Below are 129,846 nucleotides of genomic sequence, written 5' to 3'. Positions count from 1 at the left end.
AGACAATACTGACTTTGATGGACCAAGGGTCTGATTCAGTGTAAGGCAGCTTCATGTGTTCATGGTATGAAGAGAAGTCCGAGGATCTTCTCACGCAATGATCCCCAAAGTGCTTTCCATGGGCAGCATGGCATCTGCCAGTGTGTTTCCTGACACCTGCTTCCTACTCAGGCCTTGGAAATAAAATCCAAAGGGTCTTGAGTGGGATGTGAGAGGGAAAGGGTCTCTCCCTACCAGCTGATTGAAAAGCAGATCACTGAGGTCCTCCTGGGCAGATGACATCATAGCCACATGCTTCCAGATTGACCACATAGACTCAGGCTTTCTTATGAATCTGGGCACGGCTGCCTCTCCCTGACCCTGTGCCTGCGCAGGGAACAAATCTTCCTCTTTCTGTGGAAATTGAAACCAACAGTATCTCTTCCCCCAAAAGGCAGAAATCCCCTTGGAACAGGAGAATTCTGTCAGAAGAGCTTCTGCTTCTGCAGGGAATGCCCATTTGGAAACGGTTGCCTCCATCGTAGGAGGATTCTTGGCTTTTAGAACATCTCAGCGTTTTGTGGAATTTCCCATTTCGTCCTTACCTGAAAGGAAGATGAATCCACACAGCCTGCCAATGCCAAACAAGCTTATGCCAAAAAGTCCTTTATTATTGCAGACAAGTGCAACTTGAATTTTACTTTATTTTTTCATTTACTGTATTTATAACCTGCCTTTCTCACTGAGACTCACGGTGGATTACATGCAAAGAAATGCAATCAAATAGCATGAGACATATAATAAGCAATGTGATGAGAATTTAAGATGACCTTGTCTTGACTTAAAAAGAAAAAAATGGTTTTCTTTTTCAGGTAAATAGGATAATTGTCCCTACCCCCATGACAGACATTTTGTATTGGCACCGACTACCCTTTCTCAAAGTTTCCAGAGGACCTACGGGCTCAACAAGGTTGGTGAGCCTTGTGCAGGCTTGCCAACCTCCAGGTGAGGCCTGGCGATCTCCTAGAATTACAAGTAATGTCCAGATGACAAAGATCAGTACCTCTGGACCAAATGGCTGCTTTGGAGGGTAGACTGTATAGCATTATACTGTGCTGAGGTCTCTCCGTTCCCCAACCCCCACTCTCCCCAGGATCTACTCCCAAATTTCCAAAAATTTCACAACCTGGAGCTTGCAACCCCTAGCATTGTGCTATTGTCTATTAAACCTGCAATTAAAGGCACAGGGACAAGGTATGGTAAAGTAGTTGGCAACCCAAGCCACTTATGGTTGGGTCAGAATATTGGTTGGGTCAGAATATTGGGCGGGGGAGGTTTTGGCTTTCCCGTATGATTTCTCTCTATATAGAGGGGGGAAGAGAGGGAGAGATATATATAGGTTTTGGCTTTCCCATATGATTTTTAATGCAGTCATCAGTGGATTTTCGACCAATGCAGTTTCCAAGACTGTCTTTGCTGGGTTTATCAATAATCACTGTGACTGCACTGGATGCATAAGGTTCAGAGATGCTTTGTTGATCATCTCCAAGGCCAAAGTTCATGGAGAGGAACCTGATATGGTCTCGGCAGAAAGACTTTTAGCAATTTGCATTTCAGAGTACAGATTGTGACACTGGAGCTGGGAAGAGCCTGGAAGCTAAAAGGATTCCAGAGGGGAAAGCAGGTGTTAGGTAGATAGTGATGCCAGCCTCCAGGTGGGACCTAGGGATCCCCTGGAATTACAGCTCATCTCCAGACTACAGAGATCAGTTCCCCTGGAGAAAACGGATGCTTTCGAGGGTGGACTCTATGACATTGTATCCCATTGAGGTCCCTGTCTTCCCCAAGCTCCATCCCCAAATCTCCAGGAGTTTCCCAACCTTGATATGGCACTCCTAACCCCCCCTAACCCCCCCTTGCCTTGTTGGTGGTCAGGGGGGACCTGGCAACCCTATAGGTGGAGGTATGGCACGGGGCTCCTAGTTGAAGAGCAGTTTCACCCATTCAGGATTTGCTGCTGAGTAGACCAATACTATGGAGCTGCAACCAAACCAAGTTAACAACAACATTAAAACAATAAAACAAAAGTTTTTAGTGCACTCCTAAATATATATATTAGAATGGATAGCCACGATTGTCTGTTGCATGGACTATGGTTTGCCATGAAAGTGGAACTGATTAATTTCCAAATTGCTTGCGAAAGGACGAATGCACACATGAAGCTGCTTTATACTGAATCAGACCATTGGTCCATCAAGAGCAATATTGTCTACCCAGACTGGCAGCAGCTCTCTAAGGTCAGGGGTAGAGACCTTTCAGATCATGTATTCTGATTCAAGTCCAGAAGCACCTTAGAGACCAACAAGATTCTTCTTCTTCTTATCTCACAATATATCCAATGAAGGGAGCTTATACCCCAAAAATCTTGTTGGTCTTTAAGGTGTTTCTGGATCTGAACTCGAATCTAGCTCTTCTACTGATTCTTTAAAAAAAAAAAAAAAAGCTGGAGATGACCTTGCAGAACAGATGCTCTGCTACGGAGCCATGGAGGAAATACGAAAGGTCACAGAGTTCCGTGTCTTGTTCCCAAACAACAAACCCTAGTTTGACATTTCATGTGAATCATGCCCATGGATGTAACTGTAGAGAGAACTGAATGGCTCCTGAGAATGTAGAACCAAACCAGCCTTGTTCTAAACGGATATCTTCTACAAGACTACTCAGCTGCTTGAGATATCAAAGCTACTTGGAGCAGGGAAGATGTTCCCTCTAGGCATACTAACGATAAAGTAAGTCATAAAGAAGGGGAGCAGACAAGCAGATTGTGGTTCATTCCTGCAAAGTCACCGGGGCCAAGAAGCTGAGCATGGGTCGCTTGTCATTCAAGACTATGTACACGGGAGTGACTGTGGTTGGTCTCTGTTCTCTTTTAAGAACTCCAGTTTGAAGGGATGCAATCAATCAAGCATTTGCACCGTAATTTTAGATGAGCACTTTAATTAGACTCCTGATTGAATATAGAAAGGGTAGATGATATCATCTGTAATAACTGAGCATGCTAGACAGTTTATAGAGGGAGCCAAATTCAGAATCGGAGTATGTTTGTTTAGCCATAGGCTATGCAAAACTGCTAACAATGCAGATATATCCAAATAAAGAAGAGCTGATCAACAGACCACGAATCAAGTCACCATCATACAGATGGAAACAAAAGTAAGTCATACAAAAGGTTTCTGTCCAGATTCCAATCCTGGACATTCTCATAAATGATATTTATGAGAATTTCCCCCAATATTCATAACCACTGGTCTATATATAGTTACAATATGAGTAGCAACAATGGATTAGATCTGTCCTGCTAGCAGAAACCCCAGCAGAAGGAAGGCTCGTTCTCAGGGTTGCCATCTCTGGGTTGGGAAATACCTCGAGATTTGGGGAGGGCACTTGGGGAGGGCGGAGTTTGGGGAGGGGAGGGACCTCAGCAGGGTGTAAATGCCATAGAGTCCACCCTCCAAAGCAGCCATTTTCTCCAGGGAAACTGATCTTGGTCACCTGGAGATCAACTGTAATACCAGGAGCTCTCCAGGCCCCACCTGGAGTTTGGCAACCCTCCTCATTCTGCCTGAGGCAAGCACCTCTACTAGCAGAACAGATTATCCATGGGATCCAGCCCAGTTATTTGCCCTCCCTCCCCCCATCCAACTTCTGCTGGTTTGCCCATTTTGTGTGATTTTCAGAAAAGGACCAAGAAATCGAAACCTTTACTTTTTGATACGTGTGGAATTCCCATTAAAAAAGGATTGCATCTTCTGTGTTGCTTTCTTTTAGTCGCTAGGCCAAAACCTTTCTGTTCACCCAGGCTTTTAATTAAGGGGATGATTTTTAAAAACATTATTTTAGCCTTGAAATCTTAATTTTAAGCTGCCTATGGTCTATCTTTATGCTAGGCTGGGGTCCCCCCCCAGCTGGATTTTAATTAATATATTTTAATGTTCTGTTTTTATTGTTTTTATTCTGTAAGCCCGGCAAGTTTCTGGAGTAGGGTTGCCAGGTACCCCAGGGCCACCAGCATGGGGTGCGGGAGAGGCAGCACATTTTTTTCTCTAAATTAATGAATGAATAAATAAATAAATCTTATGTTCCCACAAATAACACCCATTCTACACAGGCCAAGGAAGCTGCTGAAATCTTAATGAAGTGAACACTCTTCTTAAGAGTTTAGGAAGATCTATCAAGTAATTCTCCAGTCCTCTCTTGGACTTAAGCATCCCATTCCAAGGAACTATTTTTATTTTTTGCTGAATGAGATAGAGCCTGCTAGATACACATATCTCTTGGTCTCCTTTTAAACATGGTTTTGCTGCCAATCTTCTGGGGGAAATCATGCATATGAGTCATCTGTGTGAGTTTCTGAATCCAGGAAGAACACGTTAAATCACAACTTGAGGGCAGACTGAGAGGAGGCTTTTAGCTGTCCTATTCACGATCTTAACCTAACATCTACCTTCATATTCATAGGTAACATTCCTCTTTCAATGAATAAAATTTGAGTTCAGGACTCAGAAAGCCACTTGGAAAAAAACTGACGAAAACAAAATCACTCTGCACTTCGCTCTGGACAAAGTTCAGTTTGCGAACAATGGAAGGATATGATCTAACTAGAGGAACTGTTGCTGAGTCTTCCCTTAGGAAACAGAAATCCCAGGATTTCAGCAGTGAGGCACCAGACTGGATTTTGATGGAACGTTGCAAGCAAGAGAGAAGTTTCTTGTTTTCATAACCAGTTGCTGAGAGTCTTGTTGGGGTATGAGAATAAATGTAGGTGCGTTTAGCCAAATGGGGCCCAGATTTGGATCGGGGTAGGACAATGAGAGACAGTAGTCCTGCATGGTTTTTACCAGTTTTTTTTTTAAAGAAGCACCATTCCCCAACTGTTGTTATTAGTTTTGGAAAGGGCAAATGGCATTAAGGTAATTAACTAACTGGGGAAACCCATATGTTCCCTGAGATATAGGGGTTTTCCCAACAAGCCTATTAGCTCCATAGGGGGTGGGGTAGGGTTGCCAGGTCCCTCTTCGACACCGGTGGGAGGTTTTTGGGGCGAAGCCTGAGGGGAGTGGGGTTTGGGGAGGGGAGGGACTTCAATGCCATTGAGTCCAATGGCCAAAGCGGCCATTTTCTCCAGAAGAACTGATGTCTATCGGCTGGAGATCAGTTGTAATAGCAGGAGATCTGCAGCTTGTAACTAAAGGTTGGCAACCCTAGTGGGGGGGGGGAGATTTCAAATCAGGAAATGATGCAGGAGGTAGGCTGAAGACTCTTCTCCATACATACCATGGTCCCAAATGGAATCAGATAGTGTGTGTGCAGGAAGTGAGGACAATTTGCAACTAGGGTGGCGGCTGGAGATCTCCCATTATTGCAACTGATCTCCAGGCGATAAAGATCAGTTCACCTGGAGAAAATCGCTGCTTTGGAAAGTGGACTTTATGGCATTATACTCCAATGAAGCCCTCCCTTCCCCAAACTCCATCTTCCTCAGGATCCACCCCCAAATCTCCAGGTATTTTCCAACCTGGAGCTGGCAACCCTATATGCAATTGATGCCTGACCATTACACAGAGTGTAACAGACCCAGCCTGTATACTCTTTAATGGGCTAAAATCGGGGGGGGGGGGCGGTTCAAATGCCCACTCTGCCATTAATAGGGTTGCCAGGTCCCTCTTCACCACCAGCAGGAGGTTTTGAGGGTGGATCCCTGAGGAGGGCAGGGTTTTGGGAGGGGAGGGACTTCAATGCCATAGAGTCCAATTGCCAAAGTGGCCATTTTCTCCAGGTGATCAGTTGTAATAGCAGGAGATCTCCAGCTAGTATCTGGAGGTTGGCAACCCTATCCATGAAGCGTGGGAGACCTTAGGCCGCTCACTTTGTCTCAGCCTGGCCTACCTCACAGGATTGTTGAGGAGGACAGGGAGAGAAAATGGAAGAATGTACAATGCCCTGGGCTGCCTGGAGGAACGGCAGGGTAAAAACGTGCTAAATAAATAAATAAGCAGGCAAGCTCCGGGGATATCCATTCACATTACATCTCCGCCGGCGTTGTGTTTGGTTTGCCTGCAAATGAGCTTGTTTGCCTATTGGGCCACCTGTACATCCTTGGAAAACCCGAACAGCAACGGAGAGAGCAGAACAGAAGAGCTCTGGAGAGAAGCCAAGAGGTCCTGATGTATTTTCTGCTGAACGGCAGTGTGGTATCAAATGACCCAAAGACATAAACTGCATCTGGAATGTTAATGAGGATGCAGTCTAAAAATGGAAGGAATCCTGCTTCCCAGGCTGCTGTGACGGAGAAAGTAACTGGTAGAGCCTGTGGGGAGAACTTTGTGCATGTCAGGAATCGAGGCCACAGCAGTTCCAGTGGGCGACCTGCGGCGAGGGATTCGCTTTGTGTGCCGCCACCCAGCTTCTGCCCGAGAAGGTGGGGTGACCGGCTGCGGAGTGATACACCACCCAGAAAAGCATCTGTACACAAAAAGGCCAGCAAGAAAAAGACTAGAGTCACTTAGAGTCTGGGGAACACAGAAATGGAGATGGGCGAGGGCAGGGACATGAAAATATGTGGGGTTCCCGATGTCACTTCAGGCACAACGAGGGTTGCCAGCTCCAGGTTGGGAAATACCTGGAGATTTTGGGGGTGGAGCCTGAGGGGGGCGGGGTTTGGGGAGGGGAGGGACTCCTGTGGCCAAAGTGGCCATTTCGTCCAGGTGAACTGATCTCTATCGACTGGAGATCAGTTGTAGTAGCAGGAGATCTCCAGCTAGAACCTGGAGGTTGGCAACCCTAACCTCCACTGCCTGCCACCATTCCCTCAGCCAGCAAGAGAAAAATAATTTTTAAAAATTGCCGTAGCAGTGACAGCATCCTTCACTTAAAGGATTATGAAGATTTACAGCATCTGATGAGTTATTACTGCGGGGGATGACTTTTTGATTCTGGTGCACTAGTGATAATATGTACATCTCTGATTGTTTACCATCTTGCAGATTGGTGCTAATATGTCTCAATAAATTGCTGGGTACCCAAAGGTTGGGTGGAAAAGAACTCAGTTATTAGAGTTGCCAACCTCCAGGTAGCATCTGGAGATCTCCTGCTATTACAACTGATCTCCAGCCGACAGAGATCAAGTCCCCTGGAGAAAATGGCTGCTTTGGCAATTGAACCTTATGGCATTGAAGTCCCTCCCCTCCCCAAACCCCGCCCTCCTCAGGCTCCGCCTCAAAGACCTCCCGCAGGTGGCGAAGAGGGACCTGGCAACCCTATGAATTATATATAGAAATGTATTTATTTGTGGTTTCAGTCTGCCAACCTGGATTCGTTACCATTTGTGCTTTCTTTTAATGTAATTTTTATTGTTTTTAATAGTGACATTAGCGCCTTAAAATAAATACATTTCTCTATATAATTGAGGTCTTTTCCACCCAACCTTTGGGTGCCCAGCTTTGTTTATAGGTTGGGTTTTCTCCCCCCCCCCTCCTTTTTGTTTCTGTCAATAAATTGCTTTGCAGCGCCGCATTAGGATTTCCATTCCAACATATGTTGCCCTTCCCTGGGCCATTTTCGCCTGTAAGTGCCTTCCTCGAGGGCTCTCAATCAGAGAAGAGGTTTGGGCAGGCCACCTGAATTACTGAAATTTGCCGCAAGATTCACTTCACTTCAGCTACAGTTCTGGCTTATAATTTGTAGGTAAGGATACTTAGTTCCCAGGAGATGGGTCATTGACTGTGAGGACAGACGGATATTATAAACGGTCGTGTAATGACAATCCCAGGTAATAAAAGGAACTCTGGAATGCGTCAGTGTGGGGGAAGGAAGAGGACGGAGTGATAATAACATTTTTAAAATGCATTGGAAGTGATGAGCTGAGTTGCACCCTGAAGGCACCAACAAAACTGATGAAACTGATGAAAAAGGGAGCTGGTTGTAGCTGTCAGACATTAGGGTTGCCAACCTCCAGGTGGCACCTGGAGATCTTCCGCTATTATAATTGATCTCCAGACAACCAAGGGCACTTACCCTGGACAAAATAGCTGCTTTGGAGGGTGGACTCTATGGCATTATACCCTGCTGTGGTCCTTCCCCTCCCCAAACCCTGCCCTCCCCAGGCTCCACCCCCAAAATCTCCAGGTATTTCCCAACCCAGAGCTGGCGAGCATATTGACCGGGGTTTTCTGTGTACACATTTACATTGTGTCACGTTTAAGCATGCTTACTCAAAAGTAAGTGCCATGGAGTACTTTGGGATTTACTCCCAAGTAAATAAACATTATAGGATTACAGCCTTATTTTGTAAGCCATTAAACTCACTGGAACATTTCTTGGGAGGATTTCTTCAGGTTGAATCTTGGCAATCACAAATTCCCGAATCCATTTTGGCAGGGCTGGAGGGGGGACTTGGGCTGCAGTAGCAAGCATGCTGGATCAAGACTCAAGAGATGTGGGCTCAAATCCCCACCCAGCAAGGCCACCAATGGGCAGGGGAAATGATACAACACCCTGGTGAGGCGGACCACCCCAGACCCCAGATAGGATTGTCATCCCCAAGTGAGGCCTGGAGATCTCCCAGAAATACAACCTATCTCCAGACTTCAGAGATCATTTCCCCTAGAGAAAATGGTTGCTTTGGAGGGCAGACTCTATGGAATTATACCCTGTGGATAGGGTTGCCAACCTCCAGGTACTTTAGTAGAAAGGTATACAGGCATTAATCTCATGCCAATAAAAATTATACAATAATACAATTACAGACCAATATATAGTCACAAGTATCAATCACTATAACAAACCAAAACACCCATAATGGTAACTCCCGCCCGGGAGAAAACTATAGTCCAAAGTAAAACCACCGAGGTGGGAACCTCCAGACGAGGAGTCGTGGTTCATAAACTGAGGAAACCTCCCGTGCAAGGGAGTGCAGTCCAACTGTGACCAAAATAAGAAGCTCCTGTCCAGGCACTATAAATGTAAAGCAGGGTCAAAAAACGGAAAGAAAATGGAGGACGCGTGGCTAGTCATAAATGCACGTTTCAAAAGGCTTTCTTCAGCTCCAAAGGAAACTTGTTGGCAACAAAAAATGCTTTAAAGTCCAGTTGAAGGTAAGCACGTTGTCCAGTGACCGTCAGCTAAATAACTGCGTCTATGTGGAATTCAATTGCGCAGGGAATTTCATGAAGACCGCCTTCATGAAATTCCCTGCGCAATTGAATTCCACATAGACGCAGTTATTTAGCTGACGGTCACTGGACAACGTGCTTACCTTCAATTGGACTTTTGATACTTGTGACTATACATTGGTCTGTAATTGTATTATTGTATAATTTTTATTGGCATGAGATTAATGCCTGTATACCTTTCTACTAAATTGCTTTATTCAACATAGTTGTTTTCTTTGAGCCCTCGTGCTGCCATTTTCTTCAATTTATATTAATTGTGGCACAGGTGTTTCCATTTATAGAACCTCCAGGTACTAGCTGGAGATCTCCTGCTATTACAATGGATCTCCAGCTGATAGAGACAGTTCACCTGGAGAAAATGGCCGCATTGGTAACTGGACTCTGCGGCATTGACGTCCCTCCCCTCCCCAAACCCCTCCCTCCTCAGGCTCTGCCTGGTATTTCCCAACCTGGAGCTGGCAACCCTACTCAGAACTCTCTGAGCCCAGGCAGAGGCAGGCAACGGCAAACCACCTTTCAACATCTCTTGCCTTGAAAACCCTACAGGGTTGCCACAAGCCAGCTGTGACTTTACAGCGCGCACACACACACCTCTGCCACAATAGATTGGGGGGAAGGGGGAGAAGGAGAGACTCTCTTGATCCCCCTGACATTTCCAGACCACTTTTCTTCCATTTTGTATTCCCTCTCTAAAGCGTATCATTAATCTGGCTTTTGAGCTGATGATATCGGGCAGGTATTTTCAATTAAAATATTCTTAAAGGCTAATAGCGGTTTACGCTATCTATTACTCTGATGGATTGTGATGGCCCGGGCTCAGCATGAGCTCCTGAAAACCTGGGGCTGCTTCCTTATTCTTATGTATGACGTGACCAGTGGAACTTGTGATACTTTTGAAAAATTACACAAAGAGCTAAAGGGGGTGTGTGTGAGTGGGGGCGGGGGCACAGCTCTGCCAGAAGAAGCCACACAGTCCTGCCTTCCAGTGAGCCATAATGTATGCTATGTGAAAATACCACTTAGCTAGCAAAATCATGACTGGCTTGCTAATGAGATGGAAAAGGCTTGCATTGCTCCATGTGAATTTCTTCAGGCAGTCGCTCAATGGTCCCCAGGCTTGAGGGCTGCCAACCTCAGGTGGGACTTGGAGATCTCCCGGAATTACAATTGCTCTCCAGACCACTGTGATCAGCCCTTGGAGAAAATGGCTGCTTTGGAGGTTGGACTCTATAGCATTAAACCCCTGAGGTCCCCATCCTCCTTTCCTAGGGTTGCCAACCTCCAGGAACTAGCTGAAGATCTCCTGCTATTACAAGTGATCTCCAGCCGACACTCAGTCCTTTCAGTCCTACAGAGACCTCTCCTTCTTTATCTTGCTTTTTTATCTCACTCTTCCTCCAAAGAATTTGGGGCTGAATTTGTGAGGGCAAGAACTTGGTTTGTGGTCAGGCCCAGATGCTCCCTTCCCTCCCACCCTGGTATGCAGAACTGCAGTCACAGACTTCTGGATTTAGCAAGTCTTCGGTCTCATTCCTTGTGAGGTTTAGAACTGGGTGAGAAACAAGGTAAACCGCTGAATTTCAAGACAAGACGTGAACAAGAGTGAGGAGTCAATGCCCGGGTGTTGTCATGGGCTTTGGGAACCTCGATGACTGACTCATCTTCTGAGGAACTTCAGAAGTGCATCTTTCTCTGAGGAAAATCCCAGTCTGTAGGTACTTCCTTCCTTCCTCCACTAGCTACTTTATCTCTCCCTCTCGTTCCATTTTTTCAACTCGGAATAACAAAGGGTGAGACAAGAGAGGCACAACTCTAGCCATGTATTATTGGCCTCTGCCTCTCTAGAGGCAGGCGCCAATAATACATGGCTAGAGTTGTGCCTCTCTTGTCTCACCCTTTGTTATTCCGAGTTGAAAAAGAACGAGAGCGAGATGAAGTAGCCAGTGGAGGAAGGAAGTACTTACAGACCAGGATTTTCCTCAAAGATGCACTTCTGAAGTTCCTCAGAAGATGAGTCAGTCATCGAGGTTCCCAAAGCGCATGACACCCTCACTCTTGACTCCTCACTCTTGTTCACATCTTGTCTTGAAATTCCGCCAATGACAAATGTAGCCCATTTTTGGTGTGCCGTTCTCCGTAGCAACACCGGCCGACAAGTTCGTACAGCATTCCTAACATGCAGTTCTTATGCACTTCTGCCTGCGGGGTCTTTGGTAACAAGTCACTAGCGATTTGGCTTCCAAGGACACCCGCCAGAGTCACACAGAAAAGTCTGCTTTAGAAGCAGACTGGAAAAGGAGCTGAAATTTGAGATTCAAGCACAGAATTATTCAGGAGGGTACTTTTATAAAGGGAGTGAGGGTGTAGTATAATGAAATGGAAGGCACTTTTAGTAAGCGAGTGCAATGGTAGACTAGTCCACTGTTTATGGTATGTATTATCTTACTCTCACTGCCTGGTTTCCACTTTTGTAATTCACACACACACACAAACAAACCCCCTTTCCCTTGTTAGATTCTTTATGTGGAGATGCAATGGCTCACTGTTGAGACCATCTGTTTTGCATGCAGAAGGTCCCAGATTCCATCCCCAGTATTGAATAGGTGATGTGAAGGATTGCTGCCTGAGACCCTGGAGATCCACTGCGTTTTCAGAGACCTGCTTTATCTCAAATTTGAAAACGCGGGCAAAATGCGAGGAAACTCAGGGGAAGAGCGAGGCGACCTCCGATGGTCGGAAACGGCATGCATAATGCAAAAAGTCCCGAAGTCATCGGAGGGGTGACGGCGAGTGAAACAGCCATGCATAAATAGGGTTGCCAGGTCGCTCTTCGCCAGCAGGAGGTTTTTGGGGTGGAGTCTGAGGAGGGGAGGGTTTGGGGAGGGGAGGGACTTCAATGCCATAGAGTCCAATGGCCATAGCGGCCATTTTCTCCAGGTGAACTGATCTGTATCGGCTGGAGATCACGTGTAATAGCAGGAGATCTCCAGCTAGTACCTGGAGGTTGGCAACCCTATGCACAAAAGACCAATCTTGCTTAAAAGCATATCCTAAAATCTCCTTGAAAGGCGAAGTAGGGAAACTGACAATGAAAAAGGGATGATGGAGATTAATAGGATCCGGGTCATGCCTACCAAAGGTGATAGTCTACAAAGTAAATCAAGAGCCATTTGCCAGCTTTGGAGGGAATTATAGCAAGGAGGGGAGAATGAGGAAAGTGCTCCTGAGATTAATTCCTTGTAATCATGACAATCTTAGTGGTCGCTTGCAAACAAGGGATGTCTGAAAATGATTAGTGTTTTTAAAACGTTCCTGTGTGTCACCCATTATCAATTTTCACACCCTGCTGCTCATGAAATGAGTAACCCCACAAACAAATAATGAGGAACAATAAAAAGGTGACTTCAGCCAGCCTCAATAAAGAAGGGCTTGTCGGCACAGGTTAGCTCTGTCATGTCTGAATGAACAGCCGCTGAATCAGAGCTGAAGGGTTTATATTTCCCCAAAGAGGATGGAAGGAAAATCAACAGTGACCCCTCCCCACCTCACCCCTTTTTGCAGAAAATGGAACAAAATATCAGCCAACATAAATCTTTTAGGGTTTTCTTGGTTCATTTATCATGTGTATATCCTCCCTCCCTCCAAGAAACCAGGGTTTATCCTTTTTTATTCTGACAATGACCCTGTGAGGTAGGTTAGGCTTTGTGGAAATAAGCTGGTTCAAACCCGATCCTTCAACTGTGGCCAAAGGCAAAGGAAGAGGCAGCAGGATCCCTTCCTGTCTGCAGTGCAAATCCCCCCTTACTCTGACTTAACCATGGTTAAGGTTTCATTAGCATCAACCTGCGGCCAAAGGTTGATTTTTAACCAGCTTCTAACCATGCTTAAAACCAAACCTAGGTAAAGGATCGGGAGCATTATTTATTTTATTTGCTTCATTTCTACACTGCCTTTCTCCTCATTGGGGACCTAAAGTAGCTTGTATCTTTCTTTTCTCCTCCATTTTATCCTCACAACGACCCTGTGAGGTAGGTTAGGCTGAGAGCATGTGACTGCCTCAAGTGTATACAGAGACCCTGTGATTTGCCAAGGTAATGGCTTTCTAAAGATTTTAGCTACACACACACAGATGACTTCCTTTGGTGTTATCAGAATGAATTGTGCCCTTGGCTGGGGACAGGGTTGCCAAGTCCGGGCTGGGAAATTCCTGGAGATTTGGGGTGGGTGGAGCCTGACGAGTACAGTGTTTGGGGAGAGGGGGGACTCTGGTGGGAACTGATCAGGGGAACTGATCTCTGTCATTTGCTCAGTTTTAATTCTGGGAGATCTCCAGGCCTCACCTGGAGGTTGGCAAACCTTGTGGGATGTAGTGGTTAAAGGGTTGGGTTAGGATCGGTAATACCCAGGTTTGAATCCCCACTCTGCTATGGAATGATTCTGAAAATCTTTGAGATTAGACTCCTTACTCCTTGATGGTGTGGCCTGTCATTCATATGATACAGCTGAATGTATCTATTGAAGTCTTTGGCACCGTATTTCCATCTTGACAATCCTTGAGTTTATACTCCTTACTCTTTGAAGATGTGGAAATATGCCACGAATACCTGTTAACACCTGAAAGCAATTCGCAAGGGGCGGTTTCCACAACCGCCATCTGGTTGGCAAGCTGAAGAAGGTTTTTTCCTAAACGCGTTCTTGCCACCTACCTGCTATTATTATACTAGCCAATTTGTCTCTTTCATCCTGGTTTTCAGTGATTATACTGTGACTGCTGTCACAATTGATAAATAGTAGCCCTGAGTGGCTTATTGACAGATTGTAGCCTTGTGAGGACTTTTGTAAACGTTTTTGTGTGTGTGTGTAATTATGTGTGCTGTAACACATTACTTGAGTTACTTACTTTCTGTTTTGTTGGTGAGAATTAAGCCCTGCGTGGCATTTTTTTGTATGTTGTATCATATTACTCCTGAGTAAATTTTCTTTCTACTCTTTAGTAAATTTACGCCCTGTGGGGCAACTTTTTGTATGCTGCAATATATTACTCTTGAGTAAATTTCCTTTCTACTCCTGAGTAAATTTACTTTCTGCTTTGTTGATGATTGAAGTATACAATTTTGTTCTTATAACAATTGCTATATATACATATATATATATAAAAACCTTTTCTTTGTAATTGAGCCTTGTGCTGCCTTTTCTTTCAGTCTATACTATTTCAGCACAGGTTACCTATTTTCCTGAGAACCTGCAGGTACTAGCAGGAGATCTCCTGCTATTACAGCGGATCTCCAGCCGATAGAGATCAACTCGCCTAGAGAAACTGGCCACTTGGGCAATTGGACTCTATAGCTTTGAAGTCCCTCCCCCCCCCTTCCTCAGGCTCTGCCCCAAAACCTCCCGCTGGAGGCAAAGAGGGACCTGGCAACGCTATTTGTGGTTGAGCAGGAACTTGAACACAGATCTCCATGTGTTCCCTATACCAGACTGGCTCTCGTTACAATCTCTATTTCTATCACACGCAAACCTGAGATTCAAACAGGGCAAGAGAGGTACTGAATGGCATTGATTAGCCAAAGGTGTTAACTCCCCCTCCCCATTAGTATGATGGGTGAAAAATCCATATCATTCCCACCTGCAAAGCCTGGCGGAAAAAAATAGCAAAATTGCCAGTGGTGCGGAGGAGAGAAAATTGTTTTGTCTGCTTGCATGACCGTGCAGAAACATCTCCTCCGAACACAGCAAGCTCCTTCCCAAGAGAGGAGGTCCCTGGAGGCAAAGAGGCACAGACCATTTCCTCTGTGTGGTCCAGTGAGAGATCGAGTAAGGGTGGGCAGGGACTGTTATTGCTCTCTCTTGTTCTCTCTTTCTCTCTGCAGCTTCACTTAGTAAAAAAAACCCTGCCAGGTCAAGTCATTTCATCTTAGTGAGAAAAAGAACAAAAGAGACTTCCACTCACCAAGGGCCAAATGGGACGCTGGAGCAGTGGCGTTTGGGATATGTCATTGGCCCATTATAAAAAGCAGCCACGGTGAGGCAGGGAAGGCTCACGGCACCGGGGATAAAGAATATTTACTCTTCCCCACCCTGACCTGCGTCCCAGATCAGAAATCCCTTCTCCGCTCTCCTTGCGTTGCTTTGAGCCCTCCTTTCTTTGTCCTTTGGAAGCTCCACAGGTAGCCACAGGGGTATTTTTGATTGGGGAAACAGCACAGTGGGAAGATTTGGGTTCCCACTGGAGAGGAAGGCAGGGTATAAATGAAGCAAATACTTAAATAAGAAACTTCTTTATTATGTACCGAAACAGTCGTGTAGTTTCATGCTTCAGAAAAAGAAATTAATTGAATGTATTTCCACCCCGTGTTCTTGTGTGTGTGTAAAGTGCTGTCAAGTTGCAGCTGACTTCTGGTGACCCTGTAGGGTTTTCCAGGCAAGAGGTGAACAGTGGTGGTTTGCCATTGCCTGCCTCTGCATAGCAACCCTAGTATTTCTTGGTGGTCTCCTATTGAAGACTCTGATCTGGAGAACCGGGTTTGATTCCCCACTCCTCCACATGAGCAGCGGAGGCTAATCTGGTGAACTGGATCTGTTTCCTCGCTCCTACACATGAAGCCAGCTGGGTGACCTTGGGCTAGTCACACTCTTTCAGCCCCACCTACCTCGCAGGGTGTTTGTTGTGGGGAAGGGAAGGAGATTGTAAGCTAGTTTGATTCTTCCTTAAGTGGTAGAAAAAGTTGGCATACAAAAACTCTTCTTCTTCTTTCTTCTTCTTCTTCTTCTCAGGGCTGTAATGGTTTGTTCTGACTTGGAAGAGAAGGCAGTGGGAGGCCCTGAACTCCAGTGTCCTGCTGCTACCTGACAAGTTCTTGCCAGAAGGTGAGGGTTTTTTGGGGGGAGGGAGGGGCGCTGTATTGTGGCCTTTGTATTACAGCTCTGTTTATCCCCATTGTATCTACATGAATGGGCTAGGCAAGGTCATTGGGAAATTTGGGATGACTCCATTCTGCTAATTCTAGTCTGATTTTCCTCTGGATTTAGGTGAGGCAGGTATGTTCTTATGATGGAAAGCTGGACCCAGATAAGGCAGATGGGGTGTAGGTGGGTGGCTCAGCCAATCATGGAGGTGACACCCATCCTCTCCTGGGTAGTGTTGCATTCTGCCCCCCTCCCAAAAAGATCTTGCTTTTCAGCTAAAGCCAGCATTGATTTGGGATGCACAAGCAGTGTCTGTATCATTGAACACTTTCCCCTGGCTTTGGTTGATACTCCAGCCGCATCCTTTCTTGAGAAGTAATGATCTTGACACAGTTGTCCGTGCTGTAGTAGCTATTACTTTATTACTGCAACACACTGAATGTGACTTTGAAAACACCTGGAAAGGTCAACTGGTTCAGAATCCAGGCACTAGCTTATTAATCAAGATCTGAGCACATTACACCGATACTTCAAGAACTTCTTCACTGATGCCAGGTGTGTTCCCGGGCACAATTCAAAGCCCCGGTCATGATCTTCAAAGCCCCAGATGGGACCTGAAAGACCATTGCCTTCTCCTGCCTGGCAGCTGAGATCATCTAACCACCCTTCTTCCATGTACTCACAACCTGCTGAAGTTACGGGAGTTGAGGGCTTTCTTAACACAGACTACAGCAGGAGTCCCCAGTAGGGTTGCCAGGTCCAGGTTGGGAAATACCTGGAGATTTTGGGGGTGGAGCCTGAGGAGGGTAGGCTTTGGAGAGGGGAGGGACCTCAATGCCATAGAGTCCAATTGACAAAGTGTCCATTTTCTCCAGGGGGGCTGATCTCTGTTGCCTGGAAATCAGTTGTAATAACGGGAGATATCCAGCTGCCACCAGGAGGTTGGCAACCCTAGTCCCCAGTGTGGTGTCTGTGGGTGCCATGGTGCCTGCAGACAACTTTCCTTGTGCCCACCAAGTATTTTTAGAAAGTGGGTGGGACCAGGTCAGGCATTCTGGATGTTTGTTCTTTTTGTAAGAAACTTGATATGAGGAATTTCTATTGTTTGTATCTGCTGCTTTATTCCCCCCCCACCCCGCCTGCTGTTGTTTTAGATTTTAGATCCGTGTAGATGCTGTGCTGCTGTTATTGTAAACAGCCTCAAATATGTTTGCAGAGAGGCATAGAAACATTTTAAAGCAGAGCTCCCCAACCTTGTTGAGCCTGCGAGCACCTTGGGAATTCTGACACAGTGTGGTGGGTGCAGCCATAAAATGGCTGCCGAAGGAGACAGAGAAAGCCACAAGATGGCCACCACGGCTTACCTTCAGCCCCACAGGGAAGATCCTTGTGCTGTAATAGCAGCTGCTGCCAAGGCAAAAAATTTTAAAAATCCGCACAGCCTATCAAATCTCCAGTGGTCATTCAGAAGCCTGGCTGGGCAAAAGCCCCACCTGGCCCCACTCACTTTCTAAAAACACTTGGAGGGTGCCATGGTGCCAGTAGGCACCACGCTGGGGAGCCCTGTTTTTAAATAAACTATGTGCACATGTGACGAGCAAGGATGTTTTTTGAGATGTTGCTTTCCCCCTCTCTCACACATGGGAAGGGGGGCCTTCCCAAATGCCCCGTACCCCGTGATAAGAGCATCTTTGTCCTCCTTCTCCTCTCATTGTGTTCCCAAGATGTTACAGCCTCCTCTAAGCTGCCATATCTAGTCTTGAGTTTCATAACAATCTATTTAAAAAGCATTTTTGAAGCAACGGATTCCACACCTGCTGTGCAAGGGAATGATTCACCATGGACCTTTTTAGCTGGTGGGGATCAAAATACTGTATGACTATTTACAGAGTGTTATGCTGGGTTTTATTTATGAAACGTTTATTTCTATCTGACAAATGATACAAGGAACTCAAACCAGAGTGCTGGCGTCCCAGCCCTAGATGAACCCAACATGGGTCTTGTTTGTGTGGATCTAGAAAGATGAGTTCCTCCTTCATCTCCTTTCCAGAGAATGGAAAACAGACAGGAACATAAGAGCTGTCTTGTCAATGTATGATTTATCTTTAAAACATTCTTCTGTGCACTGTAGAATTGGGATGGTAGTAGAAGAACATTTTTAAATGTTTCCCCAAGATGCTAATTTTCTGCCCCTAAGCATTTCTCCCTTGCTCTAATCAAGCTGATTACAGTTTGCATTGTACCTCTGCATCATGGCTCCTTTCTCTGCAACACCCCTCCCACCTTCAGACATAATGAGTCTTTATGTCCCCATTCCTACTTGTATCTGACAAAGGGAGCTTTGACTCTCAAAAGCACATCCCCCAAAAATCTTGTTCGTTTCTAAGGTACTAAAGGTAAAGGTTCCCTATGCAAGCACCGGGTCATTCATGACCCATGGGGTGACGTCACATCCCAATGTTTTCTAGGCAGACTATCTTTACGGGGTGGTTTGCCAGTGCCTTCCCCAGTCGTTTACACTTTACCCCCAGCAAGCTGGGTACTCGTTTTACCGACCTCGGAAGGATGGAAGGCTGAATCAACCTTGAGCCGGCTACCTGAAACCGACTTCTGTCAGGATTGAACTCAGGTCGTGAGCAGAGTTTTTTGACTAAGGTACTACTGGACTGAAATCTAGCTCCACAAAATCTCAGGCTGGGTTACAGCATAGACGCAATGTCTTCAAACAAAATCAAAATATGAGCCACAGAAAACAATGGTCTGCATACCCCCCTTTGCACTTCAAATCACCCCCAGCAAGCTGGGTACTCGTTTTACCGACCTCGGAAGGATGGAAGGCTGAATCAACCTTGAGCCGGCTACCTGAAACCGACTTCTGTCAGGATTGAACTCAGGTCGTGAGCAGAGTTTTTTGACTAAGGTACTACTGGACTGAAATCTAGCTCCACAAAATCTCAGGCTGGGTTACAGCATAGACGCAATGTCTTCAAACAAAATCAAAATATGAGCCACAGAAAACAATGGTCTGCATACCCCCCTTTGCACTTCAAATCACGCCCATCCCCTGGTTTATATGTAATTCAAGGCACAGGGTGAACCGAGACAGCCAGACGCCCCTCCATTGTGCCTGGATCAAGCTCTCATGAAAGCCCCTGATGAAACCATAAGAGGGAGAGCACGAAACAGGTCGGGACCCCGTTATGGTGCTTGGATCCAGGTTAGCTGAGAATCACCTCTCCAAGAAAAATGTTTAATTAATTTAAATTAACATTTGTATGGCCCTTTGATTCCTGTTAACTGCTTTGGGAGCTCGGACACACATTTATTTTTACATTTTATTTATTTGCATTACCGTATTTATAGTCTACCTTTCTCACCGGGACTCAAGGCAAATACAGCCAACAGGATGGGACTTTCAGGAATAAACAGTACAATAAGATTTGGATTGTAGAAATCAGGAACCAACCAGAAATCTAAAACAGAACAGAAATAATGCATGAGTATTAACATGATACGTTAACAGGGTTGCCAACCTCCAGGTAAAGGCCGGAGATCTCCCGCTATTACAATTAATCTCCAGGCGACAAAGATCAGTTCCTCTGGAGAAAATGGCCGCTTTGGAAGGTGGACTCTATGGCATTATACCCCAGTGAAGTCCCTCCCCTCTCCAAACCCTGCTCTCCTCAGGCTACACCCCCAAAATCTCCAGTTATTTCCCAACCTGGAGCTGGCAACCCTATACGTTAACCGACACAATGATTAGATAGTAGGGTCCTATTTATAGCAACACACAGTACAAACTATACACAACAGTATAGACCACAGTCCCTAGCCCTGCACCCAAGTATCTCTCTGAGCCATACGTTCACTGAGCTGTGATGTTCACCAGGTCGTTCATGGTCTCTCAGCTTACCTACCTCACCAGGTTGCTGTGAGAATAAAATGGAGCAGGGAAGATTTATGCATGCTGGCCTGAGCTCCTTGGGGGATGGGTGAAATTTTTAGAAAATGTGATCAAAGTAGATAGGATTTGGCACCCAATTTTGGCTGAAAAGCAGAGTACAAATAGAATAAGGAATAATTAGGGCAGCCCCACATTGAAGGCGTCTATCATAAAGAGCACAATAAAGGTTTTTCAGACCTGCTTGTTCTATACCACATCAAACACAAACGTGAGCATTCGTGCAGTACGATCCTATGCTTTTTCCTGCCCAAAGCAAGTCCCATTGAAACCAGTGGACCTACTCCCTAGTAAATGAGTTCAGGGATAATAGCCTCAGTGGGAGTGAGCAGTTGATTCAAAGCATGAATATAAATGAACAGGGTAGCCTCAGGAGCATGTCAGCAAATTCTGAATTTCTCTGCTGCTGGCAGGCTGAGGTTACGGAGGTTCAGTGCAACCATTTAACAGTTCCTTAATTACCCAGAAGCGCTGGTTGGATCATCAGGATGGTAGAGACAGGGTGACCCCAGAGGCACGGCCATGCATTCTGAAAATCAGAATTACTGAAAAAACTAACCCCTGAAAAAGAGAGGGAAGGAGAGAGCAAGGGAAATAAATAATGAGGTGAAGGTGAAAGGATGTCTGTGTTACCTGAAGAAGAAGAGTTGGTTTTTATATGCCAACTTTCTCTACCACTTAAGGAACAATCAAACTGGCTTACAATCACCTTCCCTTCCCCTCCCCACAACAGACACCTGTGAGGTAGGTGGGGTGGAGAGAGTGTGACTTGCCCAAGGTCACCTAGCTGGCTTCATGTTTAGGAGTGGGGAAATAAATCCAGTTCATCAGATTAGCCTCTGCCGCTCATGCGGAGGAGTGAAGAATCAAACCCAGTTCTCCAGTTCAGAGTCCACCGCTCCAAACCATCACTCTTAACCACACTTTGGGAAAACAGGACAGTTGATGAATTTATGCTAAACTTTTGCACAGAGGTACACCAGGGCAGGGAATTCATGTGTTCAAAAGTGGGAGTACAAGGATTTGTCCCTCTGAGCATGGGTGTACGCAGAAATTAGTTGGGGGGGGAGTCTTTTGATGATACCTATGGGTTATTGATGTGAGTGACTGTAGTCTTCCCACCATTAGCAACACAACCCACCCACCCGACACCATAATGTGGTGCTGAAGAGAAACAGTAAGAATAGTAGTGAGCTCTCCCTGAAGGTGATTTACTGCATTGTATGAGATTACACGTTTCAGAACTAGCCTATAACGAAGTGTTACAATAATAGGGTAAAGCACTAGAAGAAGCTTTCATTTGTCCAGTGAATGACAAGATTATAGGATTCTAAACCAAATTAAAGCCATGCTCCTAACACTGCATTTCACAGCTTTTACATAGATTCTGTCTTTCCTGTTGGAAGCAAGGCATGTCTGAAGATTATCTGAATTCTTTATTAAAGCCTTACCATAATATACAAGAAATCATAATAAAAAGACCGTTTTTTGAACAAAAACTGGAGTCTTCGAGAATCTTGGCCAAAATGGTTGATAACTTATTTTATAAATTTCTCTTTGGGATAGGTCTTTAATTTTTCTCAGTGGACACTCAACATATACAGTGCAGACAATAAATTTTCACTCACTGTTGAGCATAACCATGTCTTCATTCTGCGTAGTCTGCTAAAGGATCATTCAATTATGCATGCTGTATCTGTATCTCTTGCCATGAAAACCCCAAAAAGAGGTCGTCATAAGTCGGCTGCGACTTGACGGCACTTTACACACACACACATCTGTATTGTAAGAACGACCATTTTAATAGCAGAGAACAGTCTGGCATGGTCCAACAGCTCAATAAGGCTTATATTGCATATGTCACACAATGATGAGTCTGTTTCCTTTGTATGTCTTCTTGATCACAAGCCATACCAAGTGACAGATTAATCCACAAAGTTTTCAAATTTGTAAAATCGCTGGATGGAATTGATATGGGCTTGGAAGTTTTCTTCTCCAGTGTGGTACATATGTGATGCATGTAGTTTCAGCAAACTGTAAGCAGGATGGTTTCCATCACTAGAATGAGTCCTCAGTGAGGAAATAAGGGAATCCAGATAGGGAATATATGGACACATCTGCCTCAGTGTATCTAGTTTACTGGACATAATAACCACCTTTTCTTCCTCCCTATCCCAGTGTGGTGTAGTGGTTAAGAGTGTTGGACTCTAATCTGAAGAAGAGGGTTTGACCCTCTCCTAGGGTTGCCAGGTCCCTCTTGGACACCAGCAGGAGGTTCCTGCCCTCTTGGCTTTCTGCAAGCTATGCAAAGCTGAATTATTCAAGAGGGCTTTTTGGACAGGAAATAGGGCTGCACTGTAACAATGAGATGCAGAAAGATGCTTGGAGTAAAGGGTTACAGACTGTAGACTATACCACTATGTATAGTTTGTACTATCTGTTCCTGTAAGTATGTACGAGTAGGGTTGCCAGGTCCCTCTTTGCCACCGGCAGAAGGGTTTTAGGGAGGAGCCTGAGGAGGGCAGGGTTTGGGGAGGGACTTCAATCATTGGCGGACCTACATTTTTGGGACCCTGAAGCTTGAACTGTTATGGGGCCCCCTTCACAACCAGCAACAACAGGGCAACATCCAACAAGGTCCAAAGGGCTTTGCTGCCCTTGCAAGGACCTCGAGGCCCAAATGGCAGAGAACAGGGTGGTGGGGTGGAGTCCTTGAAAATGGGCCATACAGTGATGAAATAAAACTATAGAACTATTAAGCCGTGCACCAGCGAAGGATTTGAGGATCCAGCTGCCAAAATGTAGGCTATGAATAGATTCTGGTGGCTCAGAGAGTCCTTACAGCTGGGGGTTCGGGCTCTGCAAGCCCCCCAGAAAATTTTGAAATTTGACCAATTACAGGGACATTTTGAGGCCATATGAAATGGGTATTAGAGCACATTCTAAGGTCAATATTAAGTACTTCAACCCATTGGCTTATGATTCTATCACTAAAAAACTCCATCGATTTTGTTGAGAAATTAACTCATTAAAAAAAAAGTTGCTTCAGGGCCCCCCTCCAGGATTAGGGGCCCTGAAGCTTAAGCTTCATTAGTTTCACAGTAGATCTGCCTCTGACTTCAATGCCATAGAGTTCAATTGCTAAAGTGGCCATTTCCTCCAGGTGAACTGATCGGCTGGAAATCAGTTGTAATAGCAGGAGATCGCCAGCTAGTACCTGGGGGTTGGCAACTGTACCATCTCCCCAAATAACATTTGTATAAGTTGCTTTGAGCACCTTCTTTGGGTTGAAAGACAGGGAAAAAAGGTTAAATAATGTAAATTGAAAAGGTAGAAAGCCAACAGGAAAGAAGAGGCATGAGAGAAGCTCATGTCATACTGAGACCCTCAGGACAGTATCCACATTCCATGGAAACAGGCTCTCATGTCATGCTAGCCACTCCTGGGTTGGAAGACAAACACAGGCTGAGAGTGGGCAAGGTAGACAGCTGGTATCAAATGTACTCCCAATCCCTGGGCAATGACCCCAGATGTATGAATCCGGTTCCTAACTCATGGCCAATATGCCTCAGAATTATTTCATTAATTCTATCTTGACTTAACAACGGTCCTTTTTCTGAGTCCTAGAACTTCTCCCAACAACAGCCTTCTAAAGGACATAACCGACTGATTGCAAAGAGCGGAAGAGTAATCTGAATATAATAGAAAATGAAAGCCCCCTAGCGAGAGCGAAGGCTGGGATTTTTTAAAAGCGCCTAAACCACTCAGAAGTACATATCTTGTTTAATTTCCATGGCACGTACATGTCAAAGTGCTACAGTTTGCATTTGCAAGCATACATTTTGTTTACTCCAGACAGGCTACATTAGCATTCTTGAAAGCACCAGGTTATACGAGACAACTCGTGGGTAGGGCTAAAGAACTGAAGTCAGCTAACTGCGCTATTTTCAATTGATTGTCAAATCGGCAGAACTTTGTATATTGATTCAGCATTGATACTACAGCTTTTAAAAAGCAGTGATTGTTTTTAGATTATGTCTGCACATGGACACACCAGGTACCACCAAGGAAGAGGCATTCTCTCCTGTGCGAGAAAGGAACAGGAAGGGATGCCTCTCCTAAGATGAACCTGCCATGCATCCTTTGAATTTATTAAGAATATTTATATCACACCTCTTTGCGTAATGCTTTTGAAGGAGCTTCCAACAATAAAAATGAAAACATCTAAAGTACAATAATACACAAAGAAATCAGGATACCAAAGAGTACAGCGAGAAGACTGTGTCAGGCATGGAAGCTGCAGAAGCACGCCACCCATGGACAATATGAGTTTCTACATACATTGGACTCTCCAGGAATGCAGAAGAATGTAACTTGGTAAATTAACCAAAAGAAAAAAGGGAGGGGGATTCAAAAAGGATTAATGAGGACTGAGATGAAGAAATTGGCTTGCTCAAACCCCGAAAGCTTACGGAATACTACAGTGAAGATTAGGGTATGGGAAGTATGGGGAGGGGGCTGTGGTTCAGTGGTAGAGCATCTGCTTGGCATGCAGAAGGTCCCAGGTTCAGTCCCCGGCATCTCCAGCTAAAGGGACAAGGCAAGTAAGTGATGTGAAAGATCTCTGCCTGAGACCCTGGAGAGGCAGCTACATGTGTTCAAGTAAGGTTCCAAATTGGTAATCCCCTGCTTCAACTTGGATTGCTAAACTATTTCAGTATACTTTCCCATCTTTTAAAAATAGGCTTTCTTTTCATCTCAGGGGAGAAATACCCCTCCTCCATTTGTGTTTTTCAATAATTTTTGTTTTTTTGCGTGAACCCTGGGGGTTCCCTTGGGAATCCAGAAAGCGATACTGTAGCCCTGGATTCCATGGATTTTTGATCCACAAAGGTACTGTTCATGGCTATATAAAGATCTTCATATAAACGGTGAAATATCTACTTCTGTATGGCACAGAAATGCGAACTTTTAGAAATACAACCACTTCCTAAACTGACTTTTCATATCTGAAACTAGAGGGACTTTTGTTTAAACAAGGTAAGAGTTTTGAGGGAATTAATTTGGGACTATTAAACCACACATTCATCCGTAACTGCTCTAATGATGTTTTCTGATTGATAACACTAATATAACTAATATTGCTGGCTAAGAGGAAAGATAAGTGCTTTAGAGGGGGAAAATTGAGAAGCAATCTAGGAGAAAAGCCTCATTTGTTTTTATAGGCCGTTTGTCATAACGTTCTTTCTGTTCTGCAACTTACGATGAACCGCAATCCAGTTGCAACAATTGGCACCGCTACCGGGTAAGATGTCATTGGAGACTTCACCCATAACCGCTTGTTTTGTTGAACATCCTGAGGATCCTATGCATTATATATAAAGGGACTATTATACACTAATATTTTGCATTATAAAAATTAAATGAATAAAAGTCTGCCCATCTATACAAACAACAACAAAAGCTTCTGCCCAGCAAGTTAGAAATGAAAGTAATATATGAGGAAGGCTTATATTGATTTATTGCTTATTTACATGATTTATAGTCCGCCTTTCTCATTGTGACACAAGGCAGATTACATAAAATACATCAATACAATCCACAGACCAGAGGTGAAGCACAGCATAAGTATACTTATACATAGGGTTGTCAACCTGCAGGTAGTGGCTGGAGATCTACTGCCGTTACAACTGATCTCCAGCCGATAGAGATAAGTTCATCTGGAGAAAATGGCCGCTTTGGCAATTGGACTCTATGGCATTGAAGCCCCTCCCCTCCCCTCCTCAGGTACTGCCCCAAAAACCTCCCCCCGGTGGCGAAGAGGGACCTGGCAACCCTACTCATAAATACTTACAGGAACAGATAGTACAAACTATACATAGTGGTATCGTTCACAGTCTGTAACCCTTTACACCAAGCTTCTTTCTGCATCCCATTATTACAGTACAGCCCTATTTCCTGTGCAAAAAGTCCTCTTAATAATCCAGCTTTGCTTAGCTTGCCGAAAGCCAAGAGGGCAGGAACCTTCCTGACCTCCTCAGGGAGGCCATTCCACAAGGTGGGGGCCACAACAGAGAAGGTAAGTTGATGATTTTGCCCATTTGCCGAGTGGAACCCGTAGTGGGGGCCCCTCCCACCAATGGCGAAGAGGAACCTGGCAACCCTATACACATCCTATGCATATTTACTTCAAATGCCGATGTCAATTGACTAATTTTCATGCTTGGTGGTATGGCCTTTAGATGCCACAACTCCACTTTGGGCATAACATATTGTGCTTAACCCAGTAGAGTGCAGTCATAGGAATAGAATGAATGAAAAGATTGCCACAGTAGGAGTTAAATATGTTATGTTTTTTATTTTGGTGATAAGACACAAACTAAGAAGGGGGGAAACGACAAACTGATGATGAATTATACATTTTTAATGCCCAAACTGCAGAGTTTCCTTTATACAAATAGCCATTATGCACATGCATAGTCCCCGTAACTTTTTTTTCCATTTCGCAATTATTCATTCCAGCATCTGCCGGATCAGAAACAAACACTGGGCCATTTTGTTCAAAAAATATTACCCACCACTCTTAAAGTAAAGCTTGGATCTTGCTATGACAATCTATGCATTATTCCTAGCAGAGAAAGAGACATTGATCTAATAGTCATTATGTGTATAAGATATCCTAGCTAAAGTGCTTGAAGTATTTTTAATGCCATCTAAATATATAAGGTCTGTGAACATTAAAACAATGCTCAGTATATATAATCTTATCCAACTAAAAGGAAGTTAATAAATATTAGGAGACTGGCATTTAATAAACCCAGACACAAGTTCTTGGCTAGTTCTAGAGATGCCTCTCCCTGAGTTTGCCATCTCCAGGTTGGGAAATTCCTGGAGATTTGAGGGGTGGGCCCTGGGGAGGGTGGATTTGGGGAGGGAAGAGACTTCCGTGAGCTTTGATGCCACAGAGTCCACCCTCCAAAGCAGCCATTTTCTCCACGGGAGCAGATCTGAGTAGTCTGGAGGTCAGCCATCATTCAGGAAGATCTCCAGGCCCCACCTGGAGGTTGGCAAATCTACCTCTCCCCTACTTCAAATAAGTAATAGACAACATAATTCAAATATCCAGCTCCATGTGTGGCTCAGTTTCTTCTGTGCGGGAGTGCTGGCTTCTATTACAAATAAACATTATGTTCTGACTGGGTGTCGTAAAAAATGTCCCACTTTCCTTATAATCTTGGGCTACAGATATGCCACATTTCACCTTCCTCGCTATATTACGGAAGTATCTATCTCAGCTATTTATGGGTCTTGCCGTTTTGACTGTATGTTACCTTTCAAGGTGAGTCAGAAATTGGAGCAGGGACAGGGAACTCTTTTGGCACAGCTGCTTATAAAGACATTGGGATGCCGACATGGCTTGCAGTAAGTATGAACAATATACCAAATAACAAAAAATCTTGAACTAGACGTGCATCAAATTTTAGGGTTTTGGTAATGTGGACGTATCCTAGCGATACAGTTACATTGTCATTCAACGCCTGGCATTTTGGAGTGCACTGACAGCTTTTTATAGGTTTGATCATGATAATTCTAAATGAAAACAAAACGTGAATTGAATAGCGGGTAGCTCATTTTTTTTTATCCTACGAACAACACAAAATTCACTTCTCTACATATGCTCATTTGAAATTGGCAGGATGAAATCAAACCTCAATATTCTTCCATAATCAGATAAATTCAGTATTTTAAGACATCTCATATATTATCCAGAATAAACAACACCAACATTCATAAAGAGGAAGGGAGATCTATAATGCTGATATGCATTTTTCACTTAACAATTTTTTAGAAACGTAGTGGGGGGGAAATGCACTCACTTCTTTCTAATGGACCAAGGTCAATTGAAATAGGATTTCTTTTTTTATTACCAGGGGGGGAGAAACAAACATGCAAACACAGACCTACATGCTCCATCAGCCAAGATATCTGAAGACACAATATTAATATCAGGCAGACTTCCTCCAACAAATCCATTAAGACGAAGGATGGAAAGATTAGTTAATATCATCTCATCCATCTCCCTACTTGCATGTCGGAAAAGTAATGTTCACCAGTGCTTTAGGATGTCTGATAAAATAATAATGCTTTCCATTTTTATAGCATATTTAATCTCTGGCAATCCCAAAGAGTGCCACTAATCAGGCACACTCAGGAATCGGTCAGAAGCTGAAAAGCAGGCCAGCTGTAAAGCACAAATTGGTCCACCCCCATAGGTGAATCTATCTGAGAGTGTATCCTATATTAATGAGGGCAAAAACCTTGGGAGTACTGCCTTCTAAGGAATCTGTGTAAAACAGAACAAGGGACTCCAAACTTGTAACATTTGGAAAATGAAAGGAAGAGGCCATGGGGGGTGTACTTAATTCTCAGTGTGTGAGTGAGAGAGAGGGAGAGAGAACAAAGAGCATTTCCACAAAAGATTCTAAGAATGCCTTTTAGTTTCTATCATTATTCATAAGTGACTCATTAATGTGACACAGAAAGTAGAAGTGATCTACCTGAAAATCGAATGAGCTTTTTGATGCACGTGGCTGTTGCATTTGATTTACAGCTAACAGGAAATCAGGGTCTTACAACATTGCCTTTGAAAATGAATTGAGGTAGGAAGGAAACGCAGCCAAGAGATGCTTGCATTCCAGGTCTATCTCTGTTCCCCACTTGCTGTGCCTGCATGCTATATACATCTGTATATGCAAACAGCCACTGCTAGCTTTTTCATTATTCATGACTTGAATTGTTTTGGGGGTGCTGGTCAAAGCCCTAGCCATCACCCCTTCCCAGTATCTAGACCTTTGTTTATATTGTGAAGCATCCAAATATGTTGTCTCCCATATGCATACAAGCTAAGAAAAACAGCACAGGCTCTGTATAAAGAAATACAATGATGTATTCAAAAGGTATGTAAACACACCGATTTTTTTTTTCTATTGAACTGTACACACGGCACAATAACAGTGAAACAAGCAGTTCACAGAAGTAATATAAACATGAAAACGATCTATTAACGGCTGTACACAAAAAGAACGGGAGACCGCAATGAAAAGTCAACTCTCACAATCAGGTAAGTTGGTCATGCGCAGTAGAAATTGAAGTCGTCCCCGTGACCTTTTTCCAGAAAATGTGAGACAAAGGGAGCATCCGAAACCTTTCCTCTAATGCGAGAGCGGTGTTCTTCGATGCGTGTTCGGATGACACGTGTCGTGGAACCAATATACATCAATTTCTTTGTAATATGGCAATACAAACCTCACCCTTATAATTTGACTGATATGAAACTCTCTTTATTGCAACAAGAATGTAAATTTATCCACATCTTCAAAACTATGTCCCCTAACGGGTTAAATACTGAAATGGATCTTTCATGTTTTTTTATAACCTGATACGTGAATGTAGCTCTGTTTCTTTAAGAATGCCTTGATAAATATTTGCTGTTCTATATAATTAAGGTCAGACGTTTAACGGGCTAAGATCTCATGATTACCACTTGAACATGTCGGTCACTCAGAAGACAGCACTGTCTGTATGATATTGAATGATTATTGGTAAGTTAATTTGTTGGCATATATTAGTATTTTCCATGTATGTAAATGTTTGTCTGTAATTTTTGTAATTAGTCACATTATTTCCTTGCACACCCTTTTCCTTAGGCTGAAAAAGCACTCAAGTGAAACGTGATATTATCTAGAAATCGCGTTCTTGTGATCCTTCAACCTGTACTACGGCCATATACTATCATAACATCAATACGGCTATTTTTTTGGATGAATGATAGGCTGATTCCAGCTTATACGTCCTTTTTTGTATTGAATTACCTTCTACACCTTTACTGCGCATATCTACTGCTACTCCATTCATTGGATTCATCTTCATATCTCTACTGCGAATGACCAACTTACCTGATTGTCGGAGTTGACTTTTCATTGCTGTCTCCCGTTCTTTTGTGTACAGCCGTTAATAGATCGTTTTCATGTTTATATTTAGATCTATGAACTGCTTGTTTCACTGTTATTGTGCCGTGTGTACAGTTTAATAGAATATTTTTTTCTGTGTGTTTACATACTTTCTGAATACATCATTGTATTTCTTTATACAGAGCCTATGCTGTTTTTCTTAGCTTGTATGCTCTTAGTTATACAGCACTATTGTTTGTAGTTTTGAAAGCGTCTCCCATATGCAGTCTGAAATGGTACAAAAGAGAATGCAGCAACAGCACTGAATCAATGCAGAATTAGGGTAGTTAATGCAGATTAAATAACACAGATTTCAACTGCATCAATGACAGAAGCAAGAATAGCCTATTATATTAGGTGCTTTGGAACACAGGCAGGACAATTCTGCTGCAGTTGTCTTGTTTGTGAGCTTCCTACAGGCACCTGGTTGGCCACTGAGTGAACAGACTGCTGGACTTGACGGGCCTTGGTCTGATTCAGCATAGCTTTTCTTTTGTTCATATGAGCCTGAGGAAGGCAGGGCTTGGGAAGGGGAGGATATTCAGTGAGGTATGATGCCATTAAGTCCATCTTCCAAAGCAGCCATTTTCTCCAGGTGAACTGATCTCTGTCACCTGGAGATCAGTTGTAATAGCAGGTCTCCAGCTAGCATCTGGAGGTTGGCAACCCTAGAGACTAGACACCCAGTGAGCCTCATGGATGAATGAGTCTTTGAACCCAGGCCCTAGTGCAGTGGTTCCCAAAGTGGGCAGTACCACCCCCTGGGGGCTGTGGGATTACCTAGGGAGGCAAGGGGGCAGCAGGGGGTGCTAGAGGTGGGCCCCTTCAACTGTATTGTTGAATATGATAACCATGTTCAAGTACTTGAAGGGCTGTCATATAGAGGAGGGTGCCGAGTTGTTTTCTGTTGCTCAAGGTCGGACCAGAACCAATGGGTTGAAATTAAATCAAAAAAGTTTCTGTCTAGACATTAGGAAGAATTTTCTAACAGTTAGAGCGGTTCCTCAGTGGAACAGGCTTCCTCAGGAGGTGGTAAGCTCTCCTTCCCTGGAGGTTTTTAAGAAGATGGCCATCTGTCAGCAATGCTGATGATGAGAGGGAGGGCATCTTGGCCATCTTCTGGTCACTAGGGGTGTGGAGGGGGGAGGTAGTTGTGAATTTCCTGCATTGTGCGGGGGGTTGGACTTGATGGCCCTGGTGGTCCCTTCCAACTCTATGATTCTATTCTATGATTCTAATAGGGGGTGCAGAAGTTGAGTTTGTGCGACCAAGGAGGCTGTGGCCCCAAAAGTTCGGGAATCACTGCCCTAGTGGAAGCACCAATCCACACTGGTGACAGTGGCATGGGTAGTGAATAATGCACAGGGCATTGAGCACTGGCGCAGGCAAGACCTTGTGGCTTGGTGGTCTAAAAGAGTCATGGCCTTTGCAGGAATCCTGGTTCTCTCGTCCTTTCCCAGGAGCGATCTCTATCTCTGCTCATCAGTTCTTGTCCACCATCACTCTCTCTGATGCTTACCACCTCCACCCCGACAGCAGAGGGCGCTGACCGCCTCCTTCCCCTCCCTACCTCCAGGGGGCGCTGATTCATTCCTCTCTTATACCCCTGGCACAGCGAGAGGATGGAAACACAGAAGAAAGGGTGTCCATGATTGGCTGGTTGCTCCCCCTCGATGTAGCGACGGGATGAGAGCTCAGTTCGGATTGGTGGATACAGGTCCTACAGTGATGAAGGCCTCGATACGGGGGGGGAGATGTACCTCTTCCTACGCATCGCCCACCCCCTTAATTTCCCGCTTCACGCTGTAGCTACTGCGGGCTTCCCCGGGGAAGTTTTTGTCGTCATCCCTACAGACAAGCGTGACTAAAGACCAATCAGCTCATGGCCCTGGCGGCTGTTGCTAGGCAGATTATGGTAATGACCCATGGGCGGACTCTCCCCCCCCTCCCGCTCTGCAGCTACCATTGTGAGGTGAGGACAGGTGGGCGGGTTTGATCCGCGGTGGGGCCCTGGGAGCTCGCCTGGACACGACAGCTTCACTGGACCCCCTCAGGTAAAGCGATGGGACGGTCCGGGGAGGCAGTTCGGCTCAGCGTCTCCGCAAGGCCTAGTCGTAGGTTTCTTTGGGGTGGTTTGTTGTTTTAGTAGCACCCAAGATGGCGCCGGGACCGGGACAAACCGTTGGCTCCCGCGGGTGGGGGAAGCGGTGTAGGCCGCTGCCATTCCCCCTCCATGCCGGAGAGGTACAGTCCGCTCCCCCTCCTGATCGGGATACCCCATCCGCCCCGGACAGGGGGAGAAAGGGCTGCCCCAGCCAGGGCTTCCCCCTCCCTCTTGGTATAGTCCGGGCCCCGGCACCTCACTGGCGGAGGGGGGGCGAAGCCATTTTAGTGCCCCCCTCCCCAGCAGCTGTAGGCCTTCATCCCCCCGAGGGCGGCTCTCTCCCCCCCCCCAACCCGCCGCCTTTGGATTTTCCTTTATCTCGTCGGCTTTTTCACTTCGAGCAGCAATAACGATTCTGGCTCCCTGCTCCTCCCCCCCCCTTTCCCGTACCCAGAGTTGGTTGGGACGGGCCGGGGAAGTGACCGTTGGGCGCGAGCCGGCGGCGCAGTTTAAACGCCCTCGCGCTGGGGGTGGGGCGCGAGATTCGGAGGGTTCGCAGTCGCGGCGCCTCTCCCTTGTGATTGGCTGAAAAGCCGCGGCGCGCGCCCCTTTCTCGCATTGGTCTGCGCGGGGTCGGGGGTGGGTTAAAAGCAAACTTTTAAAATTCGCTTCTGTCGGTCCGAGGCTTGGGTGTCCGTTGACGGGGGGAGGGGTGGGAATGACCCCCCCTCCGGCCACGTGCGAGGCCTGCCGCTGGATTAATCGAATAAACATCGTTTGAATCAAATCTGCACACATTTGCCTAACAAAGACCGGTACTGAAATCCTGGAAGTATAGCTCCGTAACTTTGGTTCTTGTAGGTTATCCGGGCTGTGTGACCGTGGTCTTGGTATTTTCTTTCCTGAAAATACCAGCAGCTGTGGCCGGCATCTTCAGAGGAGTAACACTGAAGGACAGTGTCTCTCAGCGTCAAGTGCGTAGGAAGAGTAATATATAGTCAGAAAGGGGGTTGGGTTTGAGCTGAATCATTGTCCTGCAAAAAGTATCACAGGTCATGTGCTAATCATTATCTTGATACTTACAGGTCAATGATTGGCACGTTACCTGTGATACTTTTTGCAGGACAATGATTCAGCTCAAACCCAACCCCTTTCTGACTATATATATTACTCTTCCTACGCACTTGACACTGAGAGACACTGTCCTTCAGTGTTGCTCCTCTGAAGATGCCTGCCACAGCTGCTGGTATTTTCAGGAATCTTCAGAGGAGCAACATTGAAGGACAGTGTCTCTCAGTGTCAAGTGCGTAGGAAGAGTAATATATATAGTCAGAAAGGGGTTGGGTTTGAGCTGAATCATTGTCCTGCAAAAAGTATCACAGGTAATGTGCCAATCATTGACCTGTAAGTATCAAGATAACGATTAGCACATGACCTGTGATACTTTTTGCAGGACAATGATTCAGCTCAAACCCAACCCCCTTTCTGACTATATATTACTCTTCCTACGCACTTGACGCTGAGAGACACTGTCCTTCAGTGTTACTCCTCTGAAGATGCCGGCCACAGCTGCTGGTGAAACGTCAGGAAAGAAAATACCAAGACCACGGTCACACAGCCCGGATAACCTGCAAGAACCGATGAACTCTGACCGTGAAAACCTTCGACAATAGCTCCGTAACTCTTTTCCCCCTGTACCTGGCTTATTGTTTTTAGAGTGAGGGTTGGGTCGCCTTAGAAGAAGTAAAAAAAGAGGTTTGTGACACCTACTCAGTAGGCTTGCCAACCTCCAGGTACTAGCTGGAGATCTATTACAGCTGATCTCCAGCCGATAGAGATCAGTTCACCTGGAGAAAATGGCCGCTTTGGCAATTGGACTCTATGGCATTGAAGTCCCTCCCCAAACCCCGCCCTCCTCAAGCTCCACCCCAAAAATCTGCCAGTGGTGAAGAGGGACCTGGCAACTCTATATGGGTGGGTGTTCACGAACTGAGCCTCCACTGCCACTTCAGTCAATTTTATTGGGCAGAAGCAAAACCCAGACATTGTCCAGAGAACAGTCATGTTTTTTCAAGCTTGGCCTCTGAAAAGAGGACATCAGATGGCCCTACTTAAAACACATTTGTCTGTTACGGCAGACACCGTTATGGATTAACGAAAGCAATAAATCTGGCCATCTTTTACCATGCCACAAGACTTCCCCCCACCACCACCTTCACCTCAACAGACTTAATGTAGTTAACACGTCTGTTATTATTACCATGTTAAATCTAAATGAACAAGAGTCTCAGGGCACCTTAAAGATTAACAAAGTATTACTGCAGGATAAGATGTTGCAAGCTAGAGTTGCCAACTCTGGGTTGGAAAATACCTGGAGATTTTGAGGGGTGGGGCTTTGGGGAGGGGAAGAACCTCATTCAGGTACAATGCCATAGAGTTCACTCTGCAAAGGCACCATTTTCTCCAGGGGAACTGATCTCTGTAGTCTGGAGATCTGTTGTAATTCCAGGAGAGCTCCAGGCCCCACCTGGAGGTTGGCAATCCAATGTGGCCCACTTTTTCAGATGCGACAAGTAGATTCTGTGTGCAAACGCTGTAGACATTCTATGTAGGAAATATTGGGGGAGGGGCAAAGCTGTGGGGTTTTGTGGGTCACAGGAAGTAGAAACTCCAAGTCCTTCTTCTGCCCTGGTGTGGGGGGGGAGGTTGTGAAACCCTGGGATTTCTGTCTCACTATAGCTGTTATCTATCTCAGCTAAACCTGGCACTCCCCACCCATTATCGATGTTATCCATTCCATTTATTAACATGTTTGTCTATATAGTTCAGGGGCTTTTAAGAAAAGACAAAATTTTGTACAGTCTTTAACATAGAGTAAAATGCAGTAGAACCAAAAACTCTAATCTAAATAATTTAAAACTAACAAAATCAACGGCAGAATGAAATGAGTAAAGGAAACTCAAATGAGTTAAAAATAGCATAATCAAAGAAAATTAGATTACATTCCAGGGTAGTGATCATCCTATATTTAAGTAAGTGTTACAGCTTTTCAGAGCAGCAGGTGTATATTTGGAATCTGCCAGTGTGGTGTCTATATTATTACCAGAGAAAAGTTTAAGGAAATGATAGTCACCAGAGCAACTCAAAGAAGAACCTATCAGTGGAATAATCAAGGATTCCCACAACTCTGTTGAGATGTTATCTTATGATTGGTTTCTCTATTTTTCTAGATTAGATTGGAATGTTACATAATTCTATTTAACCCTGTATTTCCTGCATTTCATGGCTCCTTGACCATACTGGTTTCTCATCATAACATGGCACCATAATGAAGATGTGCTTGTTATATCTGAAGGAGTTAGCACTAGTTCATGAAAACCTAGGCTAGAATAAAATTGTGTTAAGTCTTGAAGGTACCAAAAGATTCTTGTCTATATAGACTTAATGCAGTTACCTCTGGAATGTTCTGAAAACAAAGAGGGGAAATGCTTCTTCAAAGGCAGTGCCAGCTAGCTGTGTTTTTTTAGAAGTATATATTCAAAAAATATTGGGATTTTAAAAAGTGTGTTGACTGATTTCTTAGTCAATTAGGGATTTGTTGATCACAAGATTCTATCCTTCTGTTTTAACATCTATTTGGGCACATTTTGGCAGTTGACATGGCATAGTGTTGGACTAGGACCAAAAGGACCCAGATTTGGACAGGTAGTAAATTTCTCCTTACTAGGTAGTATAGGTTAGTACAGATGATCAAGGTTTTCCTATACTCAGGAGTTGTCTGATCATTTGTATGGGTTCTGTAAGGCTGATTGAGATGTCGGGTAGGTGTCCAAGTTATTTCAGAAGATGACTCCTTTTTTCAGCACCTAATTGTCATAGAGTGAGGGAAGGTGTCATGGTATAGCCCTATCTCATCAGATTTTGGAAGCTAAGCGGGGTCAGTACTTAGATGGGAGACCACCAAGGAAGGCTCTGCAGAAGAAAGCTATGGCAAACCACCTCTGCTTCTCACTTGCCTTGAAAGCCCCTTGCTGAGGTCACCATAAATCAGTTGCAAGTTGATGGCATTTATGTACATAATTGACATAGGCTTTCTGAGCCCACCCCCTTCAAGCATGTGCATGAGAAGAATTTGAAAAGGAGAAGCATGAATGTCCAACCCATGAAGTCATGAACCTTGTCTCTCACATAATGACAGCATCCATTGTGTAGACACACTGAAAATATTTATCACTGAATTGTGATGTGGTCATGTGTGCTATACAGCTGAGCAAAATTTATACAACTTATGAACAGGAATGGGTATGACTAAGTAGGTCTGATCAAAGGCTGTGGCAGGACATAATAATTGTGAATGGCAATATTTGTTTTTTCCACCATGTTTTGGAAAGCTGGTACATGTCCTGGCTTCTCTGGAATGCATACCCAGAGGCAAAAAAAGCTACATTTGCTGTCACATATGCTCTTGGTGGTACACATTTTCTCTGTTAGGAAACATCCAAGGAAGTGAGCATGCGAGTGACATGCAGACTTCCTGATAAATGTGCCCAGAGTGAAAAGGAAAAATGCACTGCCTTCAAGCATTAGAAGAAAAATGCTTATTTCCATTCAACAGTTAAACTGGTGAAAAGGACTTGTGTGAAAGTAAGAACTGGTTTAATCTCATGGGTAGACACATGTTAACTGCTTGCATGTTGTGGTATAAGATGGTTCGACATGGGAGTAACATGAAAGTGCTTGCAGCTTCCATTATGGGGCATGTTAACAGCCTTGATTTTGAGTGGGAGTGGCACTGAAGTGTCTTAAACTGAAATATTGAGACTAAATGGTTTGTGGATCTCCTGCACCAGAATGTTGATATGGTAACAGATGTAAAGAGACTCATTGTCCCTTGTATTTTTTGTTAACATTTATCATTTTTCTTTTAATCATCCTGTTGATACTGAACAGGTTGATTCCTTTGACCACATGATCACAGCATCTGCGATGTAAGGTTGTCATGGCAACCGTGCTACCCGACGGCAACCAGCCGGCAACTCTGGCACTGCAGAAACTGGGGCATTCAAGTCAATGACAAGATGGAATTGATAAAAAGAACCATTTCATTCAAAATCCCAATAATTAGTTATCAGCTTGTTGGTGTTCATGCCTTTCACGGCCTCCGATGTGCTGCAAACCTTTTGTATAAACTGGAGTGGTTACCACATATGAAAGCATATGAGCCATGGAAGGGGGCAGGAGGTGCCCAGCAGTTGCAACAAGGTGGCCTGAACTGTGGTCCTGCCATACAGGTGTTTGACACAGTTGCATGTGAGGGATGGGGCAAATGCGATGATGGCAGGCCAGGTTGCAGCGGCTGATGTAATTAGGCCCAATTAAGCTGAAAACATACTCCCAGTGAAAGATGCAATTGTACCCAAGGAGATCTGGTCCTAATGTTATTATGCTCAATGCTTCTGGTGTTACACTTAACTTGATGACCAATTCCTGGCTGTGTGGCTTGCGCCATATTGATGCTGGAGTAGAATGTCCCAGTTCTTGTCCATAGAACATCATGTCTAATGAGGACTTACAATTTAGTAATCTAAGTTAAGGTTATGTGTCAGTTTAGTCATTTTTTTCTTAACTATAGTTGTATCACGTGCCCGTTTATGTGGGGCTACAGCCATAATTACCATGCTGTGGGTACAGCTTTTATCTCAGAATTGCGTCCCTACTGCCCTGCCTCTTGTATTCCAGTCTGCCCTGAAATGCCTTGCTACTTAAAGTAATGTGCCGCTTTTGCCTGCACATTAAAGAACTTTACGATTCAGAGAGCAAGAGATGACCCTTGCCATCTCTCTATGCTAAGTACCCTCTTATGTTCTTTGTTTTAAGTCACTTTAACCAAAAAAAGAAAATTACATTGATCTTAGTTTCCCCACTTTAAATCCTAGCTGCCACTGAGGATTAACCTGTATATGCTGAATACATTTATAATTCCTCTGTGCCATTTTGGATATTTTCACTAGTTTTATGGAAATAAAGCCATTATCGAGCCTGGTGTCTTTTGGGGAATATGTTGAATGCTTTGAATAGAATGATCTTGAAAAGAGAAACTGACCCACAAATTGCCATGGCTGAAACCATGCTGGGTAGACATTCCCTGCTCTGTTCTGAAGACATAGCCAGCATTAGTATTGTACATGTTGACTAGTCGGCTTATTCCATTGGCTAAAAACTAGTATCCATTTGCCACAGATGGTGGTGATGAAGGCCATTGCTCACACCACCCACCTCTTTCTTACATGGGATGAAATGAATTTGTACACATATATCTGTAAGGAGCAAGATGCCATGTATTTTTTTTGCCAAAGAAGCCCAACTTTACCTCAAAATTGCGGGCCAAGAAAACCCATGTATTTCAACCAGGATGTTTTATGCATATGAAAAGATAAATAATGTATATCTTTTTTTTTCTGCTTTCAAGTTTCCAAATTTTCAAAGAATTTTGAACGAGGGTTAGGAGATCCACAAGGCTATAGGAAAGGCTATAGGAGAGCTGCAGGGCCAGAGGTGGATGGATTCTCTTGCCAAACGAGAAGGCATAGTTCATCTTCTGTCTTCGGTGCAGCCCCACATGTGGGACTGCGCCTGCGCGCAGGCCTGCCGCCGGAAAAAATTCAATAGCCTTAGTCCTCAACCCGGGGATGCCCCTCCCTCACAGGCGGGGCCGGCCTTCGCGCCGTGCAGCCCGCATGCTCCTGGGCGGGGCATCCCCTTCCCTCCTCAGTTCCTTTTTTGCCGCCGCTTGGATTGGAGCTCCTTGCCTTACCTCAACGAGTTCGTAAGTCCTTCGGGCCGCGTCCTCCGGCCCTTCTTCTCTTCTCCTAAAAAAAAAAAAAGAAGAAGAAGAAACTTAAAAATAAAATAACCAGTAACTAAAGGACGATAACAAGTAAACCTCGTGCTGAAGTACGTGATGGCCTCTAAGGCCCCCTTTAAGATCTGTAAGAAGTGCCCGGCTAAGTTACCGCACTCAGATCAACATGAACTCTGTCTAACTTGCTTAGGCGAAGGGCACAACGTGTCTAAATGCTCCATATGCCAAGGTTTCTCTACCCGGTCTCGCAATGCTCGCGCGCACCGGCTGAGTGCCGAATTGTGGAAAAAAGCCCTCTCGGCCCCCTCCCCTTCGACGGGTTCCACGACCCCGGGAGATGCGCAGTCGACCAGATCGGTACCGATCCCTGGTACCAGTTCGACGCCGAGACCCTCGGATCCGATCTCCTAGGATCCGCCTCAGGGCCATAAAAAACACAAGCGCAAGACGAAACATCTTGAGAAGCAATCTGGTTCCAGCCATTCAGTGCATAACAGGCCCGTACAGACACCAAGACCTCTGGCACCGGACGTCTCCATCTTGGTACCGCCCTCGGTACCTCCATCGGCACTGCCCTCGGTACCGCCCTCGGTACCGCCCTCAGTACCGAGGACACCCTCGCCTCACTTGGACTCTCCGTTCCACTCCTACTCTGAGGCAGACCTAGATCCTCTTGAAGACCCTCTTTTGATTGCGGATCCGGACCCGCTAGACCCGGCTTCCATGGTACCGACCCCCTCGGTACCACAACAGATTTTCCAACCAGCCCCCTCCACCTCTGGGCCCACAATATCCCCCGAGTTGGTCAAGGACTGGATTGAATTCTGCCGCTTTAGACAGCTCTCCATCAGGGGCGAACCGGTGGTCCTTCACACACCTCAACTGCCCTCCCCATTTACCCCTCTGACTCAGCGCACTCCTAGACCGGAGTCCGAACTAGAGGAAATGGGGTCAAAAGATGAAAGCTCTGAAGATGTATCAGAACCTTCACCAGATGAACTGGTGGGGGACACAGATGCTATTTTACCATCTGAAGACCTCAAGCTCCGGACGGAGCAAATGATAAGGATGGCCGAAGCATTGAACATTAATATTTCCACAACGGACAATAGGCCCAAGGACAAGATCCTTAGTCGTCTCTACCCCGATACACCGGGCATTGCTGCCTTCCCCATATTGGAAGGCCTCTCAGAGATAGCTACATCTCTCTGGAAGAAACCTGCATCCCTACCAGCTTCTTCTAAGAAGGTGGAGAACCTGTATAGGATAAAGTCTGAGTCGGCTGAATTCCTCACAGTTCACCCTCCGCCCTCCTCCATAGTGACCACGGAGATGCAATCCCGACAACGCCAGGGACCACATTCAACTCCTGCCGACAAAGAGAGTAAACGACTGGATCAGCTGGGCAGACGGACATACACCTCCTCTGCTCTGAGTTTCCGTATATCCAACTACCAAACCATCATGGGGGGGTACCAGCTTTTCTTGTGGGAAAAGGCTGCCCCCCATATTGACCTGCTTCCGGAGGATTCTAAGAATTCCATGCGTCTTATCCAAGCAGAGGCCACTCGCTTATCGAGACAGCAGATCAACGCAGGCAAACACGCAGCAGATAGTGCAGCTAGGACGATGGCTTCAGCAATCACTTTACGTCGCCACTCCTGGCTTCGCTCTACTGCCCTCCCGTTAGACACGAGATCGCACATCGAGGATCTCCCCTTTGAAGGCGATACCCTATTTGCTTCGTCAACCACAGATTTCCTCACGAATCTCAAGAAGGATCGCCAGATCGCCCGTTCTCTAGGGGTGGCTCCTCCTTTTCACCAACAACAAAGGGACAAACCTCAATACCGTCAGCAATCCTTCGGCCCTTCCTTCAACAGATACCAGAGATTTCAAAGATTCCACCCGTATCCTCAACAGGATAAGTTCCAACATCAGCAACCCAGACCAAAACACGCTTTCAAGCAATGCTCTAACCCTAACCCCCAAAACAAGGATCAGAGACAATCCTCACAAAAGTTCTGACTATTTCCGCAACCCTCAGAGGAGGGGCTACCGTTCCTGAATAGGTTGGCTGAGTTCTCTGAAGCCTGGCAGGCTATCTGTTCTGATGCCTGGGTTCTCAAGGTTATTTCCCAGGGCTACCACCTGGAGTTTAAATCCATTCCTACTTGTTTCCCTGTCAGTTCTGCGGCAGATAACCCACTCTCAGAATTTGCACCCCAGCTAGGTGAACTTCTCCTAAAGGGTGCCGTTGAAAAGGTTAACCTCCCATGTTTGGGATTCTTTTCTCGTATTTTTATGGTTGATAAAAATGATGGGGGCTCTAGACCCATTATTGATCTCAGGTTTTTGAATAAATATTTACGAGTTTCCAAGTTCAGAATGGTTTCCCTACCCTCTGTGATGGAACTTATTTCATCTCATACATGGTTCGCACTATTGGACCTGAAGGACGCTTACTTCCATATTTCCATCCATCCTGAACATCGACACTTCTTAATGTTTCGCTATGGGTCTGAATTTTTTCAATATTCTGTCCTCCCTTTCGGCCTTGCCACGGCCCCCAGAGTTTTTACGAAGTGCATGGCGGTAGTTATGTCCTTCCTCAGAGATCAGGGATGCACAATTTACCCTTACCTTGACGATTGGCTGCTCACGGCTTCTAGCCCTGAGTCTCTCTCCGTCAATTTGCAGCTAGTTCTCTCTACCTGTTCAAAATTGGGACTGATGGTCAACTTGAAAAAGTCTAAACTAAGCCCTTCCCCCAGAGCTCAGTTTATTGGTGCAGTGTTAGATTCCACAGCAGGTCGGGCATTCCTCCCCAATGAGAGAGTGTCCTCCATTAAGGGGCTAGTTCATCATTTTATGAGATATAGACACCAACCGGTAGTCTCTCTACAGAGATTATTAGGCCTAATGGCATCGACCACTGCAGTAACCCCTTTAGCCAGGCTTAAAATGAGGGAACTGCAGAATTGGTTCATCAGGTCCTACGACTTCTCTCGCTACTCCAAGTGGTATAGACTGTCTATCCCCAGGCCTATTCTGCGATCGCTACAATGGTGGCTCTCCGAGCCTAATCTTCTAAAAGGGATCCCTCTGGGGTTTTGGACTCCAAGTTTTACAGTAACCACAGACGCCTCTATGGAGGGTTGGGGTGGTCATTGCGGGAGTCACTATATCCAGGGTAGATGGTCTCCTAGTGAGTCGTCGATGCACATTAATTTTCTAGAACTGAGAGCCGTGCGTTACGTTCTTACCTCATTCTCAGATATCCTCCAGAACTCGAGAACACTTCTGCAGTCGGACAACTCCTGCACAGTGTTTTATGTCAACAAACAAGGGGGCACAGGTTCCATTCCTCTCCAGGGAAGCCCAGAAGATCTGGGCAATAGCTGGGAGACACAACATAGACCTGCGTGCCATGCATATAGCGGGGATCCACAATACCTGGGCAGACTCCCTGAGCAGGGTTTTTTACCACAAACCACGAATGGGAACTACAGGATCAGTTTATCCTCCCCATTTTCCAAGAATGGGGCACTCCTCAGGTAGACCTGTTTGCGACCAGGGGCAACAAGAAAGCGGTAGAATTCTGCTCTCTGGTGGGGAGCGACCCTTCGTCCCTGGGAGGTGCTTTCCAGCTCACTTGGTCAAACCGCCTTTTTTACGCCTTCCCCCCATTCCCCCTGCTAGCACGGGTTCTGGGGAAAATAGCTGCAGACAACACCGACTGCATTCTCATAGCACCCCGATGGCCGAGACAGATATGGTTCACCCTCCTTACACAACTAGCGGGGGGGAATTACAAACCACTACCAGACCACCCGAACCTACTTCGCTGGGGGGAACTGGCCCACCACGATGTACAGAGACTACACCTCATGGCATGGAGAATTCTTCCCTCTCATTAGTGGGTTGTTCACAGTCGGTTCAGGAAGTCCTTTTGCAAGCTAGAAGACCCTCTACTCGTTACTCGTATGACAGAAAATGGGATAGGTTTCTAACCTGGGCGAATCAAGAGGGATTTTCTCCCTTTGCCTGTCCTGTTCCTAAGATCTTGGATTATTGTTGGAATTAACCAAGAGGGGACTGGCAGTCTCATCCATAAGGGTACATTTGGCAGCTATTTCAGCCTTCCACGATAAGGTGGAGGGTTATACAGTTTTCTCCCAACCCCTTGCAAAACGCTTTCTGAAGGGTCTTAATAATTTATTTCCTCCTAATCCTATGCTAACGCCCCAATGGTCACTCTCCCTGGTCCTAGCCAAACTGATACTAGCACCCTTCGAGCCTTTAGCTCAGGTACATCTGTCTTTTTTGTCAGCTAAGATAGCTTTCCTGGTGGCTGTGACATCAACTAGGAGGGTGGGGGAGCTGGCAGCCCTTCGTATTGATAGCCCCTTTCTCAGGGTTTATAATGAAAAGGTGGTCCTCCACCCTAGTTTTAGATTTAAACCCAAGGTGATCTCTTCCTTTCACCTAGCTCAAGATTTAGTTTTACCAGTGTTTTTCCCCAATCCTTCCTCTCAGGCAGAGAGGACACTACATACCCTTGATGTAAAAAGGACTCTTCTTTATTACATTGACCGTACCAAGCAGTTTAGAAGGTCCAAGTCCTTATTTGTATGCTATCAGGGACCCAAGAAGGGTAAAGCCGCTTCGGCCCAATCTATAGCTAGGTGGGTGGTCACGGCTATTAGAACAGCCTATAAACAGGCGAAGGTGACATGCCCCTTGGGCATTAGGGCTCACTCCACTAGGGCGCAGGGCTCTTCTGCTGCTCTCCATAGAAAGATTCCTGTTGGCGACATCTGTAGAGCGGTGACGTGGTCTTCAGAAGATACCTTTGTGAAGCACTACGCTCTGGACCTGCAGGCCAGGAAGGATGCAGCAGTGGGTAGAGCAGTTCTGCAGACCCTTTTCTCCTGAGTTGACCCCACCACCTATTGGGTAAGCTTGCTACTATCCCACATGTGGGGCTGCACCGAAGACAGAAGATGAAAACAGAGTTGCACTTACCTGTAACTGCTGTTCATTGATGTCTTCGGTGCAGACACACATCCCTCCCTTCCAACCCCGCTGTCGACCTAGAAACGGAAAGAAACAATTTATTAGTATAAGGATTAAGTGATAGCTGGTACTCTTATGCCAGTCTTGGTCGGCGGCGGAGAAGGAACTGAGGAGGGAAGGGGATGCCCCGCCCAGGAGCATGCGGGCTGCACGGCGCGAAGGCCGGCCCCGCCTGTGAGGGAGGGGCATCCCCGGGTTGAGGACTAAGGCTATTGAATTTTTTCCGGCGGCAGGCCTGCGTGCAGGCGCAGGCCCACATGTGTGTCTGCACCGAAGACATCAATGAACAGCAGTTACAGGTAAGTGCAACTCTGTTTTCTGGCATACAGTGCATGTTTTGTTCAGGGGTGATCAGGCATCTCCCTCTAAATAATCCCAAACAGCAGGGCTGGGAAAGCTTTCTGCCTTCAATCCTCATTTGATAGTTGAGAGAGAAAATTGGTCTTGACTGGATATAAGGCAGTCCCTTAGATGTTGCCGACGCTTATGCGTTTTTGACCTTGTCCTGTTCTTGTTAAAGGGAGTATGTGGATTTATGGTTTCAAAAGAGCATTTTATGCAAGCAATAAGAGCAGTGGCTCTAGGCCAGGCAGGGCAGCGGCATGGATCTGTCAGTGAGTTGATGTCCCTTGGCAGAAGCAAGGAATGAGTTGCCACAGATAAAGGACAGTGATTGGGGCTCACAGTACAGAAGGTGGCCTGCAGAGCAATCCTAAACAGACTTATGCCCTTTTAAGCCCAGTGACTCCAATGGATTTAGGACTTCATAACTCTATTTAGGATTGTACTGTGAATTCCTATCCACTGCAGATTCAATTTAGCCCTTCTTCGGCTTCTGGTGCGTCTTCACCAATAGGGTTGCCAGGTCCCTCTTTGCCATCAGCAGGAGGTTTTTGGGATGGCGCCTGAGGAGGGCAGGGTTTGGGGAGGGGAGGGACTTCAATGCCATAGAGTCCAATTGCCAAAGTGGCCGTTTTCTCCAGGTGAACTGATCTTTATTGGCTGGAGATCAGTTGTAATAGCAGGAGATCTCCTGCTAGTACCTGAAACCCTATTCACCAAGCAGGTACTTGCTATTTCTTCCAGTCTTCTTTGTAGCTCTGTATATTCCAGTGGGAGGGGCCATGACTCCTTGGTAGAGCTCATGCTTTACGTGAAAAGGTTCCAGGTTCTGTCCCAGAATTTTCAGTTGAAAGACCTCTCGCTGAGATTATGGTGAGCTGCTGCTAATCAGAGTGGACCATGCTGAACTCGGTGGGCCTGTTCTGACTTGTGTTCATGCAACTAAAAACATTTGAGAGAGGAAACTAAGACTGCCAGGATGCTACATGTAGTGATGCATCACAATGTGTACCTACAGAATACACAAAGCCCTGTATAAAGGTGGAGAGGGGGCTTGGCAGGTGCATAGGATGCTGTCAGAAGGTCTTAATCCTTTGGTCGTCAATGATTATCAGTGAAACTTGATCCTAAATAGCTGCACATCAGTGCCTGCATTGCCGGCGGACCAGCCTTTTCTGTGTTGTGTCGGAGTTGTGATCATTTCATCCTGGCTTGAGCACTGATATGCCAGTACCGCATGCAACGGCATTGAGCAATGAGTGGGACAAAAATATCTGTCATTTGCATAAAGCAGGTAGGGTGGTGACACGTCTGTAACAGCAGTGTATGTTTTATATTAAATAGTGTTAACCCGCTGGCTGTTGGACGGATGTCTGCAAAATAAAAAAACCCTATATGATTTCCTTCATATTAACTTGCACTATAGTTAGTCAAGCACCTTTCTAATGTGTTTCTGGCCACCTGCAGTTGCTGCCAGCTGTGCAAAGCAAATTGTAATGAACTTGCAAAGGCAGCTGCAGGGCAAAGCTCTTTCAAGATCAGGGGATTTATTTATTTTTATCTGGGGAAGACGGCAATAGATCTGCTCGCCTGTGTGTTGTGTGCTGCATAAGTGACAAAGAGAAAGATGGTTGGAGAATAAATGAAAAGTGTGGCTTTCTGTTCTAAATTTTTTGTTGTTGTGGGTTGGGGGCAAATCATGTAAAAAAGAGTTAGGTAGCAGGTGTTGAATTCTGGAGTCGTTGAATGAGTCTGATTCTTGAAGAGTAATTGTTCATTTTCAGTCTTCGGTGCAGCCCCACATGTGGGACTGCGCCTGCGCGCAGGCCTGCCACCGGAAACTTTTCATAGCCTCAGGCCTAGACTGGGGATACCCCTCCCCTTGGAGCAGGCAGGCTTGGCTTCCTGCCAACCTGCAGTGTGCTTCCTGGGCGGGGCATCCCCTCCCTCCTCAGTTTCTTCTTTGCCGCCGCCGAGAACAGACATCTCTAATAAACCTCAGTGCGTTTGACTTTCATTTCTGATAGAATCGTGAGTCTTCTTCTCCTTACTCCAGGCTGCCGCTCGGCTTCCTGACCAGCCTCTCTCCCCTGTATGGGAGTTTTTTCCTCTGGAAATCTCGGTCCCCTCGGTCAAGTGCCGAGGGCCGTTATGGCCTCCAAGGCCCTTTTTAAGCGATGGCTGCTGCCCGGGGCTGCCCGGCCAGCCAATGGACTTCCACTTTTGCGGTCTGAGAATGTGTCTGGGCGAACACCCACAGCGCGGCTGCTCATAAAGTATGCCAATAATTCACTGCTGGAGCTCGCAATGTCTGCGCTACACACCTGAAGGCTGAATCGTGTAGAAGAGCCCTACTAGCTCCTACTTGCCCGCTGGATCCGAGTCGCCCCAGCGGGCCCCCTTGGTCCAGTCGGTTCCACCGGCTCCAACTCATGGATCCAAAGAGCCTTGGATCCAAAGAGCCAGGGATCCCAAGAGCCAGGGATCCAAAGAGCCCTGGATCCAAGAACCATGGATCTGAGAGCCGTGGATTCTAAGAGCCGTGGATTCTAAGAGCCCTGGATCCGATCACCATGGATCCAAAGAGCCCTGGATCCGATCACCATGGATCCAAAGAGCCATGGATCCGAGAACCATGGATCCAGCTCACCAACCTAGCCTTCCTCCAGCCCTGATCCAGGACTGGATAGATTTTGCAGTCTCCGACAGCTATCTCTGCAAGGGAAACCTCTTGCCCAAACCCCTGCTACTCAGGTCGCATTCCCAGCGCCGTCATACACCCAGTCTGTCTCGCTGGTGGATTCTGATCCCGAGGAATTCGAGGCCTTGGCCTCGGCCTCTGTAGCAAGCTCAGAGGGAGTGTCAGAACCTTCTCCAGAGGAGCACGTGGGAGACACTGAAGCCATCTCACCTTCTGAAGACTTATGTCTCCAGAGCGAGCAGTTGCCCCTACCCAGACACTCCTGGAATAGTGGCAAGCTAGTGTGGAAAGGATAATAAATAAATAAAATAAATAACCAGCCTCCACCCCTGTTTCTGCAAAGAAAATAGAGGATCCTTACAAGCAGGACTCTGTGGAATCCCTGACTATTCATCGCAACAGGACGCGAGCCCGCCATGGCAGGGGCATCACTCCACACTTGCTGACACGGTGAGCAGGAGGCTTGACTGCCTGGGCAGAAAATCCCATACCTCATCTGCCTTGAGTTTCAGGATCGCCAACTACCAGACAATCATGGGGGGCTACCAGCTGTTCCTCTGGGAAAAAGCTGCTCCCCATCTGGAACTCCCCATCTGGAACCCCATCTGGAGGCCAAGTCAGCAGTTAACCTAATACAGGCCGAGGAGGACCTCCCATTAGAGAGAGGCACTGTATTCGCTCCTTCCACCACAGAATTTCTGACAAACATAAAGAAGGACAACCAGACAGCCAGATCCCTGTGGGTCTTACCATACAACGACCCTTCCCATGAGCGTTATCAACTACGTCACCAGGGCTTTGCTCCTCCCTTCTTAAAGGGCAAAGGCAACAACGCTTTAAGCAGCTGTGTCCTCAACAGAGGCAATACCAACAGCAATGTCACCAGGGCCAGTCAGGAAAACGCAGGCCAATCAACAGGCAGAGGCCTGCCACCAACCCTCTTCCGAAAGACAGCAGCAGTTCAGTTTCAGTTTTCACTCACCTTTAGTGGCATGATGATCAGCAACAATCCACTCAAAAGTTTCTGATTGTGTCTGCAGGCCATCCAAGAAAGCTTTCAATTTCTTGACAGACTGGCCAAATTTTGTGATCGTTGGAGATCCATCTGCACGGACAGCTGGATCCTGAGAGTTGTCATGGAGGGGTACCATTTAGAGGTAAATTTCCCCCCAGTTGTTCACATCATACGTCTACAAGAGACAACCGCTTTCCTGAGTTTGGCCCACAACTGCAGAAGCTACTTCAGCAGGGCAATGTTCAAAGGGTCTCTCAAGACCACAAGATCTCAAGGTTGGGAGAGACCACAAGGGCCATCCAGTCCAACCCCTGATATTCAGGATCCCTCAATCAAAGTGCCCCCGACTGATGGCCATCCAACCTCTGCTTAAAGACCTCCAAGGAAGGGGACTCCATCACCCCCGTATAGGATGTAGTATGTTCCCTTACCTTGACGATTGGCTTCTCACGACAGACACCCCAGTCGCCCTTTCCAGACAGAGTTGGTGTTAACAACCTTCATTAACCTAGATCTTGTGGTAAACTGGATAAAATCCAAGTTGGTCCCCACCCAAAGAATCCAGTCTTTAGGAGCTGTCTCAGACTCTACTCTTAACAACACATCTGGCAGGAGTGTTCCAGAGGTGTAGACACCAGCTGGTGGTATGGATTCAGAGATTGTTGGGTTTGAGGGCCTCTACCCTGGCCGTCACTCCCCAGGCCAGACTCCACATGAGAGTCCTGCAGAACCGGTTTTTACATACTTTCAATCAGTTTTGTCACTCACAATCCCATAGGTCGTCTATCCCTAGGACAGTTCTCAGGTCCCTGGAATTTTTTCAGAGTCCAACCTTCTAACCGGTTCCCTCCATATAGGGTCGCTGGAAAGGATCACAGGGAAACATGCATATCAATGTGCTTGACCTGCATGCAATCTGTTACTTACCTCCTTCGTGGATATTCTCAGGGGCTCGGGAACATTGGTGCAATCGGACTATACTCCTGCGGTTTATTATGCCAACAAGCAGGGGGGTACAGGTTCGTTTCCCCTGTGCAGAAAAGCCCAGAGAGTATGACAAGTGACCTTGGAAAACGACATTCCAGTAAGAGCCATCCAGGCATTCACAACATCTGGGCAGACAGTCTCAGCTGAGAGTTCCTCACGAGCCATGAGTGGGAGCTCCAGGACAAGCTCCTGTTTTCCCATTGTTCAGTTATGGGGCTTCCCACAAGTCAATCTTTTCGCCTACCGCAACAGCAGGAAGGCGGAGAGGTTCTGTTGCCTAGCGGCTCACGACCCAGAGTCACTATGGGATGCCTTCCAGATACAACTGTCAGGCACCCTCTTCTATGCATTCCCACCCTTCGCCCTCCTGTCAAGGGTCATAGGGAACATCAAGGTGAATCACACATCTTGTATCCTGATTGCCCCCTTCTGGCCCCACCAGTTGTGGTTATCAGAGCTGTTCCATGTAGTGGACCACAACTTCAGGGAACTTTCCAGGGCCCCAGATCTGTTACGCTGGGACACTCTCATGCATCACGATATAAATCGCCTACACCGAACAGCCTGAAGGATAGAACCCAGGGCATAGGTTTGTCCCAACCAGTCAGAGTGATTCTCTTACAAACCAGAATGCCGTCTGCTAGATACTTGTATGACTTGAAATGGGAAAGGTTGAGCACTGGGTTGGCTCTAACAATTCCTCAGCATTTAGCTGCCCATTACCACTGATTCTGGTTTACCTTCTAGACTTAACCAGACAGGGTCTGGCAGTCTCATCTGTCAAGGTACACCTGGCCGCTATCTCAGCCTGCCATGACAAGATTGAGGGGTACACAGTCTCCATATACCCACTAGCTAAACGTTTCATCAACACTTTCCTCCGGCACTGGAGGGTGCTCCCCAGTGGTCCCTATCATTGGTGCTAGCAGGACCGATGCTCTCCCCCTTTGAACCCTTAGCTACCTCTCCAGTCAATCTACTGTCAGCTAACGTAGCCTTCTTGATAGCAGTGGCATCCACTAGGAGAGTGGGAGGACTAGCTGCCCTCAGGATTGATAAGCCTTCTTAAAGATCTTTGACGAACGGGTGGTCTTACATCCCAGCCCACTATTTAAACCCAAGGTGATTTTCAGTTTTCACCTAACTCAAGAGTTTGTGGTGCCTGTCTTCTTCCCAAACCCATCTTCAGAAGCAGAGAAAGCGTTACACACCTTAGATGTGAAAAGGCGATCTTATACTATACAGAAAGGACAAAGTACTTTCAACATTCCAAGAGCCTGTTCATTTGTTGCCAAGCCCCAAGAACAGGGAAAGCAGCTTAGGCCCAGTCCGTTGCAGGATGCGTGGCCTCTGCTATCAGGACTGCTTTCAAATCAGCAGGTACTCCATGTCCTTTAGGTGTTAGGGCCCACTCTACCAGGGCCCAGGGATCGTCGGCAGTTTTTTACAGCAAGGTCCCTCTGACCGACATCTGCAAGGCTGCGACTTGGGCAAGCGAGGAGGTGCTTGTGAGACACTACACCATTGACCTGCTAGCAAGAAAAGATGCAGAAGTTGGCAAGGTGGCCCTTTAAACTCTATTCCAATAGACCGACACCCACCTTCTGGTGTATATAGCTCGCTAAAATCCCACATTTGGGGCTGCACCGAAGACTGAAAATGAAAACAGAGTTGCACTTACCTGTAACTGTGGCAGTTTCCGGTGGCAGGCCTGCATGCAGGCGCAGTCCCACATGTGTGTCTGCACCGAAGATTTCAATGAACAGCAGTTACAGGTAAGTGCAACTCTGTTTTCTCATTGTTGCCATTTCTAGATGTGCTAATGCCAGGTCCCTCATAATCATGAAGTTATTTGAAAGTGAATGAGAGCTTTGGATTTGCAGGGAGGTGTGGCACATGGAGCTTCTATGAAGAGGAACAGCAGGAGTGTATACAGCTTCTGCACTGCATTGATGTGAATTCAAAGGTTTTTTTAATCAGATGGTACACAAAGTTATATAACTGGCTGCAACCTGAGTGTTGCCAGACTCCAGTAACAGTCTCCCCTCTTTCTGCGTTGTTCTTAAGAGAATTGTGCCAGAGGTGACTGTATGTCTGGTTCATTTTCCTTGTGATAACAGGTAATCGGGAGGGAAGGCGGCAGGGTGCATGCCCTGGCTACATATAGTTTAGATTACTGCAGTGCGCTCTGTGCAGGGCTGCCCTTGAAAAATGTTTGGAGATTTCAATTGGTATGGAAGGCTGCAGCCAGGATCTTGACCAGAGTGGGCCGTGGGGCCCATATCACTCCAGTCTTGACCCTTCTACACCGGCTTCGAATTTGTTTCCAGGCACAATTCAAGGTGCTGGTCTTGACCTTAAAAGCCTTATATGGTTTGGAACCCACATACCTGGAGGCCTGCCTAATAGCAGGACATATCCTGCCAATACCTGGAGGTTGGCAACCCTAATGTGAACTCATAAAATCCAAATCCTATAAATGATCCAAAATCACCGGTCTAGCTTGCCAAACGAACTGAAAGATGACCGCAAGTTGGGCAGGTCAAGACTGCAGTGATACAGGCCCAACGGGCCCCTCTAGTCAAGATCCTGGCTGCGGCACCCTGCTGCCTTCCCTCCTGATTACCTGTTATCACAAGGAAAATGAACCAGACATACAGTCACTTCTGGCATGATTCTCTTAAGAACAAAACAGAAATAGGGGAGACTGTTATTGGAGTCTGGCACCTCTGGCAATCCTATTGGGTGGCCTGGGCTGTACGGGGAGGTTCAATGCACCTCTGTGCATACAGTGCACCCCAGAGTGGCTCTGCAATAGATATGGGCCTCCCCTCTACAACATCCTGCTGGACTAAGGTTACCAACCTCCAGGTACTAGCTGGAGATCTCCTGCTATTACAACTGATCTCCAGCCAAGAGATTAGTTCGTCTGGAGAAAATGGCCGCTTTGGCAATTGGACTCTATGGCATTGAAGTCCTTCCCCTCCCCAAACCCCACCCTCCTCAGGCTCTGCCCCCAAAACCTCCCTGTGGCGAAGAGGGACCTGGCAACCCTATGCTGGATGTAACAATGGAACTGTTACTACTGTTAAGACCATAATGAAAAGTATTCCTGGTCACATAGTTCAAAAGACAAATGATGTTAAATGAAAATAAAGCTCCTAATTTAATTGGGGTTTTTTTTACATTAACTGAATGAAATTTTCTTTAATAAAATGCCCAACCACATGCAGCCATTTCTTAGTGTAGTAAGTGCCTCTCTTGTTTCAACCACACAGCCCATTACTATTTATGTCCTGCAAACAATATATAAATTGTGTGGCCATACATTGCTTGATTGCTACAACCCACCCCAAAGCCACAAGCGGGCCGCGTTCCTTGAAACAATAAGTGTGCTTGATAAATGAGAACGCAGAGAAGAGGCAACAGTCGTGACCCAGCAGTCAATGAAGTTATAAACCTAGAGCACTTTCCAGCGTAAAGGGTACTGTGACAGCATTTTCTTGCCACAGGCTCTCAGGAAATGCACCAACTTCCCTGCCTGCACATACTGTGATAATTCAGCTAAGTGTGGGATGCAGCTTTTTGCAGTCATTTGTGGCGGTGCTACTTTTCGGCACAAGGAACCACTTTGATTGGAAAAGCTGCGTGAAGACCCAAAGCATAATTCTAGACAAAACTCCCCTTTCCTAGCAATCTTGCCATCTTTGCATATGGCTTGCGGTGAAGGAGAGTAGCCAGGTCTCAGCAGTGGCAGCATTAAGTTCATGGCGGTTGGAGCAGGTGCTGCAGGGAGCCCTAGCTCGCAAGCTGTTCTTGTGTGCCTTGGAGTGGGATGGCATGTCCTTCAAAATGCTGATATTGTGGTCACAGCAGTTCTTTCTCATAAAAGACTGAGAGGAGGAGTGATTATCTCAGTCCATTCTCAGGCTTGCCTTCACTGTACAGTAGCGTTGCCAACCTCCACATAATCGCTGGTAATCTCCTGCTATTCCAACTGATCTCCAGCAGATAGAGATTAGTTCACCTGGAGAAAATGGCCGCGTTGGCTGTTGGACTCTATGGCAATGAAGCCCCTCCTCTCCTCAAACCCTGCCCTCCTCAGGCTCTGCCTCAGAAACCTTCCACCGGTTGCGAAGAGGGACCGGGCAACCCTACTGTACAGATAACGTTTACCCCCTATGCTAATAGACCTTTACTCTTTGTGTGTCATGCAGATAAAACAAGGCTTTGGTACTCCATATGCTTTCTGGTCAGTTTTCTTTTTTGCGATTTCCAGTGTCCTGAGAATGGCCAGTCTTGTGACGGTTTCACCAGTTGTTTCATGATGTGCTTATTCTCAGTGATGTGTAGGGTTGCCAGGTCCCTCTTAGCCACCAGCGGGAAGTTTTGGGGGTGGAGCATGAGGAGGGCAGGGTTTGGGGAGGGGAGGGACTTCAATGCCACAGTCCAGTTACCAAAGTGACCATTTTCTCCAGGCGAACTAATCTCTCTTGGCTGGAGATCAGTTGTAATAGCAGGAGAGCTCCAGCTACCACCTGGAGGTTGGCAACCCTAGTAATGTGGGGTGGGAAATTTTCTGATGCTGTATTTTTCTGTGGAAGATTTTCCATTCTAAATATGTAAGTATAGTCTGTTTATCTATTGTTGTCAGGGCTGTTGTGTTACAAACCAATTATGTTAGATGGGTTAGATGGCAACCCTATGCCTCATGCAGGTTTCCTGGAGAGGCGCTATAGAAATGCTCGTAATAATAATTAATAAATGCTAGGGCGGGTCTGCTTTGTCAAACCTGTGGAAGTATAGAATTCAAGTAGAGGGCAACCACTGAAAACATATCTGTATGCCCCAATATTTGAATTTGCCACCTTTCAGTTGGCTGTATAGATATTGCAACCGGACAGCTTTTAAAGCTCACTCTTTACCTCTTGACAGGCATTTTGCCTGTAAGGGGTTTTCACACTTTTCAAAGCAAGCACATTTGCTGCATTTACATTAATAGCTACAACAATCAGGGTTAGTAGAAAAAAAGCAAGGGTCCAGTAGCACCTTAAAGACTAACAAGAATATTTTCTGGCAGGGTATGAGCTTTCGTGAGTCACAGCTCACAAAAGCTTATACCCTGCCAGAAAATATTCTTGTTAGTCTTTAAGGTGCTACTGGACTCTTGCTCTTTTCTACTACTGCAGACAGACTAACACGGCTACCCACTGTGAATAATTAGGGTTGGCAACCTCCAGGTGGTGGCTGGAGATCTCCTGCTATTACAACTGATCTCCAGTCGATAGAAATCAGTTCCCCTGGAGAAAATGGCCGTGTTGGCAATTGGACTCTATGGCATTGAAGTCCCCTCTCCAAACCTCGCCCTCCTCAGACTCCACCTCCAAAATCTTCAGGTATTTCCCAACCCAAAGCTGGCAACCCTTACAATAATAAGCACTGTAAGGTGTGAAGAAGATAATGTATGCTTGTAAACACTGGGGGCTATTCTTCAGATGTGTGCTGGAGACTATTGCTCAAGCACCCTGGCACATGCTTTCTGCACATTTACAGTAACGTGCTTCAATACTGCACTTTATTGTGTTTGCTGCTGTGTGTTCCAGAGCACACATGACAAGCATGCTGATCAAATATAAATTGAAAATTAGCCGTAATATAATGGAAGATGAGAAGATATCATTTTTTTTCAGGATCTGTTTTGCACGACCGAATTGTTCTTTTTCCCACTATCAAAACTATACTCTTGAAATTGCGGTTTTTAAAAAATGCAAAATTATCTAAAACCGGACCAGCTAGCTTTCTGCCCCACCAGAGGATTAGGGTTCCTAATTCCTGCAGAGATTAGGTTTAATGTCACACTCACAACAAGGATTTTATTTATTTTTAGCAGTGAACTTATCTTTAGAAGAGAAATGGTTTTTCCATATAATTGCTACTTGGTGTAGCGATACAATGAGAGACCCATTTTTCATTCTTAAGTTCAATGTATGTCTGACCAGATTTATTTTCGAACAAAATTTCTCAAAATAGAAGGTTGGAGAAGATGGTCTCTGACTCACTATAACGACAGCTTATTGCCTAGAAGGTGCTTTTTAAAAGGAGATGCCTAATGCATTTATCTTCTCAGTGTCTGCTCTGGAGCAAATGGTCTTTTTCCTGCCAGTGGTCGAGGTTCATCCATCTCTGAAACAGACAGCATACTTCTGAAGTGCAGGCTTTGTTTCCTGCATCAAAAAGAAGAGAACTACCTGGCTTCATTGTGATCTAAACAAGTGCTCCAAAAGCATTACCAATTCCCACAGTTGTTTAATCCATTGTTTCTACACTCCCCTTAGGGAATGGCAGCTTCTCATTTCCTCCCCCCCCCCCCAGATAGGACCAGAGATGGTGACTTAATGTAAAGTTTACAGTGCCTTGTGAACATGTTCCCTGGTTCTTGGGTTTGCAGCAAACAAAATGAACAAGGTTGACCGTCTTCAAGTACTTGAAGGGCTGTCATAATAGAGGAGGGTGCTGAGTTGTTTTCTGTTGCCCCAGAAGGTTGGACCAGAACCAGTGGGTTGAAATTAAATCAAAAGAGTTTCCATCTAGACATTTGGAAGAATTTGGTTCCTCAGTGGAACAGGCTTCCTCGGGAGGTGGTGAGCGCTCCTTCTCTGGAGGTTTTTAAGAAGAGGTTGGATATCCATCTGTCAGCAATGCTGATTCTATGACCTTAGGCGGATGATGAGAGGGAGGGCATCTTGGCCATCTTCTGGACATGGAGTGGGGGTCACTGGGGGTGTAGGGGGAGATAGTTGTGAGTTTCCTGCATTGTGCAGGGGGTTGGACTAGATGACCCTGGTGGTCCCTTCCAACTCTGATTCTATGATCACCTTGCTGTATTGGGGCTGGAATCATACAAAAAAATCTCATCCCAGTAGGCCCGGGCAGTAGTGGGTGGGTGAGCCAAATCCAGAAATAAAGTAGGGTTCCTGAGCTCAGTTTGCCAAAGCTGTGTCATGAGCCAGAGGCTTGAACCTGAAGCTCATTGGGCAAAAGATGCTGCTCTGGTTGACCAAGCAAAGACATAAAGCTAGGCTCCTAATATTTAAACTGGGCTTGATCAGTCCAGAGGCTTTTGGGGCAGAGCCTGAGGAGGGTGGTGTTTGGGGAGGGACTTCAATGCCATAGAGTCCAATGACCAAAGCGGCCATTTTCTCCAGAGGAACTGATCTCTGTCGGCTGGAGATCAGTTGTAATAGCAGGAGATCTCCAGCCAGTACCTGGAGGTTGGCAACCCTAGCTTGGGGGAAGCCATTACTTCTCAGCCTAACCTTCACAGGGCTGTTGTGAGGCCAAAAATTCATTGAAGAGTGGGAAGCCTAATTAGCCATACAAGGAGATGTTGCCAGAGAATGTTCATGGGGAAGCATTGCTTGTTATATATATACGATTTGCTCAACGCAAGGGGGATGTGTGGGACGTCTAGCCTAGTATATCGCTTGCATTGCCTCTGTCAGCATTGGGTATCTTGCCCACTCCGGAGGGATGTCACGATGCATTTATATACATATCTCTTGCCTTTTTCTTTTCTTTTTTGCAACGGCTCTAATGGCATAGCATCTTTCTGTGCTGACTTAGTCTCTATGCTCTTGTCACACCCACTCTGCTCCCTTGCCGTAAGATGCTAGCTTCAGGGATGGTGCAGACATCCAAGGGATTGGCTGGTGGAATTGCATCACTCTCACTGCAGCAAGCCTCGTGCGTTTCTCTCCTGACACAACACACGCTGCCACTGACATACATACTGCTGTCGACTTTCCCGTGTTTTGCAGCAATGGCTGTCAAGCGTCTGCATGCCGAATGAAAATAAAAGGGGAAAGAGGCAGAAATGATCCAGAGAGAGTGGCAATGTGTCGCAAGAACAAATATTTCCCCTGCTGTGTCTGCTTGCTGGTAGAAGAGACAGAGACTCGAAGTCCAAACATTTTAGAAATGTGTGAGAAAAGCTCCGTATGTTCTAGGGTAATTTTGGGGATCTTGTAGATGATTTGTAAGAGAAGTTCTGTTTCTGTGTTTGGGAGGGGAGGGACTTCAAGCAGCCATTTTCTCCAGGTGAACTGATCTCTTTTGGCTGGAGATCAGTTGTAATAGCGGGAGATCTCCAGCTAGTACCTGGAGGTTGGCAACCCTAGCTCGATGGAGCCCTGTTGGGCCTCGGTTTCACCCTCCATCCTTCTGCAGCAGCAGTGCCATGGTGCAGCAGAGTCGCACGGGAAGAAACGTGGCTAGGCCGTGCTGCCTGAATTCTCGATTCGAGATGGTGACTCCCCCGATGAGCACCTTGCAGATGCCTTCAGCATAACGTTCCAGTCAGAAATTGCTCACGTAACCCTGTTGTACACTCCGCGGCCCAGGCATTGAACAAAATTGCAGTTGTCGTCATTACTAGCAACTGTGATGGACCGTAGCCCACTCTTTGATATTTCTTCTTTTGGTATTATGCGGTGCAATCCAACCCCCAACCCCCCAACAGAATGAGTTCCATGTGCCCAAAGGAGCTGTTTCTCAGCTTTGCATTCGGCAAAGAAAATGGCTTTAGAAACTCAAGGGGATTTTAAAAAGCAGTTTGCGGTTTGGCACAAAGGGCTGCTGGCCAAAGAATAAATGTTTTAAAAAAATAGATCTCAAGGGGTATACAGAAGGCCTTGGCACGGTTAAAGACACTCTTTGAATCTAAGCCACAGGAATAGTCATGGAGGCTTTGTTTTGTTTTAACTTTCTTTTCTCTTGTAATTTCAACATACTGCAATTGATAGCCGTGGGTTTCTCGTGGCACATGCGGCTTTGCCAGATGTTCATTATTTTGAGGGAGTCTCCATAATTCCTTCCCACAGTACTCCAGTGCCATAAACCGTAACGGATGTCTCTTATTAAGTAACACTGCGGGTTCCTTGAACTTCATATCATAGAGTACCTTCTCTCGAAAGCATCCCCTTCTTTTAAAATGAATTAAAGAATTGGTTTGGCAAACTGAGACGGGTTTCCTGAGCCCGAGGTACGGAAAGGGAGGCGGCTTCAGGCATCCATAACATTATATATGGCACAATAATGTCAAGAAATCTGTAGCTTGTGTTGTTTTCAGACAATGATGCAGCGTTGATTTTTCTACTGTTCCACGGAGAGACGTTATGCTTCGCCTTTCCTGCATTATTGATTTGCGCCTTCTGCGAAAGACCTGTAGAATAATGAGCCGGCTCCAAGCCTGCAGAACTACTAAAGGCTAGCAAGTTGAATAGCAGGCAAAGTCCTTGTTTTGAGGGTTAAAAAACCCAAAAAAACAACCACCTCTCCATAATTTACAAACCAAACGTCATTATGTGAGCATAAATTATATCTAAAAATAATTTGGATTTAAAATTCAAGTGGGTGAAAGAGTCAGCGAGGAGCCTTTGGCTTCCTTGCTTTTTTTGTGCCTTGGCAGCGATGTGCTATTAGATCAGCCCAGGCGGCCAGTCAGTATCAAATAAAGTTAATTGGACTTGCCGAAAATCAAATGGCCTCAGCCTTGCACTAATTCCTAAGTCTGTGATTTAATAATGATGCCGGAGACGGAGGACTGGAAAGGTGCTGAATGACTGTCTGAGCCAATCACTGGAGCTGTAAATTACACTTCTGAGATTCCCAGGGGCAGATGGAGACGCTCCCGATAAAAATCGCAAGGGGTGAATAAAGCTGTCTGTGGAAGCAATTTGTCAAGATTCCTGAGCTTACGTAAACTGGAATCTAGGCTTTGTTTTTAATTCTGTCTCAGCATTTCAGCTGCCCAGAGGAGCTGCACACGTGGGACAAGGAAGAAAAGCCCCCACCAGAGGGGTTGGTGAAATGTTGAACTAGAAAATTAAAAAGAAGTCAGTTGGGGACTTGAGGCTTCCTGGTGTGCAGGCCTGGGTCCAGTATAACTTGGGGGGCATGGAGTTGCTTAGTTTTTAAAAGTCATCTGATGAGCACATCATGTTGAAGTGGGCCATCCAAACGTCATGGCGTGGGTGTGAAATGTTGTGTTGGAATTGGCTTGCCCGGATGCTTTTAGAGCATAATAATTTTAGACCATGTTGGGATAATTTGTCCAAACAGCAGTAATACAGTAAGGTAGAGTAGCTTATTTGGCATGAACAAACCTATCGGTGGTTCCCTATCCCATCTGGCACATGAAGAAGCTGCCGACATTCTTGCTATGGAGCACCCCCTCCTGGCCAGCATAGAAGTAGGTATAGTGTTTCCATAGAAATCGACTTTTCCCATCTTCTGGGAGTTCAGTTTGATGTGGAAGAGGGGGCAGTGGAGAGTTGTTTATCCACAATACTGGATGTTAAATTTCTTGCGGAAGGGGGCAAGAATAGCCATTTGGATAGCCATCTGTCAGCAATGCTGATTCGATGACCTCAGGCAGATCATGAGAGGGAGGGCATCTTGGCCATCTTCTGGGCATGGAGTAGGGGTCACTGGGGGTGTGCGGGGGAGGTAGTTGTGAATTTCCTGCATTGTGCAGGGGGTTGGACTAGATGACCCTGGTGGTCCCTTCCAACTCTATGATTCTAAGCAGACAAATACTTCCACCTGTTTTTGCCTCTGTCTTGTATGTATGCTCTCAAGGGTATATAGAATGCTGCAGAGTTTAAAAATGGCATGTTTTCACAAGTGACATCAAAGAGTGTCGTTTTCTCTAACAGGATGGTTTGATCCATCCTGTATGGCTGTTACAGGATCTTAAAAGATGTTCCCTGTCATTTTCCAGTTGCTACTAGGAAACCTCCGTTATGACCTTCATGAATCAGAAGGTGGTAGACTTGTAAAAGCCCCAAACCATCATTTGAATAGGTTCCATATTGGTTAGCATGACACTATCTTAAGTAGACACAGGAACTTCCAAAACTAGTTCTTAGAAAACAGCTGAAGTTGGATCACATTTATATAAATAAAGATTTAAGTTATTCTAGGATAGCAGTGAAATGCCCATCATTTTGACTGGCAGAAGGGGAGTTTTGGAAAGCGCTTGTATATGGCCAGGAATCTGGGTGTACACTTGAGAATACCCAGAGATGAGCATTTTCTGGAAAAATCTGAACTGGAAATATTTCCGATGCCTTATATCGTATGATCTGATTTAGTGTGTTTATTTTGATATATTTAGTAAAAAATACCACATTTTAATATTATCTCAATTTAATATTATGTCCTAAGAGCAGCATATACTTGAACTGAACCGTTTTAGAGAAAACTCAAATCAAGTGAAGTTTAAATGTTATATTCAAAGCTTTATATGGAAATTCTTTTGTATTCGAGTAATATTTGTAAAAACATAATGATAATATAGCTTGTATTTCCCTTTGTTTAAATTTAAGAAAAAAGCCAAAGGCAATGAAAACTGTTAGCACAGCAAACCCAAAGAACTGTGCATGATATGCCTTGGAAGTAGGGCTGCCAACCTCCAGGTACCAGCTGGAGATCTCCTGCTGGAGATCTCCTGCTATTACAACTGATCTTCAGCCGATAGAGATCAGTTTGCCTGGAGAAAAAATCCACGTTGGCAATTGGACTCTATGGCATTGAAGTCCCTCCCCAAACCCCACCCTCCTCAGTCTCTGCCCCCAAAACCTCCCTCGGGTGGCGAAGAGGGACCTGGCAACCCTACTTGGAAATGCTTGTCCAACCATCTATTTCAGCAGAGTTCAGCTCTCTTCCACAGAGGTCACTGGGGAACCTCAGTTTCGCTTTCGCTCTCTGTAGCATCACTTGCATTAGTTACGGATCAGCGTGGTGGTTACAACGCCCCCTCCACTCGAGGAGAGGAGACAAATAAAAATTTTCGCCTGGGTTTTTATTTGACCTCTACAGCCAAACAGGTAAATTCATAACTTGATTATTACATTTTCCACTGAAAATTATTACATTATTACATTTTCCATTTTCCCAAGTACATGGGGTAAAAAACTGCCTGCTGCCTTTGATGCCTGTAGTTTCTGGTATGGCCCTCACTCTCTGCCATGACACATAGTGCGTGTTTACTGTGCTACCTAGAACTCAGTGGAAGTCGAGCCAATCCCTGTTCTGTACAACCCCGTGCTGAAATGTTACCAAGCCCTGAAGACTGGATTTTTATTTCTATTGATTTTATCACATGTTAAGTGGTGAATCTTCAGGCCCCTTTAGTCACAAACCTAAGCCATTCTATTCAGCACGTTGACATCTTGTCTTTTCTTTCTTTCCCTCTTGTCTTCTGTCTTTCTTTGTAGTCATGGTACAGAAGATTCCCTTGTCTAGAGACGAAGCAGATGGATGACTCCATTCAGCCAAGCTCAGCCCCAATAATTTAGTTTTCACACCATGGAGGCCCACAGCAGGGATGACATGGACTTGAAAGAAGAATCTGCACAGGTGTGGTCTGAATCAGCTGAGCAGGAACAGAACACTGCTCAGGTGACTAGTGGCTAATGTGTTCTCTAACTGTTAATTTTTGCAGAGTTCATGTATGACAAGAGTTTGCCTGCATGAAAGGTAAAGGCAGTCCCCTGTGCAAGCACCAGGTCATTACTGACCCATGGGGTGACATCACATCCGGATGTTTACTAGACAGACTATGTTTACAGGGTGGTTTGCCATTGCCTTCCCATGTCATCTACACTTTACTGACAGCAAGCTGGGTACTAATTTTACCTACCTCGGAAGGATGGAAGGCTGAGTCAGTCTTGGGCCGGCTACCTGAAACTGACTTCCCTAGGGATCAAACTCAGGTTGTGAGCGTTTGACTGCAGTACTGCAGCTTACCACTCTGCGCCACAGGGCTCCTGCATTAGCACATGTTTAAGGGGTTGTTTTTTGTGGGACTTTGTATAAATAAAATAAATAAATAAATAACCACACTTTCAAGAGTGGAATCAGGAAACCAGAGCAGACCTGGTACACCGTGTCAGAAGCGTTCGCAGAGAAGAAATGATTAGTACAATTGGTAAGCAGCAAGGCAGCCAATATTCATGATACAGAGGATGGCCAGCAAAGATGCAGAAGTAGGGTATATTATGATTCAATTCAACCAACCTAAGGGTTGCCACTGTCAGTCCCCCCCAGCAGAGGCTCTGTGTCTTTAACAGGTGCATGACCCCTAGAACTGGAATTTTTGGGCCCAGTTAGTTAATTGATTTCCATTCTGATGACCAGTGGCTGTAGACAATATTCTCCAATCACGCTGAATGGACTTTTAGATTGGGAAAATTGATGATTTATTTCTGATGCTCAGTTTTCTATAAAGGTGGTGTCTAAAGCTGGATATTCCCAATCAATGGTATCTGGTTATTTCCTTGCTCTTTTCTATATGAGCTGAGCATGTATGTTGGGACCATTTTTACGGATGTCCTTTTATTAAGTGTGTTGTGCACAATCTGATGTATCCCCTTGGTGTCTAGCTGTTTCTTCATTCTTTATCCCCCCACCCTACCCCAGGTTCACTTTGTCCCAGAAGGTGGAACGGTGGCTCAGATTGTGTACAGTGATGACCAGGACCACCCTCCGCAACAGGTGGTCTACACAGCCGACGGCACCTCTTACACCTCAGTGGATACCTCAGAGCACACGCTGGTTTACATCCATCCCGTGGAAGCCACCCAGGCAAGTGACGCCTTGTGCTGCTGTCTCTGCCTGCTCCTGGCTGCAGAGAGAATGGATTTCATTGAATCATAGAGTTGGAAGGACCACCAGAGTCATCTAGTCCAACCCCCTGCACAATGCAGGAAATTCCAAACTACCTCCCCACCCCACACCCCCAGTGATCCCCTACTCCATGCCCAGAAGATGGCCAAGGTGCCCTCCCTCTCATGATCTGCCTAAGGTCATAGAATCAGCTTTGCTGACAGATGGCCATCTAGCCTCTTCTTAAAAACCTCCAGGGAAGGAGAGCTCACCACCTCCCAAGGAAGCCTGTTCCACTGAGGAACCACTCTAACTGTTAGAAAATTCTTCCAAATGTCTAGACGGAAACTCTTTTGATTTAATTTCAACCTGTTAGTTCTGGTCTGACCTACTGGAGCAACGGAAAACAACTCTGCACCCTCCTCTATATGACAGCCCGTCAGGTACTTGAAGATGTTTATTGTATCCCCTCTCAGTCTTCTTGTCTTCAGGCTAAACATGCCCAGCTCCTTCAACCTTTCCTCATAGGACTTGGTCTCCAGACCCCTCACCGTCTTGTTTGCCCTCCTCTGGACACGTTCCAGACCAGACTCATTCAGGACCAGGGCCAGCTGCTTGCAAAGCTGCGTGAAGGCTTAAGAGCTCACATCTGTGCTTAATCATCTCACCATCAGCGAAGTGGGAGTTGGGACTTTTCATCCTAAATGAGAGTGCAGATGTTGTAATCAAAAGCTGCTGGTAGGCTATTGAGCACTGAAGCCCTTGTCCATTTCGTTTCTGTGGAAATGGAGTAATTAAGTTTGTTTGGCCTCTTCTCTCCCCCCCCCCTTTAAAAGACACCACCGGTAATCAGTGGAGGATTTCAGCCATCTCTGTGTTACGTAAAGCCAAGGGTTTCCTAATTAATTCTTTCCTAACTCCTTGATTGTACGGCCATGTTTGGGCAACTACTGCTAATTAGGTCATGGAAACTTGTACACTTATCGCAGTTGCACTAACCCTTATGTAGTCAAGGCCACTGATGTAGAACTGTGGTTTTCACACTTTCTGCCTTCAGGGAACAATTCCCTCCACAGTTTTTCTTCCATGTCACCTTTAAGCATTTTCTGTGGAGTCCTGGTGTGTTGTCCAAGGATTTGAGAGCATGATCTAAGGTGCGTAGCTAGTTCACACACAGTACAGGCCAGATGGGCTCATGTGAATGGAAAATGTGAACTAGAAACACTCGCCTGCATTTACACATTGCTGGGAAAAATTAGTAGTGGTGGACACATTGTCTTTCAGAGAAGCTCATCTGCCTTTACTGCTCGTCTCAATGAAGAATCCCCGAGACGTTTCTAAGAAACGTCATTTGAAAACCGCTGTTCTAGACTAATCGTGTTTGTGTTGGTAACCTTAGCCTACTTGTCTTTTAAACAATGCTAGAAATAACCTCTTCTGCAGAGCTTTTAGGACCTTACTCTGCCCGTTCCCACTTCTAAACTTTTGTACATTACAATGCATACTTTTAATGGTTCTTCTCACTAAATGACTTTGCCGTGCTTTGCTTTCAATCTGATGAAAATGCAAACGGATCAGCAGAGCCTAGGAAGCGACGTGTGCATTTTCCAGGCGCTATTCAGTGTGTGCCTTTTCTAGATGCCAGGAAGCTACGTAGATGTGAAATCATATACCCAAATTTTATAGGCCTCTTAGAACGTTGACGTTAAGGCTATCAGAACATTCCCATTAAACATACAGGTATGGTATTGGGATTAGTTCTGGGATTATTTCATTGCATTTGCCAAGGTAATGAGCACTGTGAGCATAAGAGGAGCTTTGATGGTTCAGAGCAAAGGTCCCTCTGGTTCAGCATCTTGTTTCCTACAGTCACTAGTTAGATGCCTCCAAGAGCCCACAAGCAGGACATGAAAGCAGTAGCCTTCCTCTGCTGTTGTCCTACATCAAATGGTAGTTAGTAGCATACCATCTGTGAACATTTAGCCACTGCAGTCAATATCCAGTGATAGGCCTATCCCTCCCTGGCTTTGTCCTTTCCCCCTTTGTAACCACCTAAATCAGTGGCAATTGTGATATCTTATGGCAGTGCAATCCATAAAAATAATTATGCATTGTGTGAATAAATACTTTATTTTGTCTGTCTGAATCTATTTCTAGTCAGTTTCTTTTGAGTGATGCTGGTTTCTGGGATTCTGGGAGATGGAGGAGAACTTTTCTAAATGAACTTTCTCCACAGAACGGATTATTTTTTTTATACACATCTAACATTATGGAACTGGGATTAGACCATTTCAGGGAAGGATGGCCATTAGCCCTGATGGTTTAAGGGAATCTACATATCCAGGGGCAGTATACCTCTGAACACCAGTGCTAGCAGGCATAATCAGGGTGAGGTCTTGGACCCTATGCCCTGTTCATTGCCTTTTAGAGTAACTGGCTGGCCACTGTGTGAAACAGAAGCAAGACTAGATGGACCATTGGTCTGATCTAGCAGGGCTATTCTTATGCTTCGTTGGAATATGTTCAGCTCTTTGTCCTTGGTCAGTTCTCCTAGTAGCGAACTATTCTGTTGCTGTGAGGTACAAGTAAACAGTACCAAGAGTTGTTTTTTTTTTAATACAGACTATTGTTTTGTTCAGACTCTGTTTACAGACCCGTCCCAAGTGACTTACGTTCAACAGGATGCAACTACACAGCAGGTAAGGCCCAGCTGTTTCCACTGATCCTTATTTTACTTTTTCTCTGTGGTAGGTTCAGGTGGTTGGCCATGTTGGTCTGCAGTAGAAGAGCTAGGTTCAAGTCCAGTAGCACCTTAAAGATCAACAAGATTTCCAGGGTTTCAGCTTTCGAGAGTCAAAGCGCCCTTTGTCAGACTCAAATCTAGCTCTTTCTCTGAGGTAGATTCAGCTGCCATACTCCGTGTTTTGTTGCAAAGTGCTGAAGATGGTATCAAAGGGCTATTGTCACCCATGGTCTGCATTATCTTTTCTTTTGTTCTGCTATTGCTTAATCGAGCAGTGCTTGTAGGCTTTTGAAGCACCATAGCAACCTGCTACAACTATGTGATCAGAGATGACAGTGGGACTGGGGGGAAAAAAACCCCAGAATGCACACTGCATGCACTCATGGCTCTGACATACCATCGTTGACCTTCTGGGAAAAGAAAATCATTGGCTGTCTCCAGCCATCGTCTTATAATTCCAGCAGGAATGTGATCATAGACAATCCAAAGTTAAGGAAGGACTGTTATCCCGGCCAGTAAAAACCCAGCTGGAGAATAATGACACATACCTTTAACAGCATACAATCAGGGTTTTTTTAGAAGATTGCTGGACTCAGACTTTCTGCCTTTTGGAAAGGTTATCTCTGTGTCCTCCCTCCTTAAATGATTAAAAAGCTCATCTTATTTGTATTTCCACACAATTTAGGAGATAACATAATTTCCTCCTTTTTGCTGACATAAGTTGTTTGAGTTTTGCTTTGGAATGTAACTGTAAGAGCTAAAAACTCCAATTACTTGCTGCCATGTCTGATGAGTGTAGTCCTAGTTTTCTGCTTCCTGTGCTCACTAGTGTGAAATTGACTAGGAGTAGCATCAAATTGAGGGCTGGGGATGCGAGGATTGGAAGATGCCAAAAAACATCATCTACTTGAGAACCACTAATTTCTCACTTCATCTCTGTTGGAAACTGGGCGGTTAAGTGGGCAAGACTTGTGATCTTTTCTGTCCTTAAGCCACAACATAAAATGCAGTTGGGTGGAAACAGGAACGTAAAACTGAGTGATACCTGTTTCAGTGCCTTTACAAAGTAAGATGTTTCAAATTATAGGAAACTCCATTGTAATAGCTACTAAACTGCAATTTGGTAGAAGACACAGGTATTTTGGCATGTGATTTCTCTAAATTAATCACTGGTGCTTGAGAGCCTGACTGGATTTTACTCAATGTATGAAAAGCAGCCAGAGGCTGATTGTTGAGAATTCAGAAGCCTTTCTCGGATAAGTCAATAGAAGTTGGAGGGACTTGCCTCAAAGGGACATGTAGTATAGTCTAAAGGGACGTGATAAGCAGCTTTGAGGAGGGGCGGTGGTGTAGTGGTAGAGCATCTGCTTTGCATGCGAGAGGTCTCAGGTTCAATCCCTGCCATCTCCATTTATAAAAAGGTCAGGTAGAAGATGATGTGAAAGACTTTCGGAGAGCCACTGCCGGTCAGGTAGACAATACTGACCTTGCAGGACCAATGGTCTGATTCATGATAAGATAGTTCCATTGTGTGCAAAATTGCTGAAGCTAAGATGGCCTAGATCTTCCCTAGATAGGAACCCACCCCCCCGGAAACCCCATATATTCCACCCTTGGAAAAAGGGTGGATATAAGAATATATGCCCTGATCTGGATGGCCCAGGCTAGCCTGATCTCGTCAGATCTCAGAAGCTAAGCAGGGTCAGCCTTGGATAGTATTTGGATGGGAGACCACCAAGGAAGTCCAGGGTTGCTATACAGAAGAAGGCACTGGCAAACCACCTCTGTTAGTCTCTTGCCATGAAAACCCCATAAGGAGTCGCCATAAGTCGGCTGCGACTTGACGGCACTTTACACACACACAAGAATATATAATAAATATGGAGTGGAAAAGAGAAGTATTTCTTGGCTGGCTTTTTACCTCTAATCTGGATCAGATAATCTCATTTTCTCCCATGCTGCTAGGAGAGATCAGCTGATTGAGATAAGTAGAGATAAAAAGTCCACTGGCCGGCACCATCTTTTCCCCTTCTTAGCATGATTTCAAGCCCAGTACCTCCACTTCCCTTGACTTTCATCTCTTGGAAAGTTGAGAGTGCACAAAGACAGGAGGCACAGCCACTGGGGAGGGGGTTGCAATGAACCGAAGATGCACAAAGTGAGCATTCTGCTTGCCCTCAATACACTTCAGAAGTGTGGGGGGTGAGCAGCTGAGCTGAACATGAGCAAAGCATGAAATCTGTGCTGCCCATCCCAGGAATTGCAGTTAATATGAGGTTAGAATGTTGTTGGTTAATGTTTCCTAAAGAGCAAATGTCTGTGTTGTTTAAAACGTCAGAGGATGTTATGAGGCTGGACAAGCACTTGTCAGGGATGCTCTAGGCTGATCCTGCATTAAGCAGGGGGTTGGACTAGATGGCCTTTATGGCCCCTTCCAACTCTATGATTTTATGAGAAAATTGAGCACGTGCATGTGCGCTTCTCAAAACATTTGCAGCAGGATGAATGGATAGTCTTAGAAAGAGAGAAGGGGAATGTGAGGACGTGCGAAGGGGACATACAGCAAGGGAGTTTGGGCAAAAAGAGGCGCAAAGATTGGGATGCTGTTGGTTGCTCTGACAGGTGTATGCGTTAGAAAAACCGCCGCAAACGATTCACAGCTATCATACATTTTGTGAGAACCCTTGACAAATAAATGAGATGGGATGCGGGGAGTGGAGTGGAGTGATATAAGAGTGTTGACAGTCTACAAGGAAGAATGGGGGGGAAATCATACCAAGAGAGAAGTAGATAGGAGCAAAATTCTAAAAGGAATAAAGATAGAAACATTGTTCATTGAAAGAAAAAAGAAGAGCAAGAAAATGGAGACACTGGTAGGCAGAAGAAGATTGTGTCTAAGGTCCCCAGTTTAGGACAATTGCAGTTATTAACAGCCACTAAATAAACGGTAGACAGGTATATAGGGTAAGAAAGGTAAGAAGGTGAGTGATAAAACAGAAATCTGACAAAGAAAAATACTATTGATATTGTTTAGAAAGAGAATAGAATACACTGAGTGAAAGGAAGATCTGGGAGGTGTTGACAAATAATTACAAAGCATAAAAGGGAGTTCACAGATCTTAAAAAGAAAGAGTGGGAACATAGAAAGTACTGGTAACGAAAAGGAAAGAAAATAGTATGTGATCAAAATCTTGCCACTGATACTATAGCTTGTAATAAACACACTGACATAAAGATGTGAGAGGAGAGAAAAATATTCTGAGGAAAAATAATGTTGAGTTGCTTGATCGAAAGAGCCTCCTACAAAAGTGGAAAAAATTACACCTGTGTTGGGGGTTCACCAGCCCCCCCCCCCCCGTGCAGTCTCCCCTGCCTTCTGGGAAGCTGCTCTGAGTTGTTTTGGGGAGGTGTGGTGGCTGCAGACAAGAGGAGGAATTACAGCCCCATCATAACCAGAGCTGTACTTTTCTAAGCCCGTTTACGATGGACTTGGAAGAGCGTCACTTTGCTTCGTGACCCTCCTCCTTCTGCACAATCAGCAGTGTCTTCCCCATGCATAGCAGGATCTTAGATCCAAACCAGGGCTTTCAAAATATCTTCCTCTTGTAAAATGAAGCCCAAACCGCGAACAATTTACAGGGGTCCTATGATAAGCAGGAGCAGAAACATAGAATAAAAAGAGGGCTGAGAGAAGTCAGGAAAGAATGAGAAAAAAACTGTCCTCGTACCTAAAAAAAGGCGGGTAGGTATAGGGCAAAGGTGTCGATAAGGGGGAAAGCAGTGATCAATTTGAATGCAGTCGGCAGGTATTAATAACCATCCAGAGCTGAATGACATAAAGATATGTCAGGTAAAAGAAGGAAATCAGGAAGGGTGGGGGCATCTTGTTTCTGAAACGGACAGAAATGTTTGAAACTTTGCTGAAAGAATTAAGTTAGCTTAAGTTGCACGTTTGTGTCTAAAGTACAATCAAATTGCAGTTAACTTACAGTAACCCCGTAGGGTTTTCAAGGCAAGAGATATTCAGAGGCGGTTTGCCTTAGCCTGCTTCTGTGTAGCTATCCTGGACTTCATGGTGGTCTCCCATCCAAGTACTAATTAGGCCTGACCTTTCTTAGCTTTTGAAATCTGGCAGGATCGGCTTGCCTGGACCATCCTGGTCAAGGCAAGAGTTTGTGCTGTGGTGGTAGAAAGTGCTACCAGTGGTGGTAGAAAGTGCCATCAAGTTCAAGTTGACTTATAGCCATCCCGTAGGTTGTTCCAGATAAGAGACAGAGATGGTTTGCCATCGCCTGCCTCTGTGTAGAAGCCCTGACTTCCTTGGTGGTCTCCCATCCAAGTACGAACCTGAGCTTACCCTGAGATCTGATGAGATCAGCCAGCCTGGACCATCAAAGTCAGAGCAGCATGCACCAAGCACCACTATTAAAAGGTGGAGACAAGCCAAAAGCAAAGAAGGTAATTTGAGAAGGATGCAGGCACATCCTTTATAACAGGGGTGGGGAACGTCAGGCCCGGGGGCCATATAAGGCCCGCAAAATCATTTGGTCTGGCCCTTCTTGGGTCCTGGCAGATCTCTAGCTCAGAAGGATCTAAGGCTGCCGATCCGCCCCCTCCCACGGACAGGAATATTCAAGGCAGATGTGAGTTTGTTTTGCCAAGAAAAGGAACCTTTTTCCCCCCTTGCAGAAGAGTCATTAGCTATGGAGCGGCTAAGACCGTCCAGGAAACTGTTAACCCTTTCCCACCCGGGTCGTGAGAAACTATGTGGCAGACACTCAGAGCCGTCTCCGGTCGTGCCTCTTGGCTAAATGTTTGACCAAATATAGCAGGCTAATTTTTAAGTTTATAATTTTGTATGGCCAGCGAATAATGTTATAAATATCCAAATGGCCCTTGGCAGAAAAAAGGTTCCCCATCCCTGCTTTATAACGACAGAGCGAAGCAAGAGAAATTTGACAAAAGAAATCAGATATATTATGGCAAAGAGAACTGCAAAGATTTTAAAAGCATGCTGAGCAGATGCATGTTCATTGAGCAGAAATCAGAAAACTGCAGTGTGGCAGAGTTTATTGAGACTAATGTCAGGAAGCATTGCCTCAAATTTGAATCTGCTTTGCCTGAAATACTAAAAAGGCAAATGGAAGAACTGGAAGACCGAAACAATAACCTGAAAACTATGATGGATGTCTTATAAGAAAAGAGAAAACAAGGCCATGTGAATGATTGGTAACCGATGTCTGCTGTGTTAATGTTGAAAAGGTTTGTGTATTCAGAAGTTTTAGGTGTTCTTATAAGTTTACAGGAAAGATTTCAAAAATGCGAGAAACACATCTTGTTGAAAAGCTGTATTCAGGTGTCTGGTTTAACTGCGGTTACCCATGATATATGAATGCAGGAGCACAACTTAAGCATATCTTGTTTCCCCCCAACAAGCCAGGATTGGGCTGGGCACAGCGGTTGAGTACCTGGTGTTCATGCAGAAGGTCTCAGCTTCAATCCCTGGTATCTCCATTTAAGAATGATCAGGAAGTGGGCAGTGTGAAAGACCTCTGCCTAAGACAGGGATGGGGAATCTCAGGCCCGGGGGCCATATGCGGCCCCCGAGGACATTTTTTGTGGCCCTCGGAAGCTCCAGGCCCCCGCTGTGGAGGCGTGGCACAGGGCAGCCCTCCCTGAGGGTGTTCCTGGGGCCACGGCTTGCAGGGGCACTATGGCGCCCTTTGGACCTCCTCTCGCCGACTGATGGCTGTTGGTAGGCGAGAAGAGGAGGAGGGACACTTCCTCCAAGGCTGCCCCCTATAGCCGCAGCATGCAGGAACGCCGGGGCACACTGTAAGCCCCTCTTGCTGCCTGTCGGCTGTTGAGCAGCGAGAGGGAGGGGGGAAAAGAGGCCTGCGGCTCCTGGTGGCAGAGCATGCGCACAGGAGCCAATTGGGCTTCGGGGGGCCCTTTTGTGGACTCTGTGGGTGGAAGGGCATGGAGCCTGGGGCCAGGTCGCGTGGGGCCGGCGTGTGTGTGTGTGTGGGGGAGGCTTTTCTCTCCCTCTCTTTCTGTCTCTTTCTTTGTCTGTCTCCCTCCGTCCTTTTCTTTCTCCCCCTCTTTCTATTTCTTTCTCCCTCTCTCCCTTTTCCTCTTTCTCTGTTTTCCTTCCTTCCTCCCTTGCTGATAAACTGCGGGCTGCGCCTGGCGCCTCGTTTGCTCGGGCCTGCCACTGGCTGCCCTCCCGCCTGGGGGGGGAGTGGGGGCACCCTCCAGGCTTTCTCTGCATGGCCTCCCCTGGGGTTGCCAACCTCCAGGTGGTGGCCGGAGACCTGGCAACCTTAGCCTCTCTCCCCCCCCCACTGGGAGATCTATACCTGGTATGGCCCCCGAATGATGTTATAAATGTGCAAATGGCCCTTGGCAGGAAAAAGGTTCCCCACCCCTGCTATACATCTTTGCTCAAGAAACAACTGCCACTGTGTTCAGTGGTGCTTATTTCCAGCTAAGTGTGCATAGGATTGCACCTTAAATCTAGTTAAGCTGCACATTTGCATTTATACACCATGGGTAACAAAAGTTAGCCTTAAAGAAGCATTCTTTCTTCACGCTCCATGTGAAAAGGGGAGGAAGGAGCCAGGTGTGCACACAAGCCCAGCACAAACTGGGTTCATACACGTTTTTATTTAACCATGGTTTCTTTCTTTGAACTTAGAATCATAGAGTTGGAAGGGACCACTAGGGTCATCTAGTCCAACCCCCTGCACAATGCAGGAAATTCACAACTACCTCCCCCACAAATCCCCAGTGCCCAGAAGATGGCCAAGATGCCCTCCCTCTCATGAACTGCCTAAGTGAATAGAATCAGCATTGCTGATCAACTTCCTTCCTTTATTTATTCAGGTTGAGTATCCCTTATCCGGACATCTGATATCCGGACTGATCCGAAAACTGGACCTTTTGAGCCGGCATGCAGACATTACTCACAGGCCCTCAGGAGTGCCATTGATTATTCAATGTACACAAAATGATTAAAAATATTATTTAGAGTTACATCCAGGCTATGTATACAGAATATAAATAAAACATACATAAAACATAAATGAATTTCATGTTTAGACTTGGGTTCCATCCCCAAGATATCTCATTATGTACATGCAAAAATTCCAAAATACGGAAAGATCCGAAATACGGACCACTTCTGGTCCCAAACAGTCCGGATAAGGGACACTCGCCCTGTATCCCACCTTTCACCCCAATGGGGACCGAAGGCAGTTTGCATCATTATCCTCTCCTTCATTTTATCCTCACAACAACCCTGTGAGGTAGGTTAGGCTGAGTGTGTGTGACTGGCCCAAGGTCACCCAGCAAGCTTCCAGGGCACAAGTGGGGATTCGAACCTGGATTTCCCAGATGCTACTCTGACACTTTTACCACCTACACACACAATGTGGAACCTTAATAAGAAGGGAGAGCCAAAGCTAAAGAAGCATAAACAGTCAGTCCAACCCTTTTGCTGAAAAACAACTTTTCAGAGTGTGGAGAACTGTGTAAGTCGATATCCATGGTTGCCATCCCCAAAGAGAAACAAAACACACCAATGTCAGTGTGGTGTCTAGATATCCCTAGCCCACTTAACAAAGACCAAGCCTGGACATCATTACCATTGACAAACCAGATATTTCCCGGGAAAGCTTTCCTGTTTGTGAATGGTTATAATTTTATTAGAACAGCTGCTATCTCTGCAGGTGTTTTGCAAACCCTCTTCCTCTGAAACGTCCCCAAACGGCTATAGCTGCTAAAATAATAAGCAAGGTCCCTGTTGCTTTTAGAAAGACCTCTTGAATCTTAGCTGTTTCAAAGCCTTTGTGTGTTTTTCTCTTTATTGCTTCTGACATCTGTAAAGGGGACAAACAAGAGCATGCGAGGAGTATCTTTTTTGCCTTGGATGCAGGAGATGTTCTATTGATGCCCTGCGGTGGCGATTTTTGTACTAACTCCTCTCTGCCAGCAAGCATGGAGTTTTGCAATTTGCTAATAATGCCTTTGTGGGTGTCTGTCTGGCAGTGTGGGAAAACCACTCTGTTCTTTCTAGCTTGGCTTTTCTTTCGCCTTGGCCACCTTATTCCTTACAGCCTTTTAGAATGAGTTTAAAGCTATCTCAGAGACTGGACTGGGAAATAAAAACTGACAGGAGGGAGAACAAAGAAATACCAAAGTATTTTGGATTTGATTGTGCAAAATCCTAAATGTTTCCCTTGAAGTAAGAGTTTGCAGCTCTTAAGTGGGAAGCAGTGAGAGAAGCTTTCCTCCAGGATGAGGATCGACACATTTTTAGGCTAGACATTTGTTTTGTTTTTTAAATTCATATCCCGCTTTTCACTCTGATCAGAACCTAAAGCGGCTTTTCACATTGTCCCGCCCCTCCTCCACTTATTCCTTTCCAGCAACAACCTTGTGAGGGTAGGTTGGGCTGAGAGACTGTGACGGACTGAAGGTCACCTGGTGGATTTCAGTGGCAGAGTGGAAGGTTTGAACATAGCCATTCCCAGATCCTAGTTCGACATTCTAACCAATATGGCACTCCAGCCCTCATTTTAGGCCAAATCAGACTTAATGAGGGGTGTTACCCCCATTATTAACTCAGAGGTTGTAGAGGAGAAACATTTGGACACATGAACACATGAAGCTGCCTAATACTGAATCAGATCCTTGGTCCATCAAAGTCAGTATTGTCAGCAGCGGCTCTCCAGGGTGTTAGGCAGGGGGCTTTCATATCACCTATTTGCCTAGTCCCTTTAACTGGAGGTGCTGGGTATTGAACCTGGGACCTTCTGCATGTCAAGCAGATGCTCTGCCACTGAGCCATGGGCCCTCCATCTTTCCAGGGTCTCGGGCAGAGGTCTTTCACATCACCTACTTGCCTAGTCCCTTTAACTGGAGATGTCAGGGACTGAACCTGAGACCTTCTACACGCCAAGGAGTTGCTCTATCACTGAACTACGGCCCTTCCCAACAAGGGTCTTGGCAGTAGGCTATTGGTATGAAGCTGCCACTAGCGAGGTCTTCTCCCTTCTCAAAGTGCCCTCTTAATGGGCCAGGGCTGGAGGATCAAGGGCTGTGATTCAGGGGCTGTCTTTGTGGATTTACAAGAGCACACAGGCAGCTCCAATATAGTTAAATGGCAGAAATAAAACCAACCTCAGTTTTGAAAAGGGATCAGGAAGCACGCGTCCCTGAATGCTTTCATGCGGTTTCAATTTAACAATTATTGAGACTCCATCTCTATTCCATTCCAAACACCTTTTGGGTGCTGTGTTTTAAAACATCTTATGCAAGACCGGGCATGCAGGTCTCGTTGCAGCCACACAAATCTGACTGATGGAAATGCCACCGCACTAGGAAGAGTGTCTGTGGGGGTTTTAGATCTCTGATCTCATGCCTGCTGCTCAGAGCGTGAATTCCAAGTCTTTCTGTGCTCAGCAGCACCGCCGCATCATTACAGCAAATGGAGCAGGGGTTTCTTGCAGACAGAGCCAGGCATCTTTTTGCCTTTTAGCACTCTCTTTATTTCAGCATCCCCACTGACCATAATTCATAAGACGAGATAAGAAGATTCAGGGCAGTTACCTGCAGCATTCCATTATGTTTTCAGGGGAGCTGGGAAATCTTCCTGATTTATATTCTGTTACAGTCAAGGAGGTGGGGGGAGGCGGCATGGTATAGCCTGATCTTGTCAGATCTTGGAAGCTAATCAGGGTCAGAACTTGGCTGGGAGACAACCAATGAAGACTCTGCAGAGGAAGGCAATGGCAAACCACCTCTGCTTCTCACTTCTCTTGAAAGCCCCTTGCTGGGGTCACCATAAGTCAGCTGTGACTTGACGGCACTTTACATACACACAATCAAGGGGAGTGAGCACCAGCCACCACTGTTACACTGTTATGTGGTGACTTTTGGCCTTTGCCACTATTATCTGCAAGGTTTAATACGCACTGGAATGTACTGGCCCTCTCCTGTGGCTGTACATTCCAGGGAAAGACCAGTATTGGTGGGAAATCTGACTTTCAAGGAACTAGTCATAAGAACATCAGATTTATAAGTTTATTCAGGAGTCTTTGGTGAAGGTTACTGGGGGTATGTGGGAGGTAGTTGTGAATTTCCTGCATTGTGCAGGGGGTTGGACTAGATGGCCCTGGTGGTCCCTTCCAACTCTATGATTCTATGAAAGGCCGAGTATATAATGTCTGCTGGGTCACCGCTGTCTACATGCTTGTTCACTTTATCAAGAAACTCCAAAAGGTTGGTGAGGCAGGACTTCCCATTGCAGAAGCCATGTTGGTTTGCCCTCAGTAGGCTTTGTTCCTCTGTGTGCCTAATAATTCTATATTTGATTACAGTTTCTACTAATTTGCCTGGGACAGAAGTTAGGCTGACTGGCCTGTAATTTCCTGTTCCCCTCTGGACCCCTTTTAAAAAATTGGTGTAATATATGTTACTCTCCAGTCTTCTGGTACAACAGTTGAATTTAGTGATAGGTTACATATACGGGCTAGTAGATCAACTATCTCACATTTGAGTTCCGGACCTGGAGGCTTGTTGGTTTTTAATTTCCCAATAGGTCTAGAACTTCATCTTTCACCATCTCGATTTGACTCAGTTCTTCAGACTTCCTTCCCGAAAATAGTGGCTGTGGCATGGTTGCGTTCCCCGTACTTTCCACAGTAAACACAGAAGCAAAATATTCATTGAGTTTTCCAGCAATCTCCCCATCTTTCTTTAGCAATCCCTTCATTCCTTGGTCATCCAAAGGTCCAACTGCTTCTCTGGCTGGTTTCCTGCTCCAGATATATTTAAATAAATGTTTATTGTTTGTCTTGATGCTTTTAGCAATCTGCTCCTCAAGTTCTCTTTTTGCATGCCTAATTATTGACTTTTGCCAGAGCCTGTGGTCCCTTCTGTTCGATTCATTGCGGAAAATAGTCGCTACTGATCTTATTGAGGGATCTCCTCCCCCCCAAATAATTTAGGGCGGACAACTCTAAGTTGGGAAATCCCAGGAGGTTTTGGGGGTGGAGCCTTGGGAAGGTGGGGTTTGGGGAAGGGATGCACCTCATAGGGGTATAATGTCATGGAGTCCACCCTCCAAAGCAGTCATTTTCTCCAAGGGAATTCATCTCTGTAGTCTGGAGATAATTTGTAATTCTGGGAAATTGCCAGCCCCCCCCCTGGGGGTTGGCAACCCTAAATCAGTTTGTGAGGCTTCTCAAGGTTTCTTGGAACACAGATTGAAAACCCCCAACAATTGTTGGTGCCCAGATCTGTGAACACTACAAATTTACAGTTCCATCACACTTTCAAGGAATGTTCCTATTTGGTGCAGAATTCTGCATAAACTCCCAAAGCCAGAATTCTGTACCACAGCTAAGACCACAAGATTCTAGCCCTGATGATTGGCTTTGTAGATAAACTTGTGGGGAAGAGCCCTGTAAAATCTCAGGTGCCTGTTTTCCTGCGGGTATGCCAGTTCTCCACATAGCTTCCTGTTCTTCCAGCTTGACTCGGAAGAAAAGTAACCAGCACATGTGCACTTGTTTGATTTGCATAATATATTCAGGTTACAGAATTTGAGGAATCTTTAAAGCAGAATTTGGGTTTCCTTGGCAACAAGACCCAGATTTTTGTTTTTAAATGCAGGCTGTATGCATAGCCCTAGTTGTGGCCAGTGGTGTCTATGGATTCCCTTGAGGCCTTCTATAAAGCCCAGTTGAAGATTTGTACTTCAGGATTACTTTTTGATGGTTTGTTCCAGAACTCTCTTAAGGCTTTGCCCCCCCCCCCCATTATACTGACTTCTGTCTAATCTACTGTGCACTACGGACATTTAACTCTTCTCTGTGTCAAGGATAAAACACATGTTCTTTAAAATTAGAGCACCCGTTGCCCTAGGGTGATTATGAGGTTGCTTTTTGTTATTAGGGTTTTAGGTTTTAATTAGCTTGTTCCTTGCTGAACCCTCTGTTTGGAGTGCATTGAGTATTGTTTTCCATTGCTTTCATGGAGTGAGAAAATTATAGGCTGGATCATTTTCAGGGCATGTTTTAATGTCAAACTAATTAATGCAGAAAATGGAGACCCTGGGTGGTAACTTGAAGTGTGAATAAGGAAAGGGAACGGTGAGTTGCCAAACGCCTTTCTGAGGATTCGAAGGCTTGAAGTTTTTGTGACTTCTTTCAGTAGAACTTTTATTAATAATTTCTGTAGTAGTTTTACCATGTTAAATATTTTCGCAGGACTTAATCATAGGTGAGCCACTATACATTCTCACTTAGATGGGAGAACTGAAAAGGAGAGTTGATCACTTGCTTACGGCCATCCTTACCACTTGTGTTGGATAAGGCTCCTTCTGCCAGAGGAAAATATCTCTGCTAGTGGAACCGATATGCAGGATCCAACCCCTTAGGTTCATGGATGAGTAGCTCAGCTCCCCCAGACACAACTTTGAGAATAGTAATCTGGCCCTCCTAGTTATCTATTATAGAGGATCTGGTGTACAATGTGGTGGTGGAAAGTTACGTCAAGTCACAGCTGGGTTATGGCAACCAGCCTCCAGGTACTAGCTGGAGATCTCCTGCTATTACAACTGATCTCCCGCCGGTGGTGAAGAGGGACCCGGCTACCCTAGACCCGTAGGGTTTTCAAGGCAAGAGACGTTCAGAGGTGGTTTGCCATTGCCTGCCTCCATGTGGGCTGAGAAAGTTCTGAGAGAACTGTGACTGGCCCAAGGTCACACAGCAGGCTTCATGTGGAGGATTGGGGAAACCAACCCAATTCTCCAAATTTGAGTCTGCCATTTTTAACCACTATGCCACGCTGGCTCAGGGCCTGTGACAAATTGCAAGGGTGAGAGGGAATTGGGAAATTTCCCCTTCCACCCGCCCCCCCCCCCCCAGTAACTCTCATTGGTCTTCCTCCTCAATTGTGTTGTGTTTGTATGTTTCCATGTTTTTATCAGTTTGTATAAATGTTTTAAATGTTGTTTTAATATTTTGATGTTCGCTGCCTTGGGAAGCCTGTTTGAGTGGAAAGGCAGCATAGAAATGTTTAAATAAATAAAATAAAATAGTCCCCCCTTCCAAGATACTATAAGATCTCGAGGGGGTATGTGAGCCAGTATGCCCAAGTCCCTTTGATTCTCCCCCCCCCCTTAACTGACTTTCAATAGTTCTCAGTATTCCAAGAGCAATGAGTATGTTCAGTCCTAATCAGGCCATTTTTAAAGGGAGGCATTTTTAAAAATATACAAACTAAGATTTTTCTGCATTCCTAGCAAATTCCCGGAGTATGCAGAAATCCCAGCCTGCCTGAAAGTGGGGCTTTTTTGCCACCTTCATGATAAACACTCACACATAAAGTTTGCTATTAGAGGAAACATGGTAGAGACCCCTAAGGAATTTTAAACAGAGAAACAATTTGGAAATTTCTCCTCATCACTACCCAAAACCCCTCATCCAGGTTTCTGTAAATCTCAGGGGGGATCAGGCCAATTTTTCCCACTCAGCCCTGTACACGCACACACCTTGGCTGCGAGTGGCCCGGTTGTATTGCTTTTGTGATTGGCACAAGTCACCTGATGTGCTATTAGAGCTAGCAAATAATCTTTTCACAGATGTGCCTCAACCCTTTCCTGCCAAGTTTCACACACAATATGGCTAGCGAAGCAGATGTGATGCAAGCAGAACACCCTGGGATGAGATTTGCAAGAGCCAAAGCCAAAACACCTTCAACGTTCCAAGGCAACAGGAGAGGCTCCAGCCTCCTACTCTGTGCCTTCACTTCCACTGCACACCCTTTTGTCCGGTCTTCAGCGGGATAGCACTGGAGTGTTGCTTTCCATGGTCGGTGGAGGATGCGGGCAAGCAAAGGGGATCTGTGGAAGAAGAGAGTGAGAGGCATGGCAGCTACATGCATTCCCTGTTGCCTTGGAAGCGAAAAATGTAGCATTTAAGAAGTTTATAAAATTATTTCCCCCCAAAAACGCTTAACTCAGTGTACATACTTAATTGATCTAATTCATTAAGCTCACCTCCCGTGCTGCCTTTAACTGAGATAGGTGCAAATGAGACTTTTCCAGTTTCAGAGTAAGTGTGAATGGGCATTGGGTGATGTTGTTTGTTTTGTAAGGTAAAGGCAGTCTGGGAAGAGCTGCCTGGGAGGGCCAGAAATACTGCAGAGATAGACTGGTCATTTGGCTACAGATTTGGAAGAAGAAGAGTTGATTTTTATACCCTGGTTTCCCCCCCCCCCTTTAAGGGGTCTCAAATTGGCTTACCTTCCTCTCCCCACAACAGACACCTTGTGAGGAGGGAGTGCTGAGAGAGTTCGGAGAAAACTGACTAACCCAAGGTCACCCTGAAGGCTTCATGTAGAGCAGTGGGGGGGTGGGGAACCGGGTTCACCAGATTAGAGTCCGCCGCTCATGAGGAAGAGTGGGGAATCAAACCTGGTTCTCCAGATTAGAGTCCAGTGCTCATAACCACTACACCACGCAGGCAAGCACCACTCCATTCCTAAAGGGGGGGAAGGAGGAAGAGCCTCTCCATTTCCTTGCAGCTGGTGGTAAACTGCTTAAGGTAGGATCACTCTTCTTTTCTGGTTGGCTGCCCTGGATAATGGCATTTTTTGAAATCTTTTCTTAGGTGTCGATACCTGTGCATAACCAGGTCTTGCCTCCTATGGAGGCCGTGGAGGATGCTACTCCTCTAGAACCTTTGCAGAACCCAATGGATAGCATGGAAACAAAAGAGGAAAATGATGCAGATGAGGAAGATGATGAGGACGAGGACGAGGAGGAAGAAGAAGAGGAGGAGGAGGAAGAGGGGGAAGATACAGACATGGATGAATGGGACCCTGATCCACCACGTCCTTTTGACCCAAATGACCTGTGTAAGCTAACCAGGAAGTGCTTTGGTCTCTTGTTCTCGTCTCCCTTCTGTGGGTTTACTTCTGCAACTATGGCTGCATCTACATTGCAAGGGTTCTCTGTTTTGCATCATTTGCCCCTGTAAATGCAGCAGCATGAACAGGACAACGGAAATTTTATGTGGAAGTTTTCTGCATCCTTTCCTCTGTCAGCCACCATTTCCCCTGCCTTTTCTCCTCACTGTGCCATCGGAGGGCTTTAAAAAAATGATAGTTGTTATTGCGCTATAGCAAGTACCATTTTAAAAAATATATAAATCCCCCCAAATTCTCTGGTGGCAGGGTGGGAAAAATGGCGGCTGTGCGGGGCTGCCAAGAGGAAAAGGATGCTTGTGTGGGCAGGATCTTTGAAAACGTGTGGAATTATGTGCTTGGACTGCACTTTTTCTAAAAAGATCAGAGAAAAGCTGGTTTGGGAAAGAGCATACTGGACTGGGAAGGAACAATTGGTGCACAATTGGACCACAGTGTCAAAGCAGTGAAAAACCTCTGTGTAGAGGCAGCCTGAGTGAATGAATCCAAACCCTTTTAATGTTTTAATGGGCCTTATCTATTTGCGGAACGGAACTCTGCAGTTGGCTTGGGTCCATCTGTGCTTGTAACCAGAAAATAAAAATTGAGACAGATGAAGGGGAGTCTTGAAACTGCCTCCACAGAGCCAGAGAAATGGGCAGAGAGCAGAGCTAGCCAGCCGTTCATAGTAACTCATCCCTACTATCCTACTGTGCAGGGATAACAGCACACAGGATCCAGCATAGATCCATTGGTGCTGGCATAAGGAGAAGTTTTGCCTTCACTACCCAGTTACATTGCTCCTTTCGCTTGCCGGCATGGCATTGATATTGTGGTGAATAACGGCAAGGGATTCATACAGGCAAGTGGAGGGGAATTGAGCAGCATAGTTTCTATACCACTCCAGGTGAAGCAGCAGGGCCACATAAGGGCCACTGCTAGGGTTGCCAGTCTCCAGGTGGTGGATGGAGATTTCCCACTATTACAACTGATCTCCAGGCGACAGAGCTCAGATCACCTGGAGAAAATGGCCACTTTGGAAATTGGACTCTATGGCATTACACCTCGTTGAAGTCCCTCCCCTCCCCAAACCCTGCCCTCCTCAGGCTCCACCCCCAAATTCTCCTGGTATTTCCCAACCCGGAGCTGACAACCTTACCCACAGCTAGGGGAAGCTGGGGCTTAACTCCTAGCTCTGCAAACTTCCTGTAATCAAAACTGGCTTTCTCAGATTGCTTTTAGTTACAGTAGGGAAAAAGACAGGTTCCTGTAGTGTACCTCTTTCCCCCTCACCTTAAAGCAGACCAAGGGGAATGCTAGTTTCGATTGTAGTGGGAACAGAGCTGGGGCAAGGAGTTAACCCCTAACCTTTCTGAGCGCCACATTCGTATTGGGTCTCTTTCAGTTGTTTTGAGGCTAAATTACACCATGGATCTCCAGCCACACACGTAGATTGATCCATAAAACTCTGAATGCATGGGGCACAGATAGCACGTATTTGAGTTGGAGTGACTATGTGCTTTGCTGCTCTTTTGTATTAGTAAATGTAAGGTAGTGTAACTTATTTATATCTCTTTTCAACTGTGCGTTTCAGGGTGCGAAGAGTGTAATAACGCCCATCCTTCTGTCTGCCCCAAGCACGGACCCCTGCACCCCATCCCAAACCGACCAGTGTTAACAAGAGCGAGAGCCAGCCTCCCCTTGGTCCTTTACATAGACAGATTCCTGGGAGGGGTGTTCTCCAAGCGACGCATTCCCAAGCGCACACAGTTCGGCCCTGTGGAAGGACCTCTGGTCAGGCAGTCAGAGCTCAAGGACTGCTACATCCATTTAAAGGTAACGGTGCGCCATCTGTTTGCAGTGCAGTCTGCGTGGTTTGAGACACGCAGGTAAGAACCTGCTTCATCAGATGCACAAAGTAAGCCATCCGTCCCCAGTTACTAGCTGATCTGAAAATGGAACATTTGTACGCCTCGTGCTCAAATCAGGAGACCCAAAGGATATGTCAAAAGGTTACAGTGGTGCAAGCACTGGGTCATTACCGACCTATGGGGTCACGCCACATCCCAACGTTTACTAGGCAGACTATGTTTAAGGGGTGGTTTGCCATTGCCTTCCCCAGTCGTCTACACTTTACTCCTAGCAAGCTGGGTACTTGTTTTACCAACCTCAAAAGGATGGAAGGCTGAGTCAATCTTGAGCCAGCTGCCTGAAACCAGCTTCTGTCGGGATCAAACGCAGGTCTTGGAGCAGAGCTTTTGTCTGCAGTACTGCAGTTTACCATTCTCCGCCATGGGGCTCCATTGAGGGAATACCAGACCAAAACAAAAACAAAAAACTTTGCCCACTAGCTAAAGAGAATTACAGAAGACAGTGGTAAAAGCTGTTTCCTTGTTAACCCTGCTTTCTATGTTTGTTCTTTTTTCTCTCTCCATATTTTGCCTCAGGTGTCCCTTGAGAAGGGTGACCGAAAAGACTGGGACCTACAAGAGGATCTCTGGTTTGAGCTGTCCAGTGAGGCTCTTTGCAACTGGATGATGTTTGTGCGACCTGCCCAGAATCACCTGGAACAGAACCTTGTAGCCTACCAATATGGCCATCATATTTATTTCACGACCATTAAAAACGTTGAGCCTAAACAAGAACTCAAGGTATGGGACAACCTGCATTACGTAGCGTTTTCTGCAGAGGAGAAGTAGGTTGAATTGATCTTTGTTTTACTGCACAGTCCAGTTTCAGACTTTGCTAGAAAGTCTCTAACATCTTTGCACTTGGCTAAAATGGTGGGTGGTATTTCCAAAAAGGAAAAGAGGTGCAAGGTGACGTGATGGCTTTATAGTCATGTAAGGCCCCCTAGCCAGCATGGCATAGTGGTTAAGAATGGCAGGCTCTAGTCTGGAAAACCGGGTTCGATTCCCCAGTCGTCCACATGAAGCCTGCCAGATGACCTTGAGCTAGTCAAAGTTCTCTCAGAACTCTCAGCCCCATCTACCTCACAAGGTACCTGTTTGGGAGGGGGGAGAAGGGAAGGTAATTGTAAGCCCTTTTGAGACCCCTTAAAGGTAGAGAAAAAGCGGGGTATAAAAACCAACTCTTCTTCTTCCTACATGTTTCGCTGTTCATCAGCTTCATCAGGAGGATCAGAGTTCTTTTTGCTGAACCTTTCCACTGCCCTTGAGCAACTGGTGGTATTTCCATCAGGAGGTTTCACTGGTTGTTTACACGCGGGAGAAGGGGCCTGCATGTATATACCCGCCCTGCACATAGACTCTGTGCTTATGAGCCTACATGTGGGGGTGTGGAGGGGGACAAGACCGACAAGCTCATACCAGCTCCCCCTCCAGGCATGTTGATTTCAACATACACCATGCCAAGTGTTCAGGGGTTAGAATCTCTGGTTTTCACTGCGTCACCACCTGGTCGCTACCTGTTGGGGATGCTGTGATAGTTTCTCATGAACACTCTGCGGGGACCTATCACTCATAAATTTGAGAGGTTTTGTGTGTGTGTGTTTTTAATATGGCCCAAGCTTGAATATATCAATCATCTAAAGCTTCAGTGCATTAATTGACAGGAGCCAGTTTGAAACTGATTAAAAACTGTCTCCTATCAATACACTGAAGCTTTAGGTAGTTAATATATACAGGCTTGCAGCAAAACTGGGAGTTAAGAGCGCATTATGGTTCTGGTGCAAAGCTGCCTCATAACCATGCTTTTCTCATACTTAGGCCTTATAAACCTGGTTCACACCATGAACACACCATGACTTCAGTCCCTAGCTAAGAATGGAGCCATGGTTTTAATTACACCAGTGTGTATATTGGATAGGCATGTGACATTAAAAATATTGAGAAACAGTGGGGAGGTGGAGATAATCACTCCAAAGAGGCTCCGAGGAGAAATTGGGCAGGATAGGGTTGCCAGGTTCCTCTTGGCAACCAGCGGGAGAACTGGGGGCGGGGGCAGGTGCAAGGGGTGGTGATCAGGGCGCACGTGCAATGATGTCACTTCTGGTGCAATGTGGAAGCACCGGCATCTCACCAATGGGACGCTCTAGCACTTGCCCCCAAGACTCTATGTTTTCCATAGAGTTTTGGTTTCCATAGAGTTTTGGGGAGACTGATAGAGCCTCCCCCTGTTGGAATGCCAGCACTTCTGTATTGTATCGGAAGTGATGTCATCATGTGCACCCTGATCTCTCTCCCCCCTTTTGGCTGGCTTCTTCCACCCACCAATCAGGTAAGTATTGGCGGGCAGCAGCAGGAATCGGCGGTCGATTGCCTGCCATTAGCAGGTGCCTGGGAACCCGAAGGCAGGACCACACACTCACTAGGAGGGATATGGATTTCTGTGCTTTGCCCGTAGTCACCAAGACATCTGCCCTAGGCTGTTTCCTGATTAAGTGTCTGTATGACACCTTGAGGGCTTGATTATACAATCACAATTCCCAGAGCTTTTGTTCCAAGGCAACCACCTCATCTACACAAACAAGGAATTCCCGGATGTATTGGTCACACCGGTGTGTTGATAATGTAGAATCATTTTCAGGCCACCATGGAACTGTGTGACGTCCATCCACCAAAAATAGCAACCCTGCTGTTGTTAACCTGATGCTGGGATGGAAAGAGAGGCAGGTCGGGTGCTCTCGGTCCCGCCTGTGGTAGTAGGATTGCCAACCTCCGGGTGGTTGGAAAAATATGCAGCAACTAGAAGCCAATACTATATGTGAAAATGCATGTATTAGACAAACAAGCAAACAATTGCGGTGAACAGTCAATAAGTAGAATCCAACATACAACAAAACATGAAGACATATAAAGCCCAAACAATACTAAATATTCCTACTCAAAGTATACCGTCCCAGTGTCCAATATCAATTGGTCCAATTCTTAAGGTAGGTCAGAAATTAAAGTCCAAGCGCTAGGTCTTCAAAAGTAAAGAGCAAGATTATGTGATGTTACTATTCACATAATCTTGCTCTTTACTTTTGAAGACTTAGCGCTTGGACTTTAATTTCTGACCTACCTTAAGAATTGGACCCGGAAAAAAAAAATTGGACCAATTGATATTGGACATTGGGACGGTATACTTTGAGTAGGAATATTTAGTATTGTTTGGGCTTTATATGTCTTCATGTTTTGTTGTATGTTGGATTCCACGTATTGATTGTTCACCACAATTGTTTGTTTGTTTGTCTAATACATGCATTTTCATATAGTTTCAAGTTTATTATCAATACTGTCGACTGACCAATCACGTGCCAACACATCAACATTTCCAGACACAATAGTTTTGCACCGCAGAATCAAAAACTGCCTGTACATATAAAGGTGTAAGGTCAATAAAAGCAACCCCTGGTTAAAATTATCACATTAAAATTGATAAAATTGTTAAATATTATCGCAATCATTCTCTAATAAAGCTCTGCGTATTTTAATAGCAACAGCACAGAACTTGGCATTTTTGGGCATAGGCTGAGGGCATTTTCATATATAGTATTGGCTTCTAGTTGCTGCATATTTTTTCAAACACACCACACAGCAAGCTAACTCATTCTTTTGCTTTAACCTCCAGGTGGTGGCTGGAGACCTCCCATTATTACAACTGATCTCCAGCTGATAGAGATCAATTCACCCTGGAGAAAATGGCTGCTTTGGCAATTGGACTCTAGGGCATCGAAGTCCCTCCCCTCCCCAAACCCTGCCCTCCTCAGGCTCGGCCCCAAAAACCTCCCACCGGTGGCAAAGAGGGACCTGGCAACCCTATGTGGTAGTAAACTCCCAATGCATTTCAACCACTCACCCCTTGAAAGTGTAACCAGATCGGAGGTGTAACCAGATCAGAGGTCTGGTGTAAACAAAGCCCTATGAGCATTACACATCTCTGGTTAAAAAAAGCTTAAGGTCACTGTGCACCAAAGCAGCTTATTTATAACTTCCTTGGTGGCTCTTAGCTCTACCTGCCCATGAATATGAGTGGCTCTCCCCCATGTTCCTAGGGCTTGGTTGACTAATGGGGTGCCGTCTCCTTCAATCAGTATGCCTTTGAGGTTTGAAACCTGCCCTGTGCCTATAATAATCCAACTTTCCTGTTGGTGATTCCAGTCATCATGGAGATATTTTTATCCCTTGCTAAAAAAAATAAATCAAGTGGAGCGTAGAGGGAACAGTTGGGGGAAATTAGGTTTTAATTTTCAGCAATGCAGCTTGAGAAGTGGAGGGCAGTCGAAAGAAAAGTATTGCCATCTGGGGCTTTCCTAATTTGTGTCATTTTTCCCAATTACGGCACAAGGGGGGGAATTATTGAAATTGTTGGGAGGGATCAGAGCCTAAATCCCTCATAGACTTGATCTCAAGAGTCCAAGCAGAAATCTTGATTATGGGATTGGGCCTCAAGCCTTGCTTCACCCCTCCCCACCCCAATCTGTGGTGTTTTCAGGATAATGCTATTGACCAACAAGGTTCTAAGGATAATGGAGAACCAAACTACATGCTATACTTCAGCCTGTATGCAAGGATAGCACAGCAACTTGGTTCCAAAGTGCCTCAGTAGAGAATTGCCCACCATGGGTGTGTGTGGGTGGGGATAACCCTTCTAGTATTAGGGTTGCCAGCTTCAAATTGGTAAATTCCTGGGGATTTGGAGGTGGAACCCGTGGAGGGTGGGGTTTGGGGAGGGAAGGGGAAGGACCTTAGTGGCGAATAGTGCCATAGAGTCCATCCTCCAAAGCAGCCATTTTCTCCAGGCGAATTGATCTCTGTCATGTGGAGATCAGTTGTAATTCTGGGAGATCTCCGGATGACAGACCTGGAGGCTGGCAATCTGACCTTCTACTGTCAGCCACTTTTTTCTGGAACTCGCCCCACACCTCCCCCCCACACACACATAAATACTGTCAGCCGTGCCAGTGGTCTGGCCCTGTGTGTGAAGCTCTTGTTGCTCTCTTAAAGCTCAGCGTAATTGATGCTGTTAATATTATTGTTGCAGTAGTTGCTCTCTTATAGCTGGGGTTGTGAGCTCTGGGTTGGGAAATTCCTAGAGATCTGGGGGGTGGGGTTTGGGGAGGAGAGCTCAGCAGAGTATAATGCCATAGGGACTACCCTCCAAAGCAGCCATTGTCTCCAGGGGAACTGTTCTTGGTCATCAATTGTAAGATCTCCAGGTACTACCTGGAGGTTGGCAATGCTACTTATAGCCAAGGATGGGGGCCCCTCGTAGATTTTTTAAATCCCAAAAGAATGCAGAGACATCATGGAAAAAACAACCACAGCATCCAGGCAGCCTATTGGGTTGCCGTAGTTACTCCAATGGCTGCATGAAAACGGGTCAGTGGTCACCCCACATAGTCGAGAAGGAGAAGCTAGATCTGGCTTCGACTTGCTTCCCCCCCCCCCCCCCAAGTGCCTGCTTCTCTCCTCCTTTGCCATACTGGAGGGAATGGAGAGGCAAGCAGACAAATCAAGAGTGGGGAGGAAGGACTCAGTGGGCAGGCAAGGAAGACCGAGTGGACAGGGAGGCAGGTGGTCCAAGCAGCTGTGGGGTGGGTGGGGGAGAAGAGAAGGAAGTGTGTGTGTGTGTGTGTGTGTGAAGTGGTGGGGAGGATGCCGGGCCAAGGCAGAGGTGGCAGGGAGAGGAATGGGATTTCCCTCCCTTGCAGCAGCCCCTCTTTGTTTGTTCTGAATTGTTTGAGGCTTTGTGAAAGGTTTAAATCCTGGACCCAAGTGAGCGGCACATTCCGCTGTGCTGTAATGCACGTGGCATTGTGGAAAATGCTTTATTTCTTTAGTGAGGCAATGCACGCACGGAGAATCCGAGATGCCAGTCAAGCCACTGGTCCAGGCTTCCTCTCTGAGAATCTGCCGTTGCAGCGGGTGAAATTAGAGAAAGGAATCCCCACAGGAGTAGCCTCTTAAGAATATTGCTGGTGCCATGCTCTTAAAAGGCCTCCTGGCGCTTATACAGTAGTTTGTTCTTGTGGCTTGTAAAGACATGTGTACTGAAATTCATCTCCTTTCCTTTCATGTCAGTGTTGGCCATGTGTGAAATATATAGGGTATCCACCTCCAGATACCAGCTGGAGATCTCCCGCTATTACAACTGATCTCCAGCCGATAGAGATCAGTTCATCTGGAGAAAATGGCCGCTTTGGCAATTGTGACTCTATGGCATTGAAGTCCCTTCCCTCCCCAAACCCCACCCTCCTCAGGCTCTACCCCAAAAACCTCCCACCTGTGGCAAAGAGGGACCTGGCAACCCTAGAAATATATGATAAAATGCTAGTAATTACTGGCTGTGAAGGGAGCCAGTGTGGGGCTCTGGTCTCCTGGACTAGAGAGATTTGGCTTGGAATCTCTGTGGAGCTCTTCCTGGTGATTTTTAGCCAATCTCTCTCTTTGAACCTGACCTACTGCGCAGTTTTCTTGCGGGGGTCAAATGGGATAACGTGCATGCATACTGCCCAGAACTCCTTGGAAGAAAGGCGGGATACACATGTGATAGGTAAATTGTAACCTCATTCGCTTTTTGGAGTCTCTGACAAATTTCCTTTTAAAATTCTGTGCGTATCCGCTGCAGGTGTGGTATGCCGCTTCATACGCCGCGTATGTAAATCAGAAGATCCATGATATATCTGAGGAGGAAAGGAAAGGTATTTCCCTTTTATTTTTCCAAAGAATTTTTAAAGAGTTTTTTTTCCCTTCTAACTGGTAAAAGCAGACATAATTTTGCATGCCTGGTTCCGGCTGAACACAGATAGGGATTTTATCTTTGTTAGGGGTGCGTTGTCACACTCTCTCTTTGTTGCTAAAAACATGAATGCAAAATTAGCTCTTTCCATTAGCCCATCTTGCCTTTTCTTGATGCACCTGGTAGTAACTACTGCCAGCAAATGGGACCTGCCCTTAATGTGGTCCTGGGGTATGATTGAAAGGAACATGGTACCAGGACCCAAGCATTGTGGATGGGTGGGGGTGGTATCCTTTACCAGGGCTTGTGGAGAACAGGCTTGGTCTTTCTGAAGCTAAGATGGGTCAGTGCTTGGACAGGAGGCCTCCTGGGTGTCCCACAGAAGTCATCTTGAGTTCCATGGCGGAAGAGTGGTGGGATGTATATCTAACTATTAGGGAGAGAAGGCAGCATGGTATAGCCAGATCTCAGAAGCTGAGCAGAGTCAGTACTTGGAGGGGAGCCCACCAAGGAAGACTCTGCAGAGGAAGGCAGTGGCAAACCACCTCTGCTTCTCCCTTGCTGGGGCCGTGACTTGGTAGCACTTTAAACACACACACACACACACACACACACACACACACACACACAATTATTAAATAAAAGTGATAAAGATACTTCTCCTTTGTCCCCATACTATAAGTGTACAGCCATTGTCAGATTGAAACTTACCAAAACTAAGAATACACCCCCCCTTTGTCTGTTGCAATATATAGATTTTGACTGGTTTCTGTTCTGACTAGTGGGGGACCCGGGATGGCTCTTGGGTGGGTGGGGTGAATCTTAAGTCCCTCTCTGCCTCTCGCTCTTGACCCCCAGCATCGCTTGGCCCATTTATCTTCTGTGGTTCACTGTGGCAAAGAATTTGTGTGACTTGCTTGTTAAAAAAACCATGTAGGTGTCTAGTCTTCTATCCAGTCCTCATGACAATTGTGTCTGAAAATGTGCTGGTCCCAGGTGCAGTCTCTGGCACATATCCTTCATGCAATTCCAAGTATTTCAATGAGACTTTGGAGGGCTGCATCCCATATCTAACAAAGCTGCAGCAATCAGGGATAAATACCTTGGATGCATTCTTCTTCTCTTAGCTTCCATTTCTGTTCCCTGTCTATATGTTTCCTTCTGCCTCTCAGCAATCCGTTCATTTACACCTTGCCAAAAATGCTGTGTTGTACAAATACCAGAATATCGGATGCAGAGGAAAACATGCAGATTAAGTGAGCTTATGCAAAAGAAATGCAGAATTTGAATTAGAGCAGTCACAGTTCTTAACTAGCAAAGCTCTGTCCAGAGGCCAATATTCCAAGAAGGTTGGCTAAGGGGAGGAATCAGAAAGTGTGTAGATATATTACAACTTTTTACGTGCCTTTTTCTCTGAATGTTTTCCTTCGTCTTTGCCCTTCCACAACCGACTCATGTCACAGGTGCAAAATGTAGCCAGTAAGCAAAAGATTTGTAGAGTATATTCCTTAGTCGCCCCAATCTGCACTTCAGAAATATAGCCTGCTGAAAGTATGGGGGGAAAGTGTTCAGCAGAAACCTGGAAAGCGTATTTGGTGGTATCTGAAGTTCTGTTATCGGTTGGTCTAACCTGAAAATGCAGTTCTCCGAGAACAAGAGAAGAACTGGCCATGCTATGAGTGCAACCGACGGTTCATGAGCTCCGAACAGCTCCAGCAGCACCTCAACTCCCATGATGAAAAGCTGGACTTCTTCAGCAGGTATTTATCAGCGCACGAAAGTTGAGCTTTCCAAAAACGCATGCTGTCTTCTGCAAGCATGGAGCGGACTGCTCCAATGCCTCCTGGGAGAGGGGACTGCACTGCTATATTCTAAACATTAAAGGGGCTAGGGTAACTGCAGTCAGCCAAGAGCCTTTAGAGCCAGTTTCTTGTTTGGTGCAATTTCCTGTTGGGTGGGGCTGTGGCTCAGTGGCAGAGCATCTGCTTGGCATGCAGAAGGTCCCAGGTTCTATCCCCGGCCTCTCCAGTTCAAGGGACTATGTGATGTGAAAGACCTCAGCCTGAGACCCCAGAGAGCCACTGCTGGTCTTAGTAGACGATACTGACTTTGATGGACCAAGGGTCTGATTCAGTATAAGGCAGCTCCATGTGTTCATGTGTGTTCATGTGTTCATTGGCTGGCCCCAGTATTTGGCTAGATGGGTGCCTCTGTGCTTTAGGCTTGTCTGTCTTGACAGTGGTGCTCTTCTGTCTTATCTGCCTTTCACTGTTGGGCAGTCAACGGCTAGCAAATAAAGGCACTGTGATTCCGTCCCCCCACCCCCCCGACTGGCCTCTTCCTCTTGTTTGAGGTCCAGGATGGGCTCAGAAGCCGGTGCAATTCAGCTTCCTTCTACATTGGAGCAATTGTGTGGCAGAGGTAGATGCCCATCTCCTTTTGACAAGAAATCCTAGCAAATAAGACTTAGGAGAGACTTATTGCCTCATCAGATGGAGAGGGAGAACACTGGGATTGGGACTGCTTGGCAGGTGAGCAGTGTGGTATGTGTTTGTGATGGGGGCGGGCATTCCTGCCATCTGCCTGGACATGTTTACCACCATGTCAGCAACCAGGACAATGTTTCAGAGGCAGTGTGCCTCTGAATACCAGGTGCTGGGGACAAACAACAGAGTAGAGCAGATGCTTTCTGGCCCAGCATTTGAGAATAATGTATGCGTGTTTCTGGTCTTTGTTGGAAACCCAATGCTGGACTAGGCATACCCTCCATGCAGCCGTTTCCCATATTCGTATTACCACAAAAATATATTTAAGTGATTGCTGTTAGAGTTCTATTCTTTTCTGCCCAGCTGTTTTCAGGTTTTTATAGCTTAGGCCTCTGGTTGAGTGTTTGAAAAGACTGAGAGAAAATTATATATAATTTGCATTCCTCTGATAGTATGTCTTTATAAATTTTGTTTTTAAAAAGTCTTGGCAAAGCCATAACAAATAGAACCCCCCCACCACCCCCGAAAGGCATGTTTTGTGTAAAAATAAAATTTAAAAAAGAGAAAAGGCTGAGAGAATTATAAATCTTTTTTTCTCTAACCAACCGTTTTGTGCATTTTTTTTCCAGAGCACGAGGCAGAGGTCGAGGACGAGGAAAGCGAAGGTTTGGACCAGGCAGGCGACCAGGTCGCCCTCCCAAATTCATGCGCTTGGAAGTAACCAGTGAAAACGGGGGGAAATGTGCAGAAGGGACACAGGTATACTTGGTGGGAGTAGCTGAAGGAGAACAGAGTAGCTTCCATTGAAAATGGAGGATGACTTTCCCTAATTGCATCCCTCATCATTCCCTGAAAATGGAGGATGATTTCCCCTAATTATGTCCCTCATCATTCCCATCTGTGTAAAGTTGATGCCGAACTAACTTTATAATAGAAGGCCAGGTACCTGGAATGAGAGCTGACAGGCTTCAGACCCCTAGCAGGTGTCTAGAAATCCCTGGCATGGTTCAGATGCCATGGCAAAGTTTGTCATTAATGAAAAAGCCTTGGGCTCCTACCTAATTCTCTCCTAGCACTTGGTAGTTAAAAATCTCTGTTTTCACAGCAAACCATAGTTTGCCATTGTACCCAAACAACAAACTATGGTTTGTTCTCTTGTCTCTTGTCTCCAAATCCAAGCCACAGTCGAGTATTAGTTTTGCAGGAAGATAAGAAACCACAGTTGTGGACATAACAAGAAAATATGGCTTGCTGCAAAAGTGTTTATCGAGCATGTGTACGAGTGGTGGAAAGCATCAGTCTGAGAACTCCCTGCGTTTGTTGATGTAGCAATAGAATGCTGTTTGTCATTATGTCTGAACCAGACCATTGAATCTGTTTTGGTTTTGCTTTCCCTGAAAAAAGTGCCCCACAGCTTCCTTTCATCAACTTGCAGTGCCCTTCTCAATAATTTCCCAGTTCTGTCCTTTTTTATGTGCCCTGAGGCACTTGCACTGTGTGCAGCCCCTGAGCGAGCCCTAAAAGAAGTTTCCCAGTGTTGGGGAGAGGAATCCTTGAGCTGACCCTAAAGAGACAAGCTCTGTTACACCAAGCGAGAGCTGCACAGTCTCTCAGCTGGCCTCCCAGGGCTGAAATTGGGGATGCTTCCAAACCTGACTGAGCCAGAGCTGGGCCAGCCTTCTTTTATGCACCCAGCACAAGCCCCCTCCCACCCCACATGACTGCTAACAGCACACACATGACTGCTAACAGCAACAGCCCACCCAGAAGAAAGAAAATCACATACCATACCCTGTATGTTTTGGAGCTTTCGTTCATGACTTTAGGGTTGTCATTAAGGTCAAAGCAAGCATGAATGAGGGTTATATCCACACATTGCAGCAATTTCCTGCATTTCCCTTAAGGTGCTTTCAAAGAATATTTCAAGGATGACGAGTGCACACCAGCAATTTTTCACATGGTCTGCTGCTGGTGATTAGCAGAGGAGGGTGTAAAAGTCACACTTTGTTGCATGAGCCATTGCTGTTTGCCTCCCACGTCTGGATTCGGTCCTGAGAAGCGTTTTGTGCAAACGTGTGCTTTACTGGCAAAGGTGGAAGGTGAAGCAACCATACACTTCCTACCCCACTGAGAAGGAGTGATAGTGTGGTATTAGTGGTTAGAGTGTTGGACTAGGATCTTGCAGACCCAGGCCTGAATCTCCACTCCACCATGGAAGCTTGCTGGGTGACCTTGGGTCGCAACTCTCAGCCTAACCTACAGAGTTATTGTGAGGATAAAATGGATGAGAGCTGCTGTGATATAAGCTACTTTGGGTCCCTGTTGGGGAGACAGGTGGGGTATAAATGAAGTAAACAAATTGTTGGACCTCTAAGGGTGAACCTGTTGAGCACAGTTGGCAGCATCCTGAAACACACCAGGAGATGAAGAAGAAGAAGAGTTGGTTTTTATATGCCGACATTCTCTACCACTTAAGGAAGAATCAAACCGGCTTACAGTCACCTTCCCCTCCCCCCAACAGATACCCTGTAAGGTAGGTGAGGCTGAGAGAGCTGTGACTAGCCCAAGGTCACCCAGCTGGCTTCATGTGTAGGAGTGGGGAAACAAATCCGGTTCACCAGATTAGCCTCCGCCGCTCATGTGGAGGAGTGGGGAATCAAACCCAGTTTTCCAGATCAGAGTCCACTGCTCCAAACCACCGCTCTTAACCACTACACCACACTGGCTTCCTTCAGCCCCTTGCCCTGCCCCACCAACCCATTCCTAATGAAAATGGCGCTTGGCAGCTTGCCTTTGGTGTAGCTGCCCACCTCTAAAGATCTCCACTGTTGAAAAGCAGCTTCAAGAAAGGGCTGATGTCCTTCTCCCCTTCTCTCTCCTCCCACCAATGGGTCTTCTTGAGAACAAGCGGTTTTTTATACCCTGCTTTTCTCTGCCGAAAGGAGTCTCAAAGCTGCTTACAATTACAATCACCTCCCCCCACCACCCACAACAGACACCTTGTGAGGTAGGTGGGGCCTGAGAGAGTTTTGGAGAGAACAGTGACTGGCCCAAGGCCACCCAGCAGGCTCCATGTGAAGGAGTGGGGAATCGAACCCGGTTCTCCAGATTAGAGTCTTCCACTCTTAACCACTACACACTGTCTCTCAAGTCATGTGTGTATTGCCTTTTTGCTGTGTGTGAACTACAAATGTATAAAGAGCAGGGCAGGATCTCAGTGGGACAAGGAGGGAAAGTCTTGTGAAATCTCTCCCTTCCCCTGGTAAGGGTACTCTCAAGCCAATGTAACAAGCACAATAATTTAAAAACTTAGCAACGCAGCCTTCACTTGCCAACCTGTGGTAGTAATACAATAAGTGGGGGAGATAACCTGTGCCTCTCTGACGGGATTTTCAGGATTTGCTGCATTTCTCCAGTAAGGGGCAGTTTGAGGAGACTGGACAAACTGCACTGAATGGCCTTGACCAACCAGAGCAGACGCCCGCCCCTCCGGAGGCCCCGTCAGCGTTGGACCCACAGCCCGAGAGCCATCCGTTGCAGCTCCAGCCGCATGAACCTGCTGTGGTGCCTACCCAGAGCACCATTACCGAAGACGACATGCGGCGAGCAAAGCGTATCCGGGTAAGTGGAGAACACGGCAGCGGGTTGGGGCTGTGTGCATTCCATTTGTCTCTGGGTTATCAGCACAGTCACCACTTTTACTAGCCCTGTTGAACACATGAACACATGAAGCTGCCTTGTACTGAACCAGACTATTGGTCTATCAAAGTCAGTATTTTCTACTCAGACCAGCATCACCTACTTGCCTAGTCTCTGTAACTGAAGATGCCAGGGACCTGGGACCTTCTGCATGCCAAGCAGATGCTCCACCAATGAGCCACAGCCAGTGGCCTCTCTTGCAGAAATTAAGCAGGCAAAACTCTTTCCATCCCCGTTCCCTAAAACAAATCCCCCCCTTGTTAATATCTGATTGTTGGGCTGCTGTCTAAAGGCAGGTTAAAAAGTTAATAACCCAGGCAGACCTTCTTTCACTGTGTCAAGCAATTCCCTGTTCATACAAGAATCTGACATCGTTCACACAGACTAACTTTGGTAAAATAAAATGTTCAAAATTTGCATGGGCATAGAATCTGAATGTCCCTGGTTCCAAATTGGCAAAGGATTGCCTCAGTGCATAATACCCACAGCCCTCCACCGATGCTTCCTCGCTTGCCTTTTTCCAGCTTGATTTACCTGTTAGTTACTGTTGACCTTTTCCCTTCCATTGGTGTCAGCTTTAAAAACTTCCTACGTGACATTTCAGGCTCAGGACATCTCGTTGCTTGCAAAAAAAAAAAAAAAAAAGACAGGACTTCACACAAAGCATGTGTCACCTCTTTGCGGACTCTTGATTTTGCCTGCTAGTTACTGCTGGCCTTTTTCCCTTCAATCGTTGTCAGTCGACATGGTTGGCATGGCATTTCGGGCTGAGTGCATCCCGGGGCTGTAAAAAGACAGTCAGGCTTCTCACAAATAGTGTGGTGCCTCTTGAGGCGCTGGCAGGGGGACCGCGCTCCAAACAGAATTGATTTGAGTCATGGTGCTTGATGAGGCTTTCCTGGAAACCTTGTCCATCCAGGCCGGCAGGCGGGAGAATCCCAGGCAGCTAATTGAGGCGGTGTGGATAAATGGCTTGTTCAGGGCTCCATCTCTGTGTGTTTGCGTGTCGCAGATCTATCTGCTGCTGGAGTCCTTGCCAAGGAGGTACCATGACCCCGGCTGGTACCCATTTTTTCTTCTTCTCTCCTACTGCAAAGATTGTCTTTAATGGCAAAATTCTTTCTCGGGGCAACGAGCTTCCTCTCCTCCCTTGTGAGATTAAAGCCTGTGTTGAGTACTCTGCATTTGAAGAACAAACACTTTGAACGTTTGCTTTTTGGCAGCTGCGTGCTCCTCAGAGGAGAATTATTCAGACCAGGAATCCTGCAGCCCATTCAGTTCCGTGACCAGTTTATGTAGCTTAAAATCTTTTTTTAATGCACCCCCTTTCCCGCAATTTCAGTTTCAAAAGGAAACAGCGGCCTCTGTTCATTTGCAGTGTTAGAAGACATTTTTTTCAAGAAGTCTGTGGTTGCCCTTAAGAGGGAGATTGAGCAAAGTTTAAATTAATTACACTAGGATAAATTCAGGGCCATTAAAGAGGTCATTCCACAGACGTGATGGCATACTAAGAGTCAAACTTGACACAGTCCCCACTGGCTCTTACTGGATGAGGGATTTTTCACCTTCCCCAACGCAGAAGCAGCAATGTATATCAAATAGTCCTTAATGATATAATTTGTTCTTCAAGAATCTTCTCACATATGAAAATCTATTTAAAAAATCATCCACTTTCTCACATGGGAAGGTTTCAGAACACGGTGGGAATAGGAGGAGATGAGAACTGACTTTAAATGCTTCTTGAAAAAGAATATATTTGTCTTCAGCTTGAAATGGACTACAGTTACATTGAACATGTGATGAGAAGTACCTGGTATTCAAGATCGGGTAATATTTTATATCGATCTTATATGAGAAGAGAGCCCCGTGGCGCAGAGTGATAAACTGCAGTACAGCAGTCAAAAGCTCTGCTCACGACCTGAGTTCGATCCCAATGGAAGTCAGTTACAGGTAGACGGCTCAAGGTTGACTCAGCCTTCCATCCTTCCGAGGTCAGTAAAATGAGTACCCAGCTTGCTAGGGGTAAAGTGTAGACGACTGGGGAAGGCACTGGCAAAATATGTCCATGCACAACTAGCATCTATACGGCATGCATTCCAATGCTGATAAGGTTGTAAGGTCCTCAACCCACTGAATTATGGGAGGTGGACATTTATCTGTCTAGTATTGTAATATAAGTATTTTAGAAACCGTAAGGGTACGCAGAGTCCATTTTCACGGACCATCAGTTAGCCTCCAGGACACAGGCAAATAGAAGAAGAGTTGGTTTTTATATGCTAACTTTCTCTACCACTTTAGGGAGCATCAAACCGGCTTACAATCACCTTCCCTTCCCCTCCCCACAACAGACACCTTGTTAGGTAGGTGAGGCTGAGAGAGCTGTGACTAGCCCAAGGTCACCCAGCTGGCTTCATGTGTAGGAGTGGGGAAACAAATCCAGTGCACCAGATTAGCCTCCGTCGCTCATGTGGAGGAGTGGGGAATCAAACCCGGTTCTCCAGATCAGAGTCCAGATCAGAGTCCACCATCAGCATGGTGCTCTTAATCATTACACCAAGCTGGCTCTCCACGCTGGTTTAAAGTACCTAAGCATCTTCAAAAATCAATTAATATTCTAATAGAAAACAAAGTCTTACTTGGAAACGTTGGGATGTCACCTCATGGGTCAGAAATGACCCGGTGCTTGCACAGGGGATTACCTTTACCTTTTGTGTGAGAAGATTCTGCAAGGCTTTCTTTGGAGGCATCTTGATTGGGACTGCTGCTTGTGTGTTTGACTTTTCAACCCTGCAGGGTCATGTAAGCTTTGCCATAAGGATTTGCATTGTCTCCTGTATGGCATTAGGCACGGTCCGTGCACCTCTCGATCCCGTATTTTGCTCTCTTCTGAATGCAACACACTGTCTGACTGATCAAGAATTGTGGCTAGGATTCAAAGAGCCAAATGTGCAGTTTATGTACCCAAAAGCATCTTGAATAGCAGCTTCTCATGTCACAGGGCAAAACAACTTTGAAACGGAGCAGAGGCTCAGAATCTGTTTGTGATCTAGGATCGGGAGCTCATGTTCATGTTCTGTTAAACATACGCTTCGGGCATGTCCAATTATTCAGTCTTTGTGAGGGGAAGTAATTACTCGTATCAGTTTTCTATTAGAATATTAATTGATTTTTGAAGATGCTTAGGTACTTTAAACCAGCGTGGAGAGCCAGCTTGGTGTAATGATTAAGAGCACCATGCTGATGGTGGACTCTGATCTGGACTCTGATCTGGAGAACCGGGTTTGATTCCCCACTCCTCCACATGAGCGACGGAGGCTAATCTGGTGCACTGGATTTGTTTCCCCACTCCTACACATGAAGCCAGCTGGGTGACCTTGGGCTAGTCACAGCTCTCTCAGCCTCACCTACCTAACAAGGTGTCTGTTGTGGGGAGGGGAAGGGAAGGTGATTGTAAGCCGGTTTGATGCTCCCTAAAGTGGTAGAGAAAGTTAGCATATAAAAACCAACTCTTCTTCTATTTGCCTGTCTCCTGGAGGCTAACTGATGGTCCGTGAAAATGGACTCTGCGTACCCTTACGGTTTCTAAAATACTTATATTACAATACTAGACAGATAAATGTCCACCTCCCATAATTCAGTGGGTTGAGGACCTTACAACCTTATCAGCATTGGAATGCATGCCGTATAGATGCTAGTTGTGCATGGACATATTTTTAGATATTTGGAAACCCTTTATAGGTGCTTATGTGTAGACTTGCCACCAATGCTGCATATTTTCTATTTCTTTTTGGTTTGAGGTATAAATGATAATAGTAATTTTTAAAATGTTCTTTTTTTGGAGGGGGGAATTTCCAGTGTAGAAGGAACTCTTAGAAACCTACTCAATATGATTGTGTGTTTCAAGACTAAACTTGGCCACAGTGGTGGACTGAATATGGCAGAGGTGAATGGGGGTGATGGTTGCAAACCGTGCAATGATGCTACATGTCAAAACCAGAGAAGGCGTCTCGGAGGTCAAAGCAGTCATGTTGAACTGGACAAGGTAGAACAGGTGGAAGGGCAGGGAAGTGGATAGTCACAGGAGGCTGGCTGGCAGGCAATGGATCGTGTTGTCGAACCCAAAGAAGAGTTGGGTGACTTCGCACCGCAACAGGGCCTTGGAGAGTAGACGGCTGCTGTATTTTTCCCCAGTGGAATGATTTGCCGCTTCAGGAGGAATGGGCAATTAGATTAAGAGAGATGGCATTGGAGGGAGAGTTAACTAACTCTTCTGACAATGCTTCTTCTCGTCAGATTAGTCCCAAACAGCTGATTTGGAAGAAAGAGAAAGACAATGGGAGATCCTCCATGGCTGTCCCACCTTACATCTCTTCTAGATCTAAGGAGCACGTTTCCCACAGCTGGAATCCCTGGTTGGAGACCCCTGGTGCCTTACACTTGCATGCTATTGTTAAAGGTTTCTCCCTTCCCCCTTTATCTCAGTGCATTCCCAAATGATGGTACATGCACTCCCCAAAGAATCACAGATGCTGTCTAAACAGGCTGACAATGGTGAGTGTCTGCAAGGGTAGTGGGTAGACTGCTGGGCTTAGATGTGAGAGAAGAGGCCGCTGTTCCGGCTGAACTGTGAAATGCACCAGATGCCCTTGAGCATTACTCTTTCTTAGCCTGGCCTATCCAACCATCATGAGGATGAACACATGAGAGAAGACTTACGACGCACTTTGAGAAGTTACAGGCACAGGATTGATAAATTAGGGCAATAATAAAATAAGTGGCTGAATGTCCAGATAAATAAATGGAGTAGGAAGAACTGTGATTCCCAGCGGGGGAAGATGGGATTTTAAAAAGAACTTTGGGAGAGATGATGGCATAGATGCTGATATGTGGTGCTCTTCTTGATTTTATTTTAAGCAAAAACTACATAACATTATGGTTTCGTTACACTGCTCCTCAGAACAGCATTGTTGTAAGGGCAGGGATTCTCGTCATGGGGACTGAAGTATGCTTTGGGAAATGAAGCTATCATGTGGGATGCATTGATCCCCCCCCCCCGCCAATATGGGCAGTGATGTCATCCCAAAAAAGAAAGGAAGGATGCACAGAGATTGTGTTAGGGCAGGGGTCCTCAACATGGTGTCCAGGGCACCATGATGCCTACCAGTGTGTTTCCTGGCACCCACTTGCTTTCCCCCCCGAAAATCTCTTCCCCAAAGCAGAAAGTCTTTTCTGGCCTTCCTCCATTAGAGTAGGAAATGTTTACGAAGAGCTGAGGCATCACCTTTGTGTCTATAGAGAACACCCATTTGAAAACAGCAGCCTCCATCATGGGAAAATGCTTGGCTTGAAACCTTGCTTACTGGCAGCCCATTCCTAAGGGGGTGGGGTAGAAACACAGCGGCCGAGAGTGGCACAGCAGCACTGCTTCCTATAAGGCTTCCCAGCCGGAAAATAAAATAAATAGACTGTGAAAATAGGAAAATAGGAAAACTCACCTGTTGACTTCAGTGAGGCTATGCCAGCTATTTTGCTGGCGTAGTTCCGCTGCAGCGCGAAGGGGCATTCCCACGCCGAAAGGGCTGCCTAAAGAAAGCTCCACCCCAGGAACGCCCTGGGAACACCTCCCAGGATGCCAGCATGAGAAATAGGCCAGGACAACGCTGGCGGGAGGCAGTGCTGGCGCCCTACACTCTGCTGCCAGTGTCCAGGAGGACCGGCGTAAGTGGCCCTATGCTGGTGTCCATGCCAGTTTGCATGGTGCAAGTAGCACAGACGCTGGCGTAGGGGTCTCGCTGTTTCCTGTGCAGCTCCGCTCCCCCCCTTCAGGATTGCACACTTAGTCCTTGAATGCCTTTTATTTAGTGAAGACAGAGGGATGGATATACAGAAGGATGTGTTTATGAGCATTGATCAAAGCTTTTCCTTTCTTCTTCAGGATAAGGATCCAAATATCACTAAATCCTTGGCCTCTTGTCTTTTAGTAATTCAGCATAAAGTAAAAATTAAAAAACTTTAGGTGCCCTTTATAGAATAGTTAAAAGACAGTTACATCAAATAGCGCTGTTTGTTGATACTTCCATCTAATTAACTGTTTGGCGGGCTTTTAAAACAAACTTTAAAAACTGTGCCACCATCTCCAATATATTTGGAGAACGATTGTTCAATAAATAGAAAGCGTTAAAAGAATCTGAGACATTCTGTCTATTAACCAACAGGGGCCTTAAAAGTTCGTTACGAGATTCTGTGTAGAAACTACAATAAAATAAGACATGAGCAACCGTTTCAGTACAATTGTTGCCACAAGGGCAAAGCCTGTCAGACAGAGGGATTTTCCGAAATCTGCCTTCGAGTAGCGCAGATGGCAAATCAACAGGGGGCTTAAAAGTATAATACCATAGAGTCCACCCTCCAAAGAAGCCATTTTCTCCAGGGAAACTGATCTCTCCAGGGATACAGCCCTTTCTTCTAGTGGACCTAGGATTTGAACTGATGCGTCTGTAGGCTTACCAGGTCCCTCCTGTCCTCCGGCGAGAGGCTTTTGGAGTGGAGGTGAGGCGAGATCGCGCGCAGCCGCACTGGCACCATCGCGTCACTTCCAGTTTACACCCGGAAGTGCCGCATCGCAATGGGCCTTTTACCGCTCAAACTGGGAGTGAGTGGTAAAAGGGCCTGGTTGCGATGCGGCACTTCCAGGTGTAAAACGCATTGCAAGGGGCCATTTACCACTCAAACTCCCAGTAAACAGCCCCTTGCGATGCGGCGCTTCTAGGTGTAAGCCGGAAGTAACGTGGCACCATGGGCAGGCACTCATGCACACGTTGCCCGCCGACCCTTAACTGGTTGGCGGGCAGCCAGGTGGATTGGGGGGGTTTGCCCGCCACCACCTGGCACTTGGCAACCCTATGCTTCTGTGATCCTCGGCCCATTCTACATATATTTAAGGCACAGTAAACACTTCCAAGCAGCCACAATCTCAGTTCCTAAACATTCAAAGCAGGGTACTTTTTTGCCTCCATAGCCAGCAGTAGAGAAACCCAAAATAATATCAAGGGGAGCATCACAGCTACGTTTGCTGTTCTGTGCAGATTTCACCGTCATTTAGAAGGCTGGTGGGTTTCCTAGAAGGGAGACTAAAGCTCCCATCATAACAGCTCTGAGCATTCAATTGCCGTGATCCAGTCCCAGAGTTTCTATTAGTATGGTGTTGAGCCTTTGTCCATCACAAGCTGGTTTCAGAAAGCTAAAAGTGCTTCCGTAAGGAGGCTGTCTACTGCTTGATGTATAGGGATGCGGGGTGCATACTAATAACTCAGTTAAATACAGTTGTCCCCACTGTCTAGCCCTGGGATTTTATTTTGTTTTGTTATCGGGGTGTTTTTTTTTTGGGTTGGTATGGATCGGGATTAATATTTGATGTCTGAGAAGTAGAGTGGAAAACAGACAATGGTTAATAATAGAAGAGAGATGGCATTCTGAGAGTGCAAATTTTCTTCAGTGTTTCCCCCCCGCCACTCTGCAGGGGTGTACAGAGCCCTGCTGCCTTTCCAATCTTCTGCTGGGCTGGTGTCTTATAATTGGAGATCTCATGTAGAAAAACACAGAAATGGCTCCCATGCCGGCTACCCACCAACATTAAAATTCCTCTTTAATTACTGGAACTCACAGGACACTTGGCAAGTATGCGGCAAAGCCAGCTGTGAGCCGTTGCTGCTGCAGCCAAAGCAGAGATTAAGAGATGACTCTTCTGGAATGGATTAATCTGGAAGGATGGAGGAAGCATTTGTTGAATATTTTAGTGTAGGTTGTATTGAAAGTCAGGGGTGAAGACACATGTAACAATTGAAGATGGCGAAGTTGATTTTAATAGCATATTGCTTCTCTTGAAACTGTTTTTAGCTGTTATGGGGCCAGTCTGGAGAAAATAAAACAGGTGTGCAGGTTTGGGGCCTGTTTCAGGCTGAATCTGGGACTTATTGTACCTCTGAAAGGGAATGGAATCCTCATTGTGTTATTCCTGTGGTGGAGGGTCTATTGGTTAGCGCATGTGACTTTGCAAAATCAGTTGTCCCCACCCCCCATCTCCAAGCAGTTAGGCAAGGGAGCGAGCATGGTGTAGTGGTTAAGGGCAGTGCACTCTAATCTGGAGAACCAGGTTTGATTCCCTGCTCCTCCACATGAGCAGTGGACTCTGATCTGGTGAACTTGGTTGGTTTCCCCACTCCACATGAAGCCTGCTGGGTGACCTTGGGCCAGACACAGCTCTCTTAGAGCTCTCTCAGCCCCACCTACCTCACATGGTGTCTGTTGCAGGGAGAGGAAGGCAGTTACATTATTTTTCCTCATGTGTGTGGCAGAGAGTCATATACCTAACTTAAGGCTGTTATGAACGTCTTACTATATTAGGTAGTACGCCTTCAGCCAAGAGGAAAAGCAGGGTTTAAATATTTTAATAAATAAAATAAATCGTAAATTTAAAGATACCCTTTACTGAATATGTCTTTTCAGAATGCAGCTCTCCAGCACTTATTCATCCGAAAGTCATTCCGACCCTTCAAATGCCTGCATTGTGGGAAGGCTTTCCGTGATAAGGACAAGCTAGATCAGCACTTGGGGTTCCACGGGCGGGAAGGCAATTGCCCTCTGACCTGTGACATCTGCAATAAAGGCTTCCTCAACAGCAGCGCCCTGGAAAGTCACATGAAGTTCCACTTGGACCAGAAAACCTACTCTTGCATTTTCTGCCCCGAATCCTTTGACCGCTTGGATCTGCTGAAAGATCATGTGGCAATCCACGTGAACGACGGCTATTTCACTTGTCCCTCCTGTAAAAAGCGCTTTCCAGATTTTATCCAGGTGAGTAAAATGTAGATCAAAGAGCACTGACTTCTGAGTCTCTTTGTCTTTAGTAGCTTCCCTGTACCATTTGTTTTCTCATACTAGGAATCTGTCAGGCGTCCAAAGGTAGCATGCTGCCAAATAAGCAGAGGAATAGCTTCAGATGTGACATTTCCTTTACATTGAGATTATTTCCGTGAAGGCAAAGATGTGCGAGTTGTCATTTACAAAGTGCGGTGTGGGAGTTAGATTTTGTTAAGAGTACCAGGGTTGGACAGCTCGGTTAACTAATTAAAATAAGGGCTGGCAACCAATTAAAGAATGTTAATTGAAGAATCAGCTTCCTTTAAACTGCGTCATGAGTTAATTGAATGTATCTGAATATTAGCAAAATATAAGTGCTTTTTAGAGGTATTCGTGGCTTTATGAGTTTTCGTTCATTAAACTGAAAGCTGTCACTCACTGCAGGAAAGAAAGAACATCTTTATTTAAAAAAAAATTATTCCTCATTTACAATGACAACTCAGCCTCAAAAAAAGAATGGAAGAAACTGTTTTTAACTCTGTCTCACCAATTGACATTGACCCCCTACGTATTAGCCAAGGGAAAGCTTTAGCTAATTAAATCCATGGAAGCCCCAAGCACTAATGAAAGGTACTCCGAACATTACAGCTGCTGCAGGAAACAGCTAACCCTACAAATGTCACACTGTTTCATATAGCAAACATGTAGCACGCATATATAACATATAGATGCATGTGCATCAGTGTACATGTGAACTAGTGCACCTGGATCTTTGTTCCAGATACTTGTAATTGTGGAGCTACCCTGCAAGACCTAGCCAAAGTCCGGTTTTCTAGATTTGTGTATGGTGGTGTTTAAAGATGAGTGTACACACGTTCCATGTTCTCCACATATTACGTCTTTGCTGCAGGAAACTGTCTTTTGCAACAACCAAAAATGTACAGAGCAGGCCTAAATTTTAAGCCTTCTGCATGAAAACTCCCTCGGAAGTTTACCTGTATCAGTTTTATTTTAATGTGTGTGTGTGTGTGTGTTAAGTGCAGTCAAGTCGCTTCCGAGTCATGGAAACCCTATATAATATATCAATGTCCTCCAAAACATCCTATCCTTAACAGCCTTGCTCGGATCTTGCAAATTGAGGGCCGTGGCTTCCTTTATAGAGTCAATCCATCTCTTGTTGGGTCTTCCTCTTTTCCTGCTACCTTCAACTTTTCCTAGCATGATTGTCTTTTCCAGTGATTCTTGTCTTCTCATAATGTGACCAAAGTACGACAGCCTCAGTTTAGTCATTATAATACAAAGCAGCAATGATCTGATCTGAGTAGTAACATTTCTTATTTCCACTTCTCTCTTGAAATATGTAACTGTCCCATTCTCCCATTTCATGTAACACAGTGTGCAAAACTGAATCTAAGCTGCCTTTGAAGCTGCTATTACTTCTCAACTTCTTAAGTGCTTGCATTGAAGATAAAGTTACAAAATGCTTGCGCTGTGTCATTAGTGCTAAAGACGCTTAGGGTTTCATGGGGGAGCCATTTTTATCTTCAGCACCTAGATTTTCAGGTTTTACTGGAGAATTTGGTGAGATGGTGGCCCTCCTGGTAGCTTCTGGGTAGGCGGGTAAGAAGAGCAGAGGAGGACCCTCCACCCCCAAATGCTCATGATCTGGATCCAGAATGTCTGCTATTGCTCTGACCCAGATCATTTGCATAGCACAGGCCCAGATGAGAAGAGCTATCCCGTATCGGGAAGGCAGATGTCCTGGCTATCCATCCATCACCCCATGCTGTCCCCTGGAGTGGACGACAGAGCACCAAGTCTTGGCAGGTCCTCTATACTCCAACAGCCTGGAGTTTGAAATACAGTAGAAGAAGAAGAGTTGGTTTTTATATGCAGACTTTCTCTACCACTTAAGGGAGACTCAAACTGGCTTACAAGCACCTTCCCCTCCCCACAACAGATACCCTGTGAGGTAGGTGGGGCTGGGAGAGCTCGAAGAGAGCTGTGACTTGCCCAAGGTCACCCAGCTGGCTTCATGTGTAGGAGTGGGGAAACAAATCCAGTTCACCAGATTAGCCTCCACCGCTCATGTGGAGGAGCTGGGAATCAAACTCTGTTCTCCAGATCAGTCTCCACTGCTCCAAACCTCCGCTATTAACCACTACACCATGCTGGCAGTATCCCAGGAAGTGGGCCGGTGCCCAGACCGTTATTCGACAAACAAGCAGAAGCAGAATTCAGAGTGTTAACAAATGAATCATTGTCTCCCAGATCCGCGCAGTCCAAAATAGATCAAGAGAAGCTCTCAAATTTCCCCCTCAAGAAATAAAAGGGAATGAGCACCCACTTAGTTTATTATTTATTTAAATTTTGTTTAATAGCTAGACACCGCAGGTGTTTTACAGAAAGAATAATGTCAAACTTCTGTGCCTGTTTCCCACCCTTCCTTCTAGCAAACACCCCATCATTCACTGTCCTCTTACACTGGAGCACAGAACTAATAAGTGCCTCCCGATCTGATTACAGCTCCCTAAAAGCATATTCTTTAACAAAATGTATCGTGTTCATTGATGCCAGTGTCAGCAGTCCCAAAACCCATTGATCAAAGTGAGATGGGTAATTTGTTTTCCCAAACATCAAAAACAGGCTTTTAGCCACTAAAGCAGATTTCAACAGCTGTCTTTTTCGCATGCTTAGGTAAGTCCTATATTGCAAGGTGGATCTTGGAGCAGTAATAGCCAATTTCTCTATTCTTGGAGTGGAACTACACCATTCCCCAGACCCTGTAACTAGGGACTGTGATAACTCTAACCCTTAATGGAAGATTGGGTTCTGTTATAAAGCTGGCATCTCCTAGCAGTATGAGAACTTCCCGAGTATAGGAAGCATGTATGCAAATGGCATGTGATCCTCACCTGGGGAGAGAGCTGAGGGGCACATGTGCTTCCGGCAAAATCCCCTTGAGAGTAATCCACAGTGGTCCTCCTAAATATATTGCTCAGAATTGGTCCAAATCTGGCAACAAAGTGAAGGTCAGTGGCAAAGAAGAAGGAGGAGGTTTTTATATGCTGACTTTCTCTACCTTTTAAGGAGAATCAAACCGGCTTACAATCTCCTTCCCTTCCCCTCCCCATAGCAGACACCTTGTGAGGTAGATGGGGCTGAGAGAGTTCAGAGAGAACTGTGACTAGCCCAAGGTCACCCAGCAGGTTTCAGGTGTAGGAGTGGGGAAACCAACCCGGTTCACCAGATTGGAGTCCACCGCTCCTAACCACTACACCATGCTGGCTCTCAGGGAGCCTTCTCAGGGAGATACAGGGAGTGTGTCACCCATGTGCTGGAAGATCTGCACTGGTTGCCTGTTTCCATGCCAAATTCAAAGCTGGGCCATACCTTTTAAACTTGAATGCTTGGGGCGAGGGTACTTGAAGAACCACCTCCTCCTCCCATACTGTCCAGTCCACCGGTTCAGATCCTCTCCCTAAGCCCTGCTCTGGGTCCTCGCCAGCAGATATGAGGTGGGGGGCAACCAGAGACAGGGCTTTTTCCGCCGTAGTGGCACCTACCCTTCAGATCACCCTTCCCATGGAGGATCACCTAGCACCAACTTTCCAATAGTTTTTATTGCATCCTGATTAAAATTCAGTGGGGACATTGGACTCCAGATGAAGTTGATTCTGGGGCAGCATCTGCACTCTGAACAGCTGGTCAGCCTTTTCCAGGATCTTCTGCACTGATAGTTTTGAGATGATGGGGTGGTAATACTGTTTCCTTTATATAGTTGTTTTTCTTGTGCTGTTTACAGTTTCTTAGCCGCAAAACTGGAGACTGTGTCAAGAGCTATTCTTTAACAAGGTCACATTGCCTTCATGCTGCAGGGGTGAAGATTCATCTATGTTGTGGCTATGTTCCCACCCACCCAGATCATATCAATGTTTCAAATGCTGCAGTCACTTACCTCTTTGCTCCTTAAAGATAACTGTATTTCCCTTTATCAGGATAGAGGCTTCTTCAACCGTCACTGCTCTGTCTCCCAGATGGGTGGAGTAAGATCCCAAAGCATTGCTAAAGAACTATTTTATTGAATCATGTTGAATGGTTCAAGGTTTCCTTTAAGTGCAGACGGATTCTGTGCAAAGAGAGAGATTCCAACAATAACAAGAGTTTCCCAGTAGTGTTACTAAATGAAATGACCTCTTATTTCATCTGCTCCATTTCCAAGCCTTTATATATAGTGCCTTTAGTGTTCGGAGCACCTCACAAATATTATGGTGGCAATCCTTATATCAGCTCTGTAAGTTGGGCCAATAGTATTAACCTCATAGAGAGACTAATGCTGCGGCTTGCCTGAGAACGTCTAGTGAATTTGTGGCTGGGATGAGATTTGAACTAGTGACTGCTTAAGTCACTGTCCAGTCTTCTAGGTGCTATGCTACACCGGCTCCAAATGTTGATCTTTTTCTCCCTCTCCCAAAATACTGTAAGTTGAGGTCATCCAGTGAAGTTGGTGGGTAGTAGATTCAGGATGAACAAAAGGAAATACTTTTTTACACAGCAAGTTATTAAAATGTGGAATTATATAGACAGCTTTAGAAGGGGATTAAACAGATTCGTGGAGGATAGGTCTATCAGTGGCTACTAGCCATGCTGACTAAAGGGAACCTCACATGCACACATGAAGCTGCCTTATACTGAATCAGACCCTTGGTCCATCAAGGTCAGTATTGTCTAGTCAGACCTGCAGCAGCTCTCCAGGGTCTCAGGCAGAGGTCTTTCACATCACCTACTTGCCTGGCCCCTTTAACTGGAGATGCTAGGGATTGAACCTGGGACTTTCTGCATGCCAAGCAGTTGCTCTACCACTGAGCCACAGCCCCTCACATTCAGAGGCAGTCAACCTCTGAATCCCAGTGCCAGGAGGCAACATCAAGGGAAGGCCTTGGCCTCTATGCTCTGTTGTTGGACCTCCAGAGTGACTGGCAGGTCATTGTGTGAGACAGGATGCGGGCGTAGATGGACCATGAGTCTGGCCCAGCAGGACTCTTCCTAGGCATTTATGACTTTCCCCCCTGCACTCACCATTGCCAGGTAAAGAAGCACGTGCGCAGCTTCCATTCGGAAAAGATTTACCAGTGCACGGAATGTGACAAGGCTTTCTGCCGTCCCGATAAGCTGCGTCTCCACATGCTCCGACACTCGGACCGCAAGGACTTCCTGTGCTCCACCTGTGGGAAACAGTTCAAGGTAATAAAGCCAACAGGTCTGGCAAGCTTTGGAAGCAGTCGGAGAGCTGCATCCGGCTGCCTTATGGCCATGAGAGACTTCTCAGAAAAAGGAAGCAAATCTGCCTCTAAGCCCTCACATGTCATGCCGACTGACTAGATGTAACACCCAACGTGTACGTGTGCAACAGTGTGGGATAAGCTGTGCTTTAGCAACTTCTCTGTAGTTTGTGGCCGCATGAGAAATATGCTTTCAAGACCATGGTTCATAGATTTATTATTTATCTTTCATACTTCTAGTCTGCCCTCCCCCAGCCAAGCTGGGCTCAGGGTGGGTTACAACATTAAAATTTACAATATAACAATAAAACATAGGAAACCATAAAACCATTACATTAATTTTAAAAAGATGGTCGCCATATATATAAGTGCCCACTGTCGCAAATTATGGCAACCACAGAACAACAACTCAAAACTGGTCCGGCTATCCACTCCCAATAAGTTGATTGTAGGCTAGAAAAAGGGGTGGGTGGGGATTAATGAGGCCAGCACTGATCCCACTTGATCTCACCTGTGGCTGTCAGCTATAGGCCTGGCAGAATAGCTCCGTCTTACAGGCCCTGCGGAACTCTTTCAGGTCCCGCAGGGCCCTGATGTCACTAGGCAAAGCATTCCACCAGGCCGGAGCCAGGGCCAAAAAGGCCCTGGCCCTAGTCAAGGACAGCTGCACGCTCCTCGGGCCGGGGGCCACAGAGTGTAATGGTCTTCGGGGGGTATACCAAGAGAGGCGATCCTCTGACCTTTCTCTGACCCAAATTTCAAGAAAGAAGTCCAATCTCCCCCATATTTCTATGATTCCAGTTTCTGCTATGAGATTAGTCCAGCCCTGCTAGTAACGCCACAGAAGTTACTAGCCAATACACATTTCACCTGTGCTTGTTGTTTTAGGACCAAGGCGGGCAAAAAGAGCCGCCATTTGTAAAGCTTCCTTGGGACTAAACACATACGTGGAGGATAGGCTCATCCCTAGCCATTACCCATTATGTTTAAATGAAACCTCCATTTTCAGAGGCACTGTACCTGGGGGTGAAAGAGCAGGGATGTTGCATCGTACCCTGCTTGTGAGTTTCCCAGCCGCATCCTGTTGGTCGCTGTGGGAAACAGGATGCTGGACAGGATGGATGTTAAACATTCAAAGCTGACTTATACTGAATCTGAACATTGGTCTACCAAGGTCAGTATTGTCTACTTTGACTGGCAGTTAGTCCTCCAGGGTCTCATGCAGGGTCTTTCAAATCCTACCTGATCCTTTAAACTGGAGATACTGGGGATTGAACCTGGGACCTCCCGCGTACAAAACAGATGCTGTAGCACTGAGCTACAGCCCTTCCCCATTGCCACTCCTTATGGATCTTTTGTCTCAGTAGGGCATTTCTTATGCCTGTTTGCATTATTCTTACTTGCTAAAGGTGAGCAGGTGAATGGGTATTTCATAGGTATGGAGTAGTCTTTGATGGTATGGGATCAAGCCTATGAGCGGTGAATGGCAATCTGAAATGTGACCATTTGCTGGCAAAATTAAATAAGCCCCATGGGACAAAGAACTGTCTTTTTTGTTTATGAACTCCTGGAAAGCACTATGAAAGCGCACAATAGCAAATAATAATTTTCATTTATGCTTCCTAATGTACAGCCATGTAACTAATTCAAGAGCATGTTGCATCGTGTTTTAATTGGCCATAAAAGACTACAAGAATCCCAGCAGTAAACAAGCCTATCTTCAATATTTGTGAGCAGTGTAAAACAATTCATTAGCTTTGAATATGTGAGCCAGCAACCTCAGCTGAGAAAAGAACAAGTTACATTTTCTTCATTAAACCTAGAGAATCAAATTCCTCCTTTTCTCCCCCATAGCTGTATTAATTTTTGACTCTGTACATTGCTTTGCGTGGCATTTCGTTTTCGTGCTTGTGGGTAACTAGAAAGACAACAGCGTTTTGCAAAAGGACCTTTGGTTATTTCCCTTGCAGAGGAAAGACAAACTCCGGGAGCACATGCAAAGAATGCACAACCCAGAAAGGGAAGCGAAGAAAGCTGACCGGATTAGCCGTTCCAAAACTTTCAAGCCGCGGATAGCGTCGACTGACTACGAGAGCTTCATGTTCAAGTGTCGCCTGTGCATGATGGGCTTCCGGAGGAGAGGCATGCTGGTTAGTGTGCTGGTGCTTGACTTTGTTTGAATCGGTTGATACTTGCACACAACTTATGTGGGAGACATATACAGCCCAGCATAAAAACCTAAGACAGTCTTACCAGATGTTGGTGTAATTGGTAATATATACAACCTGTTACATGCCTAGTCTGTTTTATATTGCCTGTATATGTAAATATATTTGTAATATGTGTGCATGTTTTACATGTGATTCAAATAGGCCAGGGATGGGGAACCTCAGGCCCAGGGGCCGTATGCGGCCCCCGAGGACATTTTCTGCGGCCCTCGGGAGCTCCGGGGCCGGGTGTGTGTGTGAGGGAGGTGTGGAGGTAGGGCCTGGTCGCGTGGGGCTGGCGTGCACAGGTGTGTGTGTGTGGGGGAAGGCTTTTCTTCTTTTTCTGTCACTCTCCTTTCTCTCCCTCTCTCCCTCTTTTTCTGTCTCTTTGTCTGTCTCCCTCCATCCTTTTCTTTCTTTCTCCCCCTCCCTCCATTTCTTTCTCCCTTTCTCTCTCTTTTCCCCTCCCTCCCTTTTCCTCTTACTCTGTTTTCTTTCCTTCCTCCCTTCCTTCCCTGTGGATCGGCTGCCTCCTGGCGCCTCGTTTGCTCAGGCCTACCTCTGGCTGCTCTCCCGCCTGGGAGGGGGGAGGACAAGGGAGCGGGGGCGCCCTCCAGGCCTTCTCTGCGTGGTCTCCCCTGGGGTTGCCAACCTCCAGGTGGTAGCTGGAGACCTGGAAACCGTAGTCTCCCCCCCCCCCGGGAGATCTACACCTGGTTATGGCCCCCGAATAATGTTATAAATGCACAAATGGCCCTTGGCAGGAAAAAGGTTCCCCACCCCTGAAATAGACCACTGAGGAAAGCCATATAGGCCGATACTCGTTTGGCTTGTGGTGACAGACATCAACCTTAGAAAATGCCATTGTGCTATTTTAACTGTTTTTAAATAATTTCAATCTTGATATAGCACTCTAATAAATTATATATTTTCATTATTTATATCTTTTTCATCCCACCCAACCTTGGGTACCCAACTTCTGTTTTCTAGGCTGGGTTCTATTCTCCTCTTTTTTCTTCTAGTTTGCTGGTGCTCCAGCCTTCTTCGAGATCTTTGCCAGTTAGAAATTGGCTTTACTGTGTGAGATGCCTTTTTGTGTTAGCTCTGGTGATTAATTAAGAAACGGGCCAGTTTAGAACAAGGAATCAAATCAAATTTATTAATACGGTTAACAGGCCAATCAAATGCCAACACATCAAAATTTCCAGACTCAATAGTTTTGCACCACAGAATCACAGACTGCCCGTACAAATAAAGCCGTAAGATCAATAAAAATGACCCCTGATTAAAATTACCACCTTAAAATTGATAAAATATTCCAACCATCATTCTCTAATAAAATTCTGCATATTTTAATAGCAACAGCGCAGAACTTGGCAGTTTGGAGCGTAAGCTGAGGATCTTCTCCTAATAGGAGCTTCTTTGCCAAAAGCTCAACTGACTCTTCAGGGAATTTACCAAGTAGGGGGGAAATAAGCTTTGATCTAACTTCGTGGTAGAATGGGCAATATATCAGTGCATGTTCCATGGTTTCAATGTCCCCTGTCCCACACAGACAAAACCTCTTTGATCTAGGGAGCTTCTTATAGTTCCCTTCTAAAACAGCCGATGGTAGGGCCTGGCATCTGGTAAGGATAAAGGCCTTCCTATAATTAATAGAACAAGGACTTACTAAATAAATGCAGGATGGTTTGCAAGCTGGGAAGAGGCGGAAGCAGTTACACAGCCCCTTCATCATACGTTGAATGCTGCACCGATCTGAATACCAGATTGGGCATGTGAGTTGGCCTCATGTCACAGAAAACCCTCTTTTAGCACTTTCGTAAATCAGATTAACCCGTCACTATTTCCCATTGCCAGTGCTAGAATAGCAGCCACAGAGAAAAGCTGTTAGTCATGATGACTGAATGGGACCTCCATGCTGGAGGGAGCACATGCCAGTTGCCGGGGGAGGCTTTAGCCTCTGTCCCCATCCCATGGATCTTCTAGGGTGGTGGTTCTAAACTGGTGGTACACATATCACTGGTGGGATGCAGGTTTTTCATCACTAAGAGTCTGCTGTTCCTCAATCCCCGTGTCCACCTCTGGGTGTAACATGCTGTCTCCTGCCGACCCTACCTACTGCGCATTATCTGTCTGTGACCTTTTGGTATGCTTGTAGTATTAACAGAATGCCTGTAAACATAAAAATGTCTCAAAAAAAGTGGCTTTCTGTTTTCTATCATGGTAGGACCCAGGTTGTTTGACACAGGTTGTTCCACCAGGCATACGTTTGAGGCCAACTACGGTTGTATTATAAATGCTGGCCTCCCTATCCTTCCCGCTGCTGCCGAACAACAACTACCTGCGGGCCATATTGTGGCCATACATTGCAATTCCATGCGCCATTAGAAATTAGAATTTGCGATTTTAATCTGTTTAGGGCTGTTTTCAATGTATTGTTTTATCTGATTTTATTATTGTATTGTGTATCTCGTAGATTATGTGAACCACTCTGAGCCTGGCATGCTGGGGTACAGCGGGTTATAAGTTTGACAAAATAAAATAAAATAAATAAATAAAGCGACAGGTGGGGCAGGAGATACAAAAGGTTGAGAACCACTGTTCCAGGGCATCTGCAGTACTATCCTAAGCAGAGTTACAACCTTCCAAGCCCATGGATTTCACATCTGCTTAGGACTTTGGTCACCTACTGTGGGAAACAGGATGCTGGACTCAGCAGACCATTGGCTATTCTTATGTTCTTAATAACCCTACTTAACATTGACGTAACACATTACAGATGTTCAAAGTGCATCACTGTAATCAGTGTAATAATCCTGTTAAGATAGGTCTGCATTATAAAGCCCACCCACCCCCCAATAAATGGGTAGGACCAAAACTGAGAAAATTATGGCTTGACTAAGGACCCCCTAGCAACTGAGATGAGAGCTGAACCAGGGACTTCCAACAAACTCACACTATGCAGGAATAAAAACTCAAAAATGCACCGTAACAAAAATCTGCTAGGGACACTTTGCTTGTCTAACGATAAGCTGTTAATAGTGCAAGGAAGACTGTTCAGTGGCTCGCTGATAGCTCATTTCAAAATGAATCTAATGCTTCTGAATAAGTCAGCATCACTGGGCTGAACAGGGGAGCTCCAGTCTTCCACAGCCATAGGCGGCAGTTGTTGCGCTTTTAATATTGCTGCCCGTTTCCTTGATACGCTCTGCTTTTTAATCTTAGGTGAATCATTTATCAAAGAGACATCCAGACATGAAAATAGAAGAGGTGCCAGAGCTCACACTGCCCATCATCAAGCCCAACAGAGATTATTTCTGTCAGTACTGTGATAAGGTATGAAATGAACCTACCTCCTACTCTTTGGGGTTCGCGCGGGATCAAATTGTCTGCATGTATAAACGTGTAGCAGATCTTGTAACTTTTCCCTCCCATCCATTTTTTATTTTTAACTTTGTGGAGATATATATATCTGGAGATATATATATCAGATATATATATCTGCCAAGATAGTAAATTAAATAAAAAGCACTTGGAAAAAGATAACTTTGGGTGCAAGATGAAAATAAATTTTCTTCTAGGAATCCCAGATAGGCTCCTAAGCACTTTACAGATTGGATGGCTTTTTTTGTATTTTGGCATTCAGGCAATATGGTAGTTCCTTGCCTTATGGCCTACAGAATTATTTCCCCCCAGTTTTTCTCCTTGAATGTGGAAGGGTTGGAATAATCTACAATTTAACATCAAATACCTGTATTGCCAAACAGAATAGGTTCTTGTAGGTTATCTGGGCTGTGTGACCGTGGTCTTGGTATTTTCTTTCCTGACATTTCGCCAGATGAACTCTGACCGTGAAAGCCTTCGACAATATTTTAAACAGAATAGGGTTAGATTAATCAGTATAATTACCCCACTGTCATGGAGATGACCAATAAGGATGTGTGAGAAAGAAACAGGGAAATATTTATGAGATATAAACCAAGGGGGATGAGACTTTGATTCGTACAGATGGGGGGGGTGGGGAAGCCACTGCCTTTTTCATAAGAGTACAGCACCCTAATACAGGTGGTGGGAAGTACCATCAAGTCACAGCCAATTTATGGTGACCCTGAAGGGTTTTCCAGGCAAGAGACGAACAGAGATGCTTTGCCATTGCTTGCTTCTTCGTAGCGACCCTGGTATGCTTTGGTGGTCCCCCATCCAAGCACTAAACAGGGCTGACCCTGCTTGGCTTCTGGGATCTGACAAGAGAGGACTAGCCTGGGCCATCCAGGTCAAGGCCCCTAGCATTACATATAAGAAAATCCAGTGCTGCGTTCTATATCTGGAATCTCAGGATTACCCATTAGGCCTTTTAATCAGCTGCTGTGTTTGCAGTTTAGGTAGCCCAAGAAGGTGGTGAAAGGGCAGACTTCAGCCTTTTAGCGCACACAAAACAGGTGTAACAAGTGCAGAATGGGGATGGGACAGATACAGCACTACCCCAGGATGTGGTGATGGCTGCCAGCTTGGAGGGCTTTAAGAGGGGAGTGGACATATTCATGGAGGAGAGGGGTATTCATGGCTATTAGTTAGAATGGATACTAGTCATGCTGCATACCTATTCTCTCTAGTATCAGAGGAGTATGCCTATTATTTTGTGTGCAGTGGAACACAGGCAGGATGGTGCTGCTGCAGTCGTCTTGTTTGTGGGCTTCCTAGAGGCACCTGGTTGGCCACTGTGTGAACAGAGTGCTGGACTTGATGGGCCTTGGTCTGATCCAGCAGGGCCTTTCTTATGTTCTTATGTACCTCTGATGTTGTGGGTGCAATCCTGTGTGAAACAGAAATATAGGAGGTGACTACAGCACTTCCGTTACAGAGATGTGTTCACAGCTTCTCTGTTTCTTATGTATGAGGGCTGATTGGAGAAGGCAGCAACCATCAGTTGACTGTCTCTGCTAGGCGCTGGAGTGATGAAGAGCCATCTCTGGGTTCCCTTCTGCATCGAGGGTTCCTCCTGGAAGCCCCCTGCAGCAGCTTGTTCTGTCAGCCCTGCTTCTCCCATTCCTCAGGCCTTTTACAGACCTCTGATGTGGGTGAGAAACGGCGAACAACATCCCACCCGTGTCAATAAAGGACACGAGTGGCTGAGGAATAGGAGCAGCAGGGCTAATGGAGAAGGATGCTGCAGGCTCTCCCAGCAGGAAGCCGCGAGGCAGAAGGGAACCTGGTCCCGGGTCACTCCAACATGGGAGCTTAACAGAGGTGGCTGCAGGGGGCTTCCAGGAGGCCCCCCTTCCCCATCCATGATGAAGAGCAGTGTCACAAAACAGTGCAATAAGAAAGCAGTGCTGGACAAGGTTTTCCTGTAATGCATAATACAAGAGTGCTTGAAGTAATGCATAAAACAAGAGTGCATTCTTGCATGTGTGGTGTAAAATGCAGGGCTAAAGACTTCAACAACTTGTAATTCTGCTAACTGCTTTGCAGATCCTAGCACCTTTATTTTTTTTACAAACCAGTACATGCGTAGATGAGAAAAAGTATCTGTCAATTAAATGCAGAGCTAAGAATTATTATTATAGAGGATCATCTTCTAGTTAAGGTTCAGTTTATTGAACAGAGCCAAAGGCCATTACAAGAGTTAAACATCACAAAAATTATAAGTCATTGATAAAAGTTACATTTTAGTAACAAATTAAAACTCGAGGAACTTATCAGAACCGGAACTTAGCAGAAAGCCAAACAAAGAACATTAAAAGTTTGACATTCAAGGTAATCTGCAATTCAAAGCTGTGAAAGAAAAGAAATCCTAGTATTGAAATCTGAAGCCCGTTACAATTTTGGTCCCAATCTCTAAGCGACTGCCTAGATAAGGCTCAGATCATCTACTGTATCGATGGAGACCAGTGGCTTTTTTTTACCTGTCTTCAGAAGCACCGTCAACAACACTGATTCATTGTCCGCAGGTTTACAAGAGTGCCAGCAAACGCAAAGCACACATTCTGAAGAATCACCCAGGTGCCGAGCTTCCTCCGAGCATCCGAAAGCTCCGTCCAGCGGGCCCAGGAGAGCCAGATCCCATGCTGAGTACCCATACCCAGCTCACGGGCACAATTGCAACGCCGCCTGTTTGCTGCCCTCACTGTTCCAAGCAGTACAGCAGCAAGGTACCGTGGGTTTATCCTTTGGTCTTCAGATGAACTTCCTTCTCATAGTTTTGGGAGGGTAGCCGTATTGGTCTGCAGTAGAAGAGCTCGTGTTGGTCTGCAGTAGACGAGACCGACAAGATTTCTGGAGTATAACTTTCTAGAGTCAAAGGTCCCTTCATCAGATACTTGTCCTGGTCTTAGCTTTGCTGCTGAATTTGCTGCTGCTGGATAAGCCATTTCACTAGTCAGAGCTTCAGGAATTAGAGATGATGTTTGGCCACTTGGCTGCAGAAGCCTCCCTGAGATGGGCATTTCTAAGGGAAGCCCTCTTTGGTCCTTTGTGGGCAAGTCACACACACAGGTGCCCAGTGACTTCTAAGGTGCAGCAGAAATTGCTGACTGCCGGCCCTGATGTGGCTTTTATGAGCAGATTGCAGCACTCATGTATTGCCCTTTTCAGGGATCAGTGCTGTCGAATTGCTGGATTAAAGAAGCAGATCCAGTACAAAACTGTCACTTCTTTGTGTTTACAAAGCCAACAGCTAAATATTTGCAGTTGCAGGCAAACGTTGGGCTGCCGTCTCTAATATCGGAAGTTCAATTTATATTGTGTTTTCAGAGTCAGCCGCTGTGCTGCTGCGGACACAGGCATTTATCTTGCTCGCGCATCTGTTACTCCAGTTTCAAAGACAAAGCACACACCGCACAGGGATGTGACCGTTCAGAGCAGCGTGCCAAAATAAACTACAAATGTTAGATGAAAAGCATTGATAGTTTTGAAGAGATGTGGCAGGCAGCCTCTTCCCGTCTTTCCTCTTCTCTCCACGCAGAAGAAAGAAAGGTGGATCTTGCCTGCCATGCTGGTTCACCTTCACCTTTAAAGGTGAATCTGGGAATGAGAAGAGGAAGCATAGTAAATATACAAGTGGAATGACTATAGTGGTGGGGTGCAGGAAGAGGGGGAAAGGTCTATGTGAATGAGATGTATGCATTTTATTTATTTGTTTATTTATTTTCAAATTTATAGCCTGCCCTCATTCCCAGCCAGACCAGGCTCAGGGTGGGTAACAACATCTAACATACATAAAACCATAAAACATCAATAAAACAACATTAAACACTGATAAAACAGTATATAATAAACCATAAACAAGGTGGCATTAAAACCCCGGATGCCACCATGTAACTGGATTTCAGCAGGTCCACAGATCCCAAGAGTGAGTGGGGTAAGGATGGGGAGGCCAGCAATGATGGATATACTCGCAACTACCCTCAACTATAGGCGGGGGGTTGGACTAGATGGCCTGTATGGACCCTTTCAACTATGATTCTATGAAAAGGTGACTGGAGGATACTCTAATATCCATTGATGGGGACAAAGGAAACACTGAAAGAAAGAAACGTGGGATTTTGTATATTTCTCCCTTTTTTCCATTGGGTTAGATCCAGACTAAACTGGCAATTTCTGCCGAGTCCCCCTTCCCTCTGCAGACCCCCTCATGTCATTCCTGAGGGTGTTTTATCCCCCAGGGAGCAGTCTTTTGTGGAGATGGGAGTGGGGAGGCATGAAAGTTCCATTCTGCCATTATAAAATTTAGTCTCGATCCATTAGTAATTTCTAACGAATGATCTTGTAAAAAGCCTGTAGTGCTTCACTTCATCTCCTGGGAACTGAGACTTGAGTGGCTAACTACAGTGGCTTCAGTACAGAGATGTCTTCTGGTTCAAATCTCAGCCAATCCTGGCAGGACCCTTAGCTCAGTGGAAGAGTGCATGCTTTACCTGCAGAGGTTCCAGGTACAATCCCTGGCATTTCCAGTTTCAAGGATTCAGGACAGTGAGAGTTCAAAAAGAACTGCGTAAGACCCCGGAAAGCTGTCGCCAGCAAAAGCAGGGACTGATGATCTGATAATATAAAGCAGCGTTGTACATTCAGGTGTAAGGGGAGGGGGAGGGATTTTTAGCTGTGGAACATCCACTGAGAGTCTGAGTGTCTTTGTTATACAAGTTGTGCATGCAGACTCTTGGTTGTTTTCTGAAATTTAAAGAAGCTTGGGGCTGGAAGTTGGTTTTTGAGGCACATGGGGGTTTGGATCTTGCAAGAGGGATCTTCAAAGCACCAGTTTGCTGTTCGGGTCGAACAGCAAAGGGATCGAGGCAATCTAAGCAATACACAGGTAGGCTGCGTTTTCCTGCTGCCGGCTAGAACATTTGTATGTGCTGAGCGCTCAGTGCTTGGCACTCAAGCAAAGCAAATTGCTTAGTGTGGCCTGAATGATTAATGGTTCTGTGTCCAGAGCTGGTTTTGTAGCCTTTCCGTAACCAGCCGCTTTCCACCTCTTCGCAGACCAAGATGGTGCAACATATTCGCAAGAAGCACCCGGAATTCGCTCAGATCCCTACGAACACGATACATGTGCCCTTGACGACAGCAGTCATCAGTGCCGCCCCTGCAGTTTTAACTGCCGACAGCGCAGCTGGGGAGACAGTTGTGGTAAGGATACTGGGATGACCATCAAGAAATGGATGTGCTACAGAAACACGGGATGGGGCCAGAGGATTCTCTGGAACAACTCCTGTACTGGCTCTGTTCTTGTGCCTAGTAGCACACATAGGAAATCAACCCACTGCAGCTTTTCCCATCATTATTCTGGGGGAAAAAATGCGTCCTAAACGTTTGCATATCAAGCTGCTTTCCTATGATGAAAAGCTGAAGAGTCTGGGATTTTCTAGGTTAGAAAGGAGATGACTGGGAGGAGGGGGACATATAAAATTATGCACAGGGTAGGAAAAGTGGACAGAGATAACTTTTTTCTCCCTCTTCCTAAATACTAGAACTCAGGGGCACCCAATGAAGCCGATAGGCAACATAGATTACTTTATAAGGGAGTTAGACAAATTCATGGAGGATACTAGCCATGGTTAGTAAAGGAAACCTCCATATTCAAAGGCAATAAACCCCTGAAACCCAGTACTAGGACTGAGTATCCATCCTAGAATTTGCTCCGGAATTTTCTGCAACACCCAGGCATTCTCCAACAGTGGGAAGTTTTGCAGTAGGCGGTTGAATGTGAAAAATGTGTTCCTTGAGGGTAGGAAACTTGAAAGACCACAGGGCCCATAACATACAACTTGGGTTTCTTGCAAAAGTCACCTGGAGCTATTTTTTTTGCCAGTACCCTTCTGCTGTGTTCCTGTTGTACTTCTGGCACACTGTGTGAACAGCAGGCGATAATGTGTGGGAGGTTGGTAGGTAGATGGTTTCTCCCCCACCTCTTAGCGTAGAGTGTGGGAGTAAACAGAATCTAGTATTTCTTTGTCAGGGAAATAATGACCCGACAGCCAAGCGTTCAGGCAAATTAAGCAACAAACAACACAATATTTTTAATTAAACGCTGCTTGCCTGCCTTTGTCTTCTTCAGACGACAGATCTGCTGACCCAAGCAATGACAGAGCTGTCGCAGACGCTGACGACAGACTACCGAACCGCTCAGGGCGATTTTCAGCGAATCCAGTACATCCCCATGTCTCAGTCCACAACGGGCTTGCAGCAACCTCAACACATACAGCTGCAGGTTGTGCAAGTGGCTCAGGTGAGTGACATTTGGCTTGTACGTATTTCTTGCTCCCTTAGTAGACGCCTCAACTCTGCCCTTCTCTCGTAAATCCATACATAAAGATGTAACACGGGAACACACATGAAGCGGCCTTATACTGAATCAGACCATCGGTCCATCAGGGTCAGTCTTGTCCACTCAGACTGGCAGGGGATCTCTGGAGTCTCAAGGTAGAGGTCATTCACATCACCTCCTACCTGATCTTGGCCATCTTCTGGGCATGAAGTGGGGGTCGCTGGGGATGGGTGGGGGAGATAGTTGTGAATTTCCTGCATTGTGCAGGATGTTGGGCTAGGTGACCCTGGTGGTCCCTTCCAACTCTATGATTCTATGATCCCTTTAACTGGAGATGCCAGGGATTGAAACTGGGACCTTCTGCATGCTCAACAGATTCTATCACCTACCACTGAGCCACAGCCGCTCCCCAAGTGACAATTTAATGTCTCTTTAATGGTACAAATGAATATGAAATATCTCTTTATGGTACATAAGTCGTAGCCACTTGAGGGTTGGCCATTTATTTCAGTCATGTGCATTGTGTGACAGTCCATGTTCTGTTTTCATCTCTGATCTTGGGCTCCTATTTTTTTACCTGACATGGGGTTGGAGCCAACCAGCTTTTCTGCTGCTGAAAGGGAAGGTGGCATCCTCTTTAACCACTAAAAAACGCTCTGCTGAGAATCATGGGATCCGCAGTGACAAAAGCCATGTGGGGCGGAAGTTGTAGTATGGAGGGGAATAGCGTGTCCCTATTCAGCCTTGCGGGATCTATTGTTCTGAGCCAGTGAATTAAATTAAATCAGATTCAGCAATCTCACTCATGTGTCAGCCTCTAAGACCATCTACAGGTTTAAGAGTGCGCAGATGAGCATCTTTTGAAAATCCACAATCACAGTTGTTATTAGCAACTGGCTAAAATACTGCTTAACCATTCTGATCGCTAGCTGACTCTCATGGCCTTGCTTTTCCTTGGTGGTTTTTTTTTTCCTGATTAAGTTCCTAAAACTAATTAAGCTTTGTTTAGCAAGTAAGATTTTTCGAATGTTTTCCATCCCCCTGGTAGAAGATCCTACACTTAATCATGATGTTGGAACATAAGAAGTCTGGTTTGCATGAATAAATGAAGATAATTATCTTCTGCTGCTGCTAAATGTCTTGTTTGGCTTAAATGCAGGGGCTGTTGTTTTTTTAGCGTGTTTCCTAATCAGCAGCCTTTCCCCATGATAACAGAGATGACTCATCATTACTTGTTTCGATCAAGTATGTGCCTAGAGATTCTACCTAAGATCCTAAGCCTGATTGTTATTTTAGTGGCATGTTAGCTTCCTCCCATGGCTCTGTCCCCTTCTACCCATAACATGAAGATGTAGAAAGCACCAGAGAGCATGGTCAGCCCTACCGTTGAGCAAATTAGCTTGCTTCATGTGGCAGATTGGACCATACCACTAAAGGGCAGGCAGTTGTCATAGGTTGAATTTATTGTGAGAGTTTTATTCCTCGGGGGTACCATTTGGATTTTCATGGAGGATAGCCATGGTTTCATGGTTTCTAGTCATGGGGAATGAAGAGAACCTCCACATTCAGAGGCAGCAAACCTCTGACTACTAGTGCCATGAGGCAACATCAGAAGAAGAGTTGGGTTTTATATGCCGACTTTCTCTACCACTTAAGGAAGAATCAAACCAGCTTACAATCACCTTCCCTTCCCCTCCCCACAACAGATACCCTGTGAGGTAGGTGGGACTGAGAGAGGTCTAAGAGAGCTGTGACTAGCCCAAGGTCACCCAGTTGGCTTCATGTGTAGGAGTGGGGAAACCAGCCCAGTTCACCAGATTAGAGTCCGCTGCTCATGTGGAGGAGTGGGAAATCAAACCCGGTTCTCCAGATCAGAGTCCATCGCTCCTAACCACTACTCTTAACCACTACACCATGCTGGGGAAGGCCTCGGCCTCTATGCACTGGTTGGCCCTCCAGAGTAACTGGTTGGCCACTGTGTGAGACAGGATGTTGGACTAGTTGGACCACTGGTCTGATTCCAGCAGGGCTCTTCTCACTGTTGGGAACAGGATGCTGGACTAGATGAGTCCTGGGCTGGATCCACCAGGGCTGTTCTTACATGAGAAGGGCAGGCTTGCAGAGGAAGAGCCGCACTATTGAGCTATCGTGGTGTAGTGGTTAAGAGAAGTGGTTTGAAGCGGTGGACTCTGATCTGGAGAACCGGGTTTCATTCCCTACTCCTCCACATGAGCGGCGGAGGCTAATCTAGAGAACTGGATTTGTTTACCCACTCCTACACAGGAAGCCAGCTGGGTGACCTCGGGCTAGTCACAGCTCTCTCGGCCCCACCTACCTCACAGGGTGTCTGTTGTGGGGAGGAAAAGGGAAGGTGATTGTAAGCTGGTTTGAGTCTCCCTTAAGTGGTAGAGAAAGTGCATATAAAAACCAACTTTTCTTCTTCTTCTATTGTAATCCCATTTGTCTCTGATCTGGTCTCCGATGCTAGCATGGCATTGCCCTGCAATCCAAATGGTTTCTATATTCCTACACTACTAAAGCATCGTGGGATGAGCCCCCAAGTGGAGTTGTGGCCATGCCATTCCACAACAGGGGACTCGAGCCCTCATCCAAGCATTTGAGGACCCATAGCAACGCTGCCCTTAGTCATGCCACAGCCCCATCAGGGTTACTGACGGAGGCTGTGCTTTGTGTTTTGCTCCCAGGCAACCTCACCCCACCAGTCCCAGCATTCCACAGTGGACGTGGAGCAGCTGCACGACTCACAAACGTACACCCAGCACGCCATCCAAGTGCAGCACATCCAGGTTGCGGAACCAGCCACTGCAGCCTCGTCATCCTCACAGGTAGCTCACGCTTTTGCTCAAAACGACAGACCTCGGCATGCCCAATTGCGCAAATGCCCTGTTTGTGGATCTCCCGGATCCTAGTCCCACTCTCTAGCCCAGGGGCCTCAAACTCATTTGTTACGAGGGCCAGATATAACATAAATGTCACTTGGCCGTGCCGGGCCTTGTGTACCATAAAATTTAATGCCAGGTGCCGAAGATACAAACTTTATAGAAGACACATGGCGAAGCCAATTAATGATCTTTTTTAACTTCATTTTTTCCTTAAAATACAAACATGCTTAAAACAATAACACTCTTACAGTATTTTATTTTATTTAACAGTCTTTGATCATTGAGACTTTGGGACTGGGGGTGGTGGCTGGCAAGCCCGCAGCGGACTCGCCAACCCAGATTGGGATCGGGGGGAGTGGCTGCCTTAGCTGGTGAGCCTGCAGCAGGCTGGCCAGCCCAGATCAGGAGCGGGGGGTGGCTGCCTTGGCTGGCTCATGGGCCAGATAAGAGCCTTCAGGGGGACGGATCTGGCCCTTGGGCCTTATGTTTGACATGCACGTTCTAGCCGCTACACCACACTGGCTCTCCTATCATATATTGGACATGATCCTTGTATTATTTCCTGGTCTTATACATTATCCCACTATTTGATCAGTTTTTTAAATTGATCTATCACTAGCACTGTTTCATTATAAGGTACCAGCAGAATTGAAAAGAAAACCACATGTAAACAAAACTTTTGTCAGACCACACCATAGAGCAGCAATTCCATTCCAGGACAACATGATTACCAACAAAAAACCATAACTTTCCCAAAAGGACATGAAAACAACACGAAAGACATAGGCCTACAATGGATTGGGAAATGATGTAGCCCAGATTCTCTGTCAATATCATGTGAACCGCTAGAGCTAGAGGGCGGCGACCCCCAAATTCTGACAGCGCCATTGTGAAATAACTCCTGGCTGTTACTTTTTATGGAAAATAGTTGTAAGTTTGGTTTCCTATAAAAAATGTATCCCTAGGAAGCACAGTTTCTGCAGGTGGAAATTATCACTGTAGTCCCTAAGTGTGTAGGTTCCTGGCAAATATATGCTGTAATTGCTCTTCTGTTGTTCTAGGTGGGAAGTAAGCCCTTAAGCCCTTCGTCACAACCATCTCAGCAGGAACTCAGCCCTTCCCAGATGCAAACGCCCACCTCCTCCCAAAGCCAAACTCTCCAACCACAGCAAGGCTCCTCAGTTCAGCAGACATACCTACCCGGCACATGGAACTCCTTCCCCAGCTATTGTACGTATCGAAGACATGGGCAAAGTTTGTGTCACTTCTCACCTTTGAAGGCACTGTGAAAGTTCTGTGAGGTCATTTGATTTCCAAGCTGTGATTGAATCACCAGGAAAGTGCTCAAAAAGCTTTCCCCACCTTTGAAAAAAATGGTCCTGCTCAGATGGAGCTTCGTACGTGCACTGGAGCCCCAGTTAGCTTGGTCTCGCTGCTAGGCAGTCAAGCTGATCAACATGCCAGTCAGCTTAAGTTTAGTTTAATCTTAATGGTTTAGGCTTCCTCACCTTGAAAATAAGTTCCTGCTCAGATGGAGCTTTCCATGTATGTTGGAGCTCCAGTTAGTTTGGTCTGGCTGCTAGGCAGTAACACAGTCAAGCTGATCAACATGCCAGTCAGGAAAAGTTTAGCTTTTCAGCTGTAGTTTAATCTTACAGTTTAGCAACTCTGGGATACTCATGAGGCAGTCAAGTCGGATTCATAGTGGTCAAGGTTTATGCTTGCACAAAGATCCATGTGGGTTTGTTTCCCTTATCTGTATCCAGCCAGAATCTTTGGACAAAAATGCATTCCACCACACCATAGCCATCCTTCTTCCCAAAATGTTCTTTTTGCATGGGTGATGTCTTCTGGCTTATCCTTGTTGCTGCTGGTTTGTATAATATAGTCAGTTCCCATGGAGTAGGAAATATTATCCTTCAATAAATAAGGACAAGCAGTTTGTTTTTAATGGAGGATTAATCTGTTGGTTTTGTAGCCTATTGAGTGGTAGGTGTGAAATAGCACTTAGGAGTCAGCAGGTAAGAATAAGTATCTCAAGAAGGACACCATTGTCGGTTTAATAGGCTGTAACACAGGTGTGAGAAAGGGAGAAGCCACATGCATAAGAGAGGATGAACCTGTGGCTATATTCAAATATAATGACAAACAGAAAAAAATCTTAGAAATCCTCATGCTTGCCCATTTCCCCCTCTTTCCTTCTTTCATGAAGGGCTCAGAGAGGCAATTCCTGCTTGATGATGGAGTTGGATAAAACAACAAACCATGGTTTGTTTTGTTGCCTACAAACCAGAATTAAACCACAGTTTGTCATTTTGCCTGGGTTGTATGTGATGACAAACTTTGGTTTGGTGCTACTGGGAAGTCTTTCATCTTTGAGTCATTTGAGATGAGGAAAAAATTAAAGTGTGCAACCCTAAGACTTTCAAGGCCCATTCTAGTATGAATGCAAGCAATATGGTTATTTATTTACTGCATTTTGCTGTGAATATTCAGTTGTGTTTCTTCTGATTTTCTCCTGTAGCTTCTGAGATTCAATATGTGATCACAGAAACCGCTGTTGGCACTCCCGTCACTGCAGTGAACACAGGGCAAGAGAAACCTGTTGCCCAGGTATGAACAAAGGGGGCACCTGTGGGTGTGGAATCAGATTATCATTTCGGATGTTATATACATGAAGCATTTAGCATTTCAAATGCGCCATATAAATGCTTGGAGACCATTATGTTGAGAAGTGAAATCAGTGTAATTACTGGTAATGATACCAAATGTTTAAATAAGGTTTTGCTAAGTGCTCCAGTATTATCATCGTTATATTACAGATGTGGGCGTTGAGAGAGTGGTATGCCTAAGGGCAGAGCTTCAAGTTGTACTGTCAGATGCCTGTTTCCAAAGCCATACTTGTTGGGGGCAGGGCCGGATGTAAGAATGGGGCCCATTTAACTCATTCCACATCTGTAGACTCTCTCTTGCAAATGGTCCCAAGGCCATTTCATCTGAGCTGTGCTTATGTCTATTAACAAACAGAAGAGGATATTAGCAGGAAAGTATAAATGGATAAAGGGAGGGAGGGAAGGCAGAATGGTATAGCCCGATCTTGTCAAATCTCAGAAGCTAAGCAGGGTCAGCCCTGGTTAGTTTCTGGATGGGCATATAAAAACCAACTCTTCTTCTTCTAAAGAAAGTACAACTCCATCTACAGGTTCTTCTGCTTTAATGCATTCACTCCTTCATGGCATAGGATGTAGCAAAATGAAAACTGTCTTAGAACTAACATCTGCTTTAACTGAATTAAGTTCTCCCATTTTTTGTGTGTAAAATAATCTTTGGGTCATTTTTGCATGCTCAATTTTGATGCTCGTTCAAAGCTCTTTTTTAATATGCGACTTTAAAAATGCCTATTCACTGTCTTGACGCAATAGGAGAATTTCCACCCCCACTCGCCTGCTCCTTTGTTCCTGTTTGCATAGCCATTAGCATGTGCATAGCTAATGTGCCTCTGTTGTTTTACATGGTTCCTTGAGGGGGATTCTTTGTGGCAAACACCAAAGGTTGCATTAAATGGGCTCTTTAGTAATGTGAAGCAGGTATGCGCTGGTTTCGCAGTCACTTCTGAAATGACGGTTCAGCGTGCAAAATTTTAAAAAATATGCGGGGCAATTCAGCGTGGAACACGCTGCTAATTACCATGCAAAAATGGCCATGATGTCCCAAATGTGGACAGAAAAGTGTACACTACATTTACTTGAAAGAGGACAACCCTGATTGTAAAATGTTATATACCCCCCCCAAAATTATTATTGGACATAACTGTAAATTGCATGCAAATATGAGATGACCCTTTCTTTTGGTTTGATGACACGCCTGTAGGAAAACTAGTCTTACATTTGAGTAAATACTGTATTTTCCCCCTCCCTCTGCAGACGCATTACGTAATACCCCAAAGTCAATCTGAACTCGATGTAAAGCCAAACCTTTCACTTTCCAGTGGTGTGGAAGTGGGCTTGGCCCAGTCATCAGCGCATTCTGATGCCTTGGAATCCCAGACAGCCAATCAGCAGCAAACGACGCAATACATCATTACAACCACCACGAATGACAATGGAAGCAATGAAGTGCACATCGAAAAGCCATGAATTTCCTTTGCAGTGGAGGAATGAGACATCCAGTTGGGCCCGCTGACTTTCCAGGACATTACCCTAAAAATACAGAGCACCGAGAGCTGTTTTTTAAAGTTTACCCGTAAAAAAATGAAGCGCAACGTTTCTGGTTGACGCTTTCCACAATAAGAATTCGAAAGAAACACGTACGATCCCTGCTAGGATACTACCATCTTCAGAAGCACTTGAGCAATGAATAGTAATAGAAAATGGAGTTTCCTTCGGATTTTTCTTTGGCATACCCCTGCGAAGCCTTACTTTTCTTTTGTGGATGCCCCTCCAGCTTCGATGTCAACCATGAAGGAAAAAGTTTGCCAGTCATGAAGTTGCTGGCAGAATGTCTTTTACCCTTCTGATTCCTACAGGGTTTTTTTTTAAATAGCATCCTATGGCTAATTATGTTACAGGTGGCTTTATTTTTAACTAGCCATGGGAGAAGGCAATCTACCAGCTTGGGGAAAACGTTGCCTGGAAAGAAAGAACAATCGCAAACCCTTAGTTTCCCACTCTATGCGTGGGACAGATGGGACAATGAAACTGTGAAGCTGTGCGGCAGCAGTTAAATTATTATTGTTGTGGTTTTTGTTTTTTTTAACCCTGTGAACTGTTTACATGCCACCCCACACTGCCCTGGTACTCGGTTCTGGAGAGTATGAATGGAGCAGATTCGGAAACTTCAAAAGCCTCAGTCACACCTACTCAAATCAGAGTAGCATATGATGGTAATACGGAGCTTAAATTTTCCACTGCTTAACTGTGTTCCCTCTATCCAAAGGGGGACGGGATTGGTTTCTTTTCCCCGAAAAAAACCAATAAAAGGCTCAGACGTTAACATGTTCAGTGGCTTTCATGTGTTCATAAAGCAGCCATTAAGTCAAGAGGGGAACAGGTGGGGAGGGAAGGCCAAGTGTAATTTATTGCAGGCTGAAGTTCAAGGAAGGAGCGGCCTTGAACTATGTTTCTACAGCTGGCTGCTGAAGAGTCCCTTTAACTTCACAGTATTGAAAGATAACTCTCTGACCTTCTCTCTGCTTTATGCAGTCTGGGGATATTATACTGCTGCTGTCTCAAAACCTTCATTCTCCCTCCCTTCACAGAGGCTGGATGAAAAACTGCAGCTAATTTCGGTGGGCTTTTTATAAAATGAATGGCCTTGTTCTGTGGGTGTGGGAGGAACCATGCACACACAAAGACAGTAGATCAGTATTAAAGGACAATAAATGCCATCTC

At 45.7% G+C, this 129,846-nt stretch overlaps 1 protein-coding gene across 1 annotated transcript; it reads left to right on the top strand.

Moving 5' to 3' along the window:
* Nucleotides 1-32,038: 32,038 nt before the first annotated feature.
* PRDM10 (PR/SET domain 10) lies at nucleotides 32,039-128,592 on the top strand. The gene is made up of 22 exons (XM_056860254.1): nucleotides 32,039-32,143; nucleotides 61,458-61,641; nucleotides 62,662-62,826; nucleotides 65,487-65,546; nucleotides 80,272-80,518; nucleotides 82,161-82,402; nucleotides 83,014-83,217; nucleotides 89,141-89,213; nucleotides 90,894-91,011; nucleotides 92,367-92,496; nucleotides 95,134-95,358; nucleotides 103,942-104,289; nucleotides 109,384-109,539; nucleotides 111,548-111,727; nucleotides 115,013-115,123; nucleotides 117,739-117,939; nucleotides 120,269-120,415; nucleotides 121,344-121,514; nucleotides 124,259-124,399; nucleotides 125,518-125,686; nucleotides 126,981-127,069; nucleotides 128,380-128,592. The coding sequence occupies exons 2-22, from the start codon at nucleotides 61,549-61,551 to the stop codon at nucleotides 128,590-128,592; spliced, it is 3,483 nt and encodes a 1,160-aa protein (XP_056716232.1). The 5' UTR covers nucleotides 32,039-32,143; nucleotides 61,458-61,548.
* The last annotated feature ends 1,254 nt before the right edge of the window (nucleotides 128,593-129,846 follow it).

This window comes from Euleptes europaea, chromosome 14 (genome assembly GCF_029931775.1).
Source record: "Euleptes europaea isolate rEulEur1 chromosome 14, rEulEur1.hap1, whole genome shotgun sequence".
NCBI classification, from domain to species: Eukaryota; Metazoa; Chordata; class Lepidosauria; order Squamata; family Sphaerodactylidae; genus Euleptes; species Euleptes europaea.
This window is presented reverse-complemented; position numbering and strand designations above follow the sequence as displayed.

What these genes read in the sequence shown, in the direction of transcription:
- PRDM10 (XM_056860254.1), top strand. Translation starts at nt 61,549, where the DNA reads ATGGAGGCCCACAGCAGGGATGACATGGACTTGAAAGAAGAATCTGCA. An exon ending in AGCCTAAACAAGAACTCAAG is followed by an intron (nt 83,218 to 89,140) that starts GTATGGGACAAC and finishes TATCCGCTGCAG; the next exon opens with GTGTGGTATGCCGCTTCATA. An exon ending in CCTGTGGGAAACAGTTCAAG is followed by an intron (nt 109,540 to 111,547) that starts GTAATAAAGCCA and finishes TTTCCCTTGCAG; the next exon opens with AGGAAAGACAAACTCCGGGA.